General features: G+C 42.9%; 1 protein-coding gene across 1 annotated transcript; it reads left to right on the forward strand.

Moving 5' to 3' along the window:
* Positions 1-16754: 16754 nt before the first annotated feature.
* Positions 16755-87907, forward strand: LOC124622226. Its single transcript, XM_047147879.1, has 5 exons — positions 16755-16784; positions 42921-43228; positions 56821-57006; positions 82941-83171; positions 87733-87907. Exons 1-5 carry the CDS (start codon positions 16773-16775, stop codon positions 87905-87907), a joined length of 912 nt encoding a protein of 303 aa, XP_047003835.1. The 5' UTR covers positions 16755-16772.
* Positions 87908-144179: the final 56272 nt, after the last annotated feature.

Here is a 144179-nt window from a genome sequence, read left to right on the forward strand (position 1 = left end):
ATAACAAGTAGTGGTACACAGTGCCCTCCACCACATACTGTACATCTACATCTACATTGATACTCCGCAAGCCACCCAACGGTGTGTGGCGGAGGGCACTTTACGTGCCACTGTCATTACCTCCCTTTCCTGTTCCAGTCGCGTATGGTTCGCGGGAAGAACGACTGTCTGAAAGCCTCCGTGCGCGCTCTAATCTCTCTAATTTTACATTCGTGATCTCCTCGGGAAGTATAAGTAGGGGGAAGCAATATATTCGATACCTCATCCAGAAACGCACCCTCTCGAAACCTGGCGAGCAAGCTACACCGCGATGCAGAGCGCCTCTCTTGCAGAGTCTGCCACTTGAGTTTATTAAACATCTCCGTAACGCTATCACGGTTACCAAATAACCCAGTGACGAAACGCGCCGCTCTTCTTTGGATCTTCTCTATCTCCTCCGTCAACCCGACCTGGTACGGATCCCACACTGATGAGCAATACTCAAGTATAGGTCGAACGAGTGTTTTGTAAGCCACCTCCTTTGTTGATGGACTACATTTTCTAAGCACTCTCCCAATGAATCTCAACCTGGTACCCGCCTTACCAACAATTAGTTTTATATGATCATTCCACTTCAAATCGTTCCGTACGCATACTCCCAGATATTTTACAGAAGTAACTGCTACCAGTGTTTGTTCCGCTATCATATAATCATACAATAAAGGATCCTTCTTTCTATGTATTCGCAATACATTACATTTGTCTATGTTAAGGGTCAGTTGCCACTCCCTGCACCAAGTGCCTATCCGCTGCAGATCTTCCTGTATTTCGCTACAATTTTCTAATGCAGCAACTTCTCTGTATACTACAGCATCATCCGCGAAAAGCCGCATGGAACTTCCGACACTATCTACTAAGTCATTTATATATATTGTGAAAAGCAATGGTCCCATAACACTCCCCTGTGGCACGCCAGAGGTTACTTTAACGTCTGTAGACGTCTCTCCATTGATAACAACATGCTGTGTTCTGTTTGCTAAAAACTCTTCAATCCAGCCACACAGCTGGTCTGATATTCCGTAGGCTCTTACTTTGTTTATCAGGCGACAGTGCGGAACTGTATCGAACGCCTTCCGGAAGTCAAGAAAAATAGCATCTACCTGGGAGCCTGTATCTAATATTTTCTGGGTCTCATGAACAAATAAGGCGAGTTGGGTCTCACACGATCGCTGTTTCCGGAATCCATGTTGATTCCTACATAGTAGATTCTGGGTTTCCAGAAATGACATGATACGCAAGCAAAAAACATGTTCTAAAATTCTACAAGAGATCGACGTAAGAGATATAGGTCTATAGTTTTGCGCATCTGCTCGACGACCCTTCTTGAAGACTGGGACTATCTGTGCTGTTTTCCAATCATTTGGAACCCTCCGTTCCTCTAGAGACTTGCGGTACACGGCTGTTAGAAGGGGGGCTAGTTCTTTCGCGTACTCTGTGTAGAATCGAATTGGTATCCCGTCAGGTCCAGTGGACTTTCCTCTATTGAGTGATTCCAGTTGCTTTTCTATTCCTTGGACACTTATTTCGATGTCAGCCATTTTTTCGTTTGTGCGAGGATTTAGAGAAGGAACTGCAGTGCGGTCTTCCTCTGTGAAACAGCTTTGGAAAAAGGTGTTTAGTATTTCAGCTTTACGCGAGTCATCCTCTGTTTCTGTACAGTGGCTTGTGGAATATCTGTGTAGACGTAGATGTAGATATGGCCCACCAAATGTGCAATAAAAATAAAACCAGCACACAATATGTGCCTGTTTATATTAGACTTACACTGAGGTGACAAAACTCACGGAATAGCAATGTGCACGTATACAGGTGGGGTATAAAAGGGCAGTGCATCGGTGAGCTGTCATTAATACTCAGCCGATTCCTGCCAAAAGGTTTCCGACGTGATTATGGCCGTACGACAGAAGTTAACGGACTTTTAATGTGGAACAGTAGTCAGAGCTAGACGCGTCGGACATTCCGTTTCAGAAATCGTTAGGGAATTCAAAATTCTGAGATCGGTAGTGTCTGGAGTGTGGCGAGAATACCGGATTTAGGGCATTAACTCTCACCGTGGACAACACAGTGTCCAATAGCCTTCACTTAATGACTGAGAGCAGTGGCATTTGCTTAGAGTTGTCATTGCTTACTCACGAGCGACACTTCGTGAAATAACTGGAGAAACGAACTGGGGACGTACGACAGACGTGTCCGTTAGGGAAATTTGGCGTTAAGGGGCCACGGCAGCAGACGACCGATGCGGGTGCCTTTGCTAACAGTACGAGACTGTCTGCAGTGCCTCTCCTGGGCTCGTGAGCGTATCGGTCGAATGTTAGATTATTTGAAAACTGTGGCCCGGCCAGACGAGTCCCGATTTAAGTCGGTAAGAGCTGACGGTAGGGTCTGAGTGTGGCACGTAGCCCATGTAGTTGCGGACCCGAGTTGTCAACAGTGTGTTGTGCGAGCTGGTGGTGGCTCCACAATGGTGTGGGCTGTCTTCACACGGAACCAAACTGGTCCATTGGAGCAGTTCTGTTTGGCTACTAGGAGACAATTTACAGCCATTCATTGACTTCTTTTTTGCAAACAGTGATGGAATTTTTATGGATGGCAATGTACCATATCACTGGACCGCATTCCGGACAACTCGAGTGAACAATTCGGCCACCCGGAATGCCTGTAATGCAAATCTCGTTGAACATTTGTGGGACGTAATCGAGAGGTCGGGCTGTGCACAGTACTGTGCTGTGGCAACGCTTTTGCAACTACTGTGTAAACAGCTACAGAGGCAGCGCGGCTCAGTACTTCCGCAGAGGAAATGTACGTAAATGACCTTGTGGGTGACATCGGAAGTCCACTGAGGCTTTTTGCGGATGATGCTGTGGTGTATCGAGAGGTTGTAACAACGGAAAATTGTACTGAAATGCAGGAGGATCTGCAGCGAATTGACGCATGGTGCAGGGAATTGCAATTGAATCTCAATGTAGACAAGTGTAATGTGCTGCGAATACATAGAAAGATAGATCCCTTATCATTTAGCTACAAAATAGCAGGTCAGCAACTGGAAGCAGTTAATTCCATAAATTATCTGGGAGTACGCATTAGGAGTGATTTAAAATGGAATGATCATATAAAGTTGATCGTCGGTAAAGCAGATGCCAGACTGAGATTCATTGGAAGAATCCTAAGGAAATGCAATCCGAAAGCAAAGGAAGTAGGTTATAGTATGCTTGTTCGCCCATTGCTCGAATACTGCTCAGCAGTGTGGGATCCGTATCAGTTAGGGTTGATAGAAGAGATAGAGAAGATCCAACAGAGAGCAGCGCGCTTCGTTACAGGATCATTTAGTAATCGCGAAAGCATTACGGAGATGATAAATAAACTCGAGTGGAAGACTCTGCAGGTGAGACGCTCAGTAGCTCGGTAGGGGCTGTTGTTGAAGTTTCGAGTACATACCTTAACTGAGGAGTCAAGCAGTATATTGCTCCCTCCTACGTTTATCATGCAAAGAGCCCCTGAGAATAAAATTAGAGCCCACACAAAGGCATACTGACACTCCTTCTTTCCACGAACAATACGAGACTGGAATAGAAGGGAGAACCAATAGAGGTACTCAGGGTACCCTCCACCACACACCGTCAGGTGGCTTGCGGAGTATGGATGTAGATGTAGATGTAGATGTAGATGTAGAGGACTCCAGTGACTTGTCGAGTGCATGTCAACTTGCTGCACTGTGCCGGGTAAAAGGAGGTCCGTCAGCAATTTAAAGGGTATCCTATGACTTTCGTGGCCTCAGTGTATTATTGTATGTTCTGTTATTATAAATTACTTTTATTTAGAGTATCATTTGTTGGTAAGAAGACGTAGGGATATGTCTCACTTCTGTGTAGTGTTAAGCCCATTACAGGCTACTGTTACTATTGTGTGCCAGTTCATTAACGCACTTCCCTCAGTCACACTTGAAGTTACTTCTACACCTGCCGACGGCACTCCATCTGAGATAAAATGCTTCATTCTCCTCACTGAGAAGTCCTCAGTGTGGTCACAAATTGTAGTTGCTCAGCAATCGAGCCTGCACTAAAGTTTGGGCCACAATTCTGATAGTATACAGTTATGAACTTCTGAATGTACAGCTTTTATACTTTGCATGCTTTGGTTGTTTCTCTCTCACACCGCCTAATGCCCGAGTGCAAAATACTGTGTAGCGAAGTAAGTAAGAAGTTCCTCTTCGTCATGCTTCTGAACCGACAAGTGATAGTCGTGTCGAGATGTACAGTTTTTAATCGGCAGCTGGTGCCAGAGCTCTCTTTGTTTTGCTGTGCTTTGCTGTGACAAGTTTTATGTTGTGATTCACAATTGCTGTGTAAATTAATGAAATGAGTGTGTCATTAAGTAGACAGCATAGTACTACTTTATTATCAACATAACTTATTTGCATTATTTTCTTTTAATTGGAAAGCTTGCTGTTAAAGTGAAACAGTTGAATTATTCTTCAACATGGTTGGCACAATTAAATTGTAAACTGAAATTCGTTTACTCCATTTCATAAGAATTCACTTGCTTAGGTTTTTCATTTTGATTTTGAATTGAACATACACTGTGATCAAAAGTATACAGACACCCCTAGAAACGTATGTCTTTCATATTAGGTGCAGTAGGTGCCACAGTATGATTTCATTTGTCTGAGATGCCAGATGTGAGTGCAAGTTGCATTTGTGTGTGTGTGTGTGTGTGTGTGTGTGTGTGTGTGTGTGTGTGTGTATGCGTATGCGTACACATGTCTATTGCTGACAAAGGCCTTAATGGCCGAAAGCTATAATTGTGTGAATCTTTTTGTTGTGCCTATCACAACTCAGCATCTCTGCTATATAGTGAGTAGCAACTTTCCTTCCCTAATATTGTTAACTCTGAAAGCATACTCTGGTTGGGATTTGTGGGGAAGATGCAGATGACAAGATGCCCAAATGAATAATGAAAGACAGGTTGTGTTCCACCAGATGGAAGGGCTGACCGAGAGCTAGATGGCGGGATACTGTATCCACTGACCTTACTGAGATAGAGATCTGATGGAGGAGAAAAACAGAGAACAGATACGTATGGAGGAAGAGTATTGAGGAGCTCGAGGTCCACCGAGACCTGTAGTGCCAAAACGAAGAGGAAATATGTTTCATTTTATCAGCCTCAGTCCTTCTTCTCACTGCACACAATACACTCTCTTGCACAAGAGCCCAATTTGACTGTGTTTACATCCCAGTATCAGTATCTGTCCACCTTGCCTCTCAACTCCAGCATATTTGACAGATATTTTTATGAAAAATTTCAACACCAGTATTTATGAGTGGTATAACGCCATACTCGTCTTTTTGAGATATTTTGATTGCCATTTAAAAAAAAGAGGTTTTGATTGCCATTAAAATGAATGCTGTTCCATTAAAACAAATTATGATTGGGAAAAGGGTTAACTGTGTTCACTCCATAACAAATTTAGATGCCCCTGTGCTTACTACCAATTGCTGAAAACCTCGTGTCAGTATCTTGAAGCTGAAGGGGGTGTGCCTTGCATGAATCAAGCTGTTTATAATATTCTAGCAAAGTTTTGATAGAATTTAAACTCTTTTTAGATTAAAGGAGACTAGTCACTGAAAGTGTATGTCTGTGTGTGTGTGTGTGTGTGTGTGTGTGTGTGTGTGTCAGAATCACAATTTTATTGTCTCATGACATACATAATTGATTTAAAGTAGAGGATGCTTGTAATTGTAAATAATGTACCAGAGGTACATACAATGTAGAAAGAAACCTAATCTATAAAAATCATTACAAATTTGTTTCATTATTCTACAAAAGGAATCTTCCCCGTCATTCAGAAATTCCATGCATGAACAATAACATTTTTGCACTAGGATGGTGCATAATTTTATCTTCAGTGAACCTAGTTCCATACTGAGAAAGTTTTTCATTTTTAATTTATCATAAATTTTTATAGCTGTTTATTGAGGAGCCTGGGAGTAGAGATTTAGCCTATGATATAGCAACAGAAAATTATCTTCGTTTCTTGTGCCATATATAAATTGAAAATGGTTTCCCATAAATAATTCTGGATTGATATGGGCAAAGACAAACAGTTCATAAATGTAAATACATGAAGTAGTTAAAATTTTTAGACCTTTGAATAAAGGTCGGCATGACGCTGTAGAATCAATAGTTCATATATTTATACTAATACTTTTCAAACTAATAATATTCTATTTACACTACTTCTTCCCCCCCCCCCCCCCCCCCCCCTCCCAAAAGATTATACTATATCTTATAATAGATTCAAAAGAGTTGTGGTAAACAACATTCCTAGTGAAACTTCCTAGCAGATTAAAACTGTGTGCCAGACCGAGACTCAAACTTCACAGAAGCTTTTCTGTGAAGTTTAGAAGAGAGGAAATGAGGTACTGGCAGAATTGAAGCTGTGGGGATGGGACGTGAGTCGTGCTTGGGTAGCTCAGTTGGTAGAGCACTTGCCCGCAAAAGGCAAAGGTCCCAAGTTCGAGTCTCGGTTCAGCACACAGTTTTAATCTTCCAGGAAGTTTCATGTCAGCGCACACTCCGCTGCATAGTGAAAATGTCATTCGGAGAACTTTCCTAGTGTCCGTGTCACTTGCATAGAACAGTATTGTCATTGAGATAGGCTTATATGAGAAGACCGGGATAATTTTTTTTTCTAAAAATACCCCAAGGAATTTGACAGATTCTGCTTCTCCAAGTTCCTCGTTTTTATGGATAATTTGGAAGTCCGTTGATTTTCGTTTTTTAAACTGTAGTATTTAGTTCTTTTCCTGTTCAGTTGTAATCCACTTGCACCAAACCAGTGTTATAAACTATTTAGGGTGACATTCACACAGTATCTAATAATAGAATTAAGTAATTTCAGTACACATCTTATTTTTGAGGTAAGAAAAAACCTTCAATGTTGTACCGACCGAAAGCAAGTAAAAAGTATGCAATATTCTAGCATTATCCTATATCCACATCTGCATCTACAGAGTGTCCCAGGATTTGGGAACGTGACAAACGATCATTGTAAACAAAAAACGTCACATAAGCATGGGCTCTAAAGTACATACCATAAGAGCTATGAATACACCCTGTATATTGTGTAACAAGTCCCTTGTACTGCAAGCTCTCTGCTTTCCGCATTTTGAGAGGTGGTGGTATGGATCAAAACAAAGAAAAAATTTCCAGTAAGCAGGGGCTCTTAAGTGCATAGCTTAAGAGCTACAAACATTTATTCAGTAGAAGAGATGTTTTTCAAAATAGCAAAGATGAACCAGTGGTCATAGCTTTTAAGGTATGACCACAGGCACATTTTACAGCCCATTCCTACAAAATTTTTTGCTTCAATCGATCATTCCTGTTGTACCTCCGAATATTGACTGTTCCTGTTGGGATATGCTGTACGAAGGAAGGATCGATATACTGGTGGACTTCCGGGAGGTTGACTTCTGGGAACGTACACACTCGTAATTTTAAAAGTAAGCTATTCTGTGGTACACGACACTCCTCTCGCAGTGTTTACCATTTGAGTTGACAGGACATCTCCTCGATGCTTTCGCACTTACTAAATGAACCTTTACGAAGAAGAACCTACAAGATGTGAAACGTAGAGAAAATGTACATTGTTGCAACACAAGAAGCATCAAACACATATACACGCCTTACCACAGACTATCAAAATCAATAAATAGCTATGAAGTCACAGGGCACAAACTATTTAATAAGCTCCCACATGCTATACAGGATCTTCCTGAACATACATTCAAAGAAAGACTGCATGAATGGTTTATTGCCCACCCGTTCTATGATATCAATGAATTCTTCAACTGTAAAATGCAGTAATCCAACAGATGACCCACTGTACATTTATTGTAATATAAGCTAAAATATTTCAGTAGTCAATACCTTATCACACTGTATTATAAATTGTAACTTCATTTGACGTTGTCAATTGCTGTAATGGCCTAAAGACAATAAAATCTTTATTATTATATGACAAAATGTTCTGCTCTACTTTTGGGTATTGTCTGTTTCTTCTATCAGTCCTATTTGTTACAGATCCCAGACTCACGAGCAGTATTCAAATACAGTGAAACCTCGCACAGTGAGCACAATTCGTTCCGGAATCTTACTCTTAGTGCAAAACACTCTTTAAGGGAAATAATTTATCCTGTATAAAGTGATGTAAAATATGATAATGCGTTCCGTGCAGAAAAAGTACTAAAAGTTTTATCTTCCTTGTGCCATTTGTTCAAAGAAAATTATGCATACAGTATTACGTACGTGATAGGGTCAGGGAATGTGAAGTAGGTGGTGACCTGGTAAAGATAGCTACCCAAACATAACACTATGTGCATTTCGTGCAGCGTTTCAGCATCACAATTGGCCTCATCTTAATGCGGCTGTTAGGCACGTTAACATGGTGCTGGAGAAGGCACTGGTGGCAGAGGGGATGGGTCACATTGCAATTGTGCCAGTACAGTCTTATCAGTAGATCAGGTTTCACTAGGCATGGCCTGCACCTCAAAAGATATAGGGAGGGGAGGCTGGCAAAGCTTATAGGCGACAGTGTAGTGGGAGGGGGTGGTGGGATCACTCGTGGAAAAATTCCTGTAGTAGTTGGTGTTAGAGCTGCACCTTTTTTAGATTGAAGTCAGCTGATAGGTATACCTGCTTAAAGGAAGCCCCTCTAACTAAGGAATCACCATCAGAGGACGTCATGTTCCCGAGTAGAGAAGGAATTAGCGTATTTCATCAAAATGTAAGAGGTATTAGAGATAAAGTTAGTGAACTGCTTATAGATGTTGACTCTGAAATTATTGGTATATGAGAGCACCACATAAATAATTTGACAATTCAGAGGCTTCTTTTACCAGGATACAGATTAGCTGGCTGTTTTTCAAGCAGTTCCTTGCAGGATGGGGGAGTGGCTATGTATGTAAAAAATAGTATTCCATTCGAGTCCATAGACGTATCACGGCACTGCACTGAACAGATATTTGAATGTTGTGCAGGGGCAGTTGAATTTAATGAAACTAAACTTGTATTTTTTCTTGCTTATAGGTCCCCCAACTCCGACTTCAGAGCATTTCTGCTCAAGCTAGTGAGGTTTCACGATTCACTTTATAATAAGTACCAGAAATTAGTTATACATGGTGACTTCAGTGTTAATTTTGTATATGATTGTGCAAGAAAAATGGTGTTGGTAGATCTCCTAAATTCGTGTGATCTGATACAGACTGTGTTTTTTCCTACTAGGGTGCAGGGGAACAGTAGCACAGCCATAGACAATATTTTTATTCATTCTTCATTACCAGATGGGCATTCTGTTAGTAAAAGGGTGAATGTCCTTTCAGACCATGATGCACAAATTTTAGCTCTAAAAGGCTTGTGTACTCAAACGAATGTCACATATAATTACAAACTGTGTAGAAAAGTTAATACAAGGGCAATCGAGAGTTTTTTAAAACTCGTCAAGGAACGAGAGTGTCAGGATGTTTATAGTGCCGATAACATAGATGATGAATATAACGCTTTCCTTAACACATTGCTCCTGCTCTTTCAGAGCTGCTTTCCATTAGAACGTTCTACATGGAGTACTAGCAGTAAAAGGCAGCCTGGGTGGCTGACTACTGGGGTAAGGATATCATGTAGAACAAAGTGGGAATTATATCAAAATGTTAGAAGTAGTCACAAACAAGCTACAGTTGCCCATTGCAAGCTGTATTGTATGGTGCTTAAAAATATTACTAGGAAGGCAAGAGTATGTGGTGCGCAAATAGAATAGCTAATTCACAGGATAAAATTAAGACCATATGGTCAGTTGTGAAGGAAGTGTCTGAAGGTTGACAATATAAAGTCAGTTCGTAGTAAAAATATTTCTGTTACTATTAAATCAGATATATGTACAGTATTTAACAATCATTGTCTGAGCATTGCTGGTGAATTAAATAAAAATTTAATTTCTACAGGGAATCATATAATTCTCTTAGAAAATGCCTTTCCAATGCTGATGTCTGAAATACTCCTCTGTGATACTGACAAGGGGGAGATGTAGTCAATAATTAAATCACTGAAGACTAAGGATTCTCATGGATATGATGGAGTTCCTTGCAGAGTATTAAAGTACAGTGATGCACATGTAAGCCCTGTACTTAGCCATATTTGTAATTTTTCCTTTAGGTATGGTCAGTTTCCTGAACAATTAAAATACTCACAAGGGAACCTCCACATCGCACTCCCCTGAGATTTAGTTATAAGTTGGCGCAGTGGATAGGCCTTGAAAAACTGAACACAAAACAATTGAGAAAACAGGAAGAAGTTGTGTGGAACTATCAAAAAAATAAGCAAAATATACAAACTGGGTAGTCCATGTGGAAGATATGCAACATCAAGGCTAGTGTGAGCTCAGGAGCGCCGTGGTCCCATGGTTAGCGTGAGCAGCTGTGGAACGAGAGGTCCTTGGTTCAGTTCTTCCCTCGAGTGAAAAGTTTTTTTTCTTTATTTTCGCAAAGTTATGATCTGTCCATTCGTTCATTGACGTCTCTGTTCACTGTAATAAGTTTAGTGTCTGTGTTTTGCGACCGCACTGTAGACGAAAGGATGTGTCTCTCCAATGGGAACCGAAAACATTTGATCGCAAGGTCATAGGTCAACCAATTCCTCCACAGGAAAACACGTCCGATATATTCTATATGACACTGGTGACGCCATGTGCATCACATGGCAAGAGTATGTTGTCGATCCACCTAACTTGTGCACTTGGCGAATGGGTAAAAAGATTCTACCTTGCCCGATTTAGGTTTTCTTGTGGATGTGATAATCACTCCCAAAAAAGTGATGAAAACATAAGAGTTTGTCTCATAAACTGCAACAAATGAATGCAACGGTTTCACAGTCACACTGTTTTCCTGTGCTCTGTCAAAACATATGTTTTTAACATTTTCAAATTTTTCCGTGTGCAGACTGTCAAATCCTGCATATGTCCAAGCAAATCTGAACATGTTCTGGAATTTTGGAGAGCGAAGTTGGTTATGTGTAAGTGCCTGAACTTTGATAATTGTCTGAAAATAAAAAATTAAACTTTACACTGGAGGGAAGACTTGCACCAAGGACCTCTCGTTCTGCAGCTGCTCACGCTAACCACGGGACCACGGCGCTCCTGAGGTCACACTATCCTTGATGTTGCCTATCTTGCACGTGGACTACTCAGTTTGTATATTTTGCTTATTTTTTTCATAGTTTCACACAACTTCTTCCTCTTTTCTCGATTGATCTGTGTTCAGCTTTTCAAGGCCTATCCACTGTGCCAACTTTTAACTAAATCTGAGGGGGGTGCAATGGGGAGGTTCCCTTGTCAGAAGTAAAGCTGCTTTATAGAAAGGGATAATGTAGACAGTTTTAGACCTATTTCTATGCCATCAGTGTTTGCTAAAGTTATTGAAAAGGCTGCTTATGTAAGGATAATTGATCATTTTATGTCACACGATTTGCTATCAAATGTACAGTTCGGCTTTAGAAATCATTTAACAGCTGAAAATGCTATATTCTCTTTTCTCTGTGAGGTACTGGATGGGTTAAACAAAAGGGTTTGAATGCTAGGCATATTTTTTGATTTAACTAAGATGTTTGATTGTTTTGATCACCGACTATAGCTCCATAAGTTGGTCCATTACAGAATAGGGAGAGTAGCTCAATTGGTTCATCTCTTACTTTAGAAACAGATAGCAAAAGGTCATTACTCACAATGTTGAGAATGTCTGTGATGTGGGATCTGAGTGGGGTACTGTCAAATGGGGGGTTGCCCCAGGGATCAGTGTTGGGGCCGCTCCTGTTCCTTATTTATGTAAATGATATGCCCTCTAGTATGATGGGTAATTCTAAAATATTTCTGTTTGCTGACGACACTAGCTTGGTAATAAGGGATGTTGTGTGCAACAATGGCTTGGTTTCAAATAGTGCAGTTCATGACCCAAGTTCATGGCTTCTGGGAAATAAACTAACACTAAATCACAGTAAGACTCATTTTTAGAGTTTCTACACGTAATTCAACAAAACCTGACATTTTAATTTCACAGAATGGGCTTATGATTAGTGAAACTGAACAGTTCAAATTTCTGGGTGTTCAGATAGATAGTAAACTGATGTGGAAAAGCCCACGTTCAGGATCTCGTTCAAAGACTTAATGCTGCCATTTGTACTATTCGAATGGTATCTGAAGTAACTGATGGTTCGACATGAAAATTAGTCTACTTTGCTGATTTCAATTCACTTATGTCATACGGTATTATATTTTGGGGTAACTCTTCTCATTCTAAAAGGATATTTTTGGCTCAGAAATGGGTGGTTTGGGCAATAAGTGGTGTAAGTTTGCGAACCTCTTGTCTGCCCCTGTTCACTAGTCTGGGTATTTTGACATTGGCTTCTCAATATATATATTCTTTACTGCTGTTTCTTGTTAGCAATGTCAGATTATTCGCAATATCAGCTTATTCGCAAGAATAAGCAGCTTTCACTCAGTTAATCCTCAGCATAAATCCAACCTGCCTTTGTATCGTACTTCCTTGACTCGTAGGCAAAAAGGTGTGCAGTATACTGCTGCATCCATTTTCAATAAGCTACCACAAGAATTCAAAAATCTTAGCAGTAATCCACGCACTTTCAAATCGAAACTGAAGAGTTTCCTCACAGGTCACTTCTTGTATTCTGTTGTGGAGTTCCTTGAAAAATTAAGCTGATTCTTATGTTGTATTGTTGACTGCGTTTACTTAAACTTATGGACTGACTTTTTTTGGGGTGACGATTTTCAGTGGACGATGCAACCAATTCCCACACTTTCAGCATTTCTCGTATTGGACCAGAAGATTGCTGCTTTGCTGTTACTGCCGCCTCCTCTTTCTCCTCTTCCTCCTCCTTTGAAGAACTCCTCTCCACAACTCCCTGCCGTGAAACACACTGCAACTCTATAAGCTCTTCGGTGCTCATTTCTTGGCTGTAATCTTCCACAAGCTGATTGATATCACTGTTGTCCACTTTTAGTCCCGTGCTCTTAACAAAGACACAATCTCATTGACTACAGGCTCCACAGGTACTGACTCTATTGCCTCCGAGTCACATTCGACAGTGCACTCTGGCCAAAGTTTCTTCTGAGTAGAAGTGGGAGTTCTCTCGGTAATCCCATCCCACACCTTTTTGGTGATCTTGACACAGGTAATCGTGTGTAAGTGATATTTCCAAAACTCTCCGAGAGTGAGATTGGTAACTTCAGTCGACTCAAAGAAATGCCTGAAGAGTGCCTTAGTGTAGGGCTTCTTAAAATTAGAAATAATTTACTGGTCCATAGGCTGGAGTAACGGATTTTGATGAATTGAAATTCTTCAAGGAAGTGGTCTTGTAGGCCTGGAGGATTGGAGAATAGGCAGGAGCGTTGTCCATAATGAGCAAGATACAGAGTGGTAGATTAATCTCGAGAGAATATTTTTTCATCGAAGGACCGAACACTTCGTCGATCTGATCACAAAAATGATCGTGTGTCACCCGAGCCTTGTTGTCGGATCTCCACATCACATTTAACCTGCTCTTGTGCCCTTTACACTTTTTGAAGGCTTGAAGAGTTTCTGAATGGTAAACAGGGAGAGGTTTAATTTTCAAATAATCTCTCGCATTGGCACAGAATAGCAGTGTGAGATCGGCTTTGGTTGTCTCACACCTGGGTAATGCATTCTCCCCTGCTCTTACAAAGGTATGCTTCAGTATATTTTTCCAGAACAGACCTGTCTCATCACAATTAAAAACCTGCTGTGGCAGATAACGCTCAGAATCTACGAGCATTTTGAAGTTTCTGATGAAAGCTCTCTGCTGCCTCTGTGTCCGCCATGCAGTGGACGCTAGTTCTTCTCTTAAACTTCTCGGACCACCCACCGCTTCCCTTAAACACTTCAGTGAATAATTCTCACCTTTTCACATATTACGTTCTCATTAATAGTGTTTTGCAATTGCTTTTCATTTATCCATTTTATCCGTATAGGGAACAACCTGTCAGTATCGTCCAGAATACGAAACCATTGTTTGGATGTTCATGTCACTCGCTTTGCAGCCTCTATCTCCTTAATCTTGTCCCGGTTCTTGAGGATAGTGCAAATAGGTGATGCTAAATCAGCAATGCTCACATCACGTCTGCATTTTTCAATTATTTTACGTTTCATTTCTAAGGTCATTTTCTTACTCTTACGGTCATATTCTTGCAGCTTTAGCTTCTGGGACATTTTTAAGAAGCTTATTAAAATTTGTGCATAAAAAACACTGTGGGAACACTATTTTAGAAAAAATGTGTGATTGCAAGCTGCAGTAAGGTGGGTAGCAGAAAGAGCGCTAAGCCCGAACTGTGGTATGTACTAAAGACATTATTGATATGCTGCTGCTGACAATGAAAGTTGCTCATATTGGCAACCGTTTCCCCCACCGCGTGGATACGGCTGGTGATGTTGCACTAAATCGTCATGACTCGTGCTTGTTATGCGTGTCTGTTTTTAATAATTTGTTTAGCTCATTATGTGAATTGCACATTGTGGGAGCTGCTTATTAAGTGAGGTTCCACTGTATTGGCTGAACGAGGACTTTTGGACTAGCTCCTTTGTGGGTGGTCAGCTAATCTCAGTGTGGCATCAACGTTTTCCTACACTTAGTTTTACAAGGATATTCTATTTTAAAATGCTCTGTGCACATATTCCAACATAATAAATATGGCTGCTTCCAGGGATTGTTTGGCAATTGTGTAATTGTCCAGTAATGGGTCTTTCTGTTTATTTATGCACAATATGTTAATTTGTTTACTTTGGGGGTCAACTAACAGTCACTGCACCAAGTGTCAGTCCTCTGCAGTCATCATCTGCAAACTGACTGACGGGCCTCTTGATGTTCTCCACAAGGTCATTTATACACTCTGTGGATAGTTACGGTCCTACAGCACTCCTTTGGGGTATCAACTTCCTTTGTTATAATGCTATTGCAATTTTGGCTTACATGCCTTTGTCACACTTAAGATTCAGTGCCGTATTGTTGTTATTGTTCTGATTTTCATTCCAAAGATTCGTGTGATGCACTTCCCCCTGCCACTCTTTCCTGTGCAAGCCCCTACGTCTCCAAATAGCTGCTGCAACCAATGTGATCAATGTGATGTGCATTCCAGCCCAAGATGCTGGATTGGTGGTCATGTGTGCATGGTGTGTGTGTGTGTGTGTGTGTGTGTGTGTGTGTGTGTGTGTGTGTGTGTGTCTTTACTGACACAGGCTGTGGCCAAAAGCTATATGTGTGAGCGCCTTTTAATCTCATCTGACCGCAACCTGATGTGTCTTCTTTATGGTAACTAGCAGTCCGTCTCTTCCTACATTGTTGGTGTTCGTACCTCGAGTTTCGATTGTTTGATATATGAAAAGTAACAAGTCTTTGCTTCAGCTTACGACCTTAGTGCACATCGACAGCAGGAATTAGTACCCTGTCACAACTAAATTTTTCTGTACCTTAACTATGTGTCTGAACAATTTCTTTTATTTCATCATCTGTGGAGCTAGTTGGTATATAAACCTGTACTACTGTGGTGAATGTTGGCTTCATATCTGTTTTTGGCCTGCATGGACTCCTATTTTGTATGCATTATTAAACCTACTCTTGCACTACCCTATTTGATTTGTATTTATGGTCCTGTACTCACCTGACTGAAACTCCTTTTCCACTTGCCACAGAACTTCACTAATTCCCACAATATCCAACTTCAAATCATCCAGTTCCCTTTTTAAATTTTCTAACCTACCTGCCCAATTAAGGGATCTAGCAGTCTATGACCTCACCTGTAGATTGTATGTTTGGTTTTTCACGATGACGACATCCTCCTTATCGGACCCACGTGGAGGCCCGAATGGGGAACTATTTTACCTCCAGAATATTTTACCCAAGAGAATGCCATCATCGTTTAACTACACAGTAGAGGCAGCACGCCCCCAGGAAAACTAACAGCTGTATTTTCCTGCCGCATTTAACTGTTTGCAGTACTGGCACAGTGAAGTCGTGTCGGTTCTTGTTACAAGACAGTGGCTTATAATCCAAAATTGCAATAGCACAATAAAAACAGTTACAGCTAAAAGTGAAAATGACATCTTTTAAGAACTCCCTTGGGATATTTCAGAGGTTACTAATATGTCTGAAGGTTTGTCTTTACTAAGAATGGCATACTATGTTCCATTTGTTAGGAGCTCTTCTGTTCAGTCACAAAACTGGTCCAATATTCCGTACGCTCATCTTTTGTTTATTAGGCTACAGTGTGGAACCCTGTCAGACATCTTCCAAAAGTCGAGGAACGTCAACCTGGGCACCAGTATTTGCTGCTTTCAAGATCTTGTGGATTAATTCACTATAAATGGACTACACAGTTAACGAGAGTAGTTTTACACACGAAACTTACGTCAAAGTATAAGAATTCGATCATTATGTGTTTCTCATTGTGCGCCTCTCACACTGCAGGGCACAGAATGGGAGGAGCTGCTGCGGTGTCACCTGCTCCGAGTGCGCCCACTGCAGGTGTGAGAAGACGGACAGAGAGGTCTTACGGACAGCCGGTATGATGCCACAACTCCGGACACTTACGATGATGCGCGGTACCAGAGCTCGCATCTTACGTAAGATCTGCAGGAACTTTGCAGCTTCACGGCTGTCAGAAGATGAACTACTCGGTAAGTTGAACCTTCAGCTATAGTGTGAGATATAAATGAGGGCCCACTTGTGCGAGTACTGTTTTTAACCAGATGGACAATTCCTGTTTTCTGTACTTTATAGTGAGGGATTGGACGGGTTAAAAGATACGTGTGCTTCTGAGAAACAGAAAGTGCACGTGATTCAAAATGTAGCAATGTGGGACCTCTCATCTTGCTTTGAGATCACTCTTAGAGTTTATACATGGTATGTTTCTTTTTTTTCATTTTTTAATTTAGTTTTGGACTACAGTTACCTGTTAAAATTATATTGTAGGTTACATTTCTCGTATTATCGTTAACTAGCCTTTTCCCTGTGGCTTCGGTCACATACACTTTTGACACATATTTTACACACACGTCCTCCTCTCGCTCGCTGTGTCCACTTCTTCCTCTCCCTGTCTCCCTCATCCTCCCACCTCTTCCCTACTCCCACCTCTTCCCTACTCTCTCTCTCTCTGCCCATCTCTTCCTCCCCTTTTCTCTCTCAGCTTCCTCCTCCTCCCTTTCTCACCGTCAGTCTCTCCTGTGCCCCCACCCCACCTTGCTCAGCTGTGCCACTGCAAGTCGTGCAGATACTACTCACATGACATGCCAGTCATGCAGGGCAGCCTACATGTCAGTGGTAGGAAACCCTTTTGTGCCCATATAACCACTCCTGTGGAAGCTAGGAAGTTCTAACTGCCATAGTGCTGAATGTGATACAGCAAGCAGCATGTCTTCCAAATTTGGGTGAAATTGATTAAGATGCAATTGACAATTTGCTTATTTCTGTAGTGTGAGAATTTTTGATGCAATGACCAAACTCGGCAATCACGGTTAATAGAATAATAAAAAGTAGCAACCGGGATCACAAATTTGTTTTATATCTGGTGTCAGTAATTGGTTTCAGTCATTAAACTGACTTCAGACTGAGACCCCAGATGATGGAGGAGCCTGTGCCAAGCTCTGTTGTGTGATGCCTGTTGCTGTCTGGGACAGATACTACTTGATACTGGCTTCTCTCCTCATCTGGAGTCTCACTCTGAAGACAGATGTCATGTTCTCAGCTGTAATTTTTTATCATTACGGTAGAGTGTAATTAGTCTTGTCGAGGAAGCAGCTTCTCGTACAGCTTAGCTGCAGCGTGCTACCTCGGATGACAGTGAGGGAAACCAGACACGGATCAGCTCTGTGCAGCAGATTAATGACCAGGTCTTCTGTTTTTGTTTCAGGGTGCAGGGTCGTACGCACCCGTGTCAGAAATGTAGAATGTCGGTGCCAATGACGAAGGCACCCCTGACATCACGGTCAGTTCGAGAGCTGTCAGTATATGCAAAGGTACTATTGTGAATTTCCGTGTGAAGGTCGTGAAACTGAAGGTGATAGAGCAAGGCTGGAGGTAGTGACTTTAGGAAGCGAATGGAGGCTGAGGCGAACACGGGCCGCTGCGTGAAGTCGAGCTGGTGAAGGGTTCACACGCGTCAGGAAAGTGGCAGGTATTGTGAAGTTAAGCTGTCGGAGGAAGAGCCGAAAGTGAACTCCGGGAGGTAACAGAGAAAAGGGACGTGCCCCATGCTGGCGATCAAAGGAGTCATTGAAGAAGGAGGCATAGGGTGGGTGGCCTGCACGGCAGACAAACGGTGTGCTTACCTGCTGAGGAGAAAGTAGGATAGCGGTAGTTTGGCAGCTTCAGCATACAGACTCTCAGCTGGTCCAGTGAATAGGTGCCAGTGACCAAACAGATACTACAGTGGTGAATAGTATTGAAACAGGATAAGAGGGACAGATGTGCAGATGCAAAAACGAAACACCCCTAGTCTAGTTTTGAATGGAAAAGGGACCGGTACAAACAGTGGAGGGTGGTTCGATCTGCTCCCCAGGAAGTACCACTGAGGACACGTACAACATTGAGGGACTGCATACAGTGGGCTGTTAGGTAAGACACGTGAGAGGACCGAGAAAGTTTCCTATCGAGCGTGAGACCCAAGAATTTCATAGTTTCAACAAACTGAAGAGGTACAGGTCTGAGGTGCAAAGATGGCGGAAGAAACCGGTTGCGCCACAAGAAATATGTACAAACAGTTTTGTCAACAGAAGAACAAAAGCCACTGTCCGTGCTCTACAAGTAGAGACGATCGAGACATCGCTGAAGATGCTGCTCGATGAGCCGAGTCAGTGGAGAACTGGAATAGATGCAAAATCGTCGAAAAAAAGGGAGCCAAAGATGTCCAGTGGGAGTCAGGCTATTATGGGACTAATGGCGATAGCGAAGAGGACGACACTTGGGATGGAACCTTGAGGCACACTGTTTTCCCGGATAAAGGTGTCTGACAAGGCAGAACCCTCACGTACTTTGAAAACTCGGTCTTTTAAAAATTCCTGAAGGAAATGGGATATGCGGCTACCGAAGCCCCACCTGTAGAGAGGACAGAGGATACCGGTCCTCCAGCAGTGGTCGTAGGCTTTCTCCAAATCGAAAAACATGGCCACAATCTGGGAGTTCCGCAGCAAACCGTTCGTGAGATGGGTGGACAAAATGAAGAGATGGTCGACAGCAACTAAATCCACAGTGTGCAATGTTTAGTAAATTGCGAGAATCATATGTTCCGTCACCTTGCAAACACAGCTGGTGAGAGAAATGGGGCAGTAGCTAGAAGGGAGGTGTTTGTCCTTACTGGCCTTAGATATGGGTATGACAGTGGCTTCATGCCAGAATCGGGGATGTGATGTCATCAGTCATACGACCACACCACCGCCTGAGACACCGATCCGCCGGATGTGATTCTCTCAATAAATGGAACAGAAGAATGGCTGTGTTAGCCAAAGAGTACACAGCCAGTCACAGTACTTACGCTTGCCACGAGGCACTGCTGGGCCATTTCGTGTGCAGCAGGACAGTAATGCAGTTGTGCCAGTCCACAGTTCGTAGCCGCGCTCAGTGGTCAGCCAGTGCCGACGTTAGTCATCATCTGCAGCTCAGTATTGCTGCCATCGAGTCTTTGTTGCTTCATTCCAAGTTAGTCTTCAAATTCACCGGATTCGACATTTGAGATTACAAGACATTAAGTCATCACTGCACGATTTTTGACATGTATATTATGTCATTCTACAGACGCTTAGTCTAGTCGCACCTTCTATAATTGATGACCAACTGATCGTGGACTGCAGCAAAGTTAAGTAATAACTTCTTTCTTATTTTGTACTCCTGCTAATTAATTGTGTTTTCCTGTTGTAGCTACCGAGCAGTCTTGGCATAGTTGAACCCACGTTTCCACCTCCTCGGCTACCTCATCTTCGCCACCTCGTGTTGACGGACTCGATTATGGTGGAAGATCGAGAGCCGTTGTGGGAAATGTGCCCTCTGCCCAGATGCGGTCGTACATGTTAAGCAGAAAGTGCTTGCCCTGCCCGAGCCTCCTCCACTCATTTCCGACGGATGAGAAGGCAGGAAAATGGCAGCCCAAGGTGTCGGAGATAGCAGTAGGGTCCACTGTGACATTGTCTGCTACTGTCAGGACCGAAAATCCCAGAGATCTGTCAGAGATTGGCCCACATGGTGGGCGAGGGATGGAATGTTAAAAGAGCTAATGAATGAAACCGAACTAGATTGTTTGCTGTCCTGAAGAAGGTGATGACACTGTGCACACAACTGTTTACAATGAATGCAGTTTGCCATTGTAGGATTACGGTTAAAAATGCAGAGAGCACGTGTCCACACACAAATTGCGTCGCGGCACGCCTCGGTCCACCGAGGGACCGGGGGCCGCAGCGTGGTGAAGAGAAAGTGTAAGGAATGGAATGTTGTGTCACAGTAATGATAACATCTGTAAGATACTCTACCTGGTCAGCACAATGTTTGTCGAAGGTCACCAGAGAGGAGTAGAGCCTCCAGTCAGACTTAGTAAGCTGCCATTTGGGTGTGCACGTAGATGGGATAGGAGTCAGCAAATGGATATTACACGGGAAAAACGGTCACTCGATTACGTGTCAGAGAACGTACGCCTCAGACAGTGGGCGAGCTAGTCAGTGAAGAAGGATAGCTCCAAATGGGAATAGGTGTGCGTGAAGTCTGAAAGGAACATGGGTGCTCCTACATTAAGGCAGAGGAGGTTAATTTGATTGAGAAGGTCAGCCGAGAGGTCACCTCTCCGACACATTCTGGTAGAACCCCAAAGGGGCTGATGCACATTAAAGTCACTGAGCAGCAGAATGGGGTGAGGTAGCTGCCCAATAAACTCTAGAAAGTCTGCCCCGGCGATATCAAATGACGGAGGGACATAAATGGTACAGAAGGAAAAGGTCAAGTGAGGAAAGAAAAGGCAAACTGCAACAGCTTGGAGATGGGTAATCGGAGAGGTGGATCGACTGTAAACATCATCCCGTACGAGCTACAAGGCTCCTCCACGAGGGGGAGGAGGTCAAAACAGACTGGAAAGAAATGCGAGAGCTCAAAGTGGTCGTGAGGATGCAATATTGTTTTCCCGGAGGCAGAGGACGAGTGGACACTGTGATTCTAAGACCACCCATAAATTGTCGTCGTCGGATCGAAGAACGCAAACGTTCCACCGGAGGAGAGTCACGACGAGGAAAACACGGAGGGGTGTCACCTCGGCGGCTGCCAAGTGCCGGCCTACGTATACCTGTCACTACGGGACACGGAAGCGGGAACATCCCACTCCGTGAAGTCTACAGGAGTGTCGGCATTCTCCGTCTGTTGGCCTGCGTATTCCAGGGCAGAAAAACAGCCGAGAGTGCACACCGGCGACACAGACTTCGGCCAGGTGAGGGTATCACGTGGCGACAGCGTCACAGGGGAGACCGGCCGCCTCCGTTCCACTTCTCGGAGCCTTTCCGGTTGGCAGAGGAAGACTCTGATGTCGGCTGGCTGGAGGGATGTACAAAGTCTTTGTAGGAGTGTTCCTTCTGTCCTTTATGCCTGCCGGTTGTGTAGCAGGTGGCTTAACCCTGGGAGGCGAAAGTTTGTCGCACAGCTGGAGGAGGAGACGGGGACGCTACCGGGACACCGAGCAATTTCACAATCGCGGTGCTAAATATTAGGTTGGACGTCTGCACGGCCGGTTCCTCCGTAGAGCGAGAACGATACTGTAGGTGCCAGGCGGTAGGACGTGGGGTTTACGAGTAGCCGACAACTTACGAGCAGCCGGGTAATGCAGTTTTTCCTTCACTCATATCTCCCGGACAGCCGACTCGTCGAGATACGCGGGATAATCGCGGGAGGATTTGGCACGGTCGTCAGCGCTGTCATTGCAGCAGGGAGAAGGAGGTGGGCACTCGCCCTCGTGAGCGTCACTACCGCAGGTTACACATCTGGCCGGGAGTCGACAGGACTCTCAGGTGTGGTCGTAACGGTGACACCGGTAGCAGTGCGTCGGGTTTGGAATATACAGTCTGACTGTGATAACTTCATCACCTGCTTTGATCTTTGACGGAAGAACCACTCTGTCAAAAGTGAGAAACAGAGTGCGTGCGGGCACTGAGGAGGCATCTACCTTTTTCATCACACGATAGACTGCGATGGCACTCCGATCGGAGAGGTATGTTCGGATTTCTGCCTCAGTCAGACCGTCGAGCGGTGTAGTGTAAATAACACCGCAGGAAGAATTCCGCATTCGGCGGGCCTCGACACCGACGGGATAGCCGCGAAGGAGCGGAGCTGCGAATAGTGTCGCGCCTGCGAGTCAGAAGTAGCCTTTGAAAGCAAAGTGACATTGTGTAAATGAGAGCAGGAGTTCACAGGGCCAGCAGTTGCATCGACACCTTTCCAGGTAATATACGGATTTAGCGTAGTGACTGACCGTCTTCAATATGTGAAACCACGTGGAACCGTGGTGCAGCTGGGAGGGTCTTTTGAATCATTGGCCTCATTCCGTTTATGTTTTGTAGACGTTGAAGGTGAAGACGATTGGCTCGTTGCGAGAAAATCCCCAATGATTTTCGGCATCTCCGACGGCGTGCTCCTTACTACTGGGGGGCACACGTCAGAAGGGGACACACTTGCCTCAGACAATTGTTCACACTTCAGATTGCACCTCACGAACACCTAAAAGACGTTCCAATTGGCAATTTGAGAAGCTAGCAGCTCGGGCAATCATCTCTCCTCAGGCCCGGCCTCTACGAGGGGAGGAAGAAGAAAAAAGGAGGACCTCGAACGCCGAAACGGAGGAAGGATAGGAGAAGGGGAACAAGGAAAGAAAAAAGAAATGAAAAACAGTGCAGAGACTGTTCTGATATTGGCCACTGAAAATGCAAAACACCTTTCCAGAAACATTCCGGACACGTTCCCCGAGGGAGAAGAAATAGAACAGTGTGAGGATATACGTGCAGCACCGAAGGGAAACCGTGCTGCAAAGGCAGCGGCCTCACGGTAGCCGAGCACGGACCCGACGAAGAGTGGCGAGTCCCGTGAGGGGTTGGGAACCGGTGGTCTGGTACTTCGGTCAGCCCGAGTGTGGCTTTTAGGCGGTTTCCTGCACTCGTGTAGGGAAATGCTGGGCTGGTCCCCAATCTCCACTCGGTACAAATATCTGTAATATACGGTTACACAAAGGACAAAGTTTACACGTTCCATAGTCGTGTGGCAGCCACAGCTCTCCTCCCTGACGTTAACTGGTGACTGTGGCACCAGGAAGGGTATCTGGCCTCAAATTTAAAATAAAAACAAAATCTGCCAAATCGTGTTAAATAGTAGTGCCTTATGATGGGGTAAATGCTAGGATAGACAGTCAGTGTTTGTGACGAAATTTTATTTTGCAGAACAACCTGATTTTTGATATTTCATAGTACCGTGCAGTCAATAAATTTCAGCATCAATAATAATACTTCCTAGGACAATGACCTGTACTGCTCTACAGTACTAAGTTCCTTAATTTAAAAAATTCTTAAATTTTTATCTAATTTTCAATAATTTAGAATGTACTTGTATTTAATTATTTAATTTTGCATGTGAACATGTAATCAGGAGTATACTGCATAAATTACACATAAAAAATAGGACATGTTTAATCAATTTACAAATGTATGTGAATTACTGAGAGACATAAGGAAATTTGTGTTAATTATATTACACTGCTTGATAAAATTATACAACCATAAATTATATGAGCCACTGAGAACCATAAGAGGCCAAAGCGTATCATCATTGATTGAGACTGTAGCATTTATTTATGCTTCTGACATCCATCAATCTTAGGCTGTGTCACGTTTGTCTGTGCTCTAGATCCACATTGTATGTATGAACAGTCACGAAAAGCTATCTCACTGGCTTCTCTGATATTCGGTTTGATGATGGTTTGCTTGAGGCCCTTGTGGTTCTTAGTGTGTGTGTGTGTGTGTGTGTGTGTGTGTGTGTGTGTGTGTGTGTGTGTGTGTGTGTGTGTGTGTGTGTGTGTGTGTGTGTGTCAGTTGTACAGAAAGTGCAAAATTGCTAAGCAGGAATGGCTAATGGATGAATGCAAGGCTACAGGAGCACACATTACTGTGGGGAAAGATAGATGCCATGTAGAGGAGCATTAAAATGACTTTCGGAGAAAAGAGAAACAGCTGTACAAATATAAAGAGCTCAAGTGGCTCGCCAGTACTACGCAAAGAATAGAAAGCTGAACGGTGGAAGGAGTGTGTAGAAGGACTTTACAATGGAAATCAACTTGAAAGCAAAGGGATGATGACGTAAATGAAAATGAGACGGGGGATCTTATTGTGCGAGAAGCATTTGTTGGAGCACTGAAGGTTGAAATAAGGCCCCTAGAGAAAATGACATTCCCTCAGAATTATTGAGATCCTTGGGAGAGTTAGCCATGACAGAACTATTCCATTGTGTGTGTACAAGGTCTGTTCAAAATATTCCAGAACATTTGTAATTTAGAGTGAAATGTGGTTGGCATCTGCGTATGCTTATGTTTAATGTGTTTCATTGTTGTATTTCTGTTAGTTATTGTTGAGTGCTGCATTTAGTAGAATGTTGTGTTGCACAGTTTGTGAATTTCGAGATGGAAGAGCTAGAGGAGCAATGCATCTGCATTAAATTGTGCACGAAACTCAAGAAAATCTGCAGAGACACTCCAAACGATGCAGGAAGCCTACGGTGATGAGTGATTAAGTCGTACTCTGTGTTACAAATGGCTGACACAGTTTAAAAATGGCTGGACAGAAGTTAGAGATGACCCTCATTCGGGACACCCTCCGACGTCTACCACCGACACTCGTGTCGGTAACATCGACAAAATTGTGCGATCCAGTCACAGACTGACTGTCCGAGAGATTTCGGAAGAATGTAACATTTCAATTGGACCGTGTCATGAAATCTTGACACAGCATATTGGAGTGCTATGTGTTGCCAGCAAATTCGTCCCACAGCTCGTGAGTTGAGACCAGAAAGATCTTCGCCATGCAACCTGTGAAGGGCTCTCGCATCGCACAAATGAGAATGAGATGGTCCTTAAGAGTATCATAACGGGTGATGAGATGTGGGTCTACAGTTATGATGCTGAGACTCAGGTTCAATCTTCACAATGGATCAGGAAGGATTCTCCGACACCAAAACTAGCTCATCAGGTCAGATCAAATGTCAAAGCGACGCGGACAGTTTTCTTTGACTTTGAATGATTAGTTCATCTTCATCACGAATTTGTTCCACAGGGACAAACTGTTAACCGATGGTAGGATTGGGACGTGTTACGAAGCCCAATAAAATGTGAGAAGGAAACAGCCTGAAAAGTGGCGAGACAGTTCACGGCTCTCGCTTCGCGATAACGCGTCCACACATCTCTCCCTGTTGCTGCACGACTGTAGCACAAAAAATGAAATGACTGTGCTGCCTGATGCTCCGTACTCTCCACACCTGGCCTCTGTGGACTTTTTTTATTTTCGAAGTTGAAATCCCTTTTGAAAGGACGAAGATCTGCAATGATAGACGATGTAAAAGAAGATTTTAAAACAGCGTTTTGCGTAATCCGTCTAGAGGCGTACCAGGACTGCTTCCACATGTAGAAACGACATTGCGAGCGGTGTTATCAATTGTGGTGGAGAGTATTTCGAAAGAGAGCGTGTAGAAATAGAAGGTAAGCATAGACAAATTTTTTGGACAAAGTTCTAGAATTATTTCAACAGACCTCGTAAGGTGTATGAAACAGGCAAAATACTCTCCGAGTTCAAGGAGGGTGTCACGATTCCAATTCCAGAGAAGGCAGTTGCTGTACTTACGGTTGTGTATTCTACTGGACCAACGGTTTACTAAACCATTGTTGCAAAATACTGACACTGTGAGGACAAGTCAACGAATAAGTCACAAATATCAGTTTACCTTATACTGTGTTTAAATCGCGCATACATACTTTGCCAGCAGATAGTGGCACGTGTACACATTTAGAGGCTGCAGGGAAGTGTACACGAGTAGAATAGTATGTGGTCGTGCATTTCTTGTGGGTGGAAGGGCTGTTCACAGGGGAAGTGTATCGTGAAATGGGTCCCGTGTATGTTGACAACTGTTTATCACAGAAATCTGCGTTCACTCGGATCAGGAGTTTATAAAGGGAAGGCAAAGCGTCAGAGATTGGGAGCGTGCTTGCTGTCCTGCAGTGGTTGCAACTGAAACCGAGAAGCAGTGTGTGGAGCAGATAATTCGTAACGAGTGGTATGTGGTGATCAGTGACGTAGCACGTGCTGTAGGCTGTTCGTGTCAAACAGCTTACACTATAATGGGTGAGCAGCTGAAGTTTCATAAAGTTTGTGCACAGTGGTTGCCTAGCATGGTGACTGAGGAGCACAAAATGAATATAATGGGCTTTTCTCAACAGCACCTCATTCGATGCTCTGGGGAAGGAAGGAGGGAAGGAGAGGATTTAGTGGCACAAATTGTTGCAGGGGTCAAGTTTTGGATTCACCACTTTCAACCAGAGACCAAACGACCATCCACGGAACGGAAGCATTCTACCTCCTCGACAATAAAAACACTGAAGGCCATTCCATCAGCCTGCAAGATTCTGCTCACCACGTTTTGGGACACGTGAGGGCTGTACTGGTGAAATTCCGGCCTCACGGTGAGGCACCGAATGCCGTGTCATACTGCACCAGTGTGTGGGAACTCTTGACACACCATTCACCACAAATGTAGTGATTCCTCTAGATGACAGTGCCTGCCCTCGTACAGAAAGACAAATACGGGACCTGTTACCGATATTTAATTGGGAATGCTTTGAACAGTTGCCCTACGGTCCCAACTTACCCTCGGAAGACTTCTTTGCTGCCAGTTATTGAAGGCTTGTAAAAAGGTGGGATAAGTGTCTGAATGTACAGTGTGAATATGTAGCAAAGTGAAACAAATTTCAGGAAGTTACTTCGATTTTTATTGTCTCTAGCCTGTTTTGCAACTTATTTATTGACACGCCATCATGCTTACAGAGGTACGGGAAAACTAGTAGAAGCTGGCCTGGAGGAAGGTCAGTTTGGGTTCCAGAGAAATGTAGAAACACACAGGGCAATACTGCCCCTGAAGTTAGCTGGCATAAAATACGGGGAGTGAAAGGATATTTATGGCACGTACAGAAAGTAGACTGCAGATGTAAGAGTTTAAGGGCACGAAAGTTGCAGTGCCGTACAGTATCGATACCGTGCCAGGCAGAACGCATCCGCTGCCGTCTTGAAGCCACATCTCTGGTCATACACGTATGTAGCACCACTGCTGAACTGGATAAGAAGACACTGCAATGAGCCAACTAGTAGTCTATGAGTGAAGGTTATAGTGGCATTTCTGTATTTTGATCATTTATAATGATTAGGCTCTGTCTAATGGAATCTCTTGGACATGCTGTACGAATTTACGTAAACAGCAGTGCCACTGTGATTGTGCATACTTCTAATCGTATCTGCTCTCTGTCTAAGCACCCGCTATTCCATGACACCCGCCACGTGCGGATCCGACGAAAAGGAAGCAGTGCTGCAAAGCGAGGAAGATGGGGTTGTAGCCTAAACCAGGTGTCGTTCAGTCTGTTCACTGAGCGAGCAGTAAAGGAAACTGGGAATAAATTTGAAAATGGAATTAAAGTTCAGGAAGAAGAAATTAAAAGCTTGAGGTTTCCTGATGACTCTGTAATTTCTGTTAGTGTCGGGAGAGGGCTCGGAAGAGTAGGTGAACAGAACGGATAATGTCTCGAAAGGAGGATATTAGACGAATGTCGACAAAAGCAAGACAGGGTAGCAGAATATAGTCGAATTAAAACGGGCTGTGGCGAGAGAATTAGATTGGGAAATTGGACACTAAAAGTAGTGGAGGAGTTATGTTATCTGAGTAGCAAAATAACATAATTGCTGAATTAGAGAGGATGTATAAAATGCAGGTTATCAATAACAAGAAAAGCATTTCTGAAAAAGAGGACTCTGTTAACATCAAATTCAAACTTAAGTGTCAGAAAGTCCACCTCTGCAACCAAACGATTAATGTTGCTGCCTTCAGTGTGGAGGTCGCAGGTTCAATTCCTGGTACCTCTTCAGATATCTTTTGAGATAGGGAGATATGGTACGGTATTCACTCAGCCCTTGTGAGGTCAAATTAAGAAGCAACAGCATCATCAGGATTCATCTGGTGGCTACAACGGCTGGAGCAATTGTCAGCATGCCGATCACACGTTCCACCGTCGTAGACCGCTCCTCGTAGTGCCTTTTAGGCAGCAGTTGGCCAGCCAGAACAGGCCTGAGGCCTAATCCGTGAGCGGTGTTTACGTTTATGTTAGGAGACCTTTCCTGAAGGCACTTGTGTGGAGTCTACACTTGTATGTAATTGGAACGTGATTGATAAGCAATTCAGACAACAGTAAAACAGATCCTTTTGAAATATGGTGCTACAGAAGAAAGCTGAAGGTTAGATGAGTAACTGACAAAGAGGTACTCTGTGAAATAGAGGTAACATAGATTTAGGATTGTCTGACGACAATGCTCTCACCATTGAAATCCCTTTAAGGTCAAACGACGGTAAAGGTATAAATAATATTTACAAAAGAAACTTCTCTGTGGACAGCTGTCGTCTGTTCATAAGTATCTTAGAAAAGAAAAACTGGTTAGATGTTATGAAACAAACAAGTACAGATGAGGCATATAGTGTATTTTCATCGAATTATCTGATGAACTTTGATATGTGTTTCCCAAAGAAACTGACCAGAATCAAGTCTAATGGACACATAAAGTCAGGTTCTCGGATGACTCTTGGCATTAATAAATCGTGTGAAAAAATGAAAAAACTCAATTCAGAGTTGAGGGACTGTGCAGATACTGATTTTATAGAATATGTCAAAACGTATAGGAAAATATACTGCAGAGTAATTGCAAATGCAAAGTTAATAAGTAATGACATGGAAATAAAACAGTCCAGAAATAAAACTAAAATAGCATGGGAAATTGTGAGAAAAGAAACTGGGGTACCTATCAAAGATAAGGAAATTATTCTAAAAGATGAGGAGAATAAAATGTTAGATAAATATGCCATGCCCAGTTATATAAATAATTACTTTTTAAATACACCCCAGACATTAAGCAGGAATTTTGGGGAGCAGATGAGGAGAGCAGCACCCAAGGCACCCAGCAGTATGATGGCAGTCCCAACATATGAAAAGGAAGTTTTAAAAATGATTAAAAGTCTCAAGTCCAAGATGTCAGCTGGAGTAGTTGAGGTGTCAATAATAATAGCAAAGAAAACAGCTAATCAAATAGTGAAACCATTGGTGCACGTAGCAAACGTGTCAATGGCTGAGGGAGTGTTTCCACAGAAACTGAAAATTTCTAAAGTCGTCCCCCTGTTGAAAAAGAGAATTAAGCTTAAAATAGAAAACTACAGACCTGTCTCACTTCTCCCAACTTTCTCAATGTGTGACTCTATATTTCATTTGTATCTGTAAAACCTTAATCTTAATATCCACAATCTGGTAAACAGTAATCAGCACAGTTTTCAAGCTGGGAGAAGTACCAAAACAGCTGTACTGGAATACACAAAAGAAATAATCAGTAAATTGAGAGAGGGAAAAAGTGTAGTTGGATTAAATCTAGATCTGTCAAAAACCTTTGACACTGTTGACCACAGCATACTTTTGGAAAAACGTGAAGCTATAGGTATTAGAGGACCGGTAAAAAAGTGGTTTGAGTCGTATCTGGAAAAGAGGAGGCAGGTAGTTGAAATTACAGCACCAAATATTAACCAAAAAATTAAACTAAGGTCAGGTCCAAGGGAGGTCACTGTAGGAGTACCCCAAGGAAGTGTATTAGGCCCTTTGCTATTCCTCATTTACATTAGTGATATCCGGGTGTCAGAGAGAAAAGCTAGAATCGTGTTATTTGCTGATGATACGTTTAATAGTTAGTGATATGAAGCAGTCATTGCACAGTGCTGTGGACCATGTCTTACAAGATATACAAAAATGGTTTAGTGCAAACAAGCTAACAGTGAATGAAAAAAAAAACTAATTATGTGCAATATGGAAAAATAAGTGAACATGATGACCTAAATGCCACCATGGAGGACAAACAACTTGAGTACAGTGTGCAAAATTCCTCGGTATGCACAGTGATGAGAAGATAAACTGGAAGGACCATTTGGTGAGCTTAGCACTAAAACTAAATTCAGCATGTTTTGTACGTAGAATAATTTCAAGAGTTTGTAGTAATGACTGTACCAGATTAGTATATTTTGGCTATTTTCAGTCCATTGTGTCCTATGGGATAGTATTCTGGGAAAAAATAAATTGTCGTCTAAATGAGACTTTCAAATTGCAAAAATGCGCTATTCGGATAATGAGCCAGAGCCCACCTCAAACACATTGTAGGCCCCTTTTTAAAGCATTGAAAATTTTAACAATTCCATAATTATACATTCTGAAATTTCTGTTGATGATCAAAAGAAATCAGGACAAAATTAAAACCAATACAGACTATCATAATTACGATACACAGCAATGTAAAGATCTCCCCTTACAAGCTGTAACAAGGACCCGAAGTCAGAAACATGTTTGTAATCAAGGCATCAAACTTTTTTAATGCACTACCAAAACATATCAAAGAGCTGGAAAATGAAGATAAATTTAAAACTGTTATAAAGAGTCACATGCTTGACAAATGTTGATACAGTGTAAGTGAATTTCTAGGCTCAACTGTATTAGAATATAAAGAACCACATGCTTGACAAATGTCACTACAGGATAAGTGAATAGCTCTGCTCAACTGTATAAGAATATATGATATCATAAATGTGACAAATGAAATCACAACATCAAGGAATAGGTCTGTTAAGCACATAAGAAATTATGTTATAAAAACACTTATTAGTTGTATATTGTATTAAACATAAGATAGATTCATATGAATTCAGCATAGAAAAACATTTTGTTAAGATATTATATAGTTGTTGAAATGTATCCTGACAAATCCTATATCACAAGTGTGATCATTGGGATGATAATAAATAAATAAATAAATTGGGGGGAAAATAACTCCCTGGCACAATATGGCTAAAGGAAGGAGTAGCTCGATACAGCACAATCTGCGGCATTGAGGAGTAATTAATTTGGTGGTGAAGGGAAGTATATTTGATTATAATGCTTTACTTGGACTGAAGTTCAAAATACTTTTCAGTTACTGGTGCCTGCTATATGAAGCGGACTTTGAAGGAATATGAGGAAACTCTGTACACCATAATAAATCTCCATTTCATCGCAATAATATAATAGTTTTGTTGTAATACTTCCTTCTTTTGTTTACCCACCTCAGTGTAGAAAACTATTAGTAGATCAGTTTTCTTGGATTTAGTAAAATAATTTGTTCTTATTTTTAAGTCAAAGACAACTACCACTCATTGCTGTAATAAAAGGCTTATTACATTCTCTGAGTTTCTAATTGCAATCTTCCATTTGGGCTAAATGGGTCTTTAATGCTTCTTTTCCATATAACTTCCCAAACTCTGTGCAAAATAAATAAAAATACCCAGTTGCAAATTTTTTTAAATTGTGAATAATTCCTCTCACTACAGATAATGTGATATTGTGAATTGTGATAATTGTGATAATTCCTCTCACTACTCACTATGAATCTACATTATACATTCACAAATCATTTCCTATGATGAACAGGTGGAAAATAATTCTACTGGCAATAGGCAATAACTGAACATTTTCTTAATATAAATTACACGGTACAGTTACAGAGCCGTCACCTTTTTTTTATTGACTATACAGCTGCCGTGTTCTCACCTTTGCTGACTGTCAGCTAAAAAATCGTGGTGCCTGGTGTTGCATCAGATGAGAAAGATGATACCACACTGTCAGTATTGTAAACTCCACACGAAATGGAGAATGAGAAAACATTTGAGTAAATGTATCGAAAAGAAACTAAACTAAACTACGCCCGAACAGGCCGTGAAGGCACAACGGTACCGACCGGCTGCCGTGCCGTCCTCAGCCCACAGGTGTCACCGGATACAGAGGGGGACGTGGTCAGCACACTGCTCTCCCGGCCGTACGTACGTTTAAGAGACCGGAGCTGCCACTTCTCGATTGAGTAGCTCCTCAGTTTGCCTCGCGAGGGCCGAGGGCACCCCGTTTGCCGACAGCGGTCGGCAGTTCGGATGGTGACCTGTCCGAGTGCTAGCCCGGCCCGACAGTGCTTAACTTCGGTAATCTGGTGGGAACAGATGTTACCACTATGGCAAGGCCACTGCCAAATGTATTGAGATGAAGCTAACGTAAATGCTGTGAAGTATAAAATTATGAATGTTTGCCTGATGTCATTTGGGCAGGGAATGTTAGTAAGACTACATATTTTAGAGGCAGACCAGAACTTAATTACAGGAAAGAAGGAAAGACATTCAAACAAGTGTAGGCTGAGTGGTTATTCAGAGATGAAGAGGCAGACAGCTGCATCAAACTAGGCAACTCATACAAATCTCTGGATGTAAGAATTTGTAGGGAAATTGAACTGAACTGTTTTGTAGCCTCTGCCATAGGTAAACAGGTGGCAGACTTTGGTTCATTGGTAGAACACTAAGAAAATAGAATGAGTGCACAAAAGAGATTGCTTGCAAAACACTTCTGCAATCCATTCTAGAATAATGCTCAGGTGTGTGAGACCCATACCAGACAAGACTGATAGGGAATATTCAGAGGATAGAAAGAAAGGCAGCCCAAATGATCACAGGCTTGTCTGACCCGTGAGAGAGTGTCACAGATATACTGCGGATACTGAATTGACAGACTCATCTACATCTACATCTGCATCTATACTCTGCAAACCACGGTGAGCTACACAGCGGAGAGTATGTCCTGTTTTACCAGTTACTGGGGTTTCTTCCTGTGACATTCGTGTATGGAGCATGGGAAGAATGATTGTTTAAATGCCTCTGTGTGTGCAGTAATTATTCTAATCGTACCATCGCGCCACCTCTGTGAGCAATACGTAGGGAGTTGTAGTACATTCCTAGAGTAATTATCTAAAGCCAGCTCTTGAGGGATCATTAACAGAGTTTGTTGGGATAGTTTACATTTATCTCCAAGAGTCTTCTGGTTCAGTTCCTTCAGTATCTTTGTGACAGTCTCCCACAGATTAAAAAAACCTGTGACCATTAGTGTTCCCCTTCTCTGTATACATTAATATCCCCTGTCAGTCCTATCTGGTACGGCTCCTACCCACTGGAGCAATATTTTAGGATAGGTCACACGAGTGATTTGTAAACAATCTCTGTTGTAAACTGATAGCACTTCCCTAGATTCTACCAATAAACTGAAGTCTACTACGTGCTTTATCCATGACTGAACCTATGTGATTATTCCATTTCATGTACCTACAAAGCATATACAAGCACCTGGTTGTAGAGATGGCTGATTCCAGCAGTGACTCATTGGTATTTTAGTCATAGGTTACTACATTTTTTTCATTTTGTGAAGTGCAAAATTTTACATTTCTGAACATTTAGAGCCAGTTGCCATACTCTGCATCATGTTGAAATCTTATCAAGATCTGACTGAATATTTATGCGGTTTCTCTCAATTAGTACTTCATTATAGATAGCTGAATCATCTGCAAAAAGACTGGTTTTACTATTCATATTGCCTACAAGTCATTAATATACAACATGAACAGCAATGGTCCCTGGTGCACAGCCAAAGTTACTTCTACATCTGATGATGGCTCTCCATCCGAGATAACAGGCTGCACTCTCCCTACCAAAAAGTCTTCAACCCAGTCACAAATTTCATTTGATACCCATATGATCAAACTTTTGACATTGCAGTACTAAGACAAATGCTTTTTGGAAATCGAGAAACACTGCGTCTACCTGGTTGCCTTGATCCAAAGCTTTCAGTATGACATGTGAGAAAAGTGCAAATTGGGATTTTCACATGATCAATTTTTTTAAAAACCGTGCATCACTTCTACAACGCTTCTTGTAGATGAGTGTGACCTGTGCCATTTTTTCAAAAATTCGGCACGGCTTTTTGTTCGAGGATCTACGATAGATTGTAGTGAGGAGAGGGGTTAACTTGGCTGCAAATTCAGCAGAGAATCTGACAGGAACTCCATTGGGCCCTGGAGCTTTGTTTAGTTTTAACAATTTCAGCTGTTTCTCAGTACCATTGACACTAACACTTATTTAATTCATCTTTCCAGTGGTTTGAGGATTAAATTGGAGCAATTCTCCTGGGTTTTCCTTTGTAAAGGAACATTTGAAAATTGAGTTAAGCATTTCACCCTTTCATCTACATCTACATCATACTCTGCAAGCCACCTAATGATGTGTGGTGGAGGGTACTTTCACTACCACTTTTTGACCCTGCAACCCTGTTCCACTCCTGAATAGTGTGTGGGAAGATTGATTGTCAGTAAGTCTCTGTATTGGCTCTAATTTCTTGAATTTTCTCCTCGTGGTTAATACACGGGATGTATGTCGGGGCGAAGTAATATGTTGTCGGACTCCTCCTGAAAAGTGCTGTCCTGAAATTTCAATAGGAAATCTCTCCGTGATGCACAATGCCTCTGTTGTAACATCTACCAGTGGAGTTTGTATAACATCTCTGTAATGCTCTCTCGCCAGCTAAAAGATCCCGTGATGAAATGTGCTGCTCTTTGTTGGATCTTCTTTATCTTCTCTACCAGTTCTACCTGATAGGGATCCCAGATAGATGAACAATACTCAAGAATCAGATGAACAAGTGCCTTATAAGCCACTTCTTTTGTGAATGAGTTATATTTCCTTAAGATTCTTCCGATGAATCTGAGTCTTGTGTCTGCTTTTCCCAGTATCTGTTTTATATGGTCATTCCACTTAAGGTCACTCTGGATAGTTACACTTGGATATTTTATGGCAGACACTGTCTCAATATGTTTGTCATCAATAGTGTAGCTGTACAGTAGTGGATTTCTTTTTCTATGTATGCGCAATATGTTACATTTATTTATGTTCAGGGTCAACTGCCAGAGTCTGTTCCATTCATCAATTCTCTACAGGTTGTTCTGCAAATTCTTATTATCTTCTGATGTTGCTACTTTGGTATAGACAACTGTGTCATCTGCGAATAGCCTTAAAGAGCATCCGATGCTTTCTTCTAAATCATTTATGTATATTGTTAACAGCAACGGTCCTATCACACTTCCCTGTGGTACCCCGAATATTACCTTTACACCTGTCGATTTAGTTCCATTAAGAGCAACATGTTGAGTTCTGTCTGCAAGAATGTCTTGAATCCAATTGCAGGTCTGCTGTGATACTCCGTAACCACATATTTTTTTCATTAAATGGCAATGAGGGACGGTGTCAAATGCCTTACTGAAATCAAGGAACACGGCGTCAACCTGAGCACCATTGTCCACTGTGCTGTGGATCTCATGGAGGAATAGAGTGGGCTGAGTTTCACAGGATTCCTATTTGTGGAATCCATGTTGATTTTTATAAAGGAGATGTTCATTTTCCAAAAATGTCATAATTCTTGAGCATAAAACATGTTCCATAATTCTACAACAGATTGACATCAATGATATACGTCTGTAACTGTCTGGATCTGTCTTACGGCCTTTCTTAAAAACGGGAATGACCTGCCTTTTTTCCAGTTGTTAGGTATTTTTCATTGCTCAAGCGATCTGCAATAAATTACTGCTAGAAGGGGAGCAAGTTCTTTTGCATAATCTTTATAGAATCTTATAGGTATCTCATCTGGGTCTCAAACCTTTCCACTATTAAGCTATTGTAGCTGCTTTTCAGTTCCGTGATCAGTTATCTCAATATCTGCCACTTCGATGTTCGTACGATGGTTGAAAGTCCACGGTGAAGCAACTTCAGAAGACCGAATTCAGTATTTTGGCCTTCTCTTTGTTATCTTCCATTTTGGTGCCAGTGTGGTCACCAAGAGAATGAATAAATGATTTTGACCCACTTACTGATTTTACATACAACCAAAATCTCGTAGTCTTCGTTGATCCATTATGGACGCTGGCATGAACTTCCTGATGCGATAATTTACCAACAGCCGTATGTATTGTAGAAGTTTATTTTATTTTATGAAATTCTATGTGCTATCAGTTTCGGCATTACATTGATGCCATCTTCAGGCCCCACACGTCATAGTCGTAAAATTGCTATACACGGAGGGAGCCATATAACTGGATCCGTGATTCAAATCATTGTGCAACAGCTCTTGGTGGCCAGGCGACACAGCCTCTCTTAGGGTTTTTTCTCAGATTTGTTGACAATGTCTTACTTTCAAAATCATTGAACGCTTCTCTCATTGCTCTCCTTACACTCATTTTTGCTTTGTTCAGCTTTTGTTTGTCACCTAGGTTTTTACTTCTCTTGAATCTGAGTTGAAGTGCTCTTTGTTTATGTAGTGCTTTTCTAACATGACTATTACACTATGGTGGATCTTTTCCATCTCTTAAAACATTACTCATAACATACTTGTGTAGGGCATATTGAACGATGCCTTTGAATTTTTTCCATTTGTTCTCCACATCTTTGTCCTCATCACCGAATATTTGATACTAACTGCTGAGATATTCTGAAATTTATATCCTGTCACCCTTGCTGAGCAAATATGTCTTCCTACCTTTCTTAACATTCCTTGTAGGACCCGTCATCATAGATTCTGTCACAGCCTTGTGATTACTGATACCTTTCTCTGCGTTAACTGATTTTATAAGTTCAGGTATGTTTGTTGCCAGGAGGTCTAAAACGTTATCCTCTCGAGTTGGTTCTCTAACTATCTACTCAAAGTAATTTTAGGGCAAGACATCCAGGACAATGGCTCATGATTCTCTGTCTCTGGCACCACTTTTGATGGCATAACACTTCCAATCTATACCTGGCAAGTTGAAGTCACCCCCTATTACAGCGGCACAATCAGAAAAATTACTAATGATATTGTGCAAGTTCTGTCCGAAGCATTCTACAACTACAGATCCTGACCCAGGTGGTCTATGAAAGCATTGGATAACCATTGTTGACCGTTATTTGATACTCAATTTCACCCAGATTAATTCACATTCGGAGTCCGTGGTAACCTCACTAGATATTATCGAATTTTTTACTGCAATATGCACGCTGCCACCATTGGCGACTAACCTATCCCTAGGATAAACATTCCAGTCTGAACTTAGGATTTCATTGTCACTGATGTCTGGTTTCAACCAGCTTTCTGTTCCCAATACTAACTGTGCAATGCCACCTTCAGTAAGCGATTATAATTCTTGGACCTTTCCTGGGATGCTCCTGCAGTTTACTAAAATCATATTAATCTTTCTATCTCTGATCTGCGAGGACCAAGAATCTCCGTGGTTGCTGTGGTTGATTTGACATGCAAATCATCTTTGCTCCCAAGGGAGGAGTTCTCTAACCTGAAACAGCTCCGTGTGCACACCACACGTACTCCACTACTGTAGTAGCCGCATCCTGCATTTATAGTTCAATTCTTTTATCTTGGCGGCTTGCGCATGCCCGCCCAGATGCGGGAGATTGCTGCGTTGCCAGTTGCAAATGACGTACACGCCAAGAGAAGCAGCGCCAACTTACGTTTAGGCGGGAGCGCGCAGTTTATGAAGTAAAGCCACCACGGCCGCACTAACCCTTTCGCTGCTAAGAGACGTGCTCCCCGCATTCCGTTTAACAAAAGTCCTGGAGTACTCTAAAATATCAAGCAAAATACCGACAAACACTGTTGGTATTACCGCTTTTCTTTATTGCAAAAAAGCGGTTCGTGAGAATGATAGAAACACCTTTCCTTGCTATCACCTGAATTAGGAGGCTTATTGCTTGTTTGGCTTAATTAATTAATATAATATGAAGCAGTTGGTATAAAGAATGCTTTTTCCAAACTTTCTATAAAAAAAAGTCTGCTATCAAGACTTTGCTTTTGTTCGATTACTTTATTTATGACTGAACGTTTCTAAAACTTAAGACACTCGTCCGTGCTCTGCACTGCAGTCGAGTTCTGGCAACGTCGTTCTCTGTTCATCGGCTGACTGTGTTTTGTGACGTCAGATGCGCAGAAAGAACCTAAACTTGCCCGCCGTCGTAAATGATGCGCACTTTAGTGCACGCCTGACCTATTAATGGGAACCTTAAAATTCTGCACCCGATAGTGGAGGTCGTGAAATTTGCATCCGATACTGCCACAGAGTCGTCTGAGCCTCTGGTTTAGATCTTCCACTCTGCTCCAAACCGGAGGACCACGATCGACCCTGGGTACGATGCTACAAATAGACAGTTCAGCCTGCAACCTGCGTGCAAATTCTGAGGCAGTGGCTACCTTCGCCTTACACGCTTAATTACGGTTATATCTGTTATTGGTTGCTGATTTTTAAGTACTTTGTCACACACAATGATGATGGTTAACATTCACAACAATCCTCACTGCAATCGATGGTCGTTACTGGCAGACGCGGTTCATGCGAAACACAAAATTCGGCACTTGTCACTTTCGGTTTTATATCACTCACAAATCGGTATTGATGAGGGTCAACCCCACAACGATAATGGGGACGCGCTCATTTGTTACACTTCCGTGAATTTACAATTTACTCCTCATTCGGCACATCCGCCATTGACACCATACTCGGCTCGACCACCCTTCTTGCCCATCTTCTCAGTACTGCCGCTCACTCGACACTCCTCTCACTGCCTCCTGCAGTGCTCGACAATCGACTCCTGTCTACTATTGACCTGGGCGTCGGATACTAGTATCTGTGTTCGTGGGATCACAGATCCCTTACAACATTAATCTCATTTCCTTCTTTCAAGACATTGTCCATTCTGTTCAGCTGCTCTTCCAGGTCCTTTGCTGTCTTTGAGAGAATTACAAAGTCATCGGCAAACCTCAAAGGTTTTATTTCTTCTCCATAAATTTTAATTCTTTCTCCAAATTTTCTTTTGTTTCCTTTACTGCTTGCTCAATATACAGATTGAATAATATCAGGGATAGGCTACAACCCTGTCTCACTCCCTTCTCAACTGCTGCTTCCCTTTCATGCCCTTTGACTCTTATAATTGCAATCTGGTTTCTGTACAAGTTGTAAATAGTTTTTCGCTCCCTGTAAATAACACCTGCTACCTTCAGTATTTGAACAAGATTATTCCAGTCAACATTGTCAAAAGCTTTTTCTGAGTTTTCAAATGCTAGAAACATAGGTTTGCCTTTCCTTAACCCATCTTCCAAGTTGTAGGGCCAGCATTGCCTCACATTTTTCAACATTTCTACAGAATCCAAATTGATCTTCGGTGACTCAGCTTCTACCAGTTCTTCCATTCGTCTGCAAAAAATTCGTGTTAGTATTTTGCAACCGTGACGTATTAAACCAATAGTTTGGTAATTTTCACATCTATCAACACCTGCTTTCTTTGGGATTGAAATTATTGTATTCTTCTTGAAGTCTAAGGGTATTTCACCTGCCTCGTACATCTTTCTCACCAGATGGAAGAGTTTTGCCATGACAGGCTCTCACATGGCTGAGTGTTGTGGAGTGTTGTCTACTTCCCAGGCCTTGTTTTGACTTAGGTCTTTCAATGCTCTGTCAAATTCTTCAGCCGTATCATATCTCCCATTTCATTTTCATCTACGTCATCTTGCATTTCCATAATATTACCCTCAAGTACATTACCCTTGTATAGACCCTCAATATACTCCTTCCACCTTTCTGCATTTCCTTCTTTGCTTAGGGCTGGTTTTCCATCTGCGCTCATCTTTACAGTTGACCTCTAGCCATCCCTGCATAAGCATTTTGCCCTCCCTGTCGATCTCATTTTTGAGATGTTCGTATTTCTTTTTGCCTGCTTCATTTATGGCATTTTTATATTTTCTTCTTTCATCAGTTAAATTCAATAACTGCTGAGTTACCCAAGGATTTCTGCTAGCCCTCATATTTTTACCTACTTGATCCTCTGCTGCCTCCACTATTTCATCTCTCAAAGCTGCCCATTCTTCTTGTATTGTACAGTTAACCATTAGGATTTCAATACTCTCACCTGTGGGAGACATTTCTTTCGATCTTACACTGATACTTCTGGGTTTCCTACATCTATTGTTATTTGGATTGGATGGAGAGTCGCCTAACCTGAGAAACCCTTGTGTGAATCCCACACACAGTGAGTTACCTCTGATGTGTAGTGCATGCCTGACCTACTTAGGGAGTCCCTACAGTTCTCAACCCTATGGTGCAAGTCCAGGAAGTTGTAGCCTAGTTTGTCACACAACTTTTGAATTCTCTGGTTCAGTCCTTCCACTCTACTCATAACCAAAGGGCCACCATCACTTCCGGGGACAATGCTGCAAATTGTGAGCTTCATTGAAACTCCACGCACAATGCTGGTCCTCTCAACCTTCTCTGCCAGTTGTCGGAATGACACAAGAATGATTTCAGAGCCCAGACGACAGACATCATTTGTTCCAATGTGTGCCACAGTCTGTAGTTGGCTGCAACTTATTCTTTCAATGACTCCTGGAACAGCCCGTTCAACATGTTGAATGAGGCCCCCCCCCCCCCCCCCCCCAGGCACTGAGTGCACCTGATGTTCTTTCCCGTCCCTTGCTGCCATTTCCCTGAGGGGTACCACCATTCACCGTACATTCAAAGTGCTGACGATTAATTGACCCCTACCCTTTTGCGTTTGCTTCCTCCCGACACTGGACAAAACAGGTTTCCCCACAACAGGTGTAGTGGGTCCCACTGGCTCAGTTTCAGTGAAAGACGGCACTTCGAACTTGTCGGTTAGGGGGATCGGTACGACAGCCTGAGTCCTCCTTGGTCACCGTCCGCCCTGTACAAGCCACGCAAAGTCAGTTGGACAGGTAATGACAGATCCTGTACTTTCTGCAGAGGAGGCAGGATCCACAGGAGAAGAGGTACCTCTGGTAGAGGTACCTCTGGTAGAGGTATCACAGGTACACGACTCTCGGGAGTTCTTCCGACACACCAATTCGCAGCAGCTGTCAATCGTTTGTCAGTAGTCGTGGTAATTTCCGACTGCTTCTGAACGTCGACCAACTCGTATAGTTTACATATATCTTGAGAAAGCCTGTTAAAAGCTTCAAGAACATGCTTGTAATGATAATTCTATAAATATACTACATCCCCTTATATATATTGCTCACATAAGGATTGTGAGAACAAGAGTAGGTTATTTACAGCATGCAGAGGGGCATTCAAACAATCATTCTTCCTGTGCTCCGTACATGAATGGAATGGAAAGAAACCCTAATAGATGACACAGTGGGTCATCCCCTCTTCCACTCACTTTGTAATGAAGCAGGGTTGCCCACTGATATCCTGTTTTGGTTTTACACTGCTTTAGTAACTTAGTTAAGCAATGAACTTGTATTTTTTTTCATTTTCACTACTCAGATTCCGACTACAGATTCTGTGACGTTCAGCCTCATCGTACAGAATTCAGAAATAGTTTAAATAAAATTCCCCTTGTAAAATCTATTATTTCAGTACATTCTAATGTCCATTCTGAAAGTAATGAGCTAATTAGTTTTATTGGAAATGCATCATATTAACAGTTATGAACAATGACATATATTGTGCAATACATATTAAATAAAATTTGAGTGAGCTAATAGATCGAATTCAGCTAGAAGACTGCATCCAAAAGAAAGCCTAAATTTTACTGATTCCAGCAAAGTGTTTAAATTAACCTAAAGTCTATTAATTAAATAGATATTAAGACTTGTAATCTGCAGCCTGTATGACTTTAAGTGCCAATTGGGACCAAACTACTGTATAATTCCGAGATCTGTTTTGATACTTTTGCTACCTATATTTTCTTCGTAAAATGACTCCAGTCTCAACTTTGTAAGTGCATTAATTAAGAATTAAGTAAATTTGAATATGTAAAAATTATTGTTCAAGACGTGCCATGGTTATAAGTCGGGAATTCCCACGGCGGATGCATAAGTTAGTTCCCTGTATTTAAATTGATACAGCTCACTCATGTTATTTAAGTAATAAAACCCTATAGTTAACTTCAAAACCAATTAGAAAGGATCATTTTAACCCTGGGAAATTATAAAGTATGATATATTAACTTGACGATTAAGTGTAAGAGGCCTGGTCACATGAATATTGTGTTTGCGAGTGATAACAAATAAATCGCACTGTGGTTGACATAAATGTTCAACAGTGAATACGATCTTGACTTTTGATTTTGGAAAACTTAACCTAGGATCCTGGCTTCTTAATTTCAGTGTGATTTAGGTGAGACAGACGCAGCTACCGGGAAGACAATATTGAATAAGCAAAGCAAGGTAGGTCGAGAACACTGCGCACTATCTACTGGGTGAGGAAATGTTTCAAAACCGGTTCATCCAGTTGTGACATGAACTTTAAGTGGCACTAATACACGATACATGTCCCGGCGCGCTCCAACTTCACTGCGGTTTGCTGAGTGTGGATGTAGATGGTGTTCTTACACTCATTTTCACATTAACGAGAATGCAGCTGTATAAATCCGTAGAGAATATTAATAGCAATACTAGTATTGAGAAGGTTGGTTTCAGTGTATGAAATATGACAATAGTAAAGGAATAGTTACACCCCATAATGAGATGTAATCTATGGAAAATACTGATGTACTAACAAATACACTGCAATTTGTTCTCCCTGCAGCTCCTGAAGTACATATTTGAGAAGTGTCCGAAGATAGAGAAGCTGATAATCGCCAACAACTTACTGGCCGACCGACAGTACGCGGAGTTGGTGTCACGCCTGGAACACTTGCAGAGCCTGGAAGTGTTCGAGAATCGGAGAGGTGCGGGGCCCGTGCTGCTGCGCTTCCTGGCAGACACCTGCTCGAAGTTGCGGGAGATAAACCTCAGCTGTGACTACCACCCACTGGAGGACGTCGAGTACTTCGTGAAGGCCAAGAGGGACACACTCACTTCTGCCACCGTGCGCTGGACCATGGCGGGGAAGAGGTGAGCCTGTCGGCATCTTTCTCCACGTTCTGGTACGTCACCTAAATTCACACAGACGTAAAATACTCCACGAGCCAGTGTACGGTGCGTGGCGGAGGATACCTTTTACCACCTCTAGTCACTATCTTTCCTGCTACACTTGTAAATGGAGCAAGCTGAAAAGTGGCTATCTGTTCTCCTCTGTACCAGTGCCGATTTCTCTTACCTTACCTTTGTGGTCATTACGTGATACGTATGTCGCTTGCTGTAGAATCATTCTGCAGTCTGTCACAAATGCCAGTTATCTAAATATTCTCAATAGTGCTTCACAAAAATGATATTTTCTTCCCTACAGGCATTCGGATTTCAGTTCTCAGAGTATTTCTGCAATACGCGTTGATCAAACCTGTAACAGATTTCAAATCTGAAATAATTGCATGTATTCCTTTAATCCAATCTGGTACGGATTCCAAACACTTGAGCAGCATTCAAAACACAAGTATTCTATTTGCAGACTTCTTTATAGCTAAGCTACATTTCCATAAAATTCTCCCAAAAAACTAAAGTCAACCACTTGCCTTCTCTTTACACACTCATTCCATTTCCTATCACTTTGCTACATTATGCCTAGATGTTCTGTCAGGTCACACACCACTAATACTGTATTCAGACATTACAGAATTGTTTTTCGTAGTCATTTTTATTAACTTACATTTCCCCACATTTAGAGCAAGCTGCCATCCATCTCATAAAATAGAAACTCTGTCTAAGACGTCCTGAATCTTCCTACAATCACTCAAAGATGACACTTTCCATAAACTACAGCATCAGAAAATTTTCAGTGTCAATGAACTTATTGTATGAAACTTCCTGGCAGATTAAAACTGTGTGCCAGACAGAGACACGAACTCGGGCAAGTGCTCTACCGTCTGAGCTACCCGAGCACGACTCATGAGCCATCCTCACAGCCTCAGTTCTGCCATTACCTCATCTCCTACCTTCCAGACTTCACAGAAACTCTTCTGTGAACCGTGCAGAACTTATTGTATAGTGTACGGGGCCTGAAGATGGCAACACGAACACAAATTGCCGAAACTGGTTGCTTTCAAAATAAAATAAAATATCTTAAAGTGTACAGCTGTCGGTAAGGTTTATTGACATTGAAAAGTACATACTAGCCGATGTCCCCTAATTGCAACGGACCGACTGAGATTGTCAGAAAATTGTTGCTGTTCACCCTATCTGTCTGGTAATTTGTGTATATAGATGTACAGAGGACAAGAGTGGTCCTAGCACACTTCCCTGGGGAAATCCTGATGGTTACTTTCTCTGTGAGGAACATTCACTGTCCTCATTGATGAGGATTTAAATTGGAAAAAACAAATTTTGGAATTCCTGAAACAACTTAGTTCACCCACATTTGCGCTTAGAAACATTGAAAATCCCACGGAAAGACAAAACAGTAAGCTGACATTTTGTATTTTTTAATTCTATAACGTCATATGAAATAATTTTCTGGGATAACTCATCTTTAAAAAATAAAGTCTTCATAACTCAAAAAGGGCTGTAAGAATAATATGTGTTGCTCACCTGTGATCAACTTGTAGACATCTGTTTAAGGAGTTCTGACTACTGCTTCCCAGTGTATTTATCCCCTCATGAAGTTTGTTGTAAATAATCCACTACAGTTCGAAAGGAGCAATGATGTACAAAATTACAATAGGAGAAGGAGAAATGACATTCATCACTCCACATTAAGGTTGTCTTTTGCACAAAAAGGCGTGCACAGTGCTGCAACTAACATTTTTGATCACTTACACAAGGACATAAAATGTCTGACAGGCAGCCAAGTAAAATTTGAAAAGAAATTAAAAAACTTTCTACTTGACAACTCCTGTTCTGTACAAGAATTTCCATTATTGTAACATGTAAAATGTTGTGGGTAAGAGTTACTAACTCACATCTGTATATTTAATACATAATAAAAAAAACTTATAAATGTTCAGCATATAGCCATATTTACAAATTAATTTGCAGTGCGAACATCAAATAAGACTCGTTTGACGATTACGATTTATCATGCAAAAATGATCCGTGGAACACGAAATGAACTAACTAACTTTTCTATTACGTAAACACTCTTAGAGATGCTTACTTATCTGAGAACCTATTCTACGAGCTTGAACCTTCATTAATGGTCTGCTGTTTGGCACCGTGTCGAATGCTTCCTGCAGATCTAGGAATTTGCAGTTTGCCTGTTGCCCTCGATTTACAGTTTGCAGGACATCGTGTGAGAAGAGGACGAGCCGAGTTTCACCGGAATGGTGATATCTAGATCCCTATCGATTTTTGGATACGAGCTTTTCTCTCTCGAGAAGATTTGTTGTAATGGAAACTCAGGGTAGGAATATCGACAATGTAGGAAAAGACAGATTGCTACTTACCATAAAGAAGACATATTAAGTTACAGACGAGCACAATTTAAAGACATTTATATAAAGCTTTCAGCCACAGCCATCATCAGTAAAAGAGAGACACGTGCCATTCGTACGTACAAGAAAGCATACCTCACGCAGACACGACCACCGACTTCAGTTTCTCGGGCCGGAATGCGACTGCGATGTGGGATACGAGCGACAATCTGGAGGGGCAAGGAAGTGGAAGGGGCGGTAGTGTACGAGTGCAGAGAGAGACGAACGCTGCCTAGCGGAGTGAGTGGGGACTCGAATGCTGACGAGTGCGGCGTTAGGAGGTCGTGGGACAGGTAGGTAGGGAAAACAAGGAGCAAACGAGGAGAGGAGCGAGGAAACGTGGGCAGGTGTAATGGCAGAGAATAGCAAACAAGGAGGGTGGGAGATGGGAATGGAGAGGAGATAACAGAATGTAGGGGAGTGGAAACTGTCGGATACAGAGTGCAGGAACAGTATGTTACTGTAGGTTGAGTTTGGGATAGTTACAGGAGCACAGTTCGGAAAGGCTGGTAGTGAATGGGAGGACCCAGATGCCCCAGGTAATGATGCAGGCGTCGAAATCGAGCAAATTATGTTCAGCTGCACGCCGTGCCCCAGGGCGGTCCACTTCGCTCTCGGCCACAGTTTGGCAGTGGCCGTTCCTCCCGGTGGACAGCTGGCTGGTAGTCGTACTGATATGAAAAGCTGTGGAGTGGTTGCAACAGAGCTGGTAAATGGCGTGGCTGCTTTCACAGAAGGCCTGGCCCCTGATAGGGTGACAGCACTGGAATAGGGAGTGTTGGATGACTGACTGAGCCAATTTTTCACCTCCGTCTTCCTCAGAGATATCTCGTCAATGTGCTAACACGAGGATCAGTAGTGTGTCACACAATTATGAGGCTAAGTAAGCAACATCGTTAAACTTCAGAATCACCACTCTACCATTCCAGCATACCCCCATACTAAGGTATTTGGAATAAAACTGGTTGGACTGCATTGATTTGTACTATTTTTAGGTCAGGTCCTGCCTTCTATTGCACGATTCCTTCCACGTCGACTTACGAGGGTTGCCCAGAAAGTAATGCACCACATTTTTTTTTCTTCAACAACTCTTTATTGAACGTAATGAGAATTACACACACAAAATAATGGTGTTTCATCTGTTGCTGTTGTTGTGGTCTTCAGTCCTGAGACTGGTTTGATGCAGCTCTCCATGCTACTCTATCCTGTGCGAGCTTCTTCATCTCCCAGTACCTACTGCAGCCTACATCCTTCTGAATCTGCTTAGTGTATTCATCTCTTGGTCTCCCTCTACGATTTTTACCCTCCATGCTTCCCTCCAATACTAAATTGGTGATCCCTTGTAGCCTCAGAACATGTCCTACCAACCGATCCCTTCTTCTGGTCAAGTTGTGCCACAAATTTCGCTTCTCCCCAATCCTATTCAATACCTCCTCATCAGTTATGTGATCTACCCATCCAATCTTCAGCATTCTTCTGTAGCACCACATTTCGAAAGCTTCTATTCTCTTCTTGTCCAAACTAGTTATCGTCCATGTTTCACTTCTATACATGGCTACACTCCATACGAATACTTTCAGAAACGACTTCCTGACACTTAAATCTATACTCGATGTTAACAAATTTCTCTTCTTGAGAAATGCTTTCCTTACCATTGCCAGTCTACATTTTATATCCCCTGTACTTCGACCATCATCAGTTATTTTGCTCCCCAAATACCAAAACTCCTTTACTACTTTAAGTGTCTCAGTTCCTAATCTAATTGCCTCAGCATCACACAACTTAATTCAACTACATTCCATTATCCTCGTTTTACTTTTGTTGATGTTCATCTTATATCCTCCTTTCAAGACACTGTCCATTCCGTTCAACTGCTCTTCCAAGTCCTTTGCTGTCTCTCACAGAATTACAATGTCATCGGCGAACCTCAAACGTTTTATTTCTTCTCCATGGATTTTAATTCCTACTCCGAATTTTTCTTTTGTTTCCTTCACTGCTTGCTCAATATACAGATTGAATAACATCAGGGAGAGAATACAACCCTGTCTCACTCCCTTCCCAACCACTGCTTCCCTTTCATGCCCCTCAACTCTTATAACTGCCATTTGGTTTCTATACAAATTGTAAATAGCCTTTCACTCCCTATATTTTACCCCTGCCACCTTCAGAATTTGAAAGAGAGTATTCCAGTCAACATTGTCAAAAGCTTTCTGTAAGTCTACAAATGCTAGAAACGTAGGTTTGCCTTTCCTTAATCTACACACCCTATTTTTCTATGTAATCTCCATCCTGTTCTACAGCCTTCCTCCGGCACGAGACGAGGGCGTGTGTGCCCTGTCGGTACCGATCCTTGTTCTGGGGCCAGAGCCAGTGCTTCACTGTCTGAATCGTCTCCTCATTGCCCTCAAAATGTCTTCCACGAATTGCATCCTTTAATGGCCCAAACAAGTGGAAGTGCGAGGGGGCTAGGTCAGGTGCGAGAGCTGTCAACGGTCTCCCCGACCGCTGAAAATCGTGGAGCTCTGCCGAACTGCCTTCGTGTCACTTCACCCTCAGTGCCCAACAACTGACTGTACTTCTGTCAACAGCAGGTGCTCCTTAAACTCTGGACAAGCGTTTTTGAGTATTCCCCACAATTTCTTTTCCTGCAGCGAGTCATTCGATGATGGCACATCACTCGTAACGTCTGTCACCTACAGACGCCATTCTGAAACTGTCCCGAAGCTACGCTATCCGTCGGAAGTGACTGAAACTTGGCACACTCTCTCGGGAGACTTCAAATAATACGTATGTAATGTTTTGCATTTGTAGCATTGTTTCTGGCTGAAAAAATAAAATGCTTTGCATTATTTTCTGGGCAACCCTTGTATTAATGAGAGCATGTAGTTGTCTCAGAGATGAGGCAACAGAGCTTACCTCATCAGCTGTGTCATATCTACTAAGAAAGGTAAAGCTGTGCCAATAGACATTTTTGCTGGATCTGAGCTTTGCAGGTTTGTGTAGTCTGTACTTGAAGCAGCCCATTAGTTAGCTGGCTGGCACATACATTCCAGTGTCGACTACAAGCTCGACGAGAGGTGCTTGATAAGTTATGGATGGTGTTGCATAAAGTGTGAAACCTTTTATCTCTTCTATATCTGTCCCTCTCCTCTCTGTGGCAGTGTGGAAGCTAATTTCATCTCTGCAATCTAGCCATTGTCCAGACTCGAAATCAATGTAAGGCGGTCTTGCAGTAGTTTGCGCACGCACACACAACTGTTTTGAATTTAAATTCTCAGTTCAGAGGCAGTCAGAATCCAGATAGTGCCCAGCACTTTTAGCATCACTAACGTACATCTACATCTAATCAAGATTTCACTAATCACTGTGAGGTGCTTGGCAGAGGGTACCTCCCACTGTACCTGTTATTAGGGTTTCTTCCTGTTCCACTCTTGTACAGAGTGCAGGAAGAATGATTGTTAATGCCTCTGTGCATGCTGTAATTATTCTGATCTTGCAACTTCCTGGCAGGTTAAAATGGTGTGCCAGACCGAGACTCAAACTCGGGACCTTTGCCTTTTGCAGCCGGCCGAAGTGGCCGTGCGGTTAAAGGCGCTGCAGTCTGGAACCGCAAGACCGCTACGGTCGCAGGTTCGAATCCTGCCTCCGGCATGGATGTTTGTGATGTCCTTAGGTTAGTTAGGTTTAACTAGTTCTAAGTTCTAGGGGACTAATGACCTCAGCAGTTGAGTCCCATAGTGCTCAGAGCCATTTGAACCATTGTAATCTGCCAGGAAGTCTCATATCAGCACACACTCCATGCTAGTTCTGCATGGTTTGCAGGAGAGCTTCTGTAAAGTTTGGAAGGTAGGAGACAAGGTACTGGCAGAAGTAAAGCTGTGAGGACGGGGCGTGAGTCGTGCTTGGGTAGCTCAGTTGGTAGAGCATTTGCCCGCAAAAGGCAAAGGTCCCGAGTTTGAGTCTCGGTCCGGCACACCTTTTTAATCTGCCAGGAAGCTTCATATCAGCGCACACTCCGCTGTACAGTGAAAATCTTCCTGTGTGAGTGATATGTAAGGCATTGTAGTATATTCTTAGAGTCAGCATTTAAAGCCAGTTCTTAGAACTTCAGTAGACTTTCCTGGTATGATTTATGTCTCACTTCAAGAGCCTGCCAGTTCACTTCTTTCAACATCTCTGTGACAGTCTCTTGCTACGGCTCAAACAAACCTGTGACCATTCATTCTGCCCTTCTCCGTATACGTTCAGCATCTCGTGTTAATCCTACGTAGTACAGGTCCCACACACTTGAGCGATATTCTAGAATAGGTCGCACAAATGATTTGTAAGCAATCTCCTTTATAGACTGATTGCACTTCCCCAGTAATCTACCAATAAACTGAACTCTACTGCCTGCTTTCTTTACTCATTACTGAGCCTATGTGATCATTCAATTTCGTATCCCTATAAAGTGTTACACCCAGGTATTTGTATGATTTGGCCGATTCCAACAGTGACTCATTGATATTTTCGTCATAGGATACTACATTTTTTCTGTTTTTCGAAGTCCACTATTTTACATTTCTGAACATTTAGAGCAAGTTGCCAATCTTTGTACCACTTTGAAATTTTGTCAAGAGCTTACTGATTATTTGTGCAGCTTCTTTCAGATAGTATTTCATTATAGATAACTGCATCACTTGCAAAAAGTCTGAGATTACAGTTAATATTGTCTTCAAGGTCATTAATATACAACATGAACAGAAGTGTCTGGACACACTTCTGTGGGGCACACCCTGAGTTACTGCAACACCTGACAGTGACTCTCCATCAAGATAGCACACTGTGTCCTCCCTCCCGAGAATTCCTCAGCCTGCTCACAACTTTCACTTCACAGCCCATACAATGATCCTTTCAGTAATAAGGATAGCTACGGTACTGAGTCAGACGCTTTTCGGAAATTGAGAAATGTTGCATCTCCGTGACTGCCTCGATCTGTGGCTTTTAAGATTTCCTGTGAGAAAAGTATGAGTTGGGATCCACACGATCAATGATTTCAAAATCCATGCTGGTTGGGATGGAGGAGGTCATTCTGTTCAACATACAGCATTACATTTGTACTCAGAATATATTCTAAGATTCTACAGCAGATGGATGCTAAATATATTGGATGGTAGTTTTGTAGATCACTTCTGCCATCCTTCTTGTGGAAGTGTGTGTCCTGTGCTTTCTCCCAACTAAGGGCACAGGTTTTTGTTTGAGTGATCTGCGATAGATTATTGTAAATTAGCCACAGGTCTGATATGGAATTTGATGGAGATTCCGTCAGGCCCTGTAGATTTGTTCAGTTCTAGTGATTTCAGTTATTTTTCAACACCACTGACACTGAAATCTATATTGCTTATCTTTGCAGTGGTGCAAGAATTAAATTGAGTCAGCACCCGTAGATTTTCCTTTGTAAAAGAACATTTGAAAATCAAGTTAAGCATTTCTGCTTTTGCTTTGCTACTCTCAGTCTCAGTCCCTGTCGTGCCCACGAGTGTCTGGAGACATACCAGCAACAGCCTTTACTCGCGATCTGAATTTCTTTTGGTTTCTCGACAGGCCTTCGATAAATTTCTGTGACGGTAGTCATTGCTCTCTTGGCAGCCAAATTTGTAGCGCCTCTCTGTCCGTAGCCCAATGTTTAAAGAAAATGAACTGCTCTACTAGGTACATATCTGTCAAATTTATGGGCAATTATTTTTTTAAACCTAAGCCACAGTTTGTCTGCAGTATTCTCACTAGAGCTCAATGTTTTGAGTTCCTTACTGAGATATGGCACTACGTCATCTCTATCTAGTTTACTGAATTTGTGAATGTTTCTACTCATTTTGGTGCTTTTTGTATTTTGCTAATCATTGTTACTACAGCTGCCTCAGTCACTGATACTGGCCTATGTGTAAATCCTCAAAGAGCTCAGGTTTATTTATTATTGTTATATCCAATATATTTCTATCGTGACTGGTCTTCCAGACAGTATGAAGTAGGTGGTTTAATAATGTTTTGCAGGGTACCCTGCCATGCCCACCACTTATAAAACTGTATTCTTCTCATCTACTATGAGAAATACACTACATCCATTTACATTAGCCTACTCTTTCAATACGCATTTAAAGTTTTCACAAAAATCTCACTGCCATCAGTTTCCGGTTTTAACCGGATTTCTGCACCTAGCATTATGTGAGTCACTCTCATCTGAATCCTGCTGCAATTAATCAGTAGGATTTTAAGACTCTCACCTGTACGAGGCATTTCTTTGAATCTTATACGGACACTTCTGCGTCCCCTACATCTGTCATTGTCTGGAGTGAATATTGGGTTACCTAATCTAAAAAGCCCTTGGGTGCACTCAATACACATTCAGCTACCTGGGTAGCAGCCTCTGATATGTAGTGCATTTCTTATCCATTTAGGGGGACCGTACAGTTCTCGATGTTATCTTGCTATTCCAGAAAGTTTCAGAACCTTTGAAGCCTGTCATTCGACCCTTCCACTCCATTCAGAACTGTGGTGCCACAGTAAGTTCTGGGGTCAGTGCTGTAAACCGTGACCTTTGAACAAGGATGGTCTCCTCAGCCTTTCCTGCCATCTGCTTGGGATAATTTGAGTATGACCTCGGAGCCAAGATGACAGGCATCATTTGTTCCAACACCCACCACAACCGGTTCTCGGTTGTACCTCATTTTGTCAACGGCTGCCAGACTAGCCTCTTCGGTATGCTGAATGAGACCCCCCAGGCAGGTGAATCTTATCTTCCTTTACATCCCTAGCTGACATTTCCCTAACAGGTACCATTATTTGCCATACATTTGAACTACAAATTAGTGATAGACTGTACACTTTCACATTTCCCTTCTCTTGACCTGAGACAGAACAGGTTTCCGACAGTGAAAGTGAGTCTCACTGGCTGAGTGTAGTTTCAGGGGAAGTCAGCATTTTGAACTTGTCTGTTATTGAGATGGGTCTAACACACGGAGTTCTTCCTGGTTCCTTTCTCCCCTGGAAATGTTGCCTAGCCCTCCCACTGACACGTCACCCACAGCCGAGTGGATGAATAGTCTTCTGTAGAGGAGACAGGAGAGGATAGTGCTGGAGGTAACTTTGTTACCTCTGGTACAAAACTCTGGGGAGCTCTCCCAACACACATATTCAAAGCAGTTTCCAATTGTTTGACAATAGTTAGGCAATTTCCATCTATCTCATCCCATGTTTGAGAACAGCCTTCACAGTGAGGCTCCGTTGTGGCGGGTGCAATGTTTTACTAAACAGCAACAAATAACTTTAAAATAAGTCTGCTGATTCTCTTTTAATTTCTGGATTTGTTAAGCTAAAAGTATTACTAATTACCTTTAAGTGCTGAAGCAATAAGCATACAAAACAGTATTTCCATAAAGCAACCTGGGACAAAAATTACTAATTTCATGAAACTTACTTTCAGAGTTATAGTCGTTAAAATTTACGAGAAATGTGGACAGTGGAAATGTCGAGACATTACTGGCTGTCACCTTTGATCCAAGAAGTCACGAATATAGCATACTTAGCCATATTACCTCTGTCCACCACACTGACAAACTCAGTAAATTAACAAAACAAAAACAAATACAAAATTTGATTATAGTAATTTAAAGAATAACATGAAAGTAACAGGAAACACGTAGGAATTAGGGGATTTTGGGTAGTGATAAACAAAACAAATGACTTTCTGTGTTAACTCACATACCCAAGCAAAATAATACACAGGAATCAATAACATCTACATTGCATGAAGGCCACAAAAACCCACACAATTTGGTATTGTCATTTTTTATTAACCTGTTTAGGTAAACCGAGCTTTATAATACCAATTAATGAGTAAATCTGTAAGAAAATGTATCAAAAAAGTCTAACCAAAAATCCAAACCTCACTACAAATTCTCGTATTGGAAACTTCAATTGACCACATAGCTAGAAAGAAGTCCACGATACTAAGGAAGCAAAACTTGCTACAAAAATTGGCACTGAAACCTCCACTTGACCTATATAACTAGAATTCTGTCCTCAGTACCAAGAAAGCAAAACATGCTGCAAAAACTGTTACTGAAAACATCACTTGATGTACATGCATAACTGACACATTGCCAACCTATGAGCATCAGACACACAGCATTCACTGGCCCTGACACTCATATATTTAGGTATACAACTGAATCACATTCTGCTATATCAAATAAATCCACGACATTCTTCTTAAAACGCAAAAAATTAAAAATATACTTACCAAGCAAAATCCCCCTTCACACGCGCACGTGCACACACACACACACACACACACACACACACACACACACACACACACACACACACACACACACACACACACACACACACACACACGCGCGCACGTGCACACACACACACACACACACACACACACACACACACACACACACACACACACGAACTTCATTAGCAGGGAAAGATGTGTGTGTGTGTGTGTGTGTGTGTGTGTGTGTGTGTGTGTGTGTGTGTGTGTGTGTGTGTGTGTGAGAGAGAGAGAGAGAGAGAGAGAGTGTGGGGCAGTGTGATAAAACTTAAGAATATATCTGAATCCAATTAAAAGAGATTGTCATATATCAAAATCAGATTTTAGGCACTGACATGTAGGTAAGAAGTACATCGAACAATGAAAAATCCAGGAAGCTGAAGAGACTGTGGACACGTGCGTGCGTGCGTGTGTGTGTGTGTGTGTGTGTGTGTGTGTGTGTGTGTGTGTGTGTGTGTGTGTCTGTCTATTTTTACAAAGGCCTTATTTTGTGACAGTCTTTTTGTTGTGCCTATCTGCAACTCAGCATCTCTGCTATATTGTAAGAAGTACGTCATTTTATATAAATCACCAAAATTGCTAAGCAGTGCACTGAAAAGTATCTTTTAAGAGAAATAGATCAAATATGGGAACCAGTGAGACAAAAGCGTATGATAAATGTAATCATGGTGAGTAACTGAAAATACAGGGCGGTATAATGAAATATAGGTGTGCAGAATGCTGACATATGAAATTTAATGCTGTGTAATATTTAAGCTGTTCTTTTAGGCTCCTGCGAAATCATGACCTTGGAAAATGGAGCATTCCAAAACAAAACAAAAACCACGCTACGTTTTTGAGATTATTATTTAAACTCCCACATTCAGATGTGACTTAGACTTTGGGCTACACTACAGATCAGTCTGCCGCGGCAGCCAGTTTTCTTCCATTCACATTTGATGGCTTCCCCAACTGACAATTAATTAAACATTCCACATTAACATAAACTTCAGGCTATGCTACATATGTGTTTGTCATCACAGTGAGTTTTCTTTGATTCACATTTGTTGGCTTCACCATCTTGCAACCAAACTGTGACATTCCAAAGTAGCCTAGGCTTATAGCTACACTACAGATCCTTGTGTACTGTGATCATTTTCTTCCATTCACATTCATTGACTTCACCAGTGCCCAACCACACTAACATTTCAACTGTACATTGATCATTCCATAATACTTTGCTCAAGAATGTGTTTATTTTAGGAATGTCTTTTAATTTTGTTTCTCCCTGCCCAAAAATCTATAATTCTCAAGCGTCATGTTAGTTTCATGTTCTGAAGTGAAATAAAATGGTCTCCGGTTGTCGGTAGTAACCGAGTCCTTGTTTATAGTTCTGTCTGTCATTCTGATGCTTCACGCGATCACCTTTGTCTCATTTGAGCCCGATGCTTGCCTTCTCGTAGCTCTCTCGACGCTGTGGAAATGCTGCACAGTGCCACTACTTCTGGCCGTGTGACTTCGACTCCTCCTGCAGAAGGTCGAGGTTGTAATACCTCTTTATATTCGATGAATTATTCTGATACAATTCTACCCTTGAATGATGTTTACTAACTTTCTATCTTCATACTTCCAGAATCCATGCACAAAGTAGTTTCATACAATAGCTATGCCATGAGCACATAATTAATCTTTGTAGTACTCTCTCTGGTGGTTGTCAGAAAAAGCTTCCGAGATTGTCTTCGTGCCGATTAGCCTGAGCTTTGTTTGAAGAATTGTAATCTGAATATTGAAATTTATGACAAAAGATAACTGATACGAAATTGTACGATTAAAAGGGATATATATATATATATATTGCTCCTTTATACAAAAGGTGTGTATTTGACATTTGAGAATTAATGATATCCATCAATATATTGCGTAGTTGTTAATCAGAAGGGACCTTCCGAAAGACTGGATACGAACCTGCATTTAATAATCCAAGAGCTCCATTACTTCTTCAGAAGGTTAAACTTCATCAAAGCCAAATATCCGCATAATCTGCGGTTTCCCGACTGATTATACAACGCTCCCAAAATTACGAGGCATTTTATTTGTACAGATTAGCAGACTGCCACAAAGCACGAGCCTGCAGAGAAGAAGAATCATCGCCTGATTTCATTCTAACAAGTAAAATTTCTGAATCATTTGAGTGACTGAGATATGATTGTGTTTCCTATTATGAATGACTGATTGCTTGAACGAATTGAGAACTACATAACTACATAATTACATAGATAGGAGGAAAAATTACTCAGTCTGTAAGAGAGTGCAGATGTACGTCAACTATTTACACAAAGATGTAAACAGTGTATCGTTAAATCTTCTGTATTATATGTTCACTACTTCTCTGTGTACAACTTCAGTGACACTCTAGGTGAACAGATCTCAGGAAGTCTCAACATACATAAGTCTTGCTTTGATATTAGCCAATGACTGAGTGACAGTTCTAACAACTTTCATCATTTGATTTCTCTGTTGACTTTCTTGCACACTTCTTTTCACTCCTCGTCCTTCAAGCCACCACTGAGCTGCGACATCCCAAAGAAAAAGTGCTCTGCCACGGCAGGTGGAGTGTTTTATTCACCGTCGTGCCTTGCTGATGTCTGGAGCTGACATTATTTACAGTTCATCTGCACAGACGTAAAATTAGGGCACACACAGTGTAAGGTTGTCCACTTAATAAATACCTAAAATATGTTTTCCACTCTAATACAGCCGGTATTGGAAATTTTGGTATTTCTGTACATCCCGTATAATAAAAATTTTTAAAAAGCTTAAAGTGTGTCACTTGCTGACAGATGTGTGGTTCCCGTGCTGAAAGAGGCCGCCAGCTCTCTCGAGAAACTGCAGCTGCGCCTCTTTGACGTGGCACCCGAGGAGGAGGCCACGACGTTTGCAGATCTCGGAGAGCTGCACAACCTGTGTGAACTGCACTGCAACCAGCTCTGCCCGCACCGGCCTCGCCTCATCTCTCTCGCCTTCCAGTAAGTCATTCCTCACTATTTATAGGTACAAGGCTGAGTCGATATAAATCAGATTTTATTTTTAAAAAATTCATTTATTGAAAAAAAGGCAGTTACAATTTATTTTTCCACATAATTCCCTGCTTTAGAAGTACATTTTTCCCAGGGAGAAGGAAGGTTTCTTTATTGCAGCATTATAGAATGCAGCTGGTCACGTCAGAAGCCAACTGCGCACGGATTCCTCCACACCCCCGTCATCTTCAAATTGGTGCTCTCCTAGAGCTTTTTTCAAGCTGTCTAAATAAATTGAAATCACATTGTGATAGGTGCGGGCTGTAAGGAGGACGACTAAGTTAAGTCCAGTGCATTTTCTGTAATTTGGAGATCACCAGAGCTGCAGTATCGGGTCCAGCACTGTCACAGAGGACGACGATCTGTCAAAGCGGTCGACCTCGTCTTTTGAAGCGATACGCAGCCCTCACCTTCTTCGGCAGCTCACAGTAGCGTGCAGCACCGATTGTGCATTGCTCGTGTAAAAATGCAGTGAGCAAAATGGCTTACCGGTAAAAATGAAAAATGGTGGAAAGAACCACGCCAGCTGACAGCTGAGCCCTGTCTTTCCCTGGGGCTTCCTCCCCCTTCCTCCAACACTCCTTACTGGCCCGTCTGGATGTGCGAGTGCAGTGGTGGACCGACACACAGGTCACAGCTGACGATCCGACTGAAAAGTGCATCACTTTATTTCTCAAACCTTGCTGTAAGACTTTGACAGACCTCCGAATGTGTCAGCTTCTGATTTTTGATCAAAAGGCGAGGTACCCATGTGGAACAAACTTTCCGGAGCTGTAGGTAATTTGTGACGATCACTCGAAAGCTCCCGTAACTTATTTCTGATACTCTCACCTATCGGTCGCCTTCGAGAATGTATCGAACTGCACAAATGTCTCAGTTTGTAATACTGGTCCGAGGATGATGATCATATTGCTGATTTTCCACACGTTCCCATTCTTCCTCAAAATCTTTATGCCAGCAAACACACGCATCCTTGACAGTATTTGATCACCAAACTGTGCAATCAGTCTCTGGAAGATTTCTATCACTCTAACTCTTTCACGAGCAAGAATTTTTGTAATAATTATGCATCGCGCAGTGGAGAGGTAGACCTGTCACTCAGATATCTTGCGCATTACGGACGGAGCTGTCGGAGGTATGCGATAGCCGGCTCTCCCTGCTCCTCACGGAACCACCCGACAATACTAGCAGCACAGGTCCGGTCCTACCAACTGTTGGTGCTCAGGAACAAAAATCCCATTTGTATTTGATTCACCCTCGTACCAACTCTGTTAAGTGTCAGGATGGTTTGAAGAAGACTGTAAAAAGAAAATGACAGAGGGAAATGAGGCAAGAAAGAAAATGATAAACAGGGCAACAAAATCTAATACGGAAGATTTCACAAAGGAAAGGGAGGAAGTAAACAGAATCAACAGAAGAAAGAAATGAAAATCAGAGAAGACACGAAGTATGGAGCTAGAATAAAAATGTAACGGCGAAGAAGTAAGAAAATTCTATGAAAGGGTTCGTGAACTAAATAAAGGCTTTTATTCGTGTACTGTATTCTGCAGTGCTAAAGGAGGAAATTTTATAGGAGGAGAAGAACAGATTCTAGAATGGTGGGCTGAATATTTTAGTAAACTGCTGATCAGAGATATACGGAAACCTCTTTATAACTTTCCCTCAGATAATGTTTCCCCCGTGTTCTGTCTTTCTTTTCCAGTCCCGACGAAAAGCCCGTTTGCCCACTGCTAAAGTTTCCTCTTTAGTATGTTTACTCTGTACAACACTTTCCTCCATGTAACATTCATATTTTTGGAACCCTAACCAATTATTTCTCTCCTCATAGCATTTAAGCCTTTGGTGGAGGTGCTTCATTTCCCGTCCTGTGTACTTGCACAAGCTCTGAAAGGTCACACTGGGCGTGAGCCACACGTCAGCGTCAGTGCCCGCGTGATGTGAGATGTGACACACATTGTGCTTGTCGTTTGTCTCGTCGGCACTGTTTTTTTTGTTTTTCGTGTGAGCAAATGGTGAACAGCTGTACGGTGTGTTTAACACTCCACCTCAATTACACTATACACCTGAGGTGCACTGCAGGCATACGTGTTTGGAACTGCAGATTGGTTCACGTCAACCAATTACACAGTACACACAGGGTATCCCTGGCACGAATCTGCGTGTTTACACTAGATGGAATAAAATGTGAAAATGGAAGGAGAATTAGTGATTTTTCGTAACATAATTCATTTGAATTAAAAATTTCTGACAGGTGTGACCTTGAGGTTCCTATTTTTTAAAGTAATTGTTGTTCTGTTACGTAGCTAGCACAAAATTATTTTATTACTGTTCTGAATTATGACCCAACTGTTTTGTATTATAATGGTTGTTTGCTCAAGGACACTTTATCTAAATTTATAACAATAATGGAAATTCCAGGATGGAGCAATATGTAAAATAAGGGAAAGGCAATTACCTACGGTCTAACAGATTGGTATGTGGAACATAGAAACACTTAAAAGCAACAACATTCATCCTAGCTTTTGAGCATTTACTCTTCTTCCAGCAGTAGTACACACAACCACACAGGCCATAAATTTACACACGGTAGACGTAGCCGTTTTTCGAATATTTCCCTGGCAGTGCCTGTAACCATTAGGATGAGGGCAGGATGATGATGTCAATGACTGTGATGAAAAAAACAAACGTTTTTGGGTTCACCCTGGATGGGAAGAAGGAATCTGGGGCCTGAAGATCCATTTATACAAAGGTGGCTGAAGGATTTGAAACATTCAAAACATTCAGAAGATTTATGATGACCCCTCGGGTACAACAATAGCACAACTTTCTCATTTGGAGCAAGAAATGGTTCTAATACAGCCCAGAGGAAATAGGAAGCAAACATGTTTGCTTGATTACTTCAAAGAACCCTGGGTACAGGATGTTCAATTTGTGTCAGTTCATAGATTTTTGCGAAAGTCTGACAAGTTGTATTTTACAAGTTCATTATTAAAGTAATTATTTGTAGCTAATTCTTTTTTAATTTTTACTATTTACTGTCTTCTTATGTAGTATAACCTCAGTAAAATTTGACTCAACTTTTATAATCATCAATTAGAAGTCTTCACCTTTACAGTGTTTACCTCGATGCAGTGTTGAGAATTCGTGTTCCCTTGAAAAAAAATATCATAGAGAGATTTCACTGTAGTAATACTGGAAGAAAATGAAACAGGGCACAGTCGGCCATGCACAGTGGTAGCTAGGATGAAATATTTGCACCCACAACAATAGTAGAGAAAATTAGGTTGCCAGTTAAAAGCCTGAAGAATAATGGGGTCTCGGAGAACAATAACATTTCAGCAGAGATGACTGAAGGTGGTGGTGAACATCTGACACACCCTGTCCACCAGCTGATCTTTGAAATATGAGAAAAAGAAGTGATGTCAGACCAGTGGAACTTGGCCATTATTTGCCCGATTTATAAGAAGAAGGAGAAAGCAGATTGTGAAAATTACTGTGGTATCGCCTTATTTGATGTTGTGTACAAAGTCTTAGCCAAAGTCATTCCTGTGAGACTCATTCCATTTGCAGAAGAGATACTTGGAGACCATCAGTGTGATTTCTGACAGGGCAGATCAGTGACTGACTGTATATTTACTATAAGGCAAATAATGGAGAAGCACTATGAACATAATGTGGATGTACATCAGCTCATTGTAGGTTTCAAAAAGGCTTACAATAGCTTTAAAAGGAAGAAGCTATATCAGATTGTAATGGGTATGAAATTTCATTATAAACTAATGAGATTGGTACAATTGGTCCTCACCAGCATGAAATGCCAAGTGCAAATAGAAAGAAATTCTTCTAAAAATTTGAAGTTAACCAAGAGTTACGACAGGGGGATCTACTATCTGCACTACCTTTCAACATAGTGTTGGAGAAAGTGATGAGAAGGGGAAAGATCAATAACCCATGTGGTACTCTGTTTAACCATGTGAACCAAAACCGAGCATATCCCTATGATGATTGCATGTTGTCCAGAAAATTGAAAGAACTGGAACAAGTATTTGGCAGACTAGAAAAGAAAGCAGAAGAGTTGAGCATTTGAGTAGACGACATCAAAACTCAGTACTTCTTTGCTTCCAGGAGAAATGCTGCTGTTAAAGAGAAATACATCGAGTTGAACGGGACCAACTGTGAGAGATGAGAGAAAGTCTAGTGCTCAGAAGTGCCGATAATTGATAATAACAGCATAAGCGAAGAAATAAAAGGTGTGGATTGCTGTGTGAGATAGAGCTTACTGGCCCCCGATTAAGATTATTTAGTCACATAGACCGAGCAGAAAATTGAGGTGACTTTCTGTCAAGCAGTTATGAGGCAGGTTGTAAGACAGACTATGTGATCAAATGTATCTGGACACCTGACTAAAAATGACTTACAAGTTTGTGGAACCCTCCATCGGTAATTCTGGCATTCACTTTGTTGTTGGCCCACCCTTAGTCTTGATGACACCATCCACTCTTGCAGGCAAACGTCCAATCAGGTGCTGGAAGGTTTCTTGGGGAATGACAGCCCATTCTTCACCACAGAGCACTGCACTGAGAAGAGGTATCGATGGCAGTAGTAAGGCCTGGCATGAAGTCAGTGCTCCAAAACATCCCATAGGTGTTCTATAGGATTCAGGTCAGGACTCTGTGCAGGCCAGTCCATTACAGGGATGTTATTGTCATGTAACCACTTTGCCATAGGCGGTGCATTATGAACAGTTGCTCGATCATGTCGAAAGATAAAATCGCCATCCTTGAATTGCTCTTCAACAGTGGGCAGCAAGAAGGTGCTTAAAACGTCAATGTAGGCCTGTACTGTGATAGTGCCACTCAAAACAACAAGGGGTGCAAGTCCATTCCATGAAAAACACGTCCACACTATAACACCACGAGCTATAAATTTTACTGTTGCCACTACACACGCTGGTAGATGACGTTCACTGGGCATTCGCCATACCCACACCCTGCCATCGGATCGCCACATTGCATACTGTGATTTGTCACTCCACACAATGTTTTTCCACTGTTCAATCATCCATTGTATGTTTATGCTCCTTACACCGAGCAAGGCGTTGTTTGCCATTTACCGGTGTGATGTGCGGCTTATCACCATGAATTCCAAGTTTTCTCACCTCCTGCCTAACTGTCATAGTACTTGCAGTGGATCATAATGCAGTTGGGAATTCCTGTGTGATGGTTTGGATAGATATCTGCCTATTACACATTACGACCCTCTTCAACTGTCAGCAGTCTTTGTCAGTCAACAGACGAGGTCAGCCTGTACGCTTTTGTGCTGTATGTGTCCCTTCACTTTTCCACTTTACTGTTGTTGTTGTGCTCTTCAGTCCAGAGACTGGTTTTATGCAGCTCTCCATGCTACTCTATCCTGTGCAACCTTCTTCATCTCCCAGTACTTACTGCAACCTACATCCTTCTGAATCTGCTTAGTATATTCATCTCTTGGTCTCCCTCTACAATTTTTACCCTCCACGCTGCCCTCCAGTACTAAATTGGTGATCCCTTGATGTCTCAGAATATGCCCTACCAACCGATCCCTTCTTCTAGTCAAGTTGTGCCACAGACTCCTCTTATCTCCAATTCTATTCAACACCTCCTCATTAGTTATGCGATCTACCCATCTAATCTTCAGCATACTTCTGTAGCACCACATTTCGAAAGCTTCTATTCTCTTCTTGTCGAAACTATTTATCGTCCACATTTCACTTCCATACAAGGCTACACTCCGTACAAATACTTGCAGAAACTACTTCCTGACGCTTAAATCTGTACTCGATGTTAACAAATTCCTCTTCTTCAGAAACGCTTTCCTTGCCATTGCCAGTCTACATTTTATATCCTCTCTACTTCAACCATCATCAGTAACTCATTTGCTACTTTAAGTGTCTCATTTCATAATCTCATTCCCACAGCATCACCCGATTTAATTCGACTACATTCCATTATCCTCGTTTTGCTTTTGTTGGTGTTCATCTTATATCCTGCTTTCAAGACACTGTCCATTCCGTTCAACTGCTCTTCCAGGTCCCTTGCTGTCTCTGGCAGAATTACAGTGTTATTGGCGAACCTCAAAGTTTTTATTTCTTCTCCATGGATTTTAATACCTACTCCGAATTTTTCTTTTGTTTCCTTCACTGCTTGCTCAATATACAGATTGAATAACATTGGGGAGAGGCTACAATCCTGTCTCACTCCCTTCCCAACCACTGCTCCCCTTTCATGCCCCTCAACTCTTATAACTGCCATTTGGTTTCTATACAAATTGTAAATAGCCTTTCGCTCCCTATATTTTACCCCTGCCACCTTCAGAACTTGAAAGAGAGTATTCCAGTCAACGTTGTCAAAAGCTCTCTCTTAGTCTACAAATGCTAGAAACGTAGGTTTGCCTTTTGTTAATCTGTTTTCTAAGATAAGTCACAGGGTCAGTATTGCCTCACGCGTTCCAACATTTCTATGGAATCCAAACTGATCTTCCCCAAGGTTGGCTTCTACCAGTTTTTCCATTCGTCTGTAAAGAATTCGTGTTAGTATTTTGCAGCCGGGGCTCATTAAGCGTATAGTTCAGTAATTTTCACATCTGTCAACACCTGCTTCCTATGGGATTGGAATTATTATATTCTTCTTGAAGTCTGAGGGTATTTCGCCTGTCTCATAGATCATGCTCACTAGATGGTAGAGTTTTATGTGGCCTGGCTCTCCCAAGGCTGTCAGTATTTCTAATGGAATGTTGTCTATTCCCGGGACCTTATTTCGACTGAGGTCTTTCAGTGCTCTGTCAAACTCTTCATGCATTATCGTATCTCCTATTTCATCTTCATCTACATTCTCTTCCATTTCTATAATATAGTCCTCAAGAACATTGCCCTTGTATATATCCTCTATATACTCTTTCCACCTTTATGCTTTCCCTTCTTTGCTTAGAACTGCGTTTCCATCTGAGCTCTTGATATTCATGCAAGTGCTTCCCTTTTCTCGAAAGGTGTCTTTAATTTTCGTGTAGACAGTATCTATCTTACCGCTAGTGATATGCACCTCTACATCCTTACATTTGTCCACTAGCCATCCCTGCTTAGCCATTTTGCACTTCCTGTTGATCTCATTTTTGAGACGTTTCTATTCCTTTTTGCCTGCATCATTTACTGCATATTTATATTTTCTCCTTTCATCAATTAAATTTAATATCTCTTCTGTTACCCAAGGATTTCTACTAGCCCTCGTCTTTTTACCTACTTGATCCTCTGCTACCTTCACTATTTCATCTCTCAAACCTACCCATTCTTATTCTACTGTATTTCTTTCCCCCATTCTTGTCAATTGTTCCCTTATACTTTCCCTGAAGCTCTCTACATCCTCTGGTTCTTTCAGTTTATCCAGGGAAATAGAGGGTCTTTCAAAAAAAAGTAAAGAATGTTTTGATCTGAGAGCTGCACAATTCTACCCCCAATCCCGCCACTGTGTCTTACACCTTCATTGTCTTCAGTGCCAGTATGACACAAACAGCATGTGTCATTTACTGTTTATTTGTATGATTTTTAAACGTGTGACAAAATTAATGATCCCACCAAGTGAGAGTGTAGAGTGTTTTTCTGTATGGCTGTGAAAGCTGGGAATTGAAGGCGAGAGAGACAGAATATAATAAATTTAAGAAGAATATAATTAACTTTCTTGAGAATGAGAAGCTTATGTACACGGATCAGCACAGTTTCGCTTGTGTGAGTCAGCTTGCCCTTTTCCCACGTGACATACTGAGAATTATGGATGGTGGGCAACATGCAGATTTCCAGAAAGAATTTGACACGCTACCCCCTTGCAGGCTGTTAACAAAAGTACGAGCATATGGAATGAGTTCACAGATATGTGAGTGGCTCGAAGACTTCTTAAATAATAGAACCTAGTATGTTGTCCTCGACGGTGAGTGTTTGTCAGAGACAAGTGTTTCTCCAGGAGTGCCCCAGTGAAGTGTGACAGTTGTTCTCTGTATACGTAAATGATTTCGTGGACAGGGTGGGTGGCAATCTGCAGTTGTCAAAGTTCAGTGACTGTATGAAGATGCAAGATGACTTAGACAGAATTTAGTTGGTGTGATGAATAGCAGCTAGCCCAAAATGTGGAAAAATGTAAGTTAATATGGATGAGTAGGAAGATCAAACCTGTAATGTTCAGATACAGTATTACTAGTGTCGTGTTTGACACAGTCAAGTCATTTAAATATCTGGGATTAACGTTGCAAAGTGATACGAGGTGGAACGAGTGTGTGATCACTGTGGCAGGGAAGCTGAATGGTCGACTTCAGTTTATTGGGAGAATTTTAGGAAAGAGTGGTTCACCTGTAAAGGAGACTGCATATAGGAAGCTAGTACTACTCGAGTGTTTGGGATCTGTATCAGGCCGGATTGAAGGAAGACGTCGAAGCAGTTTAGAGGTGGGCTGCTAGGTTGGTTACCAGTAGGTTCGAACTGTACGTGAATGTTATGGAGATGTTTCAGGAACTCAAAGGGGAATCTCTGGAGGAAAGGTGAAGTTATTTTCGAGAAACACTATTGAGAAGATGTAGAGAACCCACATTTGAAGCAGGGTGCCAAACGATTCTACTGTCAGTAATATACTCTGTGTGAAGGGCCGTGAAGATAAGATAGAGAAATTAGGGCTCATATGGAGGCACGTAGATAATCATTTTTCCCTTGCTCTATTTGCGAATAGAGCAGAAACAGAAATGACAAGTATTGGTACAGAACACCCCCTGCCACACACCATATGACGACTTGCAGAATATCTATGTGGATGTAGATCTAGATGTAGAGAGAGAGAGAGAGAGAGAGAGAGAGAGAGAGAGAGAGTGTGTGTGTGTGTGTGTGTGTGTGTGTGTGTGTGTGTGTGTGTGTGTGAGGGAGGGAGATTTAAAGAATTTGAGATGTGAGGTTGAAAGAAGAATGGAGAAAACAACATGAGTGGGTAAAGTGAGGAGTAATGGGGTAGTGAAAAGCATAAAGAAGCAAAGAAATCTCCTAAACTTCATTAAGAAAAGGGGAAGAGATTTAGCGGAACACATAAAATGAGTAAAAGGATTTCTGACAACAGCTCTTGAAGGTTCAGTGAGAGCACAGAAGAAAGTGGGAAGGAGTAGAATAAAAATGTAGGATGTAGTCAAAAGAGGAAAATTCCAGCGCAGGAAGCAGTTGACCTATGGAAAATGGTGTCAGCAAGTAGGCAATAGTCACAGCACCTTGTAATGATCATGAAGTGTGAGGTTCTTAGCATAATGTGGTTTCTGAATGCCAAAAAGTCTGCTCTATTGAAATTTATAAACACATAACAAAACGTTATGGAAGTGTGTTGAATGAAGTTTTAGTTCAAAAATTGTGCATCACATTTAGTGGCAGACAGAGGAAAATTTATGATGAAGAACGATCAGCCAGACTGGCAGTTGCTACTGACAAACCCAGGAAAAAAATTCGATGCCATAAACGTTCCACTTTTGATGGACTGAACTTGTACTTTCCTGAAATTTCATGATCAGTTTTTTCAAATTGATTCTGGTGATTTGGGCTATAGAAAGTGTGTACCACATGGATTTTATCAAACTGATTCTGGTGATTTCGGCTATAGAAAGTGTGTACCAGGTGGTATTCTTGACATTTGGCAGCAACATTTCTCACACAGCATAACAAGTATGGTGGGGATTTTTGTAACCACATTGTCACTGGTTGCAAGACGTGGGTTCCATGTAAAAGTACAGAAACAAAGTGCGTGTCATTCAAATGGCACCATTCGTGATTTACATCAAAACAAAAAAAAAAATCAACAAATTCTGATCACCAGAAAGGCTACAGCCACAGTGTTTAGGGATTGAATGGGCATCCTGCTCGTTGGCTGTAGGGTTAAAGGAGAGACCAAAAATGCTGCAGCCTGCCGTCAGACCCTTCGGAGACTGTGACAGGCAAATCAAAACTGATGCATGGGTTGTTTTCCGGCAGCACTGTGGTTCTTCACGATAATGTTCAGCCGCATTCTGCTGCGTCGCCATGGCAGTTTACGTGGAAAGCTTTTGAACAGCGACGTCATAGCCCAGATCTGGTCATGAAATGATTATGATATTTTTCACAAAATGAAGAACTGAGAGCTGAGAGCACAATGGTAATGACAACAAACTGAAAGAGGTCAGTAGTGACTGGCTCAACAACTTGATGGCAAATGAGTCTGTGACAGGTATTTAAATTTGAGTGGCAGCTACATAGAAAAGTAGCTCAGCTACCAAAATATGTTGTAAAATAAGTTTTCTTCAATTATCTTCAATGAAAAGTGCTGGAGAACCAAAAACCAAATATTTTTTTCCTCGACTCTCGTATTTGGTACTATTCGAGAGTGTACTTGTTCAAATGTCTTATTAGAACACAGCTGGTGACGTGTTTGACAACCGCCAATATTTCGATAGGCACACACCCCACCGTTTGAGAGCCACATATGCAATGAGAGATGAGAGTGTGCTGTGCAAGGAAGTTTAAAACCTCGGTATGCTGGTCAAAAAGGACACACACACACACACACACACACACACACACACACACACACACACACAGAGAGAGAGAGAGAGAGAGAGAGAGAGAGAGAGAGAGAGAGAGAGAGTAAATACTAGCTCCACTGCACAACCAAAGATGATGAACACCGGAAGTTATTGATTGTGAATATTAATTATCAGCAGGAGAGGAAGCAACATTAACTCTGTCTCTCTGTTGTTTCAGGAGAGAGAGAGAGAGAGAGGGAGAGAGCTGGATTTTAAATGGAATTTAAGCAAAAACTTCCATTTCTAGAGACGTCACCATTTAGTATTTGCTATTGATAACTTTTGACATCTATCATCACAGTGTTTATCTGAATGTGACCTGCATATTGAGGTTTTAAACTTCCTCACACAATGCTGCCCTACTGCATTTGTGCTGCGAAAATGAAGGGCTGTTCACCTGGCTACGTGTCATTGGTTGCCTAAAACATCTCCTGACTGTGCTCCCTCAAGTTGTTTGAATATCTTATACATCAGCAGAAATTCAAGTTTCACAAGTTTGTGATTGGCTTTGATACGACCTAAGTGAACATTTGCGTGTGCCAGCAGAGAGTGCCATTCTAAGTGCACCGTACACAAAGTTACTCACCCCATAAAGACATCACATTAACACCTTCACAGTGGCTGAGAGTCCAGACGCTGTTTCAGGTATGCCAAACCCAGCCGGAGCCACTCGTCAATGCTCAGATCATCTAGAGCTACGCCGGCACGGTAGCTCAGCGTGTTCGGCCAGAGGGTTAGCTGCCCTCTGTAATAAAAAACTGAGTTAATCGATCAACAACGAACTTCAATGGACGTCTTACGACGTCCGCCCCGAGCAAATGCAACGAACAAAATGAGATTAAAAAAAAAAAAAAAAAAGAAAGAAAAGAAAAAAAAACAAAGAGCTACAAAAAATGTGGGGATATCGATTGCTACTTCCCACCACTATTTGAGATAGTCCTACATATTTTTCAGTTGAAACTTCTGGGCTGAGAGGCCGTGGTCGATGTATAAAATTTCCACCTGACGTTTCGTCTCCATCTGCGGGAGACGTCTTCTGAGGTCGACCGGCTACTGCCACTGAGGCACCATGTACTCTCGCATTTATAGAGCGCGTAGAGGGCACCACCATTCGTCACGTGATGCCGACGGTATGCCTATCTTTGGGAGGCGTCATCATTCTCGATTAAGAGTAATTGATTGTCATTCTGCTGGCGCAACGTCGACATCCATATTTTGTCCAACTTTAAAACTTCCTCTTTTCTATTAAAGTTGTTATGGTGTTTGTGAATTTCTATTGCTTCTCTACACATGCGAGCATGATAATGGGATGTTCGTGCTAGAACGCTTGTCTCATTAAATTTAATTTCGTGATTCCCATCTCGAAAAACATGCTCAGCTACGGCCGATTTTTTGATGTGTCCTAAGCGACAGTTACTTCTATGTTCGGCTAAGCGGGTGTTTACACTTCTTTTCGTTGTTGAAATATATACTTGTCCACAACTGCATGGAATTTTGTATACCCCAGGTGTTGCTAGGGGATGTCGGGCGTCTTTTGCATTTCTTAAATATTCCTTAAACTTCATGGTGGGTCACGGACCGTATCGAGAAAGTTCTGGCCAAGTATGGGTTCGAAACAATCTTCAGACCCACCAAGAAGATTAAGGAATATTTAAGAACTGCAAAAGACGCCCGACATCCCCTATCAACACCTGGGGTATACAAAATTCCATGCAGTTGTGGACAAGTATATATTTCAACAACGAAAAGAAGTGTAAACACCCGCTTAGGACACATCGAAAAATCGGCCGTAGCTGAGCATGTTTTTCGAGATGGGAATCACGAAATTAAATTTAATGAGACAAGCGTTCTAGCACGAACATCCCATTATCATGCTCACATGTGTAGAGAAGCAATAGAAATTCACAAACACCATAACAACTTTAATAGAAAAGAGGAAGTTTTAAAGTTGGACAAAATATGGATGTCGACGTTGCGCCAGCAGAATGACAATCAATTACTCTTAATCGAGAATGATGACGCCTCCCAAAGATAGGCATACCGTCGGCATCACGTGACGAATGGTGGTGCCCTCTATGCGCTCTATAAATGCGAGAGTACATGGTGCCTCAGTGGCAGTAGCCGGTCGACCTCAGAAGACGTCTCCCGCAGATGGAGACGAAACGTCAGGTGGAAATTTTATACATCGACCACGGCCTCTCAGCCAGGAAGTTTCAACTGAAGACAACACCGGCTGTGAAAGCCTACATTGTATGAGTCCCACATATTCTCCAATGGGATTTATACTGGCTGGTATAGAGGAGAAGTCAAGGTGTGGCAGGGCTATTGAATGTTCATGAAACTGGGTATGTATGCTTACAGCCCTGTGAACATGGCTGTTGTCATCTCAAATGACAGGAGGGTCCACAGCATACTGATCAGGAACATACACAGAAGGAAAACGTTTGGTTACTGAGAATGTGGAAATAAACACTGTTAATGTTCACAGTAACCTCAACAAAAGTGCTCAAGTCACGGTACATACTGCAGATTAAACACCTCATTGGGTCACCAGTACACTCGATACCTCGTGTCGTACAAAAATGAGCAGTATCACGACCCACTGGACCAAACCGTACAACTCCAACTGGGTACTGTCTAGTCCGTGTCATTTGGCTCGTCGAATGTGTGCAGCTCGCGGTTGCTCCACCTCTTCCTCACGGTCAGATGGAAGGTGTCAGTGTAAAACTATTGCTTAGGTGGTTGGGCTGCAGAGAATTTTCCACTGTGTTCGTGCCGGTTTCACGAGTGTGCAGAGTCGGAGCGAGCCAAGCTAGCACAGAATGTCACCAGGGTGCGATAGCGGTCAGGTGTCGCCACCTGTAGTGTAGGCGTCACTCGTGCTTTGCGTCGTGGCTCGGCTGTGTCTCAGAAGGCAGAGAATGAGACGGGCCACCCAGAATGACGACGTCCAGACGGACGGTTGAAAGGAGCTGAAGAAAGGTGTCATTCTCTTCTGATCTGTTCTGAGATTCCTTTTGGATATGTTTTTCTGATTAACAAGAGATGCAATTATAAGCTCCCGTCTCCTTGGAGATTATATGGCTTAACTAATGATTATTATGTTACATTCCTCTTGTTTTAGTTGACCGTGTATATCGAGATTTCGTTCATTGTTACATGCAGTGGTGTGGTACTAACTGATGGAGACGCATTAAGAAATGGTAAAATTAAATTTTTTTCCCTTCTCACACTGCACAAACATAAACACACTATTAATCAAACTGTGCCACTACTATTAAACACAGAGGTAAATCCTTCGCTACGTAACCGCCTTCGGCTCACGCAGCCTACACCGTCCACAGCCTCTCGACAACTGCCTCTACTTAGCGACTCTCTGCGCCACTGGGCATTGTCGCCCACCAAAGAACAACCACTTACAGATACTACACACCACTACCCTCACACTGTGTTGTAATTGTTAGAAAGAACAACCGAAAACATAATGGTTCTTCAAAGAGTTGTTACATCATTTAGTAGTGTAAATACTACAAAGATCTCTTCCCGCCCTCGGTATTTTGTAGACGGAGAAGAAGTCAGACTGTAATATTTGGCATTGTGTAGCAGGTCCTGTGCACCGAGAAAATTTGAGAAAGGCAACTGTGTGAGAAGACAATCGAGGTAAAAGTCATCGAGAATAATACTCGAATGACGGACCGCTCGTGAAGTTGTCGACTCAGTTACAGTGCGTAACTCGAGCTGCAACTTTGAGCTTTACGTGCAGCTCTGAATGACGGCCTTCTGTGAGGCACCAAACACCGTTCGTTCGTTACGTGCAGTTCTCTTTACAATGTTCATCTCGAAAATGCAGCAGTTCTTGTCAGGTACGAAATTATCGTCGAAAAGGCGCGACACTCGTCTCCCTGTCAGTTAGAATCTCGTTAGGACCTCTGTTCTATTATGCTGTGAGTTGTGCAGTAGCCTCTGTAGGCACAGCAGACGCTCTGTGTCGATACCCCAATAAATGCGGCAACTTCGCTGACGGTGTGGTCACGGGCACCTGCAGACGAGACACCTCCTCTGCGCCACTCTGCCACGTCTCCTGCTCAGCACGCCTTACTGCACCGCCTCGTGACCGCTCACTACCAGTTCCACACGTGTGCAGCGCTCCAGAGCGATCTGTGTACCGTTGTTGTTGTTGTGGTCTTCAGTCCTGAGACTGGTTTGATGCAGCTCTCCATGCTACTCTATCCCGTACAAGCTGCTCCATCTCCCAGTAACTACTGCAACCTACATCCTTCTGAATCTGCTTACTGTATTCATCTCTTGGTCTCCCTCTACGATTTTTACCCTCCACGCTGCCCTCCAATACTAAATTGGTGATCCCTTGATGCCTCAGAACATGTCCTACCAACCGATCCCTTCTTCTAGTCGAGTTGTGGCACAAATTTCTCTTCTCCCCAATCCTATTCAATACCTCCTCATTAGTTATGTGATCTACCCATCTAATCTTCACCATTCTTCTGTAGCACCACATTTCGAAAGCTTCTATTCTCTTCTTGGCCAAACTATTTATCGTCCATGTTTCACTTCCATACATGGCTACACTCCATACAAATACTTTCAGAAACGACTTCCTGACACTCAAATCTATACTCGATGTTAACAAATTTCTCTGCTTCAGACACGCTTTCCTTGCCATTGCCAGTTTACATTTTATATCTTCTCTACTGCGACCATCATCAGTTATTTTGCTTCCCAAATAGCAAAACTGCTTTACTACTTTACTGTCTCATTTCCTAATCTAAGTCCCTCAGCATCACCCGACTTAATTCGACTACATTCCACTATCCTCGTTTTGCTTTTGTTGATGTTCATCTTATATCCTCCTTTCAAGACACTATCCATTCCGTTCAACTGCTCTTCCAAGTCCTTTGCTGTCTCTGACAGAATTACAATGTCATCGGCGAACCTCAAAATTTTTATTTCTTCTCCATGGATTTTAATACCTACTCCGAATTTTTCTTTTGTTTCCTTCACTGCTCAATATACAGATTGAATAACATTGGGTAGAGGCTACAATCCTGTCTCACTCCCTTCCCAACCACTGCTTCCCTTTCGTGTCCCTCAACTCCTATAGCTGCCATCTGGTTTCTGTACAAATTGTAAATAGCCTTTCGATCCCTGTATTTTACCCCTGCCACCTTCAGAATTTGAAAGAGAGTATTCCAGTCAACATTGTCCAAAGCTTTCTGTAAGTCTACAAATGCTAGAAACGTAGGTTTGACGTTCCTTAATCTAGCTTCTAAGATAAGTCGTAGGGTCAGTATTGCCTCACGTGTTCCAATATTTCTACGGAATCCAAACTGATCCTCCCCGAGGTCGGCTTCTACTAGTTTTTCCATTCGTCTGTAAAGAATCCGCGTTAGTATTTTGCAGCCGTGACTTATTAAACTGATTGTTCGGTAATTTTCACATATGTCAACACCTGCTTTCTTTGGGATTGGAATTATTATATTCTTCTTGAAGTCTGAGGGTATTTCGCCTATCTCATATATCTTGCTCACCAGATAGTAGAGTTTTGTCAGGACTGGCTCTCCCAAGGCTGTCAGTAATTTTAATGGAATGTTGTCCACTCCCGGGCCTTGTTTCGACACAGGTCTTTCAGTGCTCTGTCAAACTCTTCACGCAGTATCATATCTCCTATTTCATCTTCTTCTACACTCTCTTCCATTTCTATAATATTGTCCTCAAGAACATCGCCCTTGTATAGACCCTCTATATACTCCTTCCACCTTTCTGCTTTCCCTTCTTTGTTTAGAACTGGGTTTCCATCTGAGCTCTTGATATTCATACATGTGGTTCTCTTTTCTCCAAAGGTCTCTTTAATTTTCCTGTAGGCAGTATCTATCTTACCCCTGGTGAGATAAGCCTCTACCTCCTTACATTTGTCCTCTAGCCATCCCTGTGTACCGTGTTTACTCGAATCTAAGCCACACTTTTTTTCCAGTTTTTGTAATCCAAAAATCCGCCTGCGGCTTAGAATTGAGTGCAAAGTAAGCGGAAGTTCTGAAAAATGTTGATAGGTGCCGCCACAACTAACTTCTGCGTCGAATATATGTAGTGCTACACAGGCTTGCTTTGCAGGCACAAAGATAAATACTGGTGCCAAAACCTCTGCGTCAGTAAATAAATTAAAAAAAAAAATGGAAGATGAGCTTTTTCCTCCGCCCCGAGTTTCGACCACTGCATTTTCATACATTATCCAACGAAGTAAATACAAATACCGTATTGTTCATCTTCGAATGTAGCAGCATTTCAATGTACTATGAAAATCCGACTGGCAAGACTGTTTGGGGTTTTTGTCAATATGGCCAACTCTACATTCTGAATTTTTACCTACCTGTGAGAAGAGATGGTTGCTAATAGGAAATTTTATGAATTGTGAATCACATGCGGTATTCTCTTCACCACAATATAATAATACTAATATATAAACATTTTGCCATGTATTCTTTCGTGTTTGCTGCTATCTCATTTAAATCCTGTCTGCGTAATAAACTACGAAACTAGAGTGAGACAACAGCAAACGCGGAAGAATGTACATATCATGTCATGTTTATATTCGTATTAAACGGTTCAAATGGCTGTGAGCACTATGGGACTTAACATCTGTGGTCATCAGTCCCCTAGAACTTAGAACTACTTAAACCTAACTAACCTAAGGACATCACACACATCCATGCCCGAGGCATGGCGACTGTAGCAGTTGCGCGGTTCCGGACTGAGCGCCTAGAACCGCTAGACCTATTCGTATTATTCTTATGCCTATTAGTGATACAGTCAGAAATGAAGCACGGCAATTGACTAGATTTTTAAATCTAAGATGACTCTAATTTCTGTGCAGAATGTAATGTACTAAAGAGGCGTCTGCAAAGATTTTCAAACGGAGAAAAGTTTTCGCTAAACTCTCGTTCAGAACATCTTCCCCCGCCCCCTCCCCCCTCCCCCCCCCCCACCCCCCACCCCCCGCTGCCATTGTAAGCGGCGGTAGCGCGCACATAAGCAAGCCATGCCGCGAGCGGCGACAGGCCGTAAGCACTCACTATCATAATGCTACAAACAATGCGTGACACAGTACATTAATGCATTTTCCGCTCAGAGTGACGTAAACACCTATAACAAAGAGAACGGCACTTACGAGATCAAAGAAATATAAGCAATCAATGCAAACCAGACGAAGCACGTGAAAAAGGAAGGGTACCCGTATAAATACCGACGGAGCGCCTGACGCATAGCAATGGCTACCTGGTAAAGCTTAATTGCTAAGCTTACGACTCGAACCAAACTACTGTAGCTGTATCGTCATTCATTCGACCTAAATTGTGTCTCGTATTAAAATGAACCAACTTTGTTTCGATTTGGAGGTGCGGCCTAAAACTTTTCTCTCCCCTTGAATTTCGAGTCTCAAATTTCAGGTGCAGCTTAGATTCGGGAAAAATTTTTTTCCTTGCTTTCGAGTCTCATTTTTCAGGTGCGGCTTCGATTCAAGTGCGGCTTACAAGGGGAAGGCCTCAGACACGGCCAACCGATTCGGCTCAAATTTGGCAGGTCGCTTGTGTACAACCTAAAACGAAGGAATCTAAGTTATTTTGGGTCAACACCCCCGCATTTTTGAGAAAATCGCCCCTAAAAGTTGTGAAGAGCAATCGACTCGAAATTGGAGGGATCGATAGATAATTGTAAATAGAACATTTTTCATCATCGGGTATGGGGTCCGTAAACGCAAACTTTTCCGATCTATGCAAAAAATGGCAGTAGTATACGGCGCTCACAGTACAGCATTCTTGGACAAAACTGATGAGAACTTCCTTAATATAAAAAAAGACTGTCGCAATAACCTTCCCCACACAGAGACAATTTTAGGCACTCCGTGGGTGTAGAGTCGTCAGTGGGTGTAGATTGGTCTTTTTTGTGCCATTTTGGGCTGCTTTTTTCGATTCCCGTGCGTAACAGTGTACCCACGTTTCATCACAGATCAAAATCCGGTGCACAAAATGTTCCCCTTCAATTTGGTAGCGTACCAGTAGCTGTTTGTACGCCTCAAGGTGATGAAATTTGTCGTCTGTGGTGAGAAGATGGGGTACCCACTTTGTGGACTCTGTTTGAAATCCGACGTTGTCACTAATGATCACCGGAGCACTACCGTATGTAATGTCTCTTGCGGCGGTCTCTACGCGATATTTTCAGAAATATTATAAAAATATATCTCAGTACATATCTCGAAATATCTCTTCTTATCTTTTATCAATGCAAAGTAGTTTCAAGCCCTATTATTCCTTGGAGCGTGCATTTACTCCATGGAATACCTTCTCTGCTATCTATGTTTTCTCTTATGAAAAGAATGAAGGAGATCTTGCCGATTAGCCGTGAAAGAACGAAGATGTATATGTATGTATTGTTGAGCTAGTAGCCATCTTGATGAGATTCTGTATAAGGAATTTAATACATGAACTAAACTAAAGTAAGTGTGTTCGCGTATTATTTGACTGATTATTATTGACAGTGTCTGCTTACTACGCTGTGTTGCACGGGATCAGTGGGGAACGTCTGATTTACACTGGACGAACCTGCCGTTTTGTACGCTCGAGATATCCAGTTTATTACTTCCAATAAATGGGCTAACACGGTCTTACCAGCACATCTCCGGTCTTCCCCGTGTGATCACTGAAAGTTAATAATTATTACAAATGTTTTCAGAAGATCGACTGACAATTTTCGTCGCACCGAGACTTCGAAATTGTTTCACTGCCTTATGGAATTTAAGTTAAGCTCAATTTAATCAGGATAGGACAGCATTGAACTGTGTGAATGTGATAAGCCTGCTTTGTGAATGAAAATTCCCTTAATATTCGCGTGTTTTTTACTATCCTGATCTGTGAAGCTCAATCGGGCCGGTGTGAGAGAAGTTTTTAAATTTCAGATCCCACAAAAAATATTAAACGTAGCTTATGCCAAACTTGTGGCAGGCATCCCACAGAATCACGTGGGTAGCAGCACGTCAGTGTTTACCTGTGGGAGGAGATTTAATGGCCGGGCCAACCTGTGACGACGGTGGAGCACCCAGCGAAGCAAAAGCCAGTGCGAGCTAGACCTCCACGCCTCGTGGACAGTTACGCCTATTTCCGATTCTGTCAGCCACGGACCACGCGGATCGAGTACAATGCGTGGCGCCCCACTGACACCTTGACGGATTTGAACGAGTGCCGACTGTTTGCATCGTCCTGTCGTGTCCACGAATCAAACGGTGCCAGTGAGATGAGCCGGCCGCGGTGGTCTAGCGGTTCTAGGCGCGCAGTCCGGAACCGCGGGACTGCTACGGTCGCAGGTTCGAATCCTGCCTCGGGCATGGATGTGTGTGGTGTCCTTAGGTTAGTTAGGTTTAAGTAGTTCTAAGTTCTAGGGGACTGATGACCACAGTAGTTAAGTCCCATAGTGCTCAGAGCCATTTGAGCCAGTGAGATGAGACGTAGTTTGCACATTCGGCGGCACGCGACGGCAGTCCGACACAGTTGCGGACTCGTCGTCGTGCACGTGACGTGTGCGTAGCCACCCGGAACGGCTCCACTGTATACCGGAAGCATCCCTGACGTGTCACGGCATCACCCGGACGGACGCACTTCGGCTCGTACTTCTCGGCCTGCGAATAATCCCAAGGACGACATCGGTATTCCACCTGTACACCTCGCCTGTGCTCACTCGCTCGCCATTCCCGGTGAATTAGTGGAGGAGGTACTACCGTCACACGCTGCGTCGGTGCCCGACACCGGCAGAACATCTGCGCAGTCGTACAGCCGACCTCCGACTGCACGCGCCGACACGGCACAGTACCAGTGGGTATTTGCTCGAGCCGATTTACACTGTTCCACATTATACAGGGTGAAAAGTATTTATACCGACAAACTCTGGGAGGTTGTAGGGGACATCAAAACAAATATTTTTCCCCAATGTCAATTTTTCCTATGAGGAGTATTTAAACCGGTAGAGGAAGATTTCTCTGGCGGCAAATTAATTAAACCAAGAAACACTTTTCCATTTTTTTATGACCAAGAGACAACACATTAACACAACCCAATTTCAATTACAGTAGATTTTCAGAAATGCCTCCATTGACCCACGTAAACAAATGTTACACCATCGGATCATGTTATGTCTGACACGGGCAAAACCCCAGGAGTATCCTGAACTGTTCCTGCTGCTGCTACTATCCGGGCAACCAGACCCTCTTCTGATGCAACAGGAGGTGCGTAAACAAGGTTGCGCATCTCTCCCCACACAAAAAAGTCCAGAGGGGACATATCTGGGGATCGAGCAGGCCACGGTACAGGACCACCTCTGCCAATCCACGTTTCTGGGAACCGTCGGTCCAGGAATCGACGCACGCGACCACTGAAATGTGCCGGCGCCACATGCGTTGTCTTGTAGGGAGCGGCACGTCTTCCAGCAATTCTGGCAATGCTCTGGCGAGAAAACTGTAATAGTGCCTGCCATTTAATGGCCTAGGTAGCAGATACAGCCCAATTAAACAGTCCCCAACAACACCGACCCACACATTAACGAAGAACCGCACTTGATGAGCGCTAGTAACTGTGGCATGTAGGTTATCCTCACTCCAAACATGCGAATTGTGCATGTTGAAGACTCCATCGCGCCCGAACGTTGCTTCATCGCTAAACAACACAGAGGATGGAAATGTAGGATGCATTTCACACTGTTCCAGGTACCACTGCGAAAACTGTGCTCTGGGTGGATAATCAACTGATTCCAGGTTGTGGACACGCTATAAGTGAAATGGACGTAACAATTGCTCTCGAAGGACTGTTCTTACATTCGTCTGATTAGTCCCAATGTCACGTGCAATTGCACGAGTGCTGACTGAAGCACCCGGCTCCACATGCTACAAGACAGCTTCCTCAAACTGCAGTGTTCTTACCGTGCGACGGCGTCCCTGTCCAGGTAATGTGCTAAATGACCCGGTCTCACGCAGACGTTGGTACACAGCAGCAAAGGTCGTATGATGCGGGATACGGCGATTAGGATATTGCTGTTGCTAAACCCGCTGTGCAGCTCGTCCGTTGTGGTGCGCTACGTAGTACGCACCAACCGTGTCAGTGTACTCACTCCAGGTGTATCGCTCTACTAGTAAACAGAGACAATGCACTACTACACTGGTGGACAGCAGTTGCCCACAACTGAAGAGCGTAATAAACCCTCTAACATCTCAAGATCGCAATACGGCGTCTAACAACTGACGAGCATAATACAGCCTCCACCAGTTTAAATAATCCTCATAGGTAAAAATGACATTAGGGGAAAATATTTGTTTTGACGTCCCCTACAACCTCCAGGAGTTTGTCGCATTAAATACTTTTGACCCGGTATTGTGCGTAGACGTGGCACGGCCACCACTTACGCTGCCATAGAGTGCACCGCACAATCACCGTGACGAGAACATTTTGCAGATCAAATGTAATGGCGAGCCGACTAAAGTCTCCGTGGACAGAATTGAGACAGCTTTCACCTCAACTACTCCGATTATCGTTCAGTTCTTCAAACCAGTGGAGGACTTGAATGCGATTTTCACTCTGCAGCGGAGTGTGCGCTGATATGAAACTTCCTAGCAGATTAAAACTGTGTGCCGCACCGAGATTCGAACTCGGGACCTTTGCCTTTCTTGGGCAAGTGCTCTACCCCTGAGCTACCCAAGCACGACTCACGCCCCGTCCTCACAGCTTTACTTCTACCAGTATCTCGTCTCCTACCTTCCAAACTTTACAGAAGCTCTCCTGCGAAACTTGTAGAACTAGCACTCCTGAAAGAAAGGATATTGCGGAGACATGGCTTAGCCACAGCCAGGAGGATGTTCCCAGAAAGAGATTTTCACTCTGCAGCGGAGTGTGCGCTGATATGAAACTTCCTAGCAGATTAAAACTGTGTGCCGCACCGAGATTCGAACTCGGGACCTTTGCCTTTCGTGGGCAAGTGCTCTACCCCTGAGCTACCCAAGCACAATTCACGCCCCGTCCTCACAGCTTTACTTCTGCCAGTATCTCGTCTCCTACCTTCCAAACTTTACAGAAGCTCTCCTGCGAAACTTGCAGAACTAGCACTCCTGAAAGAAAGGATATTGCGGAGACATGGCTCAGCCACAGCCTGGAGGATGTTCCCAGAATGAGATTTTCACTCTGCAGCGGAGTGTGCGCTGATATGAAACTTCCTAGCACTTCGAGTCTCGGTCCGGCACACAGTTTTAATCTGCTAGGAAGTTTCAGTGGAGGACTTGTCCACGGACGACACTCCCCGTGCGACCTGTTAGGCAGAGCCCACTCCCCTAGCCGTCAGCGGTGCACGGGTACCGCCAGCTGCCAGTGCGCAGCCACACCCACCTCGTCCCGTCCCCGACCTGGCCGGGCAGCCCCCGAGACCGTGCTCCAAACGGGCACTCCGGCAGCCGGCAGACTGCGTCACGCGAGCTGGCCGCCGCGTCCATTTCGAATGCCCGTGCCGCACCGTAATGACGTCACACCACACGACACGGCCAGCTTGCACCCTGCCTGCCATCTGCTCTTAACACACTGTCCCCGGCAGGCCACTTCACTGGCTGTGATCTCGTCTTCAGTTCTCCAGACGTCTCCTCCCGTCTCGTCGGCCGACTGCCCGTCACAGCTCCCGGGCCCACCGTCGTCGCATCGGGCATTGGGGCCACTGTCGGTGTGCGTGTCACGTTCCCGCTGAGCTCCAGATACTACCCCGACCGCGTCCGGGCTCGTCCGTCGCAGTTCCCGGACCCGTGTTCCGGTCCCAACGACACAGCGAGCTTGTGCTCTCCGTAGTCATGTAGTGATGTAAAATTATGATGTAAAATGTGCCCGTATAAATCAATAAATGTATGAAAATGCACCACTCATTAATGAAGACCCTGTACTTTTTCCCCTTAGCTGCAAAGGCCCAGAAGATTGTGCCACGGGACAGAGCTGAGTGAAAGTCTGTTCCCGTGCATGTACTTGCAACAGCTGCTGCACTTAGTGTGCACAGGAAATTACTCACGTGTAAATGCCGCTCTAAGTCAAGAAAACGTCACACCACGAAGGAATTGTCCAGAGGGATGGAAACTGGCAGATGTGATGTACGTGCACAGACAAACAAATCATTAAAATTTCAGAAAAGTTGGATGATTTATTCGAGAGAAAGAGCTTCAGAAATTGAGCAATTCGACTACGCGTCGGTCTACCTCTGGCCTGTACGCAAGCAGTTATTCGGCTCGGCTTCGATCGACAGAGTTGTCGGATGTCGTCCTGACGGATATTGGGTGCCCAATTCTGTCATCGAAATCCTGACATCATTAAAGCCCTGCCTGTAATGCTCCAAATGCTCTCAGTTGGGGAGAGATCCGGCAACCTCGCTGGCCGAGGTAGAGTTTGGCGAGCGTGAAGACGAGCAATAGCAACTCTCGCAGTGTGCGGGCGGGCATTATCTTGCTGAAATGTAAGAGCAGGAAGGGCAATCAAAAGGGGCGTAGAATATCGTTGACGTATCACTGTGCTGTAAGGGTGCTGTGGATGGCAACCAAATAGTGTCGACTTACTGCTATGCCACAAGTTTTCCGAGGATAACAACCGAAAGTGACCTGCTACGAAAACAAGTGGCACTCCAGACTATCAGTTCCGGTTGTTTTGCTGTCGGTTGGTACCCCACTACATTCTGGGGTGTCCCCAGGCAGGTCTTTGCTGGTCACTGTGGCTCAATTTCAAGCAGAGCTCATCACTGAAGACAATTTTATTCCAGACTGAAGACGCGTCTGGAGGTACCCCGGATAGCAGAGGGATATCAACGTGTCTGTCACCCGCCATACGGTGCGACAACCGGAAGTGACGGTTTGAGGTGCCATTTGTTTTCAGCACTCCTTCGGTTGTCGTCCTCGGAACACTTGCGGCACGACAGTAAGTCGGTGCTACTCAACGCCCCGTTTTGTCGCCGTTCGTGGCGAGCTGTCCTTGGCTTACGTTTCGGCAAGATAATGCCTGCCTCCACAGGGCGAGAGTTTCTACTGCTTTTCTTGGTGCTTCGCAAACCCTACCTCGGTCAACAAGTTTGCCGGATGTCTTCCCAATTGAGAGCATTTGGAGCGTTATGGGTAGGGTCCTCCAACAGTCTCAGAATTATGACGATCTGATGGATCAATAGGACAGAATTTGGCCCGATATTCCTCAGGAGGACACTCGACAACTCTGTCATCAGTGCCAAGCTTGCACAGGTGCCAGAGATGGACCAATGCGCTATTGATTTGCTCAATTTGTGGAGCTCTCTCTCCTGAATGAATCATCCAGTTTTTTCTGAAATTGTAATGTGGTGTGCGTACTGTAAGACATTCGGTACACACACCATCAGATTATTTGACTTGTCGATCTAACGAAGTAGGCGAGTGTCAGCAATATGTCTCGTGGTCTTATTGTGGCGTGTTTATCTTCTGCCGTTAGGTCGGACGGTAGATATGCCACTTGCACGCTTAGAGTAGCAGGTTGACGGTGACCGACTTCAAACAGAACTTGATTAATTTTCTCACACATTTATTGAAATGATAACAAGCATAAACATTACGTAACTTGATTCTGGATGCTATTTACAATTGACAATCTGAAGTTCCTTTGGTCTTGGTACGTTAATCTTATTCTCACATATCTCTGATACTTCACAAAGTGTCTATACATTTATCTTCGTGGCTATGTACAGGAATATGATAATCTTATTAGGCGCACACTGAAACTTGACTATAGACTGGTACAGACTAATGCAGACTGACTAATTGGAGGTCTGTACACTCGTTATAATACCTCGCTCGTTCAGGTATCACTGCGCGAGTGTGATCCGAGAGGAGAAAAGGTTCTACGTTAGCAGCAATCTCATTGGCTGCGTTACATACTAATACGCAGATCGACGGAAGCAGAATTTGGTCCGTCTCTAAGGCAGCGCCATCTCGTAGTGCGGAGACGGACGAGCGCTGCGCCTGCGCTGCTGTGCTTAGCGGGGTGCGCTCTAGTGGGACAGTTGTGGTACGCGCCGACTACACGGAACTATGTATACAACATGTAACCATTTGTTTGTCTGTACATGTACTGATTTCTGTCCCATTTGGATAATTCATTGCCTTTCTTTTTTGTCGTACTGTGTATTACACAGCAAATTTCATGTTGTCAGCAACATCTTAAAGTGTTACATTATTTTTCTGTTTGTTCTTCTAGACTGGATCTTTCCGGATGCAGTGGGCTGGGCGGATCTGCCGTGGCGCACGTGGCGCAGCTGCCGGCCCTCCGCACGCTGCTCCTCCAGTACATTGACGACCTGACAGATCTGCAGCCAAGCCTACGGCACGTCCTGGACTTGAAGCAACTGCGCTGCCTCGATATCCTGTACAGCGGCCACATCAGAGCTGTGCCATTTGAAGAATTTTCTGTGAGGCTCGTGAACCTCAGGTAGGTTGCTCCTGCTGCTTCTGTTCACCGTCCGAGCCCGGTTCTGATGACTTTGCGTTTCTACCGCGCGACCTCGATGACTTCCACGAGACTGGGAACGGAGTGCTAGTATTAGAGAGAGTGTAAGGCAGGGATATAAACTTTCAATCCCAACTTTCCAGTTTATATATCAAAGAAGCAGTGAAAGAAACAAAAGAAAGATGGAAGAGTGGATTAAAATTCAGGGAGAATGGATATTAATAATATCATTCACTGATGATACTCCTATTGGCTTGTGAAAGGGAGGAAGAATTTCAGAACCTGTTGAATGGAAAGAACAGTCTAATGAGAACACACTACAGATTGAGAAAGAAACCAGGAAAGATTAAATTAATGAGCTTTAGCTATATCAGATTAGTTATGGATTTAACATCAAAACTGGTGTCCATGAAGAAGTGATGCAGTTCTGATACATTGGAAATAAAGTAACACACGATGCATGAAGCAATGATGACATACCAAATGGCTGTAATTAAAGTGCAGATACTCGCAGATGTCCAGTAATTATCATATGGAAGCGAAACTCGATTTGTATTCTAATGCGTTAACGCAGAACAGTTTTACGCTGGAGAAAAATTAGTTTCAATTTTGGCGACCAGGTGCGAATCTGGTGCTGCGAATGCAAATAGTTCCCACTTATTTGTTTTCTCTTTAAGTTCAGTGGTAATCCGTGTTCCCACTTCTAACTTATGCTACCATCTCTGTTAGAGTGTGCTAACTATGTATAGATTGTCAACAGTTAGGCTAAAGCTGTTGTTTTTCTACCTTGTGAGTCAATCATTGCAGAAGCGCAGTTCCCGTGTGAAAACGAGCCACTGTTTCGACCGCTACAGCGTTTTTTGGATAGTGTGCTTTCCTTTTGCGTGTGAAGTGACTTGTGTTGTATTCATCTATTTTTGTATTTATGAGGGAGATAGTATTCGTGGATATTTGCTGCATTTGACTGAAAATTACATAAATATTACAAGGTAAGTTAGTGGAAGCAGAACTGAAGTATTCTGCCCATTGGCTGTGGCAGAGTATAATAAAATAATGGGAGGAGTCGATAGATTTGATCAGCTGCGTCAACGGTATGCTGTAGGCCGTCGTTCGTGGAAGTGGTGGCACAAACTGTTTTCCTTTCTTGTGCATTTGGCAGTTGTCAGTTCCTACGTTATGTGGAAGCTACAGAAGACAAAAGCAGACCAGCTAACATTTAGACTGCACTTGGCAAGGCAGCTTATCTCTGGCTTCTCAAGTCGTAAGAGAAGAGGAAGGTCAAACACCAATAAGAGGTGTGTCTGGAGTACCAGATGAAGTTCGTCTGGAGAAAGTTGGAACTCATTTCCCTACAAAAGGTACAACAAACAGAAGATGCCGCCAATGTAGCACCAAGAACAAAGAAAAGCGAACAAAAGTAATGAGTAGCAACTGTCGTGTACCTTTGTATGTAGCACCATGCTTCTCTAAGTTCCATAGTACATCACCTTAGTGAACTCAAAGGACAGTATGAACTAATACAAATATAAATGTAATGTTTAACATGTTTTTGTACTAAAAAATAAAGGAAATACATTTGTTTTAAATTAGCAAGTGAAGTTACTCCACAGTTCCAATAGTTCCCACTAATTTTTTTACACTCATAGGCTAAACTCTCATTTCAAGATTTAAACTATGATTTTATGAACGGTTTCTTAGCCCAATAAAGTGTTCATAAAAAATCTACAACTTCCAGAAATAATTTGGTCACTAAAGGGTTAATTCATTCTGTACGAGCACTGGAGATGTCGAATGAGATGCTACTTCTGTAAAACGATGTGATCAACACTTGCTCACAGTAGTTCCGGTGGAATTTAAGCTATGTGTTCCTGCGTACTGGCCTTCAGATCAGGTAGAGACCTAATGTGCCTCTGGTAAAGGTATTCTTTTAGGTATTCCCAGAGTCGAGAGTCATATGGATTCAGATCAGGTCATCTTGCAGGCAATGCATCTGAAAACCTCTCGATATAATATGTTTTAAGGAAGGTTGCACTAAGCAGATCTTTCGCTGGGTGAGTGACATGCAATGTTGGCCCATCTTACATGAAAAGAATGGTTTCCACACAGTTGTGCTCTTCCAAAGCAGGAATCACGTGCTGTACAAGGAGGTCTCCATAACGTAAAGGCATCACAGAGGGCCCCCCCCCCCCCACCACCCCCGACAGGCGCTATGGATGTATCCTCTTCACAGAACGGACGAAGAATAAAGATGCTTGTGACTCCACACCAAGCAGTCATATACAGCAACTGCAGTGGTTCTTGGTGCACAACATGCAGTTTAACAGTACCCTTAAATTTGGCAGTTCTGTGTATTTACTGTACCCTGTAGTGTAGAATGTGCCTCTTCACTCCATAGAAAATTGCCTGGTCGCATGTCATCGACTTCTATCTGTCCGAAAACTGAAGAGCTAATTCAGTACGTTGCTGCAGATATGATGATTTGGTTGCTGCACCGTCCGGATCTTGTAGGGGCACCAGTCTAAATGCACGCGTTTTAGCTCACGCAGGCTGGCGTGAGGAGGGAAGGACTATGCTGACGTGAGGTCTGGAACATGACAGGGAATGAGAATTCAGAAAGCGGACGTAATTACTTTCATACTTAACTTTAATCCATTGATTAAAGTTGACGGTACATGATTCACAATATTATTTGTTCAGAATACAGTCTTGAAGTAATTAGTTACAGTAACTGAATATGGCGCCTTGCTAGGTCGTAGCAAATGACGTAGCTGAAGGCTATGCTAAACTGTTGTCTCTGCAGATGAGAGTGTCTGTAGTAAGTGAACCATCGCTAGCAGAGTCGGCTGTACAACTGCGGCGAGTGCTAGGGAGTCTCTCTAGACTAGACCTGCCGTGTGGCGGCGCTCGGTCTGCAATCACTGACAGTGGCGACACGCGGGTCCAACGTATACTAACGGACCGTGGCCGATTTAAAGGCTACCACCTAGCAAGTGTGGTGTCTGGCGGTGACACCACACAAAAACTGTCCACACCATTGACCACAGGATGGACAATTCTCGTGGAAGGGCACAAACACTAGCATTAGCCGGGACACGTGCTGCATACTGAGTTGCAGCAACAATAACTGTGTCAATAACTTCCACTGCGGTAGGATGCATTCCTCTTCCAGGTGCCACACCTAGCCCACCCACGTTTTTAAATTTCATCGTCATTTTCTTTAAAGCATTTAATGACATCTGGCCCCTCTGTCAGTGCAGCACTGGAATTGCTGCCGTTCACATGAAACTGTTTCACTAACAGCACACAGTCTTTCTCCTCAATTATCACTACTGTTCACTCACGTTACAGCTTGTCAAACGATAGTGTGGATGTCGTACAAACGGTGTACTGTGCCAGATTTGCTCGTAGTGGCCGTAGTTGGAAGTAATTGTTTTTCCAGCATAAATTGGTCCTGCGTTAACACATTAGCATACCTACCAAGATTCACTGCCATATGATAATTCAGCCCACACTGGACCTGTGTAAGTGGCTGAACTTTAATTATAACCAAACAATACGTATAAAGCAAATTAGCACAGGCATAGAGGGCATTTCTGGCCAGGAGAAGTCTGCTGGTATCAAACATCAACCTTAATTAGAAGAAGAAATTTCTGATAATGTACGTTTGGAGTACAGCATTGTATGAAAGCGAGGCACAGACTATGAGAAAACTGGAAGAGAAGAGAAGAAAATTGATAGAAGAGTGTTGAAAGTTAGGTGGGCTGTTATAAGAAATGAGAGATGGGTTATGTGCAGAATCAGTGTGGAGAACACTGACAAGAAGAGGGATAGGATGATAGGAGAGAAACAGGATGATAGGATATGTGTTAGGACATTGAGCAATGACTTCCGTGGTACTAGGAGGAGTTGTGAGGAGTAAAAAGTGTAGAAGGAGAGTGTAATACATCCAACAAATAATTGAGGACACAAGATGCAACTGAAATCAAGAGATTGGCTCACGGGAGGACTTTGTGGTGGGTTGTATTGAACCAATCAGAAGACTGACTGGAAAAAAGGGAAAATTTTGAAAATATCTTGTAGGATGGTCCTCAGGTATTTAAGGCACAGAGGAAAAAAACACTTTCTTTAAAATCATCAGTCGCAAAATAGTGCATTATTCCAAATTTCATTGGATTTGATGTATTCGACAAATAATTAGAATGAAAAACACAATAGAAATCATTTAGTACTTACCTCAGCTGCATGTTGAGACCAGTTTTCACTGTTTTTGTAGGTTCTTCATTTCTCCAAGTCCTTTATTGAGATATCAGTCAAAACACCATATGCTACCCACATATTTCCACAGTTAAAACCTGTTTAATATGAAGATAGGTATTAACTAGAATTTGTATCTCCTAAGTTTAAAAATTCTGATAAATTTCCTTTGCACTTCATTTATGACACAGTTCATCAATGTTTATGGTTTGTAGTATTACAAGAAATAGGGTGTAATAAAATACAGAAATACAAATTTTGCAGTTACTTTTTCTCTTTCTTTTTCCAGAGAACTACATGTGACGTATGAGGAAGAGGATGAGGTTTTCTACAAAAATGTTTTTGCTGAGATGCAGAGTCAAATGCCTCGGCTCAGGATAATTAATACTTTCCGATGGACAGATAATGACTTCCTAACAGATTACGAAATGGATGATGATGATGACACTGACATAGGGTACTGAGAAATAATTTTGGTTTTCAGACTGCAGAATGTAACATTGGAGCCCCTGGATGAGTGAACTGTTTGAAAAGCAAGTAAAAGACAAAATATGGATTTATGAAATTATTGTATAAGAGCCAAGAAAGTGTTGGCCGAAATAAAAATGCAATTTTTCGTGTTTAAAAAAATTTTATTTCACAAAAGAATTCATTATGTCAGACACTGAAACTGATTTTATTTCCCTCCATATTGAAACTCATTGACACAATTATCATTACACAAATGGGAATTTTTGGCACCATAGTGAATGTCATATTCATACCTTTTATTGCCATATCCTTGTGTTGATGAAATTGTCCTTTAAATCTGAATGGGCAGGCAATCCTACCTCCATGTGTCCTGAATGTCTTTCAGATGCCTGTTTCACACTTTTCAGTTATTTCATATGTGCACTATTTTGATGTCACCTGCAGATAGTAATACACTAACGAAAGGACACAACGATTTTTATTTGGGACGAAATGGAAATAAATTAATAAAGTGTCAAACAATGGAAAATCCAGGACGAACTCGGCATTTCCGCTATATGTTGAGTAGCAACTTTCCTTCTCATAATGTTGTTAATAAAGTGTCAGTCATACATACATTACATGCTTTCCATGTTGCACTGATCCAGAGCTCAACTGTCAGATCTGACCAGTTTTCATATTCTAGAGGTTCTGAAACACATTGCTGCACAGTCAGTGTCACCAGAAGTCACACTTCACTGCCATTCCATTGTTCAGTATTTCTAATCTATATTTCACGATTTACATATAATTAGAAGTTATAAAACATAAACATTAACAACATCACAATTGGAGGGCTCATTAGGAAAACAATTTTTGTCATTTTATTTCATTTGTCGTGGTTTCAGCACACATTGTGGATTGGCACAAGTGTGGGTTTGGTGATCCACTCCATGAATGATCTGTCACCCTGCTGATGTGTGTGCCAACTTACACATTATAAATATCTTGTGGTCACCATTCTCGATTTTGCTTGCTGACAGACCTGCAAAGCTGTGAGTCTAAAGCATAAGCGACCCTCCACAGCAGGTGGAAACACGCACTCACCGTCGCGCCTTGTCGTCATTCTTATTTGTCTCGTAATACACAATTTGTGGGAGACGTGTCAGGATTTAAAATAAGAAACATTTTTAAAGAGAAATGCAATAGTTTACATTATTTTATGTGTACTACTGAGATACTGCTACACAAATGCATACTGCAGTTTCCAGTATACAAAAATAAAATGCATAATTACCATCTTAAAACTCTGAAACTGTCCCCATTGAATTCGTCAATAGACTAATAACACTTTTCCACTAGAATAGTAAAAACTAATCTTTTAAATGAACCAAACTCCATGTTAAATATATTACTGCCTTTTATTTTATTGTAAATTTTAAGTCCCTTCTACCCTGGTGTTTGGGTAAAAAGTTTTCAGTAGTGTTTCAAGAGTTTAAAATTCTCTCTGTGGTGAGTATTTTAGTTGTGGACGAAACAGAGTTTACTGTATGCTGACTTTTATATAAGAATAACATCACCTCATATATGTAAAGGGAGGGTATAGATAGTGTATTGAAATCTTTTAACAATAGTTGACAGGACACCTGTTGTTTGGTAACACTTATGTTCCTAAGTATTTTCTTCTGTAATACTAGGAGTCTCATTTGTTGAATTTCCCCATAAGATTATGCCATAATGAATAACTGACTCAAAGTAGAAGTTATAGACTACCTTTCTAGTCTGTGTTTCTCGCACCTGCCAAAATACAAATTGAAAATACTAAGCTGTTAAGTAGTCAATGTGTGCCTTCCAGTTTAGATATTTTTGGAGATTTAAGGTGTAAAAACGTCATACGTTTTGCTTCTATGACATCCTAATCATCGTATGTTACCTTTTAACGATTTAGCTTCAAATAGCATCATTTCGGTTTCTCCATTCCCGTCAACCTACAGTCCCCACACCCTCCGTCCGACAGTTTTCGCACCCTCTGTCCCGTCACCTCCTTCCCGTTCTCGCCCGCTCACCCTCTTTGTGTGCCACACTCTGCCAATGCGTCCCCCCGTCTTCCCCCTTCCCCACTCCTGTCCTTTTCCCCTCACCTCCCAACCCCACAACCTGCTGACACTGCGCCTTTCGGCAGTCTGGTCCTACACAGTCCGCCAGTCAGCGTTCCTCTCTCTCTCCCCCCCCCCCCCCACCCATTTGCTGCTGTCCCCCCCCCCCCCCTCCTCTAGAGATTGCTGTTTCCATCCCACATTACAGCCACATCCCTGTCCCACCTGTCAGAGATGGTGGTCGTGTGTGTGTGTGTGTGTGTGTGTGTGTGTGTGGTGTGGTTGCTCGTGTGAGTGAATGTGTGTGTGTTTCACTTTCTGAAGGCTTTGACTGGAAGCTAAATGTGTAAGCATCTTTTCATTGTGCCTGTCAGCAAGCCAATGTGTCATCTTTACAGTTAGTAGATCTATCTTTTCCTTATACTGTTGAAATTCAAACCTGGAGTTTCCATTGTTTGATTTTTGCCTAACGGGTTTTCTACAATCGCACAACTCTGCAATGTTTTCCTTTGTTACTATTCTCTATAGTATTATTCTTCTCTCTGTACATTTCCTCTCTTCTTTCCAGTGTTTATTCACCGCCTTTCAAACTGCACACACTTCCAAGCAACTCTGTACGAACGATTTCTTCCACTAAAAATGTGGCTTCGTGACTGCACGGGGTGTCGGTGCAGCATCTGATGCTCCAAGTTCTTCCCACTGCAAATAATAATTATTCCTATTGATCCCATTTTATCCCTCATCCTCACTTATTTTTACATTTTATTCTCCACACCTACCTGTGCCACACGAACTTTGATCCTCAGTCTAACCGATCCCCCGTCCCCCACTTTTCCCTTACGCACGCATATCCCGTTCCTCGTCGGTTCCTTTTTTCGCGTGTTTCTGTACATTTTTAACGTATCTGTGCATGTTTTTGCGTGTCGTATTTTTTTACTCCTCTTTTCTGTTATTGAGCTCCCCTCACGACAATCTAACTCCTTCATTTGCCCATTTCCGTGTCCTTCCCGTTTTACCTACAGTGTCCCTACCACAATGTACCCGCTCCATCTTTCTGCACCAGTTGAGAAGAGTATCCCTTTCCCTGGCTAAAACCCAGTCCCACATCCTGTTTCTTAAACGCTGCCTAAACCACAGTACACCCCCCACCCGTACAATGGTCTAACTGCAAAAATTCCTTTCTCTGGATCCCACCCCTGCTTTCATAATGAGCATCTTCTCAGGTTGTGCTGGTCCCTGGTCCTCACTAAACTGGTACTGCAAATACACATCTGTACGGCACAGGCATGCCAGAACTACCTCAGCAACCCTCCAAGACAAGCTGTATACGTCGTGTCTCTGAAACTGAATCCCACACTGTCCAGCACCTGGAACGGCATTATGAGCACCGCTTTCATAAGTCATCCAACCTGCTGACATGCTACTGCCACCTCAGTGAACCAGTATCCAGTCCCTATCCTCCCCACAGCGCTCCAAACCCTGCCTAGCTGATCTTTTCAACTTGCCACATCCCAAAAACTTCCTGGTAACACTGCACCAAATCCAGAGCCAGAACATTCCCCTAACACTGTTGTTAACCTTTCCTCCAAAACCCTCAGCCCCACAGAAGTTTCGGTCGTAGGTAGAGGCCTCACCTTCCGCCCGACACCTGAGCTTGACCTTGATGATGTGTCAAAGACCTACTCTCCTTCTCCTGATTCATGAAATGGAAACACGTCTTTTGCCACCAGTCTCTCCAACCAGACCCAACGTAATCCCAACACTGATCCCTGTCTCTCCTAGTTCATAGCACTGTCCAACCATGATCCTCACCCCCCCTCCACCCTCCACCTAACCAGCCGCTGGTCACGATCCAGGAATTCCTTACCTCCAGCTTGACCTGTCCCTTCCTCAGAACACCAGCCTTTCAGCAGAAGCAATGTAATACACTACGGGCCATTAAAATTGCTACAGCAAGAAGAAATGCAGATGATAAACGGGTACTGATTGGACAAATATATTATACTACAACTGACATGTGATTACATTTTCACGCAAGTTGGGTGCATAGATCCTGAGAAATCAGTACCCAGAACAACCACATCTAGCCTTAGTAACGGCCTCGATACGCCTTGGCATTGAGTCAAATAGAGCTTGGATGGCGTGTACAGGTACAGCTACCTATGCAGCTTCAACACAATACCACAGTTCATCGAGAGTAGTGACTAGCGTATTGTGACGAGCCAGTTGCTCGGCCACCATTGACCAGACGTTTTCAATTGGTGAGAGATCTGGAGAATGTGCTGGCCAGGGCAGAAGTCGAACATTTTCTGTATCCAGAAAGTCTCGTACAGGTCCTGCAACATGCGGTAGTGCATTATCCTGCTGAAATGTAGGGTTTCGCAGGGATCGAATGAAGGGTAGAGCCACGGGTCGTAACACATTTGAACTGTAACGTCCACTGTTCAAAGTGGCGTCAATGCGAACAAGAGGTGACCGAGACGTGTAACCAATGGCACCCCGTACCATCACGCCGGGTGATACGCCAGTATGGCGATGACGAATACACGTTTCCAATGTGCTTTCTCCGCTATGTCGCCAAACACGGATGCGACCATCATCATGATGCTGTAAACAGAACCCGGATTCATCCGAAAAAATGACGTTTTGCCATTCGTGCACCCACGTTCGTCGTTGAGTACAGCATCGCAGGCGCTTCTATATTGAGCTAACAGTCATTAGATCTGGACCAACGCGAGCAGCAATGTCGCGATACGATAAACCGCAATCGCGATAGGCTACAATCCGACGTTTATCAAAGTCGGAAACGTGATGATACGCATTCCTCCTCCTTACACGAGGCATCACAACAACGTTTCACCAGGCAACGCCGGCCAACTGCTGTTTGTGTATGAGAAATCGGTCGGAAACTTTCCTCATGTCAGCACGTTGTAGGTGTCGCCACCGGCGCCAACCTTGTCTGAATGCTCTGAAAAGCTAATCATTTGCATATAACAGCATCTTCTTCCTATCGGTTAAATTTCGCGTCTGTAGCACGTCATCTTCGTGGTGCAGCAATTTTAATGGCCAGTAGTGTATATAGATTTTTCCTTGCTACTGCAGTGTTATCTTGAAGCTGTGAGAAAGGAGGACAGGCCCACCAAGGTGCGGAAGCAGAGGGGAGTGTTTTGGGACCATTGCTTTCACAACATATATATATATATATATATATATATATATATATATATATATGACCTAGTAGATAGTGTCGGAAGTTCCATGCGGCTTTTCGCGGATGATGCTGTAGTATACAGAGAAGTTGCAGCATTAGAAAATTCCTGCGAAATGCAGGAAGATCTGCAGCGGATAGGCACTTGGTGCAGGGAGTGGCAACTGACCCTTAACATAGACAAATGTAATGTATTGCGAATACATAGAAAGAAGGATCCTTTATTGTATGATTATGTGATAGCGGAACAAACACTGGTAGCAGTTACTTCTGTAAAATATCTGGGAGTATGCGTGCGGAACGATTTGAAGTGGAATGATCATATGAAATTAATTGTTGGAAGCCGGGTGCCAGGTTGAGATTCATTGGGAGAGTCCTTAGAAAATGTAGTCTATCAACAAAGGAGGTGGCTTACGAAACACTCGTTCGACCTATGCTTGAGTATTGCTCATCAGTGTGGGATCCGTACCAGGTCGGGTTGACAGAGGAGATAGAGAAGATCCGAAGAAGAGCGGCGCGTTTCGTCACGGGGTTATTTGGTAAGCGTGATAGCGTTACGGAGACGTTTAGCAAACTCGAGTGGCAGACACTGCAAGAGAGGCGCTCTGCATCGTGGTGTAGCTTGCTGTCCAGGTTTCGAGAGGGTGCGTTTCTGGATGAGGTATCGAATATATTGCTTCCCCCTACTTATACCTCCCGAGGAGATCACGAATGTAAAATTAGAGAGATTCGAGCGTGCACGGAGGCTTTCCGGCAGTCGTTCTTCCCGCGAACCATACGCGACGGGAACAGGAAAGGGAGGTAATGACAGTGGCACGTAAAGTGCCCTCCGCCACACACCGTTGGGTGGCTTGCGGTGTATAAATGTAGATGTAGATGTAGACCTGCAGACAAAGGTTCTTCCACCACTGTTGTTATGAATCACAGTTAATAGAAGGCGGAAGGTCTCTGCCAGTTACCTGACTCCTCCACCTGTAAACTCTGCCAGAATGATCCCATCCCTGAAGTCCAACGTAACCTTCAATCTGCTTAAAGTGGTAGGCCCTTCCGGCAACCACTGCCCTAAATCCGTATCACGGTCCTGGGAGGACCGCCTGGGCGTCAGCAGGCGCCTCCAGCGGCTCCAGCGGCTGCGGGCTACACGACACCACGCCCGGCCCGAGATAGCGCAGCTCTGGACAGGTGGTAGCAACTCGGCTCCAAGGGCAGCATCTGCACGTACCACAATGGAGCAGCGCCAGCTTGCCTCTACTCAGCACTTCGCATCACAAACACAGCGAGTCATGACGACCCCTAACTTTGCCGATACTGAGAGCAGTATTTCAATAAGCGATGCGTTACAGTTGATCCCTCAGGCCTTTGATGGCACTAAGTCAACATTAAATGAATTTATAAAGAATGTACCTACCACCTTTGGACTATGATGTGAAGGAGATCATCCTATCCTTTTAAAATTTGTCAAAACAAGAATCCAGGGTCCTGCACAAAGCAAATTTCTCGTGCGCGAACTACACTACTGGCCATTAAAATTGCTACACCACGAAGATGACGTGCTACAGACGCGAAATTTAAGCGACAGGAAGAAGATGCTGTGATATGCAAATGATTAGCTTTTCAGAGCATTCACACAAGTTGGCGCCGGTGGCGACAACTACAATGTGCTGACATGAGGAAAGTTTCCAACCGATTTCTCATACACAAACAGCAGCTGGCCGGCGTTGCCTGGTGAAACGTTGTTGTGATGCCTCGTGTAAGGAGAAGAATCGCGTTTCATTACTACAGAAACAATGTTGACTTCTCTCCAAGCAACTAAGGCAGCTACGTTCACCGATTGAAACCTCTCTTCGGAGTCCAGTAGCTTGTTTCCGACAGACCACAGATCATGCACATTAACCCATCACACCGGCACACTGACGATGCGTCACAGAAATTGCGTCTCGTTTGAATACTACGGGCTCCATGTCGACTGCTCTCCAAGCTACTAACGTGGATACCTTCAGCACTTGGAATCTCTCATGGGAGGCCAGCAGCCTTTTTCCGATGCTCAACTTCCCATTTGTTGTTACCCTCGCACCTTCACATCGATGATGCAACACAGAATTTCTGTCACAAATGAATGCTACAGGCTCCATGCCGACTTCTGTCCAAGTGACTAATACGGCTACGGTCACCGCATGGAATCTCTCTTCCGAGTCAGTAGCTTGTCTCCGGTGCACCACTGCCCATTTACTGTTACCCTCGCACCCTCATATTGATGATGCGACGCAGAAACTGCAATGCGATTGAGTACTGCAGGTTCCATCCTGACTTCTCTTCAAGTGAAGCGAGTAGTCTGTTTCTGATGCACCACTGCCCGTTTATTGTAACCCTCGCACCCTCATATTGACAATGTGATGCAGATATGCCATCACGATTGAATACTACAGACTCCACGCTGACTTCTCTCCGAGCGTCTGACACGGCCACAGTCACTGCATGGGACCTTTCCTGGGAGACCAGTAGGTTGTTTCAAATGCCCTACTGTCTGTTTACTGTGACCCTCACATTGACGATGCGACACAGAAATTGCGTCGCGTTGAATACTACAGGCTTGATGACGACTTATCTTCATGTGACTTACGTTACTACGGTCACCAAATGGAACCTCTCCTGGGAGGCCAGCGGTTTGTTTCTGGTGCACCACTGTCCATTTACTGTAACCCTCGGAGTATCACATTGACGATGCAACACAGAAATAGCGTCGCGATTGAATACTACAGGCTCCATGCCGGCTTCTCTCTGAGCGACTAATGCCACCACGGTCACCACAAGGAACTTATTCTGGGAGGCCAGTAGCTTGTTTCCGATGCACCACTGCCCATTTACTGTAAAACCTCACACCATCACATTGACAATGCGACACCGAATTTCTGTCTCGATTGAAAACTACAGGCACCATGCCGACTTCTCTCCGAGCGACTAACGCGGCTACAGTCACCGCATGGAACCTCTCCTGGGGTGCCAGCTGCTTGTTTCTGTTTTGCCATTCCCGTTTACTGTATCCTTCACACCCTCACATTGACGGACGACACAGAAATTGTATCGATTTTCAAAACTGCAGGCTTCATCCCGAATTCTTATCAAATGACTTACGTGGCTACATTCATCAAATGGAACCTCTCCTGGGAGGTTAGTAGCTTGTTTCCGGTGCACCAATGCCCATTAACTGTAACCCTCACACCATCACATTGACAATCCGACACAGAATTTCTGTCGTGATTGATACTACAGGCTCCATGCTGATTTCACTCCAAGCGACTAACGCGGCTACAGTCATTACATGGAACTTCTACTGGGAGTCCAGTTTCTTGTTTCCGATGAACCACTGCCCATTTTCTTTAACCTTCGCACACGTACGTTAATGATACTACACAGAAATTACGTCGAGCTTGAATGCTACAGTTTCTATGGTGATTTCTCTCCAAGCGAGTGACGGTGCTACGGTGACCGCACGAATGCTCTCCTGGGAAAGCGGTAGGTTGTTTCTAATGAACCACTCCCCGCTTACTGTAACCCTCGCTCCACCACAGTGACAATGTAACACAGAGATTCCGTCGCAATTGACTACTACATGCTCCATGCCGACTTCTATACGGATTAGCCGCGACAGCAGCTAAAACACCTACTCGGGCATCATTATTTGTTGCAGGTGGTGGTTGACGTTTCACATGTGGCTGAACACTTCCTGTTTCCTTAAATAACGCAACTATCCGGCGAACGGTCCGAACTCTTGGATGATGTCGTCCAGGATACCGAGCAGCATACATAGCAGACGCACGTTGGGCATTTTGATCACAATAGCCATACATCAACACGATATCGACCTTTTCCGCAATTGGTAAACGGTCCATTTTAACAAGGGTAATGTATCACGAAGCAAATACCGTACGCACTGGCGGAATGTTACGTGATACCACGTACTTATACGTTTGTGACTATTACAGCGCCATCTATCACAAAGCGAAAAAAAGTGGTCTAACTACAACATTAATATTTCTTTACGTACTACACGAATATGTAATAAAAAATGAGGGTTCCTATTTTAAAAAAAACGCAGTTGATATCCATTTGACCTATCTAGCGGGCCAACCATAGCGCCATCTGGTTTCCCCCTTCAAGCTAGACGAGTTTCGTTCTTTAGTTTTTTCGTTTGATGCTTATTTCGTGAGATATTTGGCCCGGTCACTGTCAGTGGACCACCCTGTATCCTAAGTGGTGTTCGGAAAGTATGTGGCAACTCAGTGACGGACTGGAGCTGCATTAACCTACTCTTTTCACTGGATATAATTGTAATTTTCTGAACAATTCGTGTTTAATAAGTGACAGCGGTTTTGGAAAACTTTCGTTTGCGGGTCGGTTACTTTATGCGATAATTAGGGTGTCTCTCATCGTTTACTTTGTGGGAAAGCTGCTTCTTTCCGCCTCGGCCTATACTACAGCAATGAGTGAATGCTCACATTCATGATACCTCACTGGATGTACTACTGCAACTGCAGCTAAAGATTCAAATCCCGCTGGAAAAGTATATTTCAAGTCAGATGGTTTTGTTCCTCCTCTACTGTCATTGAAAACGATCACAACGCAATAAAGTGTAGTAATCCTACGAAACTCTTAAGTTCATACTGCGGTGCTGAGCAGATGAAAAAAGTAGTTTTTCACAGTTACCAGTTGGCCACATTCCACTAATTATGACCGCTTTATTAATTGTTGGTTCACAGGCGCTTTTCTGCCGCTTATTGTAACTGTCTTTTGAAAGTTAGAAGAATAGAAACATCATATTTTCGCCGTATGGGATGTTCGAATTCAAATTAAAGTCTTCACGTTTCGAGCAACGGCAGAATATCCGTCAGAAAAGCTAACAACAAGAAGCTAGGTCACGTCTGTGTTCTGGAGGGTGTGCCAATGTCAGGTATCTCAATAACAATAATGTATAGCAAAGATACGTTGTCAAGTCAACCACTGGAGAAGATCCGAAATTGTGAATCGCTTCTGGTGAATACGCTTCCAAGGTTTTGTTCCGATTAAGACAGTAAAACATAAATAATTTCGGAGCTATTAATTTATGACGTATCGTTTGCACTTAGTGCATCGTTGTGTTACAAGTAATTACACTCTAGCCCCTAAACCTAGACAGAGAAGTGCGAATAAGACTCACTGACTTATAATGAGGGTACTCCGGCCCTTGCCACCCACAGCTTTGACGCGATCCTGTGGTCACTTTCGAGGTCACCCACAGAACACATCAGGTGGTATCCTTCCTGGAAGTATAACTGAATATGTACGGCAACTCTGTGACCGACGAGTTACCTCCTTGATGGTACAGAACTATCCTGCTACATTCACTTGATATTATCATGACATTTCAATTGAATAATGTGAATGATTTTCTCTTGAGATGTGATAAAAGGACATCAGTTGATGCTTTGTAGTCCACGTCGTTCCACACGAGAAATACAGCTACTCTCGTCTCTTGTGTTGCGGTTTATCTATTTTAGAGACTGTTGTTGTTGTTGTTGTTGTGGTCTTCAGTCCTGAGACTGGTTTGCTGCAGCTCTCCATGCTACTCTATCCTGTGCAAGTCTCCCAGTACCTACTGCAACCTACATCCTTCTGAATCTGCTTAGTGTATTCATCTCTTGGTCTCTACGATTTTTACCCTCCACGCTGCCCTCCAATGCTAAATTTGTGATCCCTTGATGCCTCATAACATGTCCTACCAACCGATCCCTTCTTCTTCTCCATGGATTTTAATACCTACTTCGAATTTTTCATTTGTTTCCTTTACTGCTTGCTCAATATACAGATTGAATAGCTTCGGGGAGAGACTACAACCCTGTCTCACTCCCTTCCCAACCACTGCTTCCCTTTCATGCCCCTCAACTCTTAAACTGCCATCTGGTTTCTGTACAAATTGTAAATAGCCTTTCGCTCCCTGTATTTTACCCCTGCCACCTTCAGAATTTGAAAGAGAGTATTCCAGTCAACTACAGTTCACAACCAATAGTTGTGGTCAGAGTCAACATCTGCCCCTGGAAATGTCTTACAATTTAAAACCTGGTTCCTAAATCTCTGTCTTACCATTATGTAATATATCTGATGCTTTCTATTATCTCCAGGATTCTTCGATGTATACAACTTTCTTTCATGGTTCTTGAACCAAGTGTTAGCTATGATTAAATTATGCTATGTGCAAAATTCTACGAGACGGCTTCCTCTTTCATTTCTTACCCCCAATCCATATTCACCTACTATGTTTGCTTCGCTCCCTTTTCCTACTCTCGAATTCCAGTCACCCATCACTATTAAATTTTCGTCTCCCTTTACTACCTGTATAATTTCTTTTATCTCATCATACATTTCATCAATTTCTTCATCATCTGCAGAGGTAGTTGGCATATAAACTTGTACTACTGTAGTAGGCATGGGCTTCATGTCTATCTTGGCCACAATACTGCGTTCACTATGCTGTTTGTAGTAGCTTACCCGCACTCCTACTTTTTGTTCATTATTAAACCTACTCCTGCATTACCCATATTTGTTTTTGTATTTTTAGCCCTGTTCTCATCTGACTAAAATTCTTGTTCCTCCTGCCACCGAACGTCACTAATTCCCGCTATATCTAACTTTAACCTATCCATTTCCCTTTTTAAATTTTCTAACCTACCTGCCCGATTAAGGGATCTGACATTGCACGCTCCAATCCGTAGAACGCCAGTTTTCTTTCTCCTGATAACGACGTCCTCTTGAGTAGCCCCCGCCCGGAGGTCCGAATGGGGGACTGTTTTACCTCCGGAATATTTTACCCAAGAGGACGCCATCATCATTTAATCATACAGTAAAGCTGCATGCCCTCGGGAAAAATTACGGCTGTAGTTTCCCCTTGCTTTCAGCCGTTTGCAGTACCAGAACAGCAATGACGTTTTGGTTATTGTTACAAGGCCAGATCAGTCAATCATCCAGACTGTTGCCCCTGCAACTACTGAAAAGGCTGCTGCCTCTCTTCAGGAACCACACGTTTGTCTGGCCTCTCAACAGATACCCCTCCGTTGTGGTTGCACCTACGGTACGGCCATCTGTATTGCTGAGGCACGCAAGCCTCCCCACCAGCGGCAAGGTCCACGGATCATGAGGGGGGGGGGGGGGGGGCTACTGGGCCTATAAGTAAGGCACATCTGCCGCACATTTTCGCTAGCTGCGAGGTAATGTTCTTGCCTACCAGGTGCAAGTTGCTTTCGTTCGCCTTTCGAGATTCGCTGAAAGCCATGTTTTCAATTCCGTTCGTAGCAGAGCTAGAAGCAGGTAGGTAGAAACTCAATAAGGCAATCGTAAGACAACTCTCGAGCAAAAGTCGTCTTCCTACATTCAGTACCCCCTTAGCGTCAGAGCGAAAACCTTATGGTACTACGAATATTCATAATTCCACTTTTGACTTCTGCCGACATATATTCTGTTGTTGTGGATACGTAATTTGAATTATGAACTGCCACATTTTCATAAGACTTGAGTATGATACAGGACATGAAGTAAATACATACCTTTTCGGCGTCAAAAGTCGGTAATATCCTACTAATTCGTATTAAAATAGGCACAATCGTGTTACAAGTGCTTAATGCTTTATTAAGGTAGACTGGCGTCGAGATGTTTCTGTAGTAAGTTGAATTCAATTTGCTTTTAGTAAAGTGAATATTTAATTGCGTTTTAAGTTAGTTTATTGAACATAACAGTAATCATCAAAGAGAAATTAATCAGCAACAGTATATTCGTCCACAATATGTAAAACAATCTGACAATGCTAAAGTAGTTTACCAATTCTACTCCTGTAGAAACCTACTGGATCTAACGATGTCATTAAGCCAGTGTAGTCTGAAGAGCATTTTCGTCTAGAAATGAATTGCCTTCACGGTTGATTGATCAAAAGCGGGAAAGGTAAAAGGTTATGAGTAAACGATCAGAGGGACAAGTGCCTAAAAGATGACTTCCCTATCAAGCTTATGGCTAGTTTTGTTTCTCAAATCAACAGAGTGCATTATCATGTAGTATCAGACGTGATGTAGTTTTGTCGGCCGATTTTCTTACACTGCGAACAAAAGTTGTCTCAATTCTTAACACCAAATTCCAGCTGTGATGGACAAACCCTTGATGAAGAATTCGTTGTGCAAAACACACATTTGGAGCTAGCAGATGCAAAACATTCTGTGCACACTACTCTTTGCTCGAGTTTACGTCTTTTGGTGGGGCTCAGCCTTTCATTTCTTCTTAGGCAGTTAACGATAAAGGCACCATAACTCGTCACCAGTAACAGTACTGCGTAGGAATGCTCAATGAGCGACCTGACGACGGTCAAGCAGAACTGCAATAAAAGGCACTTCGTTGATTTTTGTTGTTTCGAATTAGTGCATGCGGTACACCTACATCAGACTTCTGGACTTTGTCTGCTGAACGTAAATGTCGCATGATGGTTAAATGGTAATCCATCACTTATATCAGTAGTCGAGACTTCCTTAATGTGGAAAATCATTCAAGCCACAACGATCTTTGTTGAAGCAAGAACTTCTTTATCTGGCATATTTTTTTCCAAAAGCAGTCACTCCACACACAGTTCAAATCTTACGAGCTGCCTCCTCTGCATTCACCCCTTTATTATACCAAAAGTAAATATTGTGTGGCAGATGTTACACCTTTTTCCACTTGCGACCCAATTTTACAACGCTTAACAGTAGTTCATGATTTTCAAGTATGCAAAATCCAATGCTTAACTGCAAGATGATAACTAGAACTTCAGATTCGAAAATGGCAGTTGATACATACACTGGCACCCAACTTCAGGCGGCGGGTGGCGTCTGGCCGGAGGCCGGTAGCCGCTGCAGCGCGGGGAAACACTCGAGCGTAAGCTGTTGTGATCGCGACGCAGCCACGAGCTGTTCTGCGGAATTGTTTCTGGAAGTATTAGTTATTGCTTGTGGGTAGAATGTGAAGCCAATTATCTCCGATGCTCAATCAGCCTCAAAACTTAAGACGACGGCCGAAAAGAGACAAAAAGAAAATTATAGAACTGGACGCGAACACGCGACTGTAAGATTAGAATTCGTGACGGTTACCACTAGACCACGGGCTCACCCAACACAACCATCTCTCGCAAGTAGACAACAGTTTCTGCTGACACTTCCGCATGTAACAGTGTTGCCACATTGTGTGGATGGCCGGACTTAGCGTTGTCAGGGGCGGTCGGTTTTATTCTCCACCTTAAGTGAACGACTCGGACTCAGTCTCTGTGACGGCCGGCCTGCGGTCACTTTTTATGTCTAAGACTGTACATTCAAAAAATATTGTGACTTGAATGACTAGTGGCAGTTGAAAAATCTAAAAGCTATTCTATTCACGACACGCACATGCTGAGTAAATATACCGGGTGATCAAAAAGTCAGTATAAATTTGAAAACTTCATAAATCACGGAATAATGTAGATAGAGAGGTACAAATTGACACACGTGCTTGGAATGACGTGGGGTTTTATTAAAACCAAAAAAAATACAAAGTTCAAAAAATGTCCCACAGATGGCGCTTCATCTGATCAGAATAGCAATAATTAGCATAACAAAGTAAGACAAAGCAAAGATGATGTTCTTTACAGAAAATGCTCAATATGTCCGCCATCATTTCTCAACAATAGCTGTAGTCGAGGAATAATGTTGTGAACAGCACTGCAAAGCATGTCCGGAGTTATGGTGAGGCATTGGCGTCGGATGTTGTCTTTCAGCATCCCTAGGGATGTCGGTCGATCACGATACACTTGCGACTTCAGGTAACCCCAAAGCCAATAATCGCACGGACTGAGGTCTAGGGACCTGGCAGGCCAAGAGTGACGAAAGTGACGGCTGAGCACACGATCATCACCAAACGACGCGCGCAAGAGATCTTCCACGCGTCTAGCAATACTTCGTTTTTTTTGTTGCTTTTTTGTTCTTGTTGTAATAAAACCCCATGTCATTCTAAGCATGTGTGTCAATTTTTACCTCTCTATCTACATTATGCCGTGGTTTATTAAGTTTTCAAATTTGTACTGACTTTTTGATCACCCGGTATATTTTGAGGCTAGACATAACATTGCGTATGAACAACTATATAAATATATTTTTCTACTTTTTTAATATTTTTTCTGTTTATGGTTATTCTTTCTTTCGCACACATGGTGTGCATATATATAAATTTTTCACTTTTTCTTATTTTACCCTTTATTTTCCCACACACACACACACACACACACACACACACACACACACACACACACACAAAAATAACTTACAATATGATAAAAGTGTCATACTACTACTCTGCGGACTCTCTCTCTCTCTCTCTCTCTCTCTCTCTGTCGCTCGCTCCCTCTCACTCCCCCCAGCCCTTTTCTCGTTACAAGTGAGTAGTGTAAGTATGGGAGACTTTAAATCCCGTCATCACAAACATCCCTATTATCGTCATGAGGCAAGAGGCCGATTTTAGGCTGCGGTACAAAGTACCTCGTGTCCTCTCGATCGAATACTGGTCTGCCATACCATATGCGGTGCTTGGAAACAAGTCAGGATGGAGCCTATAGTATTCAATCTCGACGCAATTTCTTTGTCGCATCGTCAATCACAGGGTGCGAAGGTTACATTAATTGGCAGTGGTGCATCGGAAACGGGCTAATAGCTTACCAAGAGAGGTTCCATTCAAGAGACCGTAGCCCCGTTAATCGATGGAGAGAAGTCGGCATGGAGCCTGTAGTATTCAATCGCAAATGAATTTCTGTGTCGCATCATCAACGTGAGCGTCCGAAGGTTGCAGTAAATGGGCAGTGGTGCATCGGAAACAAGCTACTGGAAATCCAGGAGAGATTGCATGCGGTAACGGTAGCCGCATTAGTTGCTTGGAGAAAACATCGGCATGGAAACCGTAGCATTCAACCTCGACGCAATTTCTGTGTAGCACCGTTAACGTGAGAGTGCGAGGGTTAAAGCAGTGGTCCACCGGAAACAAGCAACTGGACACCCAGAAGAGGTTCCATGCAGTGACTGTAGCCGCATTAGTCACTTGCAGGGAAGTCGGCGTGGAGCCTGAGTACTCAACCGCGTCGCAATTTGTGTGTCACATCGTCAATGTGAGGGACCAAGGCTTGCAGTAAACGGGCAGTGGTGCATCGGAAACAAGCTACTGAACTCTGAGGAGAGGTTGCATGTGGTGACTGTAGCCGTATTAGTCGCTGGGAGAGAAGCCTGCATGTCGCGTCGTCAATGTGAGTGTGCGGGAGTTAGAGTAAATGGGCAGTAGTGCATTGGAAACAAGCTACTCGCTTCCCAGGAAAGGTTCCATTTGGTGAATGTAGCCACGTAAGTCACTTGATAATAAATCGGCTTGAAGCATGTAGTATTCAAAAGCAACACAATTTCTGTATTGTCCGTCAATGTGAGAGTAACCGCGCGACTGCTACGGTCGCAGGTTCGAATCCTGCCTCGGGCATGGATATGTGTGATGTCCTTAGGTTAGTTAGGTTTAAATAGTTCTAAGTTCTAGGGGACTGATGACCACAGCTGTTAAGTCCCATAGTGCTCAGAGCCATTTGAACCATTTTTCAACCAATGTGAGAGTGCGAAGGATACAGTAAACAGGCCTGGCAAATCACAAACAAGCCATCACAGGAGAGGTTCCATGCAGTGATTATAGAAGTCTGGAGTTCTGGATGACACTCGGTCGGAAGTAAGGAAGACTTTGAACCAGGCAAAGAAAAGGGCACGAAAGGGAGAGACTTCTATTTCCAAAATATATTGAGAGGAGCTGGGTTGCCTGCATAATCGAGGATATGAGCAGCAACCAACTAAGAGAACTTTATATTAGCAGGGGCAAAATCGCAGGAAAATCAGAGAGATGCACTATAGATGGGCAAACTCGTTCATTCTTGGGAACTAGTTCACTGCTGATCGTTCTTTTTTGCGAACCGTTCATTTTTACTCGTTCACCGTTCATTTGTGCTTGGTATACGGTCCTTACGAAAAGCTGAAAACTAGGAGTGTAGGTGACTGAAGGATGGAGGGCACCAAGAGGGGGCACTTGCCTCCCCCTGGGGGTATAGAGTTTTTAATTCATTACAGAATTCTTACACACTTTTAGAAGTAATTTCTATGATTGTGCAGAACCTCTCGTTCAGCCAACTGTAGCGTTGTGTGGCTGATCGCAGGGAAATAATATAGGGTGGCGTACGGAAAACCGGCCCCGAGTACAGACTGCTCGCCAATTACGGGCGATGTGTTACCCGTTACGAGCAGATACAACAGATACAACAAACAGACAAACATATAATAATTAGGCAGTGAAGAAATAATAAGCTAATGCAAGCAACAACTGCAAAACAACCGATGTCGATGTGTAGAGAGCTGGAGAAGAGAACATGAAAATCTCACGCGACGCGCATGGGCTATATAGCACATGTAGTCTTGTAAACCTGTTTGTGGCTGTTTCCCAACTTAATAGACCACAAGTGTCTTGTATAAAATTCTTCGTTTCGGCTTCCGCTACATAGCTATGCTACGTTCTAAACAATAATCGTTTACACGCTGTGTATACTTCACGTTGTCTCTGAGTTCGTAGGCGAAGGACAGACTCTTTGGAAGCATAAAATAAAATGTGGTTTTCTCATCATACTTGCGTCACACGCTTAGTAAAAATTAGGTTTCTATGTCGCATTATTAAAGTTAATGCAGCAATAATAATAATAATAATAATAATAATAATAATAATAAAGTTCGCAGTAATAAAGTTTTTGGTTTGAAAGCTCCTTCTGAACAATTGTTTTTGAGATAATAAGTAAATACGATTTTATGGTAATCTGAGTCTTTTCAAATGGAGAGGCACCGCTTTTCCTACTGAGCCAGAATGACCCACAACCCACTTTTTTTTTTCACAGAAACCAAACTAGCAGGTAATGCAAATTGGAAACAACTAAACTTAAAAATAATTAGAGCCTTCCTAAATGTAATGTTTTGTATATGAAAGATACACGAAAATCGTTTTATATGAATTTCTTACACTACAAATTAAGCAAATTATTGAAAGTTAGTTGCCAAATCAAGTCGATGAAACCAAAAAATATATGAATAACAAAAAAAACTTGCCTTGTTATAAGTATGTCTTCTGCTGTTCATCGATATAATGAAGTGAGCTGAAATGCCCTTTTGTTACCTGAAAAGACGTACCTATTACATACAACGTAACTTTTATGTAATTTACGTAACTATAAAATACTCTCTGATTACCGGTCGTGGACGCTGAATAGCCAGAGCCAAGTGCAAGAAAAGTTTGGAACACATGTAAAATAGGCGAGCGCAGTGAACGAAACGAGCAACTGGATACTGAACTAACTAGGAGCAGTCGGCAGTGGAACTGAGACAGGTGGTCATGCGAAGAACGACGAGTGCGGCCGAGGGAGACCGAGACTGAGGCGAGCACGCGACCGAGGCTGGAACGAGAACTGCCGAAGTGATCGCCGCGACCGAAGTGAACTAGTGAACTATGAACCGATCGTTCCTCGTTCCCGGGAACTGTAAGTAGACCGCCGCGACCGAAGTGAACTATGAACCGATCGTTCCTTGGAATTCGTTCCTCGGTCCTTTCGTTCATCTTGGTGAACCGTTCCTTTGCACCCGTTCGTTCGCGAACTACCCATCTCTAAGATGCACAGACAAGAGAAAATTTTTGGAAATTTGTTTTAAGCTTCTATGGGACCAAACTGCAGAGATCATCGGTCCCTAGACTTATACACTACTTAAACTGACTTCGCTAAGGACAACAGACACACTCATGGCCGAGGGAGGACTCGAACCTCCGACGGGGGCAGCCGCGCGGATCGTGAAAGGTGCCTCAGACCGCGCGGCTACCCCGGAAGAGCAGGGAGAGAGGCTGTAAGAAGTAAATAAGACTTGTCAACAGATGATACGTCCAAGTGTTGTAGCAAACAGTTTTCGCAAGTATACACCATTCTCGCCGACTTTGGGCTTTCAAATAACGAGACAAACATCTATAAAGCTGCCTTGGCATTATTGCCCAACGAAAGAAGAGAGACATTTGGTGAAAAATATTCCAGAATGAAATGAGCGCAGATTTCTGCGATTCAAGTTGTACTACCGAAAGTGGAAGTGCATGGAGTCTTTGTATGTTCATCTTTCCAGAGATGGTTGCGGGACTCGGCTGTTCGGTTCAGGATGTCAAATCAAACACCTTTCAGCCGCCTAATTTCCAAACATTTTATTTGGCTACCAGTTTCAGCGATTTACTACGCTATCTTCGGGCTCCTGACGTGTAGGGCGATTCCACCTCGGTTCTGGTCAAACCAGGTGCCAGCACTGAATTTCTGGTATCTGTAGATTTCTGCTTGCTACAGCGATCACTTCAAGCACCATCTTCTACATCTACATGGATACTCTGCAAATCACAATTAAGTGCCTGGCAGAGGGTTCATGGAACCACCTTCACAATTCTCTATTATTCCAATCCTGTACAGTGCGCAGAAAGAATGAACACCTATATCTTTCCGTACGAGCTCTGATTTCCCTTATTTTATCGTGGTGATCGTTCCTCCGTATGTAAGTCGGTGTCAATAACATATTTTCACATTCGGCGGAGAAAGTTGGTGATTGGAATTTCGTGAGAAGATTCCGCCGCAACGAAAAACGCCTTTCTTTTAATGATGTCCATCCCAAATCCTGTATCATTTCTGTGACACTCTCTCCCATATTTCGCGATCATACAAGACGTGCTGACTTTCTCTGAACTTTTTCGATGTTTTCCACCAGTCCCATCTGGTAAGGATCCCACACCGCACAGCAGTATTCTAAAAGAGTACGGACAAGCATAGTGTAGGCAGTCTCCATAGTAGGTCTGTTACATTTTCTAAGTTTACTGCCAATAAAACACAGTCTTTGGTTAGCCTTCCCCACAACATTTTCTATGTGTTCCTTCCAATTTAAGTTGTTAATAATTGTAATACCTAGGTATTTAGTTGAACTTACGGCTTTTAGATTAGACTGATGTATCGTGTAACCGAACTTTAACGACTTTCTTTTAGAACTCATGTGGATGACCTCACACTTTTCCTTATTTAGGGTCCACTGCCACTTTTCGCACCACTCCGTTATTTCTTCTAAATCATTTTTCAGTTTGTTCTGATCTACTGATGACTTTATTAGTCGATAAACGACAGCGTCTGCAAACAATCGAAGACGGCTGCTCAGATTGTCTCCAAAATCGTTTATAAAGATAAGGAACAGCAAAGGGCCTATAACACTACTCGATGACTTTCCGTCAATTACTATGAACTGTGACCTCTCTGACAGGAAATCACAAATCCAATCACATAACTGAGACGATATTCCATAAGCACGCAATTTCACAACCAGCCGCTTGTGTGGTACAGTGTTAAAAGATTTCCGGAAATCCAGGAATACGGAATCGATATGAAATCCCTCCCCCCCCCCTCCCCCCCCCTCCCCCATGAACCATGGACCTTGCCGTTGGTGGGGAGGCTTGCGTGCCTCAGCGATACAGATAGCCGTACCGTAGGTGCAACTACAATGGAAGGGTATCTGTTGAGAGGCCAGACAAACGTGTGGTTCCTGAAGAGGGGCAGCAGCCTTTTCAGTAGTTGCAGGGGCAACAGCCCAGATGATTGACTGATCTGGCCTTGCAACCAAAATGGCCTTGCTGTGCTGGTACTGCAAACGGCTGAAAGCAAGGGGAAACTACAGCCGTAATTTTTCCCGAGGGCATGCAGCTTTACTGTATGATTAAATGATGATGGCGTCCTCTTGGGTAAAATATTCCGGAGGTAAAATAGTCCCCCATTCTGATCTCCGGGCGGGGACTACTCAAGAGGATGTCATTATCAGGAGAAAGAAAACTGGCGTTCTACGGATCGGAGAGTGGAATGTCAGATCCCTTAATCGGGCAGGTAGGTTAGAAAAATTTAAAAATGGAAATGGATAGGATAAAGTTAGATATAGTGAGAATTAGTGAAGTTCGGTGGCAGGAGGAACAAGACTTCTGGTAAGGTGACTACAGGGTTATAAACACAAAATCAAATAGGGGTAATGGAGGAGTAGGTTTAATAATGAATAGGAAAATAGGAATGCGGGTAAGCTACTACAAACAGCATAGTGAACGCATTATTGTGGCCAAGATAGATACAAAGCCCACACCTACTACAGTAGTACAAGTTCATATGCCAACTAGCTCTGCAGATGACGAAGAAACAGGACAGTGCATGACACCGAAGAAAATCGCAGGAAAATAGGTCACTTGGACCACCTCCACTAAACTAAGTCAAAAAATGGTTCAAATGGGTCTGAGCATTGTGGGACTTAACTTCTGAGGTCTTCAGTCCCCTAGAACTTAGAACTACTTAAACCTAACTAACGTAATGACATCACACACATCCATGCCTGAGGCAGGATTCGAATCTGCGACCGTAGCGGTCGCGCGGTTCCAAACTGTAGCGCCTAGAACCGCTCGGCCACTCCCGACTGTCAATTCTTCCTATGAAATGCCGCCAAGTTTGAATTTTGGCGGTAAACAAAGGTCAATTCGTGTCTCTACTAAGCTAAGGAAATGACGTGACAGAAAGGACACTTGTACTAACCTCAGTCACCCGATTGCCACCTCCTCTTAAAGATACTTGGGAAAATGACATGGTCATAAGTCTTTATTTAATCATTTTCATACAGTACGGCCATCCAGTGCGTTTACCAAGAGCTCCGGACTTAGTACACAGTGCCACCACCAGAGGGCGCCCTCATCTGTGACATAATCCAAGATGGCGGCAAATAGTGTGTTCGCCAAGAGATCTGGACTCAAACTGACATAGTACACAGCACCAGCACCAGAGGGCGCTACTGTGACTTCAGGTGATGATGCAAGTACTATTATCCAAGATGGCCGCATACAATGTGTTCACCAAGAGCTCCAGACTCCAACTGACTTAGTACACAGCGCCCCCACCAGAGGGCTCTGTCAGCTGTGACATAATCCAAGATGGCGCCATACATTGTGTTCACCAAGAGCTGCAGACCCTAACTGACTTAGTACACAGTATTTGCACCAGAGGTTGCTGTCGTCCATGACGTCATCTTATGATGCGACTACCGTTATTAAAGATGGCGGCATAGATTGTGAGGCCTAGTACATATTGACACCACCAGAAAGAACTACCGTGCACTTGTAATGAACATTCGTGAGTGGCTTGCCCACCTTGACTTGGAAGGAAATAGTTAAACTCTGCACCAGGATCCTCAACCGACTGACATCTCAGTGCAACATGCACTAACGTGTGATAATGTGCACAGCACATGGCGCCATCCAAGATGGTGGGGGAATTGGCAGGAAAACGCCTCTGCCTATGATGGACATAAATTTTTATTTTGCAAGCAATGTCTCCACCACTAGATCTAGACTCCAACTGACCTAGTACACATTACTGCCACCAGAGGGCACTGTCATCCCTCCTGCGACCTTATCTCAGTTTGTGATCTGTAGGGGGAAAATGGCACAAAAATGATTCAGGCTGTGCTGGGCTGCTGGGGAGAGTAAGCAAGGAGTGCGCTCTGTTTATTTTGGAACATTTTATTTATGGATGGAGTATATTTATCACACTGACACAAAACACTCCCCCTGATGTGCTTGGGGTCACAATACACAGTCTGCAGACACACAAACAACTCCTAATTTACCGAAATAATTTCAGTACAGACCTGAAAACTGCAGCACAGTGATGTGTAGACATGCTCAGTACTCATAAACTGTCCAAATAACGCATAGCACAGCCTACAGCCCTACGCGCAAAATAATGCAATCAACACTTAGAAGCACCACCGCCACCCCCTATGCACTAGAGCCCACGGGAGGTTAGCGACAACCCCTGCCAAGTGACGCAGCTATCAGCTGTCAAACCACACACAGACGCCCAATAAGGGCCCGCACACATGAGGTGGTGGTGCCCCTTTCATACTTGACAGCAGGGTTCAAAATGGCTCTGAGCACTATGGGACTCAACTGCTGTGGTCATAAGTCCCCTAGAACTTAGAACTACTTAAACCTAACTAACCTAAGGACAGCACACAACACCCAGCCATCACGAGGTAGAGAAAATCCCTGACCCCGCCGGGAATCGAACCCGGGAACCCGAGCGTGGGAAGCGAGATTGACAGCAGGGAAATTGCTATCCAAATACGTGTTCACCTAGACACTGGTGCTGGTGCGACCAGCCAGGGACCCACGATCTGTAACACACGCGAGCCACCGCCGAATGCAGTTGGAAGTTGCATCTATTTTCAGGTATACAGCCGCTGTTATACTGAAGTCACAGAACTCCAAGGCGCAGCCCCTGTTTGCGGGGCACTTCACGGCAGCGCCTGTCTTCACTGTTGATGGCAGAGTAGCCACAAACCTTCGCAAACGCATCTAATAATGTTCTCAGTCTTATAGTCATATCACGTGACTGTGTAAAAAACAATAACTGGGTTGACCTCACACAAATTGTATACTGCCCCAGAAATAGTTAACGCTCGCTTTCTTGATGTCTCAGCCTGTATGCACAAAAATTCCTGCCCTAACGGAACCTGTTTACGAAAATAACGCAGAATAATGTCGAATGCAGTCTTCCTCGTGGATGTAACGTGCTACCCACTCCATCACATGTTACGCTCCCTGCTCTCAACATACGCAAATGTTCTCACTGCTATGTAGAGGCTCCTATATCCCAGCACAAAGGACGTGAATGAATCGAGCACTATGATTGCCTCTAACCGAATGTACCCACCAAATTACTGTTGTCGGTATCGAAGCACCATCCACCTTTTCTTTCTGCAGGCGAGACTTTCAGTGGTAAAATTATTTTGCACAGATCGCTAAAGTGCATTCACAGTTAAACCCCTAAAGTTGTCTATAGATCATCAAATACATACTAGACTCACAAGGATAATGGAAGCCAGGAACTAAATTATTACCAGTGTAACTACAATTAAATATTACCATTGCTGCTACAGTCTGACACAGATCCATGCATAGGTAATGTCTGCAATTCACAGCTGTGCTTCTGGAACCAATCTCAGCATCTATAGCGCACATAATTTTCCATGTAAAAAAATCTCTCACGGTTATCGATGTGCTGAATCCATACGTACCTGACAATAGGACACACAGTCATCCTCTCTAGTCATGCCACAACATTGACCACAGGAACTTTACAATGCAATATATAAGTAGTAGGGCAACCTATGCGTCAATACACGCTGCTTTGTTGCCAAATTTATTCAAGGTGGCGGCGATGGCGTAATCCAAGATGGCGGCAGCCTCTGGTTACCCATCCTTTTTAAGTGTCCATAAAATGTAATCTTCCTTTTTCTCGTTGTATCTGTTATACAAGGTGACTCAGGAGGAAAGGTACACGCTTTGACTGGTGTCAGTACTGGTGACGTGAACAAAAAAACTTCAAATGAACATTTGCCCTTTACCTTAACCATATCTGATACAGCTGTTTGAAAATCACGGGTGTAAGTACCACGCGCATCATCGCAAGCACTCACACGCGAAACAACCAAAGTGACATTAGGCTACGTAGTGTCGCGGTGCGTGACAGTTTCAAGGCGTAGCTCACTTGCGTGTGCTCAGGCGAGGAACACAGCCGCTGCCTGCAACAGACGCTACAGACGCTATGTGCGTTGCAGTCGACGGCGAGCGTTTTGAACATCATTTGTGAGGAAATGTACGCAATTAAACAAAACGTTTGTCCTGTTCCCCATCGTCTTCATTAGTTTCGCAGAAACAGTCAAGAACAGTATAATTATCTGTTCATACGAAGTTTTGGAGCTTTCAGAGCTATGGTCTGTGTGGATAGAAGTAAGATTATATCCTGCTGCTCAGCCCGTGTGCACAGCTCGGACACCCCTGTGTTGCAGGGCCGTTGCTAGACAAGTCGTGCAGAAGCGGCAAGACGCCAAACACAGGATGTACCAAAGAGAATCATCCGATTTCGCACGTCTATATTTCTAAAACCAATAAACATATACAATGAATTTGGTTTCTGATGAACGGGAAACTCGAAAAGTTTTTCGCATACCTTTTCATAGGTGTCCAATATGACCCCCTCGAGATGCGGTGTTCAAACTGTTCCCACACTGCAGCGAGCATGCCTCGAGTTACAGCTTCCAAAGCAGCTGTTACGTGATGTCTCGGTTCATTCCTTGTTGTCGGTAACGGAGGCACATAAACACTTTTTTATAAGCCCCCACAAGACATACTCAGATAGGGTCGGGTCCCGTGACATTTGAGGCCACTAATGTAAGGCTGAATCATTTGGTCCAGTGTGGCCGATCCATCGTTCAGTAATCCTTTGATCTAAAGACTCCCGCACTTCCGCGCGACAGCGTCGCGGTGCCCCATCCTGTTGCTAGATGAACTTATTCGAATCGGACTCCAACTGTGGGAAAAGAAAGTTCTTAAGCATATCGAGATATGTGCTTCGAGTAACAGTGTTGTCAGCGGTGAAAGATGGACCGTACGCCTTTTCCCGTGAAACTGCTCAACATACATTACATTTTGCAGAGTCCCTCTTGTGTTGTACAACTTCATAGGGTTGTTCTGTACCTCATATTCTCACATTATGACGGTTCACCTTTCTATTTAAATGTAATGCTGCGTCGTCACTAAACACTAAGCGTGGAAGAAAACTGTCATACTGCATCTCGCCAAGAACGAAATTACAGAACTCCACACGTTGTTGTTTGTCACCTTCACCAAGAGCTTGCAGTAGCTGGATTTTGTGCGGTTCCACGTGTAAACGTAGACGCAACACGCGCCAGACGGACATCGGGGACATGCTGAGCTGCCGAGCTGCACGCGAAAGGGTTTCTGAGGACTCCTCCTGAAACTGTGGCGGACGCGTTCGACGTCGTGTCAGACACTCGGGGACGGCCCGGCGATTTGCTTTATCATCCTGTTTCTCGGAACTGTTTGTGCCATCGCCTAATGCTCTGTGCTGTACGAGGATCCACACCATACCTAGTACCAAAGACACGCTGAACAGTTATTACTGACCCATACTGCGCAAAACGTGGAACACAAAACGCTTTCTGTTGCCCCGACGCCATTTTTAGTATCTGTTTCGATAGCTTAAATAAACTAACATTCGATAATCTAACCATGCAGGTTCGTAAAACCCATCTGTGTAAAGGTTTCTTAGATCGTCGCTGAGCAGCGACCACCTGATATTTCAAAGAATACCTTACGCGCCACGGCGCGGAACACGAATTGTTCATAATTTGTATCGCTAGAGATATTTTGTGTTTCTTATCTTTTGACAGCTGAAGAATTGTAATCCTCTTCTTTTAACACAGTCGTGATATTATTTAAAGACGGCGGACGGTGGTCCGCAATCACTAACTAGTTATAATAAAATATTACTATTGTGCTGTGCTATGTAAGAATTTATGTGTGCAGCTAAGATGAAATGTCGTAAATATTAAAGGACTTTATTTAAAGAAACAGCCAGCAAGATATAAAATTGAAATGTACGGAGCCTATTGTTAGAAATACTGACTAAGGTAATTAAATTGGTTTATTGTGGTCTCAAATGCTGTAGTGCCTGCTTATTACTTAAAGTACTTCTATACTATCCATCTCCTATTAATGGCAACAGAAATAACGGTGCGTTTATAGTTTTCATACAGCTACCAGGGACCCACTGCATCTCGGCAAACGTCATAGTTAAGGCAGAATGCGCACTGCTATTTACCTTGTTTGCGATTTAAATCCAACTACTTTTAACGTGTGGTGTAGTATAGCAAAGAAAATTAACAGCTCTGTCTGGTCCCTTAGGTTTCTCTGTTCGTAGTTGCTATGTCTCATATCCGAACATGATCACGAATAAATTAAGTGGCAATGCGAACTGTGTTCTTAATCTTGAGAACGCTACGCCTTCTGCAAACGATGTCAGGTGATATATAGATAAACTATAACTAACAGTACTTAAGTTTTTTCAAAAGTCTTTGCTCTTCCCGCCAATAAGTGATGCAAAACTCACATTTCTGAATCTTCACAAGAGAATAATAATTTGATCAAAATATAATATTTTTAAAAGAAAAAAATACCACCACACTTGGCGCCCGAACAGGGACTTGACTGAAATCACGAAAATCTGTCCTCTTTGCTGTTAATAAAGATGTATCTAACAATACATTTATTTTTCATGCGGACGCTACGCGCTTAAAAAATTGTGGATGTAAATTTCAAGGAGGAAAGGCGAGCCGACGGCGGAAAAAGGAGAAATTTTATACCCAGTTGCCGACTTCCAAGACATCAAACGTAAATTAAGAAAAAATTTCATATGCAGTTGTGACGCTTCAGTAGTACAGTTGTCTTTCGACCTACATTACCATTCTTCCTTTTATTTCCATCAGCACATTTATAAAATCAGCTTAAACTTATTTTTTTAGTCAGAGTTTAGTAGGTTTTGCAACGTAGTGTCGGAATTCCATTGTTGAGCTTGATGTCAATGTTTAAATATGGCGTCGTGTTACATGTAAAATGCTAGCGCTGTGTGCTAATTCAGTTGTTTAGTGTACCCGTCTTCCATCTTGTCTTGTCCGCTTCAGTTCACAGTCGCTTGTTAGGTGAGTGCAACTCCCATACTTGACAGACAGCACGTGACCTGACGTCACAAGCAAAGGACAGACGACCCGCGTAGCAGACCGCGTGTAGCTGACGTAATACTGTTGACGAACAGACACCGCGAGATGGAGGAGGGTAAACAGAAATTAATCCCGACAGCAGGTGACAATGACAATATGAACAGCACTCAATATTCGTTGCGCTCACGTGCAATTAGCATGCGAGTGGAGGCGGGGGCTAACGCTGGTGATACGATTAACAAAGACCAAACAATTCAAACGATTCCTGCGGGTAGCAACCCAACTGTAGATACGAATGCTACGCGTCTTCAAATCCAAAATTGGATGGAAAATAATGATAGGTAAAAGGGACAATTGCGGTTAGAAAAAGAACGAAAAGCAAGAGAGAGAGCTGAACGAGAGGAGGAAAACAAAAAGAACTAATGCGAGCTTTTACCGATTTAAATAAACAATTTGAAGTGGTAAAAACTGAAATAACTACCGACTTGAAAACTGATCTGAATACCCGATTGGGCAAGGTCAAGTCGGAAATAAGTGGCCAAATCGAAGCAGTAAAAACTGAGATCTGTAAACAGGTTGAGGCTGAGATCTCTAATAAATAATCTGTCTCTAATAAATTTGATGCAGCACTAGGAGCTGCCAAGGGTGAAATTAACCCTTTCGTGATCCGTGGGAAACATGCTTCCCACTACAATGAACTAGCTCCTAGTCCCGTGGGATTCACAGTTCCCACTGTTTTTTTGCTGTACCTTCGCGCAGAGGCTTAGTATAGCTGAGTGTTGCTCTGTAGAGGATCCTTTCAGTGCTGTTTGCGTGACATTTTGTGATACTTTTGATTTTTGCTATGGTGTCTTATTATCTGCTGTTCCCTGTTTGTTGTAAAATGTGTTTTACTTACATTACTTGTGGACTTTACTTGTAATATTTGATTTTGTTGGTGGGAAGTGTCCGTCCCACCGCCTCTTTGGTAGCCCATTGTTTTACGTTTCTAGAACGAATATTTCTATATTTAGCCACATTTATTTGACACTTTTGACTTAGTGGGTTTCAGAAATAATGCACTGATCATTATGTTACTAAAGAATGTCAAGTTTACCATACCAAACCAAGTGCTTGCTTCCGTTGAATCTGTCATAGTATTTTTTACACTCTCCAGTTCTCTATTTATTTGCATTGCCTTCCTTTCAGATGTCTCATTCCCTAGACCTCAGCAATCCTAAACATGTTAACGAAATTTACAATATATTATTTTCATTACCTGATGACAGAACCTGAAGGAGATGAAGGTGCAGCAGATGAACTGAATGTTCTAGGTAATACAGTCACCAGTGATTCAAGACATTTTTCTGTGGAACAAGACATTTATGGTGATAAACATGACAGTGAATCATTCGTGCTTCCGTCTGTTGCCAGTAGTGATACGTTGGACAGTGAAAGTGAAGAAGAATGCAACGGCGACTGTTATTACTTCAACAATGGAAAGAACAACTTTGAAACACGAATGGAAGGAAAACCAAAATTTCTCTGTAGTGCCAATGATCGGGAGCTCACTTATTTTTCTAAGTTCTTTGATGACGATGCTTTCACTCTTATTGTAAATGAAACAAACTTGTATGCAAAAACAAAATCGTGGTAGTATATGTCAATCAAACACTACTCAAGAAATGAGCGCTTGGATGTCTTATTCTAATGGGAATTCACCAACTTCTTGCTCTCTAACTTCTGGAGTTCAGACCCTATACTAAAAGTAGAGCCAATTGCTAATGAAATGACAAGTAAAAGATTTAAAAAGATTGTAGAGAATGTCCACTGTAATAACAACGAAACTGCAAAGCCAAGAAATCGTCCAGAATATGATAAATGCATAAATTGCCATTGATTGAAAAGCTTTTGCAGAGCTGTAAGAATAATTATGAGCCCTCATCATTTATGTGAGTGGATGAATCGATGATTCCTTTCAAAGGACGATCATCTGTGAAACAGTATATGCCAATGAAGCCGGTGAAACGAGGCTACAAAGTGTGGTGCTTGTCAGATTCACTCACTGGATATATAATGAACTTTGATGTTTACACAGGGAAGTATAGGCAGATAGTGACTTTTCATTGGGCGAAAGGGCTGTAGTAGATCTAACAAAGGAAATAAATAATAAAAATAATGTAGTTGCATTTGACAGATTCTTCACCACCGTGAAATTGATGTCAACACTTTTGAAGAAGGGTGTGTATGGATGAATGACAGTGAAGACCAAAAGGAAAGATTTACCCAAATTTATGAAGGAAAACGTAAAATTGGAACGAGGAGAATTCCAGTTTGAAACAAAAGGAGCCATTTCTGCAGTAAAATGGATGGATAGCCGCCCAGTTACTTTTTTGTCCTCAATTCATGACCCAAGATCAACAGCCACAGTGAAAAGGGAAAACAAGGATGGTACTAGTACAGAGATTTCTTGTCCTGAAGTTGTGGCTGTAAACAACAAAATAATGGGTGGTGTCGATAAGTTTTATCGATTACGAGAAAGGTATGCTACTGGCAAACGTTCTGTAAAATGGTGGCACAGAATATTTTGTTTCCTGGTGGGCGTTGCCGTAGTGAACAGTTTTATCCTGTAGAAAATAAGTAACAGCGAAAGTCGACAGCATGATCAGCTCACATACAGGATCCATGTAGCCAGACAATTGATCGCTGGCTTCTCATCCCGAAAAAGGCGTGGACAAAAATCTTTCTGGCAGAAAGGGGTAAAGTACCTGAAAATGTTCGTCATGTGGCTGTAGGGGAGCATCAAGCCATTTTAGGAGAAACCTACAGGAGGTGGCATGATTGTAGTACCAAAGCTGCGGAAAAGCGCACTTGCTGTGTTTGTACATATTGTCAAATACTACTTTGTATAGACCCAAGTTTCAGAAAATTTCATGGCATGTAATTGTGAATAAGCATTGTAACAAGAGAAGTAAATTTATCAAATAAATATGACATATATTGAAAAAGTTGTTTTTGTCATTTAACTCCAAGGAAGGGCAGTGCGAAGAATACTTCCCACCTTGTTGTGTGACCTCACTTTCACAGTTGGAGCAAATTTGATATTCTCTATGATAAATATACCTATCTGTTAACTACTATCTGCTCTCCATTCATTATAAACAATTGCTCAATAATTTCGCCCACGAAAGGGTTAATGCCACGGTAGAAGCATACCATAACGAAACTATAGCATTAAAGGGTAATTGTGATACGAAGTCAAAGAAGGTCAGCGCCGTGAAACTGGTTGTCATTAATATGGGAAAGGAGACAGATGATTTGACGAAACAAGTAGAATCCCTTGGCATAGAGGAGCAGGTAAAAATTACGGTACAGGCTCACGCCGAAGCGTTATCCGACCACTACACAGAGTGGATAAAAACCAAAGACCATCTGATAGAAAAAAAGATAAAGACAGAACTGTAGGAAGTAGTGAGGGAAGTTACTTACGATCTTTTGGCGGAACCAGGAAAATTGTGAAACACCGTGTTCTCTGAGCTAGGACAGATAAGGCGAACTTTGGCACAAGACCTTCCTCAATGGAAGCAGCAGGTCACTGAAGAGGTGCAGACACTAAAGAACAAAGTGGAAAGTCCCTCACATCCGATGGGTAGCGCATGGAATCACTCCCCATACCGAAATGACAATAGGCAAATCATTACCGCTCTCCACTTGACGACACGTCATACCACAGTCCGACAGACGCAGTGCAGAACCACACTGAAGTGAACAGCCCACCAACACTCATAACCCAAATGCAGGAAGAAAGTGTATTGAAACAAAACATTTCCAACCTTTCACCCGCAAAAACGTCTCATACACCCGATCTGGAGTATTTCCGAACAGTTGGACAGACAAGCAAAGAATACAGTTCGTAACGAGGTATATAACAGGAGATGCCGCCTTATGGGGAACAGAAATGACAGACAAGTGCAGAGCCTATAATGAATTCGAGAGGATGTTTCTGAACAAATTTTGGAGTGATGGTGTTCAGCAGCGCTTAAGAAAAGAAGTGTTCAATGCCGAAATGTTCGGTTCGAAACACGGCAGCCTCAGAAGATATTTAGAAAAATATTTAGCAAAAATTAAATTCTGGGACTCGCCAATTACAAATAAAGACGCGATCATGATTTTGAAAACTAAATTGCCCATCTCTATAAGGGAGAGGACGATACTGAAGCATTTCTTTCCATATTGGACTCACTGCATTTGATTCGCAAAGACACGGTAGCAAATGTTGGTAGCGCTCCGAATGAAGTGAGCAGCCGAAACAGTGGAGTTTAATAGACCGGTATTACACTGTCAAATTTCTTTGTCAAAGATTTGATCAAAGATGTGATCAAATATTCCGTCAAATATATTTGACAAAGATCTTTGACGTAGCGCTAGAAGGGGTATTACACTGTCATCAAATTTTTCGTCAAAGTTCAAGATGGCCGACAACAACTTGTTATTAACTGCAGCAGTTGCACGTACCGCAATTGCATTGTGTGCACATGCGGAAAAGAAGGGGGGGGGGGACCATACATACGAGGTTGACAGTTTTAAATTCCTGGGATTACAACTTGATAATAAATTCAGTTGGGAGGAGCACACCACAGAACTGCAGAAACGCCTTAACAAATCTGTATTTTCAATTCGAGTGTTAGCACACAAAGGCAACATAAAAATGAAAAAGCTTGCATACTTTGCCTACTTTCATACCATTATGCCATATGGTATAATATTTTGGGGTAACTCTCCAAGTCAAACAAAAGTTTTCATAGTCCAAAAGCGTGTAATACGTATTATTTGTGGAGTAAACTCACGGACGTCCTGCTGAAACCTCTTCAAAGAACTGGGTATTCTAACTACTGCCTCTCAGTATATTTACTCCTTAATGAAATTTGTCCTAAATAATATATTTCTTTTTCCAACAAACAACTCAGTTCATACATACAATACCAGGAACAAAAATGATCTGCACAAGGACTTAAAAGCACTTACTTCAGTTCAAAAAGGGGTCCACTGCTCAGGAACACTAATCTTCAATAGTTTGCCAGCAAACACAAAAAATTTAGTTACAAATAAAGATCAGTTTAAAAGGAGCCTGAAAGACTTACTAGTGGCCCACTCCTACTCCATTGACGAAATTTTTAATAGAAACAAATGATGTATTGTATTTATTCATACTATTAGTATTGTTATTTCAGCTTAAAAAATTGACATGTTCCACATCCACGAGGATCTCCTCAGCACGGATCTATGGAACGAAAATCTGGGCGAAGCCGTGGGTTTTACGACGACACGATAAAAGCATTCAACAAAACTTGTTACGTGAGCTTACAGTGGAAGACGCCAAGTCGTACATCAATTACTTAAGAATGGATGAGCATACATTTCTGGATGTGCTCAGTGAAGTGTATCCTCATATCACAAAACACAATACTCACTTAAGAACTGCTACATCTGCAGAAGACAGGCTCACTGTAACACTCCGATTCCTTGCTACAGGAGAGGGTTATGTTATGTTATGTTAGGTCAGGTCAGGTCAGGTCTCCAATCTTCTTAATCTATTTTTGTATTCAGGGTGCCTCACGTTGTAAAGCGCCTCATCAGCTTCATACATCACTATTAATTTTGCAGTTGTCGGCACACACCAACTGTATTTACCGGCAATGTTTATGAAAACACTACAGACGGCAGAACGCTGCAGCGATGCTAGCGCTCCATTTGGTAACATGTCACACTGCAGTGAACAGAAGACAAGCGACTTCTTTGATCAAATCTACAGCGAGATCCTATATTTGATCAAATATTGGACGACATTTGACAAAGTTCCTATTACACCATCAAATATCTTTGACAAAGTTTTTTGACAAAGATATTTGACAAAGAAATTTGATAGTGTAATACCGGCCTTACGCGGCCAACAATGGCAATGAGGGAAGAGCGCGCGGAAGCGACGCTTACTGCCAACTGTCCGGCGGCTGCAGAAATCAACAGGTGTCGCACGGAAGTGGACAGTCTCGACCGAAGGGTAATAATAAACAACGGTACAATCCAGTGGATAGTACACAACGGCCACAGTACGGAAACTCAACACACAATTATCCACAGAATCAGTACGGAAACAAACCACCAAAGGAAATTATCAGTGCGGACCAGTCTTTAACAGGACGCGTGAGTGGAAATCACATAAATGGCATGGGACAAGTGGAAGACAACAACATTTTGCTAATAATAACAACACAATACACTACATGGCCCAGAATACATTTCGACCTCCGACAAACATGAATTTTTCCGGTCCCTCAAATGATTATGCAGGAAATCCGAAGCCTAAACGGCAAAGGACTACAGAAATCTATTATGCGCAAAGTGGATCGAACACGGGACAAGATCCTTGTCCAGCACCCTTCGTGCCACAGTCACAACACCAACACGAAAGAGAGGAGACGTTAAGGGCGATATCCGCTAGGGATAACCACTACAATTAAGAAAACTAGAAACAGCATTTTTTAGCCTCCACAAGAAGCTGACACCAAAATCAGGCAGGCGTTGATTTCACCGACAACGTATACAAACCTCCGTAAGAAAGCATTTGACAAAAAGGTAAATAAGGTTATTGAATATGGAGAAGGTGAGAGAATCTTACTAAGGACTCATTTTAAACCATCGAAGCTACGAAATAAAAATCGTAAGTGGCAGCGCGTTTATGAAGGCCCATCTGTTATTGTCGGGAAGCCGCACACAGGAAGCTACTTGCTAGCCGACCCCGTCACTGGAACCGTTAAAGGTCTGTTCCACCATAGTGACTTCAGAAAATTCCACAATGGTAACACAAGAAATTTACAAGTATTTCTAGTACGAGGCGATTACAAAGCATCATCAGAGAACAAGGTAAGTCGTCGACGTCGAATGATCACTCAAGAAAAATGACAAGCCAGCAGTTAATAAAGAGAGAACTTAGTACATAAGTATATGATGCATGCTCGTGTTTTTTTTTTTTTTTTGAGAAACTAAAGTCTCTCGGAGGACAAGTTGTAGTCCTGTGTAAAATAAAGGGTCATAACTCAAAAATGGTTCAAATGGCTCTGAGCACTATGGGACTCAACTGCTGAAGTCATTAGTCCCCTAGAACTTAGAACTAGTTAAACCTAACTAACCTAAGGACATCACAAACATCCATGCCCGAGGCAGGATTCGAACCTGCGACCGTAGCGGTCTTGCGGTTCCAGACTGCAGCGCCTTTAACCGCACGGCCACTTCGGCCGGCCGGGGTCATAACTTTTCGTGACTAGAATCAAAGAATAACAGAGGATATCGTAATGAGAGCGACACATTACGTAAATGAGAAAGGGAGTAAATTATAATATGCTAAAGATCATGTGTCAGATCGGATGCTTAGAAGAAGTAATGTATGTGGGAAAACTTAATTAGGAACAGAGTTTTAAATTCTATGGCAGATAAGTTATGCTGACGCAAATTCGAAGGTGTAGCAAGTAAAAGAAGGGGTAGAGATAACACTATAAGTTCCACGGAAATGTTATACTTGAGAAATGCCAGCCGCAAGACTAAATGTAGCGATTAATAACAGCAGTCCGCAATGCTTTAAAAAGTGATGCGTCAAAAAAAAAAAAAAAAAAAAAAAAAAAAAAAAAAAAAAAAAAAGTAAATGAAAAATAAAATGAATGGATGACAGGTTCTTGTAGAAGACTACAGAGTCAAGTAACCAAGTAAACAATTGGTCAAACAAGCACATCCATAGAGGCATGTAAATGAATCAGTTATATTTTCTAAGTGAATGACACGCAAAAAGCAACTGCAGCAGCATAAGCGATCGCATACAAATGTTTCTTGTTTAGTATGATAATTTTTATAATGTCCAGATTATTTAAAGGCTGAATTTTGTGTTCCTTTATAAAATCTTATCCAAAATACCGACCCCTGATAATCCTTCAAACATCCTATTCCAAGGATCAGCTCGTAGAGGTTTACTTGTACTAGGCGAAGCAAACTCGTATGAAAAGCGTGTAGGTTCGCGACGAGATCAGTTAAATTTTGCTTGTTGAAGCAAATTAGAGTGAAGCCACTTGTTTGGCATGCAGTTGAGTTTGTTGTCTTTGTAACAAGCGATTAGTCCGTCAGCGCCGGTATATTTTGAAGCGAATAGTATTCAGCATGGAAAAGGAGGCAGTCTCTCTGTATGGAGGCTGCCCTCAATTTAAACAACACAGTAAACACAAATTGATGGACACATAAATGAAAAGAGTAATAAAAAGAGGCGTGTTCTCAAAGAGAAAGTCTATTACTTTGTCTTTGAGACAATTAAAAATTTTTATAAGAATTGGACGGTAAAGAATAAATGAAACTGGTAGCTGAGTTAATTTTAACTGGTAGACGAGAGAGAGAGCCATAAAGAGAATTATCGACAGCAGTTCTGTACCGGACGTGACAATTAGATTAAGAATATATATGTATATATAAACAAACTATGTAAATATTGTTAGGCAAGGTATCTTGTTATCCTTCTGTGAAAGTGTTATTTTTGCAAAGAGAAAGTGAGATGAAGGACGACGTTTAGTTCACGAACGCCTGTCAAAGTGAAAGTGAAAATTTGTGCGCCCAAAAGCGAGTCTGTGTCACGACTCTTTAAACCACACCTTGTGTGCATCAGTTTATTTTTAACGTGTGCAACGGTCAGTGAATAAGTATCGTTCGCCATGCAGCCCACGCAAGCCAGCAGAATAACTTGTATTCACTTACCTGTGAGTCCTTAACAGACAGCTGGCGAGTGGAACGACGAGATGACTTCGCGCAGGCTCCCTCGGTGACGCAACAGCAGCAGCAGCAGCCCTCAAACAACGTGCTTTAAACGCAGCACGTTGTCGGCGGACAACACGACACACACCCAGTCTACGATTGCGCGCGCCATACTGGCCGGTGTTGGTCTGTCAACATCGCCGCGCAGCGGCGTCTGACGAAATAATGGATATTGGAAACTTTAATGGCCAGGTCCGCGTGGCTCGCTCCGGCAATAATCATACTACTTTGAAGGACACTGTTCTATATGTACATAGAAAACATCATATTTTAGAGACTGATAGAGAACGATTTGTACTAAGCAAATAATAATACGGTCACTACTAGAAGAAATTTCGGTCACGGTCAGAACGAGATTTATAGTTGCCTTAACCGCTGTCGTAAACAAGAGCAGAAATCAGTGCGAAATGAAAGAAAGAAAGAAATGATCCTTAGCCATCCTGAACCTATTGTAATTAAACCGATAATTTTAAGTAATACTAATGCAGAGTATTCGCTATTTATGTTCCATATTCCATGAGTTGACGGAGAATGGAAAACTCCATTCAGTGAAGTGGTGGAAAAGGGACTCTCATCGTGAGAGATTCTTGACAAATAACTCGACGGCACAGTGTGATCCACGAACCAATGTACAATGTGTGTAAAATAAGAAAGAATATTACGATGGAATAAACACGAGCCTATCGAGCTTGTAGACACATTGAAAATTTGGAAACCGTGTGAAAGAATAATGAAAATGTCATGCCAAATTCATAGTTTGTTGCATTTTAGGATTATATAGGTACTTCTATGTGTATGTATTTTTTTTCTGCGACAATGCCTGTCATGTCCACTTAATGTATATAGCTCTGTATTGTGAATAGTAATACTTCCCATGTTGTTGTAGATGTTAAGAAACCATGTGACCAAAACACAGATGCAGAATAAGTGCACAAAGACAATTTTTACTGATGATCTTAATAATGACTGTTTTCTCTAGTATCGTAACTTTATGAAACGTCAAGTGTATAGTACTATATGACCACACAATTTCAGCAATAGACATGTATTAAAAGCCACTAATATTACGAGTGACATGAGGACGATATTCCTCCCCTCCTCATGGGAGGCACTGTAATATTAGTATCTGTTTCGATAACTTAAATAAATTTACATTCGATAATCTAACCATGCAGGTTCGTAAAACCCATCTGTGTAAAGGTTTCTTAGATCGTCGCTGAGCAGCGACCACCTGATATTTCAAAGAATACCTTACGCGCCACGGCGCAGAATACGAATTGTTCATAATTTGTATCGCTAGAGATATTTTGTGTTTCTTATCTTTTGACAGCTGAAGAATTGTAATCCTCTTCTTTTAACACAGTCGTGATATTATTTAAAGACGGCGGACGGTGGTCCGCAATCACTAACTAGTTATAATAAAATATTACTATTGTGCTGTGCTATGTAAGAATTTATGTGTGCAGCTAAGATGAAATGTCGTAAATATTAAAGGACTTTATTTAAAGAAACAGCCAGCAAGATATAAAATTGAAATGTACGGAGCCTATTGTTAGAAATACTGACTAAGGTAATTAAATTGGTTTATTGTGGTCTCAAATGCTGTAGTGCCTGCTTATTACTTAAAGTACTTCTATACTATCCATCTCCTATTAATGGCAACAGAAATAACGGTGCGTTTATAGTTTTCATACAGCTACCAGGGACCCACTGCATCTCGGCAAACGTCATAGTTAAGGCAGAAGGCGCATTGCTATTTACCGTCTTTGTGATTTAAATCCAACTTCTTTTAATGTGTGGTGTAGTATAGCAAAGAAAATTAGCAGCTCTGTCTGGTCCCTTAGGTTTCTCTGTTCGTAGTTGCTGTGTCTCATATCCGGTCGTGATCGAACATGATAAATTAAGTGGCAATGCGAACTCTGTTCTTAATATTGAGAACGCTACGCCTTCTGCAAACGATTTCAGGTGAAATATAAACTATCACTTACAGTACTTACGTTTTTTAAAAAGTCTTTGCTCTTCCCGCCAATAAGTGGTGCAAAACTCACAACATATTTCTGAATCTTCACAAGAGAATAATAATTTGAGCAGAATATAATTAAAAAAAAGAAAAAACACCACATCTTCCTGACGACAGCGTCGCGGTGCCCCATCCTGTTGCTAGATGAAGTTATTCGAATCGGACTCCAACTGTGGGAAAAGAAAGTTCTTAAACATATCGAGATATGTGCTTCGAGTAACAGAGTTGTCAGCGAAGAAAGATGGACCGTACGCCTTTTCCCGTGAAACTGCTCAACATACATTACATTTTGCAGAGTCCCTCTTGTGTTGTACAACTTCATAGGGTTGTTCTGTACCTCATATTCTCACATTATGACGGTTCACCTTTCCATTTAAATGTAATGCTGCGTCGTCACTAAACACTAAGCGTGGAAGAAAACTGTCATCCTCCATCTTGCCAAGAACGAAATTACAGAACTCCACAAGTTGTTCTTGTTTGTCACCTTCACCAAGAGCTTGCAGTAGGTGGATTTTGTGCGGTTCCACGTCTAAACGTAGACGCAACACGCGCCAGACGGACATCGGGTACATGCTGAGCCGTCGAGCTGCACGCGAAAGGGTTTCTGAGGACTCCTTGTGAAACTGTGGCGGACGCGTTCGACGTCGTGTCAGACACTCGGGGACGGCCCGGCGATTTGCCCTAACATCCTGTTTCTCGGAATTGTTCGTGCCATCGCCTAATGCTCTGTGCTGTACGAGGATCCACATCATACCTAGTACCAAAGACACGCTGAACAGTTATTACTGACCCATACTGCGCAAAACGTGGAACACAAAACGCTTTCTGTTGCCCCGACGCCATATGTACTACCGGCCGAAGTGGCCGAGCGATTCTACGCGCTGCAGTCTGGAGCCGCGCGACCGCTACGGTCGCAGGTTCGAATCCTGCCTCGGGCACGGATGTGTGTGATGTCCTTAGGTTAGTTAGGTTTAAATAGTTCTGAGTTCTAGGGGACTCATGACCTCAGAAGTCCCATAGTGCTCAGAGCCATTTGAACCATTTTTACTAGAACTGGAGTGGGCGCACACTGCTGCTACCTAGCGGGAAGTTAGCTCTTTCCAACAGTACGTTGTTCACGAACATATCTCAAATGACGTAATTATTATTGTCGTTAATTCCCCATATAGGAGAGCATTAAAACAGAATCAATTTTCATGGCACTTTTTTTTGTATCTTTATTTTCTCTTTCCAAAAACCTCTCATACATTCACTGCGTATGTTCTTTCTCTCTTCTGTCCACTTCTTTCCTGGTTTCTTTTTTTTTTTTTTTTGGTGTTTACTCGAATTTCTGTTTCCTGATTTTTTTCTCTGCATCTTTCTCTGATCGTTATTTCTCCTGTGGACATATTTATTTTCTTTAGTTCTTCCATGGTTTCCTATGCCCAGTTAGTTTTCATCGTATTACTCATCACTATTTTAAAAATCTTCTTTGTCAGCCTGTTTTCGTTCATCCTATAAATGTGCCCATAGAATATAGCCCTTCTTTTTCTGATATCTGTTAACTGTCTGTGTCTGCTTGTATAGTTATTTCATCTGTCATTTTATCCAGATCCCCTGTCTCTGAAATGACCCATTGATCTTTCTCAGAATTTTCCTCTCTAGCTTTTCCATTCCCTTGATTTTCGTTCTTCCCCTGATTACTGTCGTTTCTGAGGCATACAAGGCTTCTGGTAAGACTACTGTTTTGTAATGTCTTAATTTGGCATTAACTGAAATAGTTCTTTTGTTGTAATGGTTCCGTGTATGTCTGTATGCTTTTTTTAGCTTTGCAACTCTTTCTTCTTTGGCTGTCCAGTTTAGTCCTGTTTTCTGTATGATCTCTCCTAGGTATTTGAAACTCTCTACTTGTGCTTTCTTTCCGTACTATGCTACCAATGGGTTTCTGTCTGTGGATTTTGTGTCCATGTGCTGCGTTTTTTCATACGAAATTTTTAATCCTGGTCTGGCCGCGAATTCATGTAGTGTCTCTAGGGCTTCTTTGGCTCTTTTCTGTTATTTATTATGATGACTATATCATCGGCAAAGGCCAGACATTTTATGTTGATGGTTCTATTTTTGTGTCTACCCATCTTTACCCCATTGACTCCTTTGTCCCATGTCCTGATTATTTTCTCTACAACTGCGTTAAATAAAATGGGTGACAAGCCATCTCCCTATCTCAGTGCTGTCTTGATTTCGAAACGGTTCTGAGATCTCTCCCATGCACTTCACTTCGGATTTTCTATTTGTTAATGTTTCCTGGTCTTGTTGTCTACCTTCATTTCTTCCCGTGTACTGAAAAGTGTTTCTCTGTCTATGGAATCGTAGGCCTTTTTGAAATCAAAAGATGTTAATGTGGTGTTTCTGGACTTTCTCGTTGTTAATATCGTTCTCAGGCACCAGATCTGTTCACTGCACGATCTTCCCATCCTGAACCCTGCTTGGGACTCTCCGATATGTGGATCTGTCTGCAATTTAACAGAGCTCTGGATAGAATTTTGTATGTCACAGACAGTAACGAAATTCCTCTACAGTTAATAGGGTCTGTTTTCAAATGGCTCTGAGCACTATGGGACTCAACATCTTAGGTCATAAGTCCCCTAGAACTTAGAACTACTTAAAACTAACTAACCTAAGGACATCACACACACCCATGCCCGAGGCAGGATTCGAACCTGCGACCGTAGCAGTCCCGCGGTTCCGGACTGCAGCGCCAGAACCGCACGGCCACCGCGGCCGGCTAGGGTCTGTTTTGTCTCCTTTCTTGTGGAGGGGGTGTATTTGGGCTGACTTCCATTCTTCTGGCACCTTTTCTGTTTTCCAGATGTTTTTGATTATTCTGTGTTTTGGGTGTAATGTTTTCATGGTCCAATTTCCATATTTCTGCAATCAGTCCATCTCCTCCTGGTGCTCTGTTATTTTTCAATGATTTTACTATTTTCACTATTTCTTCGTATGTTGGGGTTTTGGAGTCCTGGTTAGGTTCTGGTTTTGTAAACTGTAATCTCTGTTTTGGTTCATCGCAGTTGAGTGATGTGTCAAAGTATCTGGCTAATATTTCACAGTTTTTCTTCGGATTTGTCTCCAGTGTTCCATCTTGTCTTTTGAAGCATAAGCTTGGAGGTTGATATCCTGTCATATTTTCTCGGAATATTCTGTAAAAAATCCGTGTGTTGTTTATGGTTAAGTCCTCTTCTATCTCCTTCAACCTGCTGTTTTCGTAACCTCTTTTATCTCTGCGGATTGTTTTTGAAGTGTTTTCCTGTATCCTGTTGAACTGTTCCCATTTCTCTTGTGTTCTATGGCTATTAATTTTTTTCTGTCTTCTATGACTCTGTTGCATGTCATGTTCTATCATCGATGTTTCCTTTTTCTCAGTAGTTGCCCCAGTTTTATCAGTTCTCTCATTTTTTCCGACAGTTCTGTCCGATTGTTGCTGTTGATTTTCGTAATTTCTTCTATTATTTCTTTCTTGTTTAGTTGCAGGTACTCTGGATCCGTTGTGAAAGGTCTGTTGGTTCTCTTCATTTGTCTGTTGGGTGTAAGTTTTGCTTTGATTTGGAGATGATGATGATCAGATTCAAAAACTCCTTTCCTAGTTCATAAGTTCATTATTTCTCTAGTGTTTTTCACGGATATTGCTACGTGGTCCATCTGAAATTCTCCTAGAGGGATTTCTCCTAGGGGGATTTCCAAGTTACAAGTTTTCTGTGTGGTTTCTGGAATTGCATTGACGTGATTTTCAGCTCAAATTTCCTGCAGAAATTTATCAAGTTCTCTCCATTTTTGTTTGTTCTCTTGTGGGACGAGTTTCACTGTCGTGTCTCGGTATTTTCTTTCCGTGCCTAACTGGGCATTGAAATACCCTAGTAACACTTTTATGTGATTCCTGTGGATTTTGCTGGTAGCTTCCTCCAGATCTTCCCAGAATTCCTCTATCATCTCTGGGTTCTTCTTGTTATAATTATTTGTGGGGGCATGTGCACTACTTAGTGTATAGGCTTTGTTTCCAGATCGTATCGTGAGTGTTGAAATTTTTTCTGATTTTGAGGCGAAATCTATTACAGAGTCCAGTATCAATTTATGTACTACAAATCCTGTTCCGAAGAGCTTAAGATTAATTCCTGGAATGGTTATGGCTGGTTTCCCCCTATATATTCTGTAATTTTCCGAATCAAAGTGGTTCTCATCTGCGCATGGTGTTTGTTAATTGTTTTAATTTACCTACCTGCAGTAGTGTGTCTGTGTTGAGTGTTCCCACGTAAAATATTCTCTTCGTCTTGAGGATTTTTTGGAAGCTCCGATTCTTCTCTTCATGACGTGTCTGATCCTATGGAATCCGATGACACGGTCTGTTACCTAGTCTTACCGACTGGGGCCCAGGGTAGTGGATTCTTTGTCATTGTTCTGTCACGATTATTGCTTTGGGTTGAGGTTTTTTTTTGTGAAATCACAAAGGATCTCACATAATTTTGAGTTTTGAGTTCCAGAAGATTCAAACACAGCCGAGCTCACAGAGCCAACAGACTCTGGCCGGAGAACCGGTGGCTGGGTTTTAGGGCCCTACCATCCGGAGACAGATGGACGCAGGTTTTTTTACGAGGTGTTATTCCTCCCCCTCCTCCCCCTTCTCCTTCCTCATCACTTGAGAGATGAGGCCCCGGGCTTGGGACCATCAGTGGCGCAGTTCGGATAACGTAACATTTTTAAAAATCGGATGATTCTTTTTTATACATCATGTATATTTAATCCAGACAGGAATCATCCAGAAGCAAATAAAAGAGGTAAGATAGTATACATACTGACAAGTCGCGATGCAATAGTGAGTCTGTTTAATGTAAGGTCCATTGTTGAAATGCAGGAAGGCAGATTATAAATCTCTCAGTTACCAGTGGTACAGACTGCACCAGGCTCGATCGACAGAACAACTATCGGTTGTTGTTGTTGTGGTGGTGGTCTTCAGTCCTGAGACTGGTTTGATGCAGCCCTCCATGCTACTCTATCCTGCGCAAGCTTCTTCATCTCCCAGTACCTACTGCAGCCTACATCCTTCTGAATCTGCTTAGTGTACTCATCTCTTGGTCTCCCTCTACGATTTTTACCCTCCACGCTGCCCTACAATACTAAATTGGTTATCCCTTCATGCCTCAGAACGTGTCCTACCAACCGATCCCTTCTTCTGGTCAAGTTGTGCCACAAACTCCTCCCCAATCCTATTCAATACCTCCTCATTAGTTATGTGATCTACCCATCTAATCTTTAGCATCGTTCTGTAGCACCACATTTCGAAAGCTTCTATTCTCTTCTTGTCCAAACTATTAATCGTCCATGTTTCACTTCCATACATGGCTACTCTCCGTGCAAATACTTTCAGAAACGACTTCCTGTCACTTAAATCTATACTCGATGTTAACAAATTTCAGTTCTTCAGAAACGCTTTCCTTGCCATTGCCACTCTACATTTTGTATCTTCTCTACTTCGACCATCATCATTTATTTTGCTCCCCAAATAGCAAAACTCCTTTACTACATTAAGCGTCTCATTTCCTAATATAATTCCTTCAGCATCACCTGATTTAATTCGACTACATTCCATTATCCTTGTTTTTCTTTTGTTGATGTTGATCTTATATCCTCCTTTCAAGACACTGTCCATTCTGTTCAACTGCTCTTCCAAGTCCTTTGCTGTCTCTGACAGAATTACAATGTCATCAGCGAACCTTAAAGTTTTTATGTCTTCCCCATGGATTTTAATACCTACTCCGAATTTTTCTTTTGTTTCCTTTACTGCTTGGTCAATATACAGATTAAACAACATCAGGGAGAGGCTACAACGCTGTCTCGCTCCGTTCCCAACCATTGCTTCCCTTTCATGTCCCTCGACTCTTACAACTACCATCTGGTTTCTGTACAAATTGTAAATAGCCTTTCGCTCCCTGTATTTTACCCCTGCCACCTTTAGAATTTGAAAGAGTGTATTCCAGTCAACATTGTCAAAAGCTTTCTCTAAGTCTACAAATGCCAGAAACGTAGATTTGCCTTTTCTTAATCTAGCTTCTAAAATAAGTTGTAGGGTCAGTATTGCCTCATGTGTTCCGATATTTCTACGGAATCCAAACTGATCTTCCCCGAGATCGGCTTCTACCACTGTTTCCATTCGTCTGTAAAGAATTCGTGTTAGTATTTTGCAGTCGTGACTTATTAAACTGATTGTTCGGTAATTTTCACATCTGCCAACACCTGCTTTCTTTGGGATTGGAATTATTATATTCTTATTGAAGTCTGAGGGTATTTCGCCTGTCTCATGCATCTTGCTCACCAGATGGTAGAGTTTTGTCAGGACTGTCTCTCCCAAGACTGTCAGTAGTTCTAATGGAATGTTGTCTACTCCGGGGGCCTTGTTTTGGCTTAGGTCTTTCAGTGCTCTGTCAAACTCTTCACGCAGTATCGTATCTCCCATTTCATCTTCATCTACATCCTCTTCCATTTCCATAATATTGTCCTCAAGTACATCGCCCTTGTATAGACCCTCTATATACTCCTTCCACCTTTCTGCTTTCCCTTCTTTGCTTAGAACTGGGTTTCCATCTGAGCTCTTGATATTCATACTAGTGGTTCTCTTTTCTCCAAAGGTCTCTTTAATTTTCCTGTAGGCAGTATCTATCTTATCCCTAGTGAGATAAGCCTCTACATCCTTACATTTGTCATCTAGCCATGCCTGCTCAGCCTATGTATTATAAATTTGAGGCATTCTGAATCAGAATATGATATGTGTTATTTCTTCTTTAGTAAAGTGTTTACGTATCCTGACTATACACAACAATCACTCATCTTTCACCAGAAAATTTCTCTTTGGTTAAATTTTCGACGCCGCCTGAAGACATGAAGCAAATATACGAAATGCTGTAGAGGGATTTGAGAGCACTGCAGTTTTCCCCTTCAGCCCCAAGAAAATACCGTCACGCTAACTGCTTCCTTCGCCTACATTCCTGAATGACGAGACCCGTAATGTACCCCGGAATCAGAAGTAAGTCGACGCCCTGGAACTCCTCCTTAACCTCCAAGTCAGAGCTCAGCAACACCCTCATCGCGTTATGATCACTTTCTTTTGGTTTGCCAACGCCAACGGTAACAACCGGTACCACACATACGGGGAGAGAGAAAAATTCAACTTGCCATCTGATTTCAGGATTTCATCCCAGTCTTAAAAGAGGGAAGACGAAGTTGCATTTTTAAAACCGTCAAAGAAAGAAAGTCAGTAGCTGCAGAAATGCGCAGAATGTTCGAGAGAAACCTTCAAATCGAGAAGAAGATTCATCTTCATCATCAGCTGAAGCTGAGTCGGAGACATAAAACATATCTTGTGTTTTCCGCAGCATCAAATATTACGACCCTAGGTCTGTATAGGAAGCGGAATGGATCAGGTGTGATAGGTGCAATATGTGGTTTCACGAAATTTGTGTGGAGCCTGCTGGTCGTAACCAATTCTGCTGTGACAAATGCGTGTAGCTACAACTGAAACAGTTAAAAAGCGTAATTTTACGTACTGTGTATAAATGTACGACACTTCGCAATGATTGACGATTCAAACAGCCCTACAAATTTTTGAATATTCTGTTGTTTCAACTTTTCAAAATTATCTGTTTACAATGAAGAACAAAAGATCTTGAAATAATGCATCTATATCACACAAAACTTATAATTATGAACTTCCCACCATTAAAATTTGACATACTTAATACAACACACTGATGGAAAAAAATCACAGCACCGAGAGGGAGTTTTGCGACATAAGTTGGTTGACGTGATTCTAGAACTGAGAGATGACGTCTCTTCAGTGTTCACGCCACTTGCATAACAGTGGCGCTACCAGCCCCACTATGTGGATGCAAACACAAGCTACTGTATAACTGTAGTGAGCGTCAGTTACCTTTGAGACGATTTGATGTTTGTCAAGAATGCCCACTAGGCGACAGAGGCGCCATTTTCGGCGTCTTACTAAGTTTGAAAGAGGTCGTGTTACAGGGCTAGGAGATGCTGGATGTCCATCTGGGATACTGCACAAAGATTTGGCAGCAACATACGTTTAGTGTCTGGAGCTTTTTACACCAGCCCTGTGGAAAGCCTTTATGCTGAGACTGCTGAACCTCCGCTGTCCAATCGACGAGCAGTCCTTCTGAGTCGTTATGCTAGCCATCTGTCTTCCATGCCCGCTAATCCGGCCCATGACATTTTTTTCGACGCCTCCTTGGATTTAGGGTTTGCAGGCCGCCCTTCCTCCCTGCTACCACCGGGAGTCCGCTTCCGTTAACTGCTCCATTCTCTTTCCTTCCGCTTTCCTAAAACCTTCTTGACAACTTGGGGTACAGCACCGCCTTGGCTCCTTCCCCGGATCTGCCTGCTCCGTGACCTTCGTCAGTTTCCCAAGGATGGTACGCCTTCACTTGTTTATCGTCGGGCATTTGCTGCTCTATGTGCACAAATGAAGCATGCCACATTTATTTACACTGATGGCTAAGAAACATCTTTTGGTGTAGGGAGTGCCTATATTGTTGGCGACACCCCAAATCGATTTCTGCTTGCCGACCAGTGTTTGGTTTATACTGCGGAGCTTTACGCTGGTCTCCCGGCTGTCCAACACATCCGTCGCCATCAGCGGATACAGCATGTTATCTGCTCAGATTCGCTCAGCTTGTAAGTAGGCTGTTTAGGTTTTTATGTTGGTAACGCCATGTAGCGCTCTATATGAAAATCACTGACTGTGCTGTGTGCAGTCTGTGGCTGGTTGCCATTGTTGGAATATTCGCTATTGTAGTGTTGGATGTGAACAGCGTGTAGCGTTGCGCAGTTGGAGGTGAGCCACCAGCAGTGGTGGATGTGGGGAGAGAGGCGGCGGAGGTTTGAGAGCGGACGATCTGGACGTGTGTCCATCAGAGACAGTAAATTTGTAAGACTCGATGTCATGAACTGATATATGTATTATGACTTTTGAACACTGTTAAGGTAAATACATTGTTTGTTCTCTACCAAAATCTTTCATTTGGTAACTATGCCTATCAGTAGTTAGTGCCTTCAGTCGTTTGAATCTTTTATTTAGCTGGCAGTATTGGCGCTCGTTGTATTGCAGTAGTTCGAGTAACGAAGATTTTTGTGAGGTAAGTGATTCACGAAAGGTATAGGTTATTGTTAGTCAGGGCCATTCTTTTGTAGGGATTTTTGAAACATTGCGTTGCGCTAAAAATATTGTGTGTCAGCTTAAGCACAGTCATTTATAATTTTTCTAAGGGGTCGTTTCAAGCTCTCTCCTCAGACTCCAAGCCCTGTACCCTGTCGACCCTCTGGTCCACCGAATTTAGGACTGTCTGCGCTTGCTCCACCTGGGGGCGTCTCGGTGGCGTTCCTCTGGATCCCAGGACACGTTGGTATCTGTGGAAATGAGGCGGCCGATATTGCGGCCAAGGCTGCAGTCTGTCTTCTTCAGCCAGCTATTCGCACGATTCCCTTCGCCCATCTGCGGAGTGTTTTATGTCGTCGTGTTGTTCTTTTATGGCACGCACATTGGTCGACACTTCCCAATAATAAACTGCGGGACGTGAAAGCTCTTCCCTGTGCTTGGACCTCTTCCTCCCGAACTCGTTGTCGGGAGGAGGTAATTTTAACTAGACTCCGGATAGGGCACTGTCTTTTTAGCCATCGACATCTTTTAAGTGGCGATCCGCCCCCCATCTGTCCCCACTGCTCTCAGCTGTGGACGGTAAGACACCTTTTACTCGAGTGCCCCTATTTTACTCCGTTACGCGCCCGTCTACAGCTGTCGCCTGATATATCTTCCATTTTAGCAGATGACACGCGCTCAGTCGATCGCGTTCTCGAGTTTATTAGTGCCAGTGAGATGACATCAGCCATTTGAAGCTCTTTTTGGGGACAAACAATCCCCCTTCTATAGTGGTTTTTTAAGTTTTCCTTCTGTTTTTAGTTTCCCACTTTATTGAGTTTCGCTCCCATTGCTGATGGTTTCCAGTTTCGTTTTTTTTTACCTTTTCCTAAGTCACAGACCGGGCGCTAATGACCGTAGCAGTTTTGCGCCCTAAAAAAAAAAGTCATTGTACGTAATTGCTGGCAACGGTGATCACGTGAATGTAAGGTCCGAAGAAGACCGGACTGCGGGCGGCCACGTGGCACTACAGAGAAGGAAGTCCATCGTGTTCGCTGTACGGCTCTGGCGCACCGTATGCATCTGCAGCAGCATTTTGGGAGTATTTGGCTCCTCAGTGATGCAACGAACGGTTACAAATCGATAACGTGTAGGGTGCATTCCAGTGACCACAAACCACAGCCATACAGTGGTGTCAAGCGAGAGCTCAGTGGAGGGCTGGGTGGGGGTCTGGCGGAGGCTGGACCTGCTCGCTGCCAGTGATGGCCGACTGTTGGTTGGGAGGGGCTACAGCGAACCTGTCTGCGTGCTACACACACTCGAGCGCGATTCCGTAGGAGCACTTCTGTGGTTATCCCACGCAAACTGACTGCAAAACTGTCCTCAGTCTGGTGATTCGACCCGGTGCAATGCCATGCGTGGACAGCATTCCAGGAGATGTTTTCTAACAGGATAACGCTCGCCCACGTACCGCTATTGTAACCCAACATCCTCTACCGAGTGTCGACACGGTGCCTCAGCATGCTCGGTCGCCAGATCTCTCTCCAGTCGAGCGCAGAGGGGCTTCGATCCTTCACAATATACCGGGAGACCAAAAAGTCAGTATAAATATGACAACTGAATAAATCACGGAATGATGTAGATAGAGAGGTACAAATTGACACACATCCTTCGAATGACATGGGGTTTTATTAGAACCAAAAAATACAAACGTTCAAAAAATGTCCGACAGATGGCGCTTCATCTGATCAGAATAGCAATAATTAGCATAACAAAGTAAGACGAAACAAAGATGGTGTTCTTTACAGGAAATGCTCAATATGTCCACCATCATTCCTCAACAATAGCTATAGTCGAGGAATAATGTTGTCAACAGCACTGTAAAGCATGACCGGAGTTATGGTGAGGCATTGGCGTCGGATGTTGTCTTTCGGCATCCCTAGAGATATCGGTCGCTCACGATACACTTGCGACTTCAGGTAACCCCAAAGCCAATAATCGCACGGACTGAGGTCTGGGGACCTGGGAGACCAAGCATGACGAAAGTGGCGGCTGAGCACCCGATCGTCACCAAACGACGCACACAAGAGATCTTTCACGCGTCTAGCAATACTTTTTTTTCTAATAAAACCCCATGTCATTCCAAGCATGTGTGTGAATTTTTACCTCTTTATCTACATTATTCCGTGGTTTATTAAGTTTTCAAATTTATACTGACTTTTTGATCACCTGGTATATAAATGACCTAGTAGATAGTGTCGGAAGTTCCATGCGGTTTTCCGTGGATGATGCTGCAATATACAGAGAAGTTGCAGCATTAGAAAATTGCAGCGAAATGCAGCAAGATCTGCAGCGGATAGGCACTTGGTGCAGGGATTGGCAACTGACCCTTAACATAGACAAAAGTAATGTATTGCGAATACATAGAAAGAAGGTTCGTTTACTGTATGATTATATGATAGTGGAACAAACACTCGTAGCAGTTACTTCTGTAAAATATCTGGGAGTATGCGTGCAGAACGATTTGAAGTGGAATGACCATATAAAATTAATTGTTGGTAAGGCGGGTGCCAGGTTGAGATTCATTGGGAGTGTCCTTAGAAAATGTAGTCCATCAACAAGGGAGATGGCTTACAAGACACTCGTTCGACCTATACTTGAGTATTGCTCATTAGTGTGGGATCCATACCAGGTCGGGTTGACAGAGGAGATAGAGAAGATCCAAAGAAGAGGGGCGCGTTTCGTCACAGGGTTATTTGGTAAGCGTGATAGCGTTACAGAGACGTTTAGCAAACTCGAGTGGCAGACTCTGCAAGACAGGCGCTCTGCATCGCGGTGTAGCTTGCTGTCCAGGTTTCGAGACGGGAGTTTCTGGATGAAGTATCGAATATATTGCTTCCCCCTACATATACTCCTCGAGGACATCACGAATGTAAAATTAGAGAGATTCGAGCGCGCACGAAGGCTTTCTGGCAATCGTTCTTCCCGCGAACGATACACAACTGGAACAGGAAAGGGAGGTAATGACAGTGGCACGTAAAGTGCCCTCCGCCACACACCGTTGGGTGGCTTGCGGAGTATAAATGTAGGTGTAGAAGTCGATAACTCCAGCGTCATCCACAGCCAGCTTTAACTGACACTGTATTGACCGACCAAGTACAGCAGGCATGGAACTCCATCCCACAAACTGACATCTGGCATCTATTTAACAGAATGCACATGCGTTTGCATGATTGCATTCAACATTCTGAGAGCTACATCACTTATTATTGTTCCAGCATTTTTCACTTGCAATGGCTTATCTTGCGCTTACATTAACCTGTGATCTTGCAAAGTTAATGACTGAAATATGTTACCTAAACATTAGTATTCACAAAATTTCATTACTCTACATTAACATTTTTGGTGTTGCGATTTCGGGCCCAAGAAATTGAAATCATTTGTTTAGCCCCATCTTATCCTATCACCCCTCAAAGCATGTAAACAGTTCAGCTGGAACATTATGACAACCGACAAAGTGTCAATAAAAACCCGTCCATGTGATAACAGCTTTACAAGGCGAGGAATGACTGCGTGTAGTATCAGTGAGCACTCTGTCCGTGTGTAGAGAAGGGAAGGCAGACGACCAGTTTGAGTCTGACAGAGAGCACAGTGTGATGGCCCAGAGGCTCGGCACGAGCATTTCGGAAACTGCACGACCTGCCGGGTGTTCGAGGAATGCCGTGGTGAGTGTTTTCAATAGGTGGCAAAACCGAGGTGAAACCACGTCCAGACGTTGTGGTGTTGGGCCGCCACCCTTCATTACACATATCGGATGTCGTAGGGTGGTCAGACTGGTGCGACAGGACAGGCGGCGAAATGTGGCGGAAATAATATCAGACTTTAATGCTGGGCAGAGTACACTGTGCACCGAACGCTCCTAACGATGGGCCTCCGCAGTCGACGGCGTGCGCATGTGCCAGGGTCAACAGCGCGACATCGGCAGCTACGACTGAAATGGGCGCTTGACTACGGGCATTGGACTGCTGTGGCCCTCTCCACCAGACATCACGGCGCCTAGAGTATCAGCAACCAATCTGACAGCCTGCAGCCGCGGGTTGCCCGCTTCGCAGGCGCACCGAAGCACTACACAACCGACAGGTACTATTGATGAACGGCCACATCAACAACAACAACAACACAGCAAAGACACCAGCGGCCACCAGGGGCCACTACCACATAAACATAGGGAAGAGGTCGCTGCAGATCCCGGAACTCTTTTCACACGTCAAACTACGTGATGGAAAATAGTTCCGAGGTACTCATCCGCCGAAGGGCTATAAAGGCCGGCGCTCGGCCGCACATCGGCAGTTCATCGACCGCCAGCAAACGTGGATAGCTACCGCCCCAGCAGCCCGGCTTGAATCTTCTCGCTGATCTCTGGATTAGGCTCGGTATATCAGAGAAGTCTCTGGTGGAGACTAGTAGGAAATTATTTCAGTTGTTTTCTATATTATTCTTGTATGTAGTTGTATTTCGAAGACGGATCACTGTTTTGTGTTGGTGTTATGCTTGGAGAATTTGTTTTGGTTAATTGAACAGTCCAATAAATTGTTTTCGGACTTTGATCGTTAGTTTCTTCTGCTTACGCAGACTTCACCATGTTCTAATGTGTCGTCTGCAGGACGGAGACAGGCTGGCTGCGGCTCCATTTGCTCTGGGGAACATTCGCATGTGGGCACTCAGGGTCCAGTGGAGCTCTTGCAAGGCACTGTGACGGCCAAGGAGTATCGAACAGTGATTGCAGACCGCGCGCATCCCTACATGATGACCATGTTTCCAGACGGAAGTGGCATTTTTCAACAAGAGGCCAGGAGTGTGATGGAGTGCTTCGAGGAACACAGTGGCGAATTCCAATTCGTGTGCTTGCCCCCAACTTGCCAGGTCTGAACCCAATCGCACACATCTGGGATGTGACTGAAAGTACAAAGGAGCAGACGCGTTTCGTGCAAACATGTCCTAGTGTACTGGAGCCATAGTAGCATCGTCAAATGTTAAACACAAAATATATGTAAATAACAGCACATGCAAGAATCACCTTGTCAGCAGCACTACTGTTTCACACAAACTGCCGCACAGTAGCCACAAAATGTTTGTCAGGCAAGTTCACCAACTCTTTATATACACTACTGGCCATTAAAATTGCTACACCACGAAGATGACGTGCTACAGACGCGAAATTTAACCGACAGGAAGAAGATGCTGTGATATGCAAGTGATTAGCTTTTCAGAGCATTCACACAAGGTTGGTGCCGGTGGCGACACCTACAACGTGCTGACATGAGGAAAGTTTCCAACCGATTTCTCATACACAAACAGCAGTTGACCGGCATTGCCTGGTTTAAATGGCTCTGAGCACCATGGGACAAATTCTGAGTACATCAGTCCCCTAGAACTTAGTTAGGTTTAAGTAGTTGTAACCTATGGAAATCACACACATCCATGCCCGAGGTAGGATTCGAACCTGCGACCATAGCGGTCTCGCGGATCCAGATTGTAGCCCCTAGAACCGCACGGCCACACCGGCCGGCGTTGCCTGGTGAAACTTTGTTGAGATGCCTCGTGCAAGCAGAAGAAATGCGTACCATCACGTTTCCGACTTTGATAAAGGTCGGATTGTAGCCTCTCGCGATTGCGGTTTATCGTATAGCGATATTGCTGCTCGCGTTGGTCGAGATCCAATGAGTGTTAGCAGAATATGGAATCGGTGGGTTCAGGAGGGTAATACGGAACGCCGTGCTGGATCCCAACGGCCTCGTATCATTAGCAGTCGAGATGACAGGCATCTTACCCGCATGACTGTAACGGATCGTGCAGCCACGTCTCGATCCCGGAGTCAACAGATGGGAACGTTTTCGAGACAACAAACATCTGCACGAACAGTTCGACGACGTTTGCAGCAGCATGGGCTATCAGCTCGGAGACCCTGGCTGCGGTAACCCTTGACGCTGCATCACAGACAGCAGCGCCTGCGATGGTGTACTCAACGATGAACCTGGGTGCACGAATGGCAAAACGTCATTTCTTTGGATGAATCCAGTTTCTGTTTTCAGCATCATGATGGTCGCATCCGTGTTTGGCGATAATGCGGTGAACCCACATTGCAAGTGTGTATTCGTTATCGCCATACTGGCGTTGAAATGAAATGGCTCTGAGCACTATGGGACTTAACATCTATGGTCATCAGTCCCCTCATACTGGCGTATCACCCGGCGTGATGGTATGGGGCGCCATTGGTTACACGTCTCGGTCACCTCTTGTTCGCATTGACGGCACTTTCAACAGTGGACGTTACATTTCAGATGTGTTACAACCCGTGACCCTACCCTTCATTCGATCCCTACGAAACCCTACATTTCAGCAGGATAATGCACGACCGTATGTTGCAGGTTCTGTACGGGCCTTTCTGGATACAGAAAATGTTCGACTGCTGGCCTGGTCAGCACATTCTCTAGACCTTTCACGAGTGAAGACGTCTGGTCAATGGTGGCCGGGCAAATGGCTCGTCACAATACGCCAGTCACTACTCTTGATGACCTGTGGTATCATGTTGAAGCTGCATGGGCAGCTGTACCTGTACACGCCATCCAAGCTCTGTTTGACTCATTGCCCAGGCGTATCAAGGCCGCTATAACGGCCAGAGGTGGTTGTTCTGGGTACTGATCTCTCAGGATCTATCTACGAAAATGGCAAAGAGGAAACAGACAGCTCTAAATGTACAGTTAAAGCTTAATATTCTAAATGAAGTGGACCATGGTACCAAGAAAACAGCAATTGCAGAGCAATTTGGAATACCTAAATCTACTTTATCTACGATTATTAAGAATCGAGAAAAAATGGAAACAAATCTAAACGACTTTGTACCGCCAAGTATGGAGACATCGAGACGTTACTGCTAGAAAGGTTAAATCATATGCGTGCATCTAACATACCTTTAACTGGCCGTGTGGTTCAGTCAAAAGCAATGATATTGCTAAAGATATGGGCATCGAAGACTGGTTGGTTTTATCGGTTCTAAAAGAGAAATTCAATTTCATCCGTACAAATTTGTGGTGAAGCAAATAAAGTTGATGAAGAAAATGCGAACAGCTGGTTGCATGAATTCAACCGAGTGAGGGAAAAGTATGCCTCGTGTGATGTGTTTAACATGGATGAAACTGGATTTTTCTACAATCTTTTTCCAAATCACACCCTGGGGATAAAAGGTGGTAAGTGTCACGGTGGGGCACGAAGCAAGCAACGTGTGACTGTTGTACTGTGCTGTAGTGCTGAAGGCAGTGAGAAGTTTCGTCCCTGGGTTATCGGTAAATCCGAGAAACCACGTTGTTTTAAAAACATAAATATGGACACTTTACCTTGCATCTACTCTCACCACAAGAAAGCTTGGATCGATGGCACATCATTTCGCAAGTGGCTTCTTCGTTTCAACAGTCGAATGGTTGCTCAAAATAGACATGTTCTTCTTACATTGGACAGTTTTTTCCACCCAACGCCACAAGCCGCCTTCAGCATTTGGACCAAGGCATAATCTCTCTCAACCCCAAATTGGAATCTGCTTGACGCAATAAAAGCCATCGCAGCAGCCTGGAACTCAGTATCGCCGCATCGTATAGGGAAGAGCTTTAACAGAGCTTGGAGACATAACAGCACTGAAGATGTCCACGAGTTAGAAGATGCCGCTTCACCTGATGAATGGACAGTTCTGCAGGACGTTGCGAACCCTGGGATTCGTTTCGAAGAATTCATTAGTGTAGACGACGATGTTTCCGTATGTGCTTCTGTGGAATCGGATGTGCCAAAAGCTGTGAACGAGGTGCAAGAAGGGCCATCAGAAGAAAGTGGAAAGGAACAGAATACAGATACCATTCCACCTACCCGTCAGGACATGTTTACAGCCTTGGACTGTTTAGAACGGTTCGCTTCAACATCTGACACCACTGCTGGGTTTACGGACGCTATCATTACAATTGGTTGTGAAATTAGAAAATATTATCGTTCCCATGAACGTCAGCGAACCACGACCGAATTTTTTCCAAGAAAGTAACGTACATAATTTGTGAGTATTTGGATTTTACAATCACTTTATAGTGTTAAAAGTCGACAATAACGTGATTGATAGTGTAGTGTATTACAACACATTAGTGTACTGCTGTACATGTATACCTATCAAAATCTGTGTTTTT

The sequence above is a fragment of the Schistocerca americana genome, chromosome 7 (assembly GCF_021461395.2).
Source record: "Schistocerca americana isolate TAMUIC-IGC-003095 chromosome 7, iqSchAmer2.1, whole genome shotgun sequence".
NCBI classification, from domain to species: Eukaryota; Metazoa; Arthropoda; class Insecta; order Orthoptera; family Acrididae; genus Schistocerca; species Schistocerca americana.

Excerpts from the sequence above, each read along its gene's own strand:
- LOC124622226 (XM_047147879.1), top strand. Across the intron at positions 57,007-82,940 it reads CTCATCTCTCTCGCCTTCCA|ACTGGATCTTTCCGGATGCA; the intron begins GTAAGTCATTCC and ends TTGTTCTTCTAG. Across the intron at positions 83,172-87,732 it reads GTGAGGCTCGTGAACCTCAG|AGAACTACATGTGACGTATG; the intron begins GTAGGTTGCTCC and ends TTCTTTTTCCAG.